The sequence below is a fragment of the Centruroides vittatus genome, unplaced genomic scaffold (assembly GCF_030686945.1).
Source record: "Centruroides vittatus isolate TY-2023 unplaced genomic scaffold, ASM3068694v2 contig_549, whole genome shotgun sequence".
Lineage (NCBI taxonomy): Eukaryota > Metazoa > Arthropoda > Arachnida > Scorpiones > Buthidae > Centruroides > Centruroides vittatus.
Genome location: NW_027122325.1, coordinates 857,597 through 979,492, shown reverse-complemented (window position 1 = coordinate 979,492; position 121,896 = coordinate 857,597). Strand labels below are relative to the sequence as shown.

At 25.3% G+C, this 121,896-nt stretch overlaps 1 protein-coding gene across 1 annotated transcript; it reads right to left on the bottom strand.

Moving 5' to 3' along the window:
• Positions 1 to 15,101: 15,101 nt before the first annotated feature.
• On the bottom strand, positions 15,102 to 65,923 carry LOC136978680 (protein turtle homolog B-like). Its single transcript, XM_067274430.1, has 16 exons — positions 65,758 to 65,923; positions 54,824 to 54,905; positions 50,231 to 50,281; positions 26,270 to 26,605; positions 25,797 to 25,907; positions 24,943 to 25,146; positions 24,021 to 24,317; positions 22,205 to 22,495; positions 19,459 to 19,746; positions 18,577 to 18,876; positions 18,371 to 18,496; positions 17,102 to 17,129; positions 16,722 to 16,813; positions 16,289 to 16,425; positions 15,862 to 16,044; positions 15,102 to 15,615 (listed from the first exon to the last, which is right to left on the bottom strand). Exons 2-16 carry the CDS (start codon positions 54,882 to 54,884, stop codon positions 15,565 to 15,567), a joined length of 2,556 nt encoding a protein of 851 aa, XP_067130531.1. The 5' UTR covers positions 54,885 to 54,905; positions 65,758 to 65,923; the 3' UTR covers positions 15,102 to 15,564.
• Positions 65,924 to 121,896: the final 55,973 nt, after the last annotated feature.

Sequence of the window (121,896 nt, the reverse complement as noted above, 5' to 3'; positions counted from 1 at the left end):
AAGAAATTAACAATTAAAAAAAAATTGTAACGGAGAAGCGAAATTAATTAATACAAGAAAATATTTCTGTGTCAAATCCCTAGATGGCAGCACTTAAAAAGATATAAATTCAACGTTTGGATCAATGAATTGTAGAATAAACAATTCATAAAAAGGTAAAAGAAGAATTTAAAAGAGGGGGGGAAAGACCTGATAAAATTATTGCAATGAAAAGGTTTAGCGGCAGAAAACAGACAATAAAATTCTAGTTTCTCAGCAAGAATCATCATTAAGTCGTAAGAGATTTTTATAGTCTATTTAACGATAAAAGAAAGAAAGAGGTGTTAAATTAATAAAGTTCACAGCGAACTTTCATTCCATGTCTTTTCATCCGTGTTCATCATTAGTATGACCTATTAGAGTCTTAGTAGCTTGGGAGCAATTATCTTTCTTTCACAAATACAACTAGATAGCATTTTTATTGTATTTTCATTACTCTATACCATGCTTTTCGTTGTAAATACATGTTTAATTTCCGTTTTGTAAATAAAATTTTAACATTTTAATTAATAAATAAAACTACGATTTTATACCAGATAAAATCCTAATGCGATAAATAATTTATTAGAAAAATCTTGGTATAGATAAAACTAATAAAAATTCAGTTATGAGAGTGAAGATGCTTTTTTGACTTGATGTTCGATATAACAAGTCAGTTGTGAAGTTGAAATGATTTTTGACTAGGACGTGACATAAAAATTCAATGGTGACCTTAAGTGAGATGCGTTTAGGATAAATTCAATCATGTAATAAGTAGAGGGTAGACTTCAAATTATTTTCTCCTTTTATGGCTTTTATAATGATCCGAACGATGACATATTTCATAATTCTATTAATTTAATTCTTACTCAATTTAAGTCTATTAAAAGGACGTTTGTCTGTCGTGTTTGACAATAATCAATTTTCTGTGGATCTGTAATATCTGTTGAGCTGTTATAATTTCTGCTTTTTTAGATATAAATAATTAATTTTTATACCTTAAAAATAAAAGTTAATTTAATTACTTTTAACTAATTTTATTTTATTAAAGATTTAAAACATCCTTGCGTGCGAATATAATTCTGAATTTGCAATTTTTATATTTTACTTTCGAAAAGTTTGAACTTTAATAACTTTTTAAATTTTTAATTTACTACAAATTAAAAAAAGTTATATGCCGTTAAATAATTTATTTCCTTATACTTTTTAAATGAATTACTATTAAAAATTAAACTCAATTTCAAAGATCTTTTGTTTTTTTTTATTAGAAAATCTAAACGTACGTATTTAAAAAATATATAAACTTTATAACTGTTTCACCTTCGAATTATATAATAACGAGTAAAATATTAAAGTACATTTATATAATTTTTAATAAATATAAAACATTGGACTTGTTTATTTGAAAAGAATCGTAATTTGGATTAGAGGCACTCAACGTTCATTTACGGTTATGGCAAATAAATTCGATTGTAAATATTCACTTTTGAATTGGAAGAAAGGAACTTTGTGAAATTCGTAAGAAACAAGACTTTTCTGTAATTTGGTTATCCAAATAAAACAATTGTTCGTGTTTGATCCTCATTGGACGTTCTTGTTGACTCTTGCCATTTTCTATCAGCTCCATCAGACTGCAGCCATTGAAGGATCTCATATTTGCCGGCAGAACAAACTTATTTGCCGACTTCATGACATCTTGGTATTTTGCCAATTTCAATGGCAATATATCCTTGTAAAACCTTTATGTGACTTATTCAGAGTTGCATTCGATTTGGTTAGATTTGTTTTTGTAACTTGTCTAAAATATAAAATAAATAATTTCCCCTATATCAGGTTTTATACTTTCTTCATGAATATAAAGTATTGATTTTGTTCAATGATATATAATAATAATAATTCAAAGTGTACTATATATTTTCCTCACACTATCGAGCATGAATATTTTGAAAAACCATGCATGCTTCTTGTTAAAATATATAAAAACATTTCGTTTTTCTTCCATCTATTTTTAATGCAAAAGAGTAGCCATACATAAAACGTTTATAAAACACAAAACATTGGAATTTAAATGGTAAATTTATGTTAAAATAGATTCTATTTGACTTTTTTAAATATCTAGTATTTTCATTAAAAGAAAATAATATAATCTTAACCAGTAATAGACTTATATATCGCATTCTCCGGAGTATAAGGCGCACTTTTTCTCGAAAAATACTATCTTATACGCTGGCAAATATATATAATATAGTTTTTACACGCCACTTTTACACACCAATATCTTATTTTTCAATAAAATAGATTAAAAATGTACTATTTTTTTTCCTTTTTTCAAAATATGCCTTTAGAAAATACGGTGCATCTTACGCTGCAAATACGTTATACGTAAATGTTAAACCATATATTGGAAATATGTAAACATAAAAAGGTGACTTTCTTGCCCTACAATAGACTTATATGAAATTGGATGGCGAGTATATATCACTTCACGTAATGATGTGATATATAATCCTGATACTAAATGTAAAGTTGAAACGAATTTTATATCCAAGACGGGGGGCGAAATTGCAGATTTAGTTTAGAAAACTCTTACGAAAATCATCGGAGCATAAAGCTAACCACATCGGAACAAATAATCCGTTTAGGAAAGTTTCAAGTTTCAATTTTACGTTACTAAATTAATGTAATTAGATAAATGAGCAATGAGATATTTATACAAATATTCCTCGTGTGAAATGTCGAGAAACGACGAAATCACGATTTTTCTTTACCTCTTTTAATCTACTGTTTCAAAAAATCGATAATTACATTTTATTTACAATGAATATTTTATTTATGTATTTATCATAATCATAAAAAGAAAAACCTTGCAGGCAAGTAATGACAGTTCCTTTGTGTAGAAAAGTAAAGAAAGAGGAGAAAGAGTCTAAAAAATAGAAAAATAATAATAATAATAATAAAAGTAAAAATAATTAGAATATTTTTAATAAAAAAATTAATTAATCAAAATAAAAATAGATTGAGTTTATACGAAATTATTATTTTATGTGATTATTTAAGAATTTTACTTCCGAAATTGTTAAATAATAATTATACAAAATAACGTGAAAAATCATAAGTGAAGTTTGAAGATAAAAACGATTCAGTTCTTAATTTTTTAATATTTTGTATGAATTTTTTAATATTATTTAATTATTAAGCAAGGTTTTATACACTATAAATTGATTAATAGCTGAAAAATTTTGAATGTTTCGTATATAGTGATACAATAAATTATTACTTTAGGTTTCATAACAATGAAATATTTTCATATTTTCCTTCATTTTTAAAGTATAACTTAATGAAAATTCCAAATTAAAAACACTAGACTAACCAGAACTATTTTATTTTGTTGCATTATTTGAAATTATTGAGGATAAACTTCTAGTAAAATAAACTTTCAAATAACATGATTACAGTTAATTTACGGTATGTATATAATGGCATATCTGTTTTGTATAAACTTATAGTAACAAGTAATACACAATTATTAATTATAAGCATACACTTATCCTACCAAGTCTGCTTTAATTTTATCATTCTTCAGTCTACATCCCATATAACTTGATTAAGTGTGTGCAAACAAGTTAGATAAATCTGATGTTATTAAAAATAGACAATGTAATTAAATAATATCTTAGAGATTAAGTATCAACAAATAAAATATAATAAAATTCAATTTGAAGTTACTCAATTAGAAACTATGATTTATTACAATAAAGTCATTTTCATAAAACTGAATAAAGCAACACATAATTCTAAATACACTTTTTTAATCAAAAATAATGTAAAATTTAAAACGTCGAGGACGATCTTAAAAAATAATTCTCTCGTAATTAATTAATTAATTAATTAATTACTTCATTTTTGAACGTAACTCAACAAATTTTAATTAAATAAATTATTTAAGAACTTAAAATTTTGTCAATTCGTATAATTATGTACTTAAAAATTATTATTTATAATTGAAATTATACTTAAAAAATTTATTAGATAAGAACTATAAAATGATTATATATTGCGTAGGAATAAAAACAAATTATTATATAAAAATTTAATTAAATTATTTTATCATTTTTATTTAATGTTTTTTAATTGAAAATCAATTTTTTGTGTAATTTTCGAGTATTTCTGTTGCAGAATTTCTCATTATGATTACCATTTGAAATAGGAACTTATAAATATTTCATGCATGAAAATAATAATAAAAACACTTATATATGTTTATTATTTTTAACTTCACATAATTTGATATTTTTTCAAATGAATAAATTCATTTTTTTTTCGCAGAATGACTTATAAAAAAACTACCTCATTAAACTCTTCCGGAATATCTGTTAAGTTTATATTAAATCCAAGTTGAAAAATAGCAATTAAACACAGGAAATTTCTTAAAATGATTCTATAGATTTAAATTATACTTCAGTTTTTATGTAAACTTATTTACTAGAAAAGAAAAATATTTTTTCGACTGTATCTATAACATAAGAACGTACAGTACATATATATCTGCATACTTTATATATATAAAGTATGCAGGTTTACAAATTTATCGTAGGAATTTTCAGATAAATTGAAAGATCGATGGTTTACTTATACGTGGCTGGGTCTATCTTTCGTTATCTTCGATTTGTATCGAAAGAAGTCGTTTAAAAAAATAATAATAAATAAGTACAAAATAAAACTTACTTAAAATAATTGGAGTAGACTTAACTTTTATCATTAAATTGTTTTTTACACTTTTATATAATCAGATTTGTAATTTTTGAAGTTTATTTTTTATATAATCTTATCTTCATTAAATTTTTTTTAAAAACAATTTTAAGATAATTTGTTGAATTAGTTCTTTCTTAATTTTTTATTGGATTTCTACTCTCAAGACAGATAGAAATTGACAGAAATACAATACAATAAATCAAATTATGCTTAATAATGCACTTTATTTAAAAAAGGAAGAAGTAGAAATTAACACATTATTTGAAAAAACAAATTAAATTTCGTTCAAATGTAACATGTTTAATGATTTAATTACATTTTAAAAAATCTCATTTCGAAAAATAAGTAATTAATTTATACAGAATATTTTTTTTCTTGTACAGTACAGTACATCTCTTGATTATTTATTTTTGTTTTCGTTTATTTTTAGAAGTAACAAATTCTTACTTCTAGTTAAAATAATTTAATACAATTCTGCTTGCTTTAAATAATACAAATTCATTCCATATGTAATATTTATCATAAAAACTTCAAAATTTCCTTCCTCTACTTCAGAATAATCATATTGTAAAGTTATGCATATTATAAACATAGAAAACAGAATATTTTTATAAATATTTAATACAAAAGAGTAATTTATTTCATCCATATATATATATGAACTACATAATGTATAATATAGAAAAACTAGCTTATGTATCTAAATCTAATAAAAAGAGAGAAAAATAAATATTTAAAATAAACTCTTAATCTGTTTTTTTTCCTGTTTCGTGTGGTTTAATTTAATAATTACAATTAAAAATTCTTGAATTTAATGTTTTAATCTGTATATTTATTTATTTATATATAAGTTTGTGTATTCATGTCAATCAAACATATGTTCTTTCAAAACACGGAGGCCTAAGATATTGAATCAATAAAGAAGTGTTGATTATCCCGAACGTAAATATCATATATCTACTTGGAATTGACAGCGAGAGCCAGGAACAAAAAAATTTGTGGGAACCATGTCTGTTTATCAGATATCCCTAAGCTTGCTGCCGAGGTGAAAATTTTATTATCAATAACCACCTTTCGCTCAACTGTGGTGTAATCTCTTAGGGATTGACTGATAACTAATTAATAGTATATGTGTACTTTCTTCTTCATGTCAGTAGCAGTGACGTGAAGAAGAAAGAACACATAGAAGTGTGCAAGCGGACAGGTCGCTGCAAACAAAAAACTATCCTCAGAAATAGTGTTAGGTTTAGTGACCGACATTGTATATTACCAGACTGGGTAGGATATCAGCAAGAGATATTTGATATCGCTAAAAGAATTCTCAAGAGTAAAAGCAAAAAGAACTCTTGACAGTTCGTGTAATTTGTAAAGCCGGATGCGAGCAATAATTCGTTAAAAATAAACACCATATTTTCTATTATCTATCCGCCGGCCTTAATAAATATTGCATACACCTTTAATCGTTTAAAATAATTACCGAGAGAGGAGAGAAAATGCTATAAAAAAATTCTTTGGATGTTATATAAAAGTTGGTAAAAGTTAAGAGTTCGCTTCTTCCTTTTATTGACAGATTTTTTTATGTTATTATATATATGAAGTGCATCATCGCCCGGAGAAAATTCATAAAAATCAATTAGATATATACTACATGTAATAACATTTAGATCTTTTAAATTCTAACAAGACAACGCGCATTTTCTTATTTATTTATCAAAGCAAGATTATGTAATATTAATAACTAATAAAAAATCTCGATATTTATATCAAATGGAATCACTTTTAATCTATGATGCTTGATATTTTTAACAACAGATGGGGACACCTCCCTCCTAGCATTGATCTTTTGTTCTCTTTTTAACTTAGCTAATTATAAAATTCCGTTCGTCGAATCACGTACAAAATGGCATTTTCAACGGTGCAAAATCATATACATCGAGAACAGAAGGTCGATCGAATCACGTATTGTTTCATGTTTGTTTCCGGCTAACATCTGTTATAAAGCTAAATGAATAGTTTTACAAAAGTAGACTTTTAAAGATGCATTGTTATGAATATATACATTTAAAATTTAAAGATTTGAATACATAAATAAGGTAAAGTTTTTGAGAGAAACATGACTTTTTCTATTTTTATCATCAAAATTTCCATCAAACTGTCAAGTTTCCTTCATTCATTACCTATTGATACATTGCTATCCTCCAAAGTTATTTATAGAGTAGTTATATTGCACAATAAATAAGTTTCCTTTTGTAATTTTACTCCAGAGAAATTCGAGACGTCGTTTAGATAACCAATAAATAAAATAAGTTGACGATCATTTCCGAATAGATTTCATTCAGTAAAGATTATTGACAGGCGACAGACTATAAAGAGATTCTTCACACAAATTTCTCCTTTGCATCTTATATCGGATTAAAGAAATTGAGAGATGGACGGTAAATAAAACTGAATGGTAAAGAATTTTCTCAAAGTAACCATTTTTTGAGTGTTGACTTTTGCTACTTTTAAGTTGACATCTCCAGTTTAAATCTCTTCTTATCTATCATACGATTAAGAAACAATACGAGAAAAATCTTAAAGTTTTCTCGATAATTTTTTTTTCTTTAAAAAGAGCTGTCATCTAATAAAATGATAGTAAATAGAAACTTAATAACTCTATATATACTGTATAATAATAAAATTTCTATGTTTAACGAAGATATATCCTTAATTATTAAATGATATCGATCTCCTCATTATACGTAACTGGTATCGTTAGTAAAAATAATATGATGCTCATTATTTTCCTCACTAACTTTTATATGATTTTTTTATATTCTTTTATCGTTAAATTTTTATCCGAATGTATTTTTACACTTTATTTTTTGAAATTTTTATTTGGCGTATTTGATTAAAGAATTGTTATGTTCCCCCGTTAGTTTCAATGATGTGAATCAATTGCATTAGACTATACCAACTGAGTCAAGTTCCAAAATTCGATTTGGGTAAAGAATCGATTTATCGACGTCAAGTGAACGTTGTTATTCACTTTTCATGAATGTGAAACCGTTTAGAGTTAGTCCGCGATACAATGTAATGGAATACAAAAGCTTTTTTATATATAAGCTATATATTATATGAAAAATATGAAATTTATTTTGCTGGATGTTCCTTAAAATAGTATCTTTATATATATTTTATATGTGATCAGAACATATATATTTTCACACTAAAAATTTTTTTTAAATATTTTATTTTTACTTCTGTAATATACGATTTATCGATCGTTTGAAAGAATTTTTTTGTTTTGTGGCTTTATCCCATTTTAATTTATTAAATTACTTGATGAATGGATAAATATATTCAAAGAATTAAGAATATTATCTTGGAAATTCTCCGAAGTAACAGCAAAAAATATAATAAATGATTGAGCTTAAAATTTATGAAGAAAATTTACGAAAATTAATTATTTTTAGTTTTATATAACCGACATCAGATAGTGTCGAATTAAAACCATCCTAGGCACAGAAGATTGGGAGCCCCTCTATATAATTTTACGTTATCATAAACTAATAATATAGCTGTAGAATTATTTATAACTTATGATATACAATTGCAACATTTAAAAAAAAATTTTTAATTTCGGGACCTCTAGGCATGTGCCTATTAGGTAATTCGTCTCTGGATGTAGATTATAATATTTAGCATATAATTTGGTTTGAATTTTAAAACCTACCAATTATCGATTTATAATTTATATATTTAGTATCCATATAACTGCTTTATTTCTAATGGAATTTATTTCCGTTTATAAAGTTAACTAATTGAATAGATAATTGGATGCGAATCCAAATAATTAAATTTTTTAAATTAAATTAGTTTGAAATAAATTTCCGAATAGTTTTTGTAGAAACTAAGAAGCATATTTTTTTAAACTAAATTTTATCTAATCGCCTAATGAGACATTTAAAATTCGGGCTGACTTTATGGTTAAAGCATTTAAAATTTTATATATAATTACAGTACTTCCCTCAGAAGTAATGTTTAGCTCATTATTTTAAATTTTTATAACTGAAACGTTTATTCAAATTCGAAATAACGATAAATTTGAATTTCGAGCAGTTATTTAGTGTATAGTATATTTTTATGATTTTTAGTTTCATAAGTATTGCATAGACGCCATAGAGTACAAGTATATATCAAGTAACTTATATTCTTCTTTAAATATTCTATTTATCTGATTTATTAGATGACCAAGCACGATATTGGCTATTTAAATGTTTTTTACGTGAAGAGACTACACCTAACACGTTGAGATTTTATTCATTACTATTTATTTTTGCATATATGAATTAAAGCCAATTTTATTTTAATTCCTGTAGGAGTTTTACTCACATAATGTATATATGTATACATTATGGAACCTCCAATGGAACTATGGAACTATATATATGTGGAACCTTCAATAACGGCCACCTCCCAAAAACGACCACCTCTGAACGAAGACCATTTTTTTCAGGAACATTGAACAAGACTGCTTACAAAATAATCTTCAAACAGCGGCCATTTTTTTTCGTGTGTGTGTTTCCGTCAGTGTCCATTGTTGCTTAGAGGTTTGACTGTATTTATTTTGACATCAAAATTTTTAAAATATTTTAATTTATTTTTTTCATATTTATCTAAGAAGGTAAACAATTTACTATTTTATTTTATAAAAAGGCGTGTTATTTTTTTAAGCAAAATAAAAAAAAGTTTAAAAAAGAAAGCCAAAGTAATAAAAGTATTCATTATTAGTGTAAACAATGATGTTTTTAATAAAACATTCTTTACTTATTTACGTTAAGGTATTGTTCATTATAAACATAAATCTTTAATAATTCAGAACTGAAATTTATATTAAAGACGACTAATTGAAATCTGTTCTTCACTTCGAATTAATTTCCATTGTGTAACTATTTGCTAAATATTAATCAATATTTCAGTAGTTCTTTGGTAATAAATAGACTTTACGCAATGAATACATAAACACTAATGTCCATATCGAGAGATATTTTAATAAAAATACATGTTATTTTCTCAAGATGAAAATGAAAATGTTTAATGAATGTTTTATACACCGGAAATAGAGAATATTGTGTGTGTAATTAACCAAATGTTCTTAACACGAATATAGCAACTGGATATTTTTATGAATATTGCATTTTTAGCTTGATTAAAATTAGAAAAATACCTTTAGTCTATAAAATATATAGAATTACTTTACAATATTTAAAATTAGTTGAAAAATTTTTCAACATTTGAATAAAACAAAAAAAGTTCTTTACTTAGTAATTCCACACTAAATTAAATAATTAAACAATTAGAGAATAAAAATTAATTTTAATAATTTAATAAAAATTACTTCGATTTACATTATAGAAATTAGCGATATTTTTAAAATTAATCTTCGCAATTAACATATTCTTCGATAAACAGCTATAAAAGATTAAAGACTGAATCTAAGAAAATTATATTAAGAAGAGGATTTAATTCTCTTTGTTTAGTATGACAAAACGACTTTAAATTCTACAATTAATGAATTACATGGCAAATAATGTAAATATTCTTACTTTTTAATGAGAAGCTAAGATCTTTCTCTTAATTAGTGATATTGACTGTTTTGCTCCAACCTTTCTTACAAGACTTCCTGATTTCTTGTATTATTCTAGCAACAACATATTAAAAACAGGATTAAAGAAATTTGCCTGAAACATTTCGTTACTTTTTAATTAAAGTTTGAATTTAACTATGCTTCTAATGTATTACTTTGAAACAAACAAAAGTGTTTGTTGTTGAATTTGTTTTTGAAGCTTCCATTATTCTAAGTCACTGTTGAAAAAAAGAACTTTGCAAAGTCATTTATTATAATTTAATTAACTAGAATTATTTTGATTAATAACAAAAAAGTGTGGCTTAAGATACGGGAAAACATCAACAACGATGGAAAAAATTCTGTAATATTGTATATTAATCTAGATTTTTTTAATATTATTATAAATTTGATTAGTTTTTTTCACACATATCCGTGATGCAATTTTTAAAATTTTCAACTCAGGCATGACTTATTTTACAACTGTCCAGGCCTGCTTAAAATGATATATTTTCGTCCGAATATGTACTGAACCAATGTATAAGTTTCTACGTGAGAGACATGAAGTAGCAAATCCAATTCAACTACAACGTTTTAATCCCTTTCACAAATATTTCTGCAACAGTGCAGACTATATTAAAGTATTAAGTATATAAATTCACTGTAAACAGAAGCTATCGAATCAAGTTAAACATTTTGTGTATAAACTTCAATGTGATTTTTTCTGATATTTTTATGTAGTTTATATCTTACAGCAAACTGGTCACGAATAGAATGAAATTTGTGAGTACAGTACACATGATTTGAATATATAATTCAAGACGATATTAAATCTTTTTTTTTCTACTCTGATTTTTATCTTTCCTCTGGTTATTGTTGTTAGTTATACTAAAAATATCCGGTTTTTCTCCCTTATGAATAGTCAACAAGAAATGACAGTAGATAGAAATTTTATAGATAGGTCTATTATATACAGAATTATATTACTTTATTTTTTTTTAGTTTTTTAATATTTATCTCAACCAAAATTAAATATTCTAAAATTAATATTACCAAGAAAACAAAACGTATTTAAAAAAATAGCATTTTTTAAATTAAAAATTTTATCTGTACTGAAAATTACTATTTTCTTTTTTGACTTTATTACTTTCAACAATATAAATATTTTAATGTCGTTGCGTTATTTACTTAGAAATATAATTATTTAAATTGCAAATTTTAGTTTTTATTGCAAATTACTTAATGAAATTAATTGTTTTTATTTAATAAATCCACATTAGAATAACAAGTTTGTACTTTTTATTTTATTAGAACATCAACTTATTTGAATAAAGAAGAAGAAGGAAAAAAAATACAATCTCGTTTCTTAATGCTACTCAACAACATAAACTTGGAGTTGATTTTTCTTAGCTTCCAATCTCGACTGTAAGGCTGAGAGTTATTTTAACAATAAGTCTCCCTTGACATTATCTAGCCATTATCGTTTTGCGGTATCTAGCAGTTACTTGATCTTGCCTTTATGAAAGTTCCCCTTCTTTTTTATTTGTAACAGTTTGAAACTAATTTTATAGTATTAACTCTAGAATGTTTAAGAAATGCTATAAATATGTTTCAAGAAATATATACAGGCCTATATAATTCTAATTAGCTTTAATAAAATATTAAATTTTGAAAAAATAGTGAGGAAAACATGTACATTTTTGCATTTTCAATATCACAATTGAATCTTCTACTATGGTACTATGGCCTCGAATGTTATGTATAATCTATAAGATTCTATAGGTTACAGATAGTATATCTTTTAAAAATTTTATCAGACTTTTTGGTGAGTTTATATTGAAGAATAAAAACATAAAACTCTCAATTTCTGTTATGGAGAATTCGATAGAAATCTTGTATACCACGGATATAACGTATAAATCGATTTATCGACAGAAAATAACTTTAAAATTTTAATTATATTACATTTGTTAATTTAAACTTGCTATAATTTTTGACGAATTTAAGATAGAAACGTTTTTATAATTTAAAAGTAAAGCAGCAAGAGAGTCGGGCCTATTGAAAGGCGATACTCTGAATTCCAATTATATTAGAAAATCGACATTTATCTAATTATGAAAGCAAAATTGCATTTGGGAAATGTGAATTTTTATAATAATTTAAAAACAAAGAAAGTAATTACCGAAGTGCTACTAACTCGTTTTAAACCATGAGAATATTTATGAGAATGAATAAAAATCACGACCGTATTGACTATACAGTATATATATATATATTAAATATAAGGATTAATTAAAGAACTTATATCCCTTTTTGAGACAAAAAATTGATTATTAAAATATTTGATGAAATGTAATGATTATAATCAAAATTCTCGTGTACAGTACAGTAAGCTAGTGTTTTCTATCGACAAACTTAAATAAAATCGATTTTGAGGAAAGGTTGTACGTTAAGTTGCACTCTGTGAAAACAAACACCTAATAAATAATTCGACAGTTTGAACCTTCAAATACAAGAATCTAGCAGAAACTTTATACTTTTGGTGAAATGACTTTTCGAAGGAAAACAAATAATAAGCAATAAAGACATTAAAGAGGATAGTTAATATAGAAGGTTATTAAATGTATTTTTATACATAAAATCCATCAATTTTCTTGATAAATGAGTGCGTTTCGTAATGGAAAAGAATCAGTAAATGAAGTATAGGATAACATCTGTGCAAAGAAGCATGGCAGTGAATGACAGTATGGCTATGGTGGGGAAGGAAGGGAGGACTCTAGCTAAATCATTCATGAGAGGATGAAGTAGATTGATAAAGTTCTTTATAAGAATAAACTTTTTGCATTTAGAATAATGAATTTTATTAAACCATAATGCAAATGTTTTTTATATTGATACATACGTATTCTATTGATTATATAATTCATGAGAATAGTTAAATCTGTTAAATGTTTTTAATATTTAATGAATAGATAATTTCTTTATGTGTTTTAGATTGTATAATTAATTTAAAATTACTCACAGAAAAGAAATTAGTAATCGTTCAATTGATTATGTTCTTAAAATTATTACTAAAATGCTTTATAAAATATATTTTTAGTTAAAAATTAATAAAATAATAATAATAATAATTAAATAGAATTAAATATAAGGGACCGTATTGCTATCAACTCGTAAGAGTGTTTTTAAGAGGAATTGCAATTACCAAATCCATTAAGTGATTTTGTATTTCTTCTGTCTTTGAAACAATCTAATTGTTGAAATATCCAAAAACTTTTCTTTCTCTTTTAATCACATCGATTTTCTCTTAGAATTTTAATTTTTTCCATTTAAATTATTTAACTTTTTTTCTCTTTTACGATGTCTTGCTTACTCTTCTTTAATGAGATCCAAAAAACTAAACAAGTAAAAAATGAATTTATCGAAAAGAAATTTAAGATTTTTTTTAATAATCTTCTCGAATTTTAAAATATTATTATTTTATTTTATTTTTTTTAATTTGAAATAGCGAGTCGTACGTTAAACTGTGTTATTCTATTATAAATATTCAAATTTTAAAAAGAGTGTATTTAATTAATGACACTTTTAAATGTTTACAACGTTAATTTAATTATCGCTATTGTCTATATAGATTAAAATATATTTTTATAAAATAATCTTATCACAATTTGGTATTCGGACAATTTTCTGCCAAGTTATTTCTATGTTACTTGACATTTTCATAAATATTTAACAAGCTCATTAAGAGTTGGCATTCAAATTTGTAGTAAGAACAGAAAAGAGGATGTAATATTTAATTTGATTTGTCAGAATCCCGTCCCGCGTAACTAAGGAATAAATAATAGAGGAAATATATTTGACAACGTCAAAATACCCTTCATTACAGTCGTCTTGTGTCCAGATACCATCCATGCTGCCGAAATAATAATTAAATTATCAAAGTACACAAGCTCTGGTCAGTTGAATATTGATGCCCTTAAACAAGATGAATGCAAACTCGAATTGGAGATTTAAATTTATTTAATAAGATTGTATCCACATATATTTATAAATCAAGGGAGAAAAAGTCGGTTTAAATTCGTGGCTCCACCTGAAAATAAAATTAAGAACTAAAATTTTCAAAATTTATTATTTTAATATTTAAATTGAATAACGAAAATTAAAAAAATAAGTGTATGTAATAGCAGTTTTATAATTAAAATGTCGTTAGTAATTAATTAAACTAGTAACTATCATATTAAAAAAAATGAAATTTCCAATTTGAAGTTATATCTAATTAACATGTGCATGTTAATAAGTTTATTAAAAGTATATTGAATGCTGGATGCATAGGGGAGTTAAACGAATATTGAAGCGTCAATTACTCGTATCGAAATTAATTGAAATTTTTTAAAATTTCTTAGTCATATTGAAGAATTTTTAAAATAATCTTTAAAATAAAATTCTTTTAAGCCGACTTTTTTGTTTTAGTAATTACTATACCTGACCATTATTTTAAAAACGATTGATTTTTTTATGCTAGAAAGATTATTGAACTTGTATAATCACAAAGTGAATTAATTTTCTTTATTTAATTCTAAGAATCGTTTAGATTTCTTTTTTTAAATGTATATTCCACTTCAGAATTTTATTGCTGGTTGGTAGCTTAAAAGAATTCATTTAAAAGCTCTAATGGAGCTGATTTTACAGCTGGTGTGGTTAAAGTTGTAAATACAAATGACACTTTATATGATTTTTATTGCTATTTTATTGATCAATAAGAACAATGACATGAAGTGGAGAAAATTCGCATTGTCCATGTAGAATATAATACATAGTCAGATTTTTCTAGTTACAATATTCATTCTCGGTCCTTCTGTCACACATATATATTGTGATGTCTATACTTTATAGTTACTAAATAAAAAAATCATAATCGAGTTCATTCGATGATTATTATGATTAAAAATGAAATTATATCATGGCATGACACGAAGAAAGGCGACAAATTTGCAGTCGTGAATCTTTCTATGGTTCTCGACATACCACGATATCACTGGGTCCGTGATAAAATTGAGCAGTTTGCGTAATCCCCGCATGAAAATTTATCATTGCAGGCACTGTTAGTTCACTGTTAGAAACTTCGCATCGTTAATCCCTAGTTATTCTGTTTCAAATCTGTCCACAAATCTTATTCTTCATTATCTTCATACTGGTGTTGACAGTGTTGAATGTTCATTCTTCATTTTATGTTTTGGCTGAGAAGTAATAGAAGAGGATTAGTAACTAATTAGAAATTTTTATTGCGCGTATATAACAGCCTTAATTCAATTAACAATATAAATAATTCGAGTGCTATTTATGATCATTCGGTTTCTAAATTTAACGACGATTGTAATAAAGTTAAACAATTTTAATTTATTATTACTCGAGAATTTTAACTCTATTGTTTAACGCTAAAATTAGTATCCTAATTAGTACCCGTACGTAGATAAAATTCGTACAATTATTCTAGTTATTCCGCTATTAACTAAAGGTGTGTCGGCCAGCACTTCTTGTTCTTTAATTGACGATCTTCTCCTCTGTAGATCCCATTGACTGAATTCTATCTGGGTGTCAGGTTGTTTGGACGTGGAGATGAGACTCTCTTGTGCTGTGGTGTCATTGCACCTCATGTTCTTGGCGGCCTGTTGAGAAGAACCCTCATTAGAGTCGTCAGTATAGAACGGAAAAAAGAAATCTTAGAATAGCTCCGGGGCAAAACTGATATCTACCTTATATAGAGAGCTATTAAATAGAATAAAGTTCTCTATCCAAGAAACTACATTGTTATCCCTATGTAGTTTATTTTATAGATAAAATATTAAGTCGCTAACTTTTTACAATTCGCATAAAAATAGTTTATTTTTCTCCATTAAATATTTTAAATACCTTTACAGTTTTCTGTAGATTGGTTCCAATTCCTTTCTCATAAAAACCGTAATTATCTCTTATAGGTTTTCTGTATACAGGACCCGAAAGATTATTTGACTGCAGCGATTGCCATTCTTCTTCATCAGATGGGTAATCTGTCCAAAAATGAACTCAAATGCTTTCATTTGCATTATAACAAGTCATAATTAAGAGTGATTCAAATGACAGCAAACACATTTGCACGATCGTCAGTTAACTACAAAGAGGCAGATAATAGATTCAATCAACTGGCATCTGATAAGCGATTGCCGACGTGGACGAATAAACATTGTATAAATTACAATATAACTATGTTATGACGGATTAAATGACACGACAAAGCTTAAATGCTTTTCATAAAATATTACAATACATAATAAATATTTTTATTAAATAAACAATTATAATTTACCTGCTATTTCTGATTTAGGTGGTATAACGTCTGGATCTTTGCTATCTGACTCCATTCCGTCTTTTGGATCTTTCCTTAATAATGTTTGCGATCTAGAATTAATAATGTAGTGTCATATTTTATCTGGTAAATATTCTAAAAAAAGTAAAATGTGAAAGAAAACACTAACATATTTATATAAAAATAAATATTAGATATATAATAAGTAAAAGATTTGGAAGCTTCATCATAAATTTATTGTAGGAAAGAAAAATATAATATGAAACTAAACTTCTGATGTCAACTGTTAAAACATTTATTACAGAAAAAAATTCAGAAATAAAATTCTATAAATTATTTTTAATATTTAAATAATTAAAGTATTAATACATATATCTTACTTTTCAACTGCAGAATCTTCTAAAGGACCTATAAAAATAAGCAATTAATATTTAAAAATAATAAACAAGTTCATTAAAATTGCATATTCGTAAAAATAATTAAGATGTCCGTACTTATTTACAAGAAAGCAAATGACATTATTGGAAGAATGTAATCTGTTTAACAGCCTACTTTTCGAAGTAAAGCAGATTTGACAAATCTATAAATAGATCTAAAGACTATTTTTCTAAGGATATTGCATTAACGCATTATAAATATTCATAAGTCTTCAACAAGTATTCCATATTCAACGAAGCTTCATCAAAAGAAAATGAGGAAGGTAAAGAACAAAAGATCCGATCGATATTTAACGTAATCAGCTGGGCTGTTGTTGAGATAGTTAATCAATTTTCACCAACCTCGCGGCCGGATTAAGTTAAAAAAAAAAATTACGAGTTCCACTAGCTAAAAGTTGCATCATTCCCCTTTTCACATGGGAACCCTTTGACAATGTCAACAAAATTGAATGTTAAAAGTATTCTTTACGTCAACTACTCTTCTCTTTGAAGTTAATGAAGAAGCGATGCAGCTGTAACAATAATGACTCAATAAAAACTGCTCTTGTCAATCTTTATTGTATTAATAGGAGTTTTAGAGCATCTGATGACAAAATTTCAAATTTATGCTCATAGAATTTAAAATTAACGCTACAGCATTCATATTTTCTTGAAGAAGTTTCATTAATTTAAAAACATTTTTTATTAAAATAAATTTTAATCGAAAATTTTATAGGGTAATTAGAAAACAATATATGATATGAGATGTTTTTAAAATTCTAAATTAAACATTTTTTTTTTTTTTACTAGTTGACTTCGAAGATAATTTTCATTGGTAATTAAGATTGTAATCCGAATCAAAAATTAATTGCAATTAAAATTTACTAATAATCTTAATATAATTATAAGTTGCTTCTACATCACTATATAACTCAATCACCAACTCTTGTTTGTTCCATTCCTTTGCTGAAATGGAAGTCTGAATTCCCAAGGGCAATCATAGTGATGAAGACACCCGCTTAATTGGCTAGCTACAGTAGAATTATACAGCATGACGAAACATTCCATGACTCTACTTAAGTCTTTGCGAGACAAGAATATTATTGATTGTGAGCGGTATTTTGGCCAAATAACCCAGGTTAGCGTTTTGACTTTAACAGATCGATATAATAACAGAAATGCAATTAGAAGAACTCGGTAAAAATTATGAAATTTTCTAAAAAGTATACTAACCTTTGTCATCGTCGTCCGCCCTTCTTTTCATAATAACAACAGCTATCCCAGCCACAAACACCAGTGCAGCCACAATACCAATTAAAACACCCAAAATCGGATTAATTGGCAAATTTGTAAAGCTTTCTGTATCGAGAGATTGTTTGTATAAAATAAATAAGTCTTTTTATACCGCATATAATATTTCTTTGAAAGAATTTACAGACCTGATTGTTTCGTATAAGTTACTAATGTTTTAGCTCGCAAAGTAATTGAATTGCTTCTTCCTTTTAGATTGGATGCGTAAGAAATCAAAACAAAACTTGTAGAAGATGGCAGACTAGTAACATGGAAAACCGGATTAATGCTATTAGTGAGATTTGCTTCTAGTCGTTCTTTGGCTGAGTTATAAACTTCTAAATGGAAACGTTGTTGAAGACCTCCATCGTGACCCGATTCACATTCAATCAACAAAGAAGAACTTGTAACATTGGTAATGGTGCAGTTACGAACTTTTTCTGGAGGACCTAAAAATGCATTGTTCTTATTAAAATTTAAAAAATTTATTTTTATGTATTTTAAAAATTACTGTAGATTTTTTTATTTAGAGTAATTTATTAATTTTTATGTGGGATTTTATTTTTTAATCTAAATAATAAATAATTGCATTAAAATTCATACGTCATTAATAAGTATACCGTCAACTAAATTATAATTATATTTTAAGAGGATTACGTGAAGAAAACAAAAAGATATTTTGACATTATGAATATATTTAGAAAATTAACAATAGCATTCTGTAGATTGTAGCCAGACTGTCTGTATCTCTGCCTCAAACAATTACCTAATCTATAAGTATTAAAGTAGATAGTAAACAAGGATAAGAGATTAACACAGCAATCAAGTAATTAAATGGAATCTTTTAGTAATCGACTCACAACTTAGTCGAATCCAGATAATATAAATGATTATCTAAAACAATTATCGAGATTTACACAATAACAAATTTTATTATTATGTATTTTAAAAAAAATACAACTAAATTATGATTCGCTGTCAATTTAATACACATATTATATGCTCGAGTGCTCGAAAAGCTTGAAACATACCTACAGAAATAATAGTAAAGAGGCAGGGCTTTTCTTGTTGTCCGGCAATGTTTCTAGACCAGCAAGACAATGTTCCATAGTCGTCTAGTTTTCGAGGGATGTAAGTCACTACACTTTGCAGCCCATCAACCGTGAACGATGACAAATTTCTTTTTTCCGCCGTGTTGTTAAAATTCCAATAGAATACAACATCAGGAGGCTCTGCTTCTACCTCACATTTGACACGTACTAATTCGTCCCTTCCTGCTCCATAGAGATTGTCCTGCCTATTTCGACATTTAGGTGCATCTAAAAATTGTCAAAAGATTTAAAACCATTTTCAACGAGAATTTTCCAGAATAAAAATGATAAAGGTTTATTTTTAAACATAAATATATATATATAGAAAATTTAATAATTGCATTTATATAATAAAGTTTTATATTAATATTAAAAATAAATTATCTTATATGTCATCAGACGATGATAAATGTGTACTAAAATTGCGAAATAAACAGTGTAATACATAAAAACGTTTCATTTTTATTGCAATTAGGAAGAATTTACGCATCACTGTTTATTCCAGAGAAACTACTGTAGTTATTTTTCTCTACCCACATCACTAAGTGCATGAATCCATTTGTTTTCTTCAAGTAAAAGCCATTAAATCTTTCTAAATAGATTGTTATATCATGGATTATGTATAAGTATATGTATATGTATATCATCTATCTCAAAAGTTGAATCATGCATAACGATTACAGTATATTCAATTTCGAAGCGAGCAATTATGCAACAACATTTAACTTCAACTCATCTAAATTATTATAATGTATACATTTATAATTAAAATCAACACAGGTATAATATCCGCTTTAAATTTTGTTAAGGAATAATAAAATACAACTATGAACAAGTTCAGAAATTAAATTAACTATAGAAATTGTAGAATTTAATTATTTAATGAGACAATTGAAAATATTAATACAGATGATTCAATAATTATGCGATAAAATCTAATAATCTCTTATTAAAATACACCTGTTTCAATTATGATAATGCTCTATTAAAGTCTTTCATAATCATGAATATGATCTGCTAGGATTATGTTGTTGATTATATCGCTATAAACACGCACGTTTGATATAAACAACAACATTGCATATTTAATTAAGCTATTATAACTATTATAACTACAATATTCGAAGCTAATTGTTAAGTTTTTAAATAAATCGATTCAATAATTATCAAAAACTATAATGTATATATACTTTTAACATTACATCTCTGGTAAGAATGCAGATTTAATTTAAATATACTATTACAAAGACGTATAATATATTTAATTTAGGAAAAAAATTATAGCAGATCATTATACGTAAAATTTCAATTACAGAAAATTGCTATTCTTATTATTCTTTACTTTGTTATTTATAAGACAGACTTAAAAACAAACTGGATTTAAATATTAAAAAGTTATTAAAATTTACATTATAAAAACTAAATTTCAATTGCTTTAGAATAAGCAAATATGATTATAAAAATAACTAAATTATAAATTCTTACCGTATTGATTAAATTTGTATTCATAGACTCGATTATAATTAACCATAAATAAAATTGTTAAAAATAAAATGAAACTTTCTGTGAAATGACAAAAAAGGTTGTGCGGTTATTCAGTTATGCGGGCAAAAATTACGTATAACCAATTGAAGATGACATTTATCCGTCGACATACGTTAAAAGAATAAGTGATGCAAAATCGGTTGGTACTACTATCAAACGTGAAATGCCATTGAGTTATAAAAATAAAAATCAATTTAAAAAATGACTATGTCAATTATTGTTACCAGAACGAAAGTTTCCACTGTGACTAAGTTCAAGTTTTTTAAACTTGGACGAATATAACACAAATTTCTTAAATTTGTGCATGCGATTATCATCTTTCCTTATCAACGGAAAAAAGAACAGAACCATTTTAGATGCGAGTTAAATAATATTTTCTCGCTTTTGAAAATTAAGTTTTATAGGAACAGCATTCATTATAAACTACATCTCACTGGGAGAAGGTTTTTTGAATGAGTTGTTGTCATTCAGAATAAAAATGCTTGCGTTCATTTTTTATTAACGTTTTGCTTTTACTTTTTAAAACCGCATCAACTTTTTTGGTCACTCGATAATATAAAATTTATTAGGAGTTTCAAGTAATATGTTTATTTAAATTGCTTGAGTGGATTTCCTTCATTTCTTAATCTAGAAAAAAATTAATCTTGTAGTCATTTTCTAATCTTAGATCTAATTTGAACGAAGATTTCTCATTTCTAATCTCCAACATGGTTTGATTAAGCAATGATTTCAGAAAACTCAATCAAAGAGAAAATTAATTCCGAACATTTCTTTTGGACTTACTGTTTTTACCTCCAGGCACGTTCAAATTAATTCGTTAAGCTTAACTGTTGTTGGATGAGAATTGGCAAGATTTACTATACTGAGTTTAATCTGACTCACTGGTTGGTATATATATAAAGGACGATCATCGAAAACAAAGGCATTAGAAATGAAATAGTTTAATAACCGTAACACAATTATTAAATATCAAGCATAGTGATAGGGAGGTTCTAATTTTAGAAAGTCTGTCACTAAAAATGGAATGTATGATAGATTTCACTTATATGAAAGTAAACTGAATTAAGTTCCATCAAGAAACATATCGAAGGCTATTCATTTTCTGAGCGGAAACACTAACAAAGATGAAATGATTACTCACAATTTATCTCTAGAAAGAGTTCTTCGCTCTTTCCTTGACCTTCTATGTTTGAAGCAAGGCACTGATAGCTCCCTCGATGGAAACGTTGCGCTTTAGATAGTACTAAAGATTGATTGGCAATGATTACTCCTTGAGAAAGATTGTTGACAATCGGTCTTCCCTCGTACAACCACCGGACAGTTACGACTTGAGGATTAGCCCGAACTTCGCAATGCAGGTACACGTCCGATTTCTCCATCACAGCCTGACGATGAGTCTGACCATTGGATGTCAATATCACTCTGGGAGCAACTGGCGTCATAATGAACAGCTAAAATTCAGAAAATCCTTAATAATACAAAAGGAAACTGAAACAGTTAAAAAAGACAAAATGGTTAGAAATTGTGTGCATTTTATCAGCGTGTAATAACATTTTTTTCCGGGAATTTCAACCAGAATGAGCAACCTTTCAGACTTGTTCAAGATTTGTATTTTCTTTTTTTTTAAATATATTTTGTCATATATTTTGATGTTTATTTTATCAATACAGAATAATTAATCACATGCCTTATTTATGTTTAAATACAGGTTTAATAAATTTAAATTTCTTCTCAAAGTTATTTTGTTATAAACAAGATAGACTTGATAACGTAAAGAAAAAAAATATATATATAGATGAAAAAAAATTAAATTTGTATTGCTAAGATAGTCAACTAAAGTGAGATGAATGTAAGGCTTGACTTCAAGTTTTTCGTTTTTTCATAAACATAAAACGAGGACTTGCTTCAAACTCATTAATATTAAAAATTTATATCCTGAAACACAACGTTGACTGATAGATTGCACACCCTTAATATCTTAAAATTATTATTGTTTATATTGCAAATAAAATATTTTTAGATTAAAAATTATTTTTAAAATGCTTCAAGCACAAATTGAAATTTGTTAAATAAATGTTTTTATACTCGTAAATTTAATTTAATTTTTAATTTAATTTAATATTTGCATTATTTAAATAATATTTATATCATAAAATTAATTATAAAACATACAGTACATTATGTTCAGTTTTGTAATTTTGCTTTTCTTGTTTAAAAGATTTTTTTAAAAAAATAAGAAAGAATGAATGAATGTAATACACTTAATTATCAATTACTTATTTAATGAAAATTAGTTCTTAATATTGCATTAAATAAATCTCTATTTTTAATTTTATTTAATTATTATTTTTAATTAACAAATAAAAATATAAATTATACAATAGTCTATTTAAAACATTAAAAATGAATGTAACCATACAACATTTATAATAGTAACATTTTAAACTGCGAATTATCTTAATTATTAAAATGAAAGTAAATAATAAAAATTAGATTATTAAAAATACATATGTTATGAGAAATATTTGTATTTTTTATATTATCGTTGTTCAATAAAAAATAATTTTTGGCAGATTTTGAAAGCACAATTATAACTTAAAATTCTACTTAGATTAAAGATTATTTCGCATTTATACACGAATTCATTATAAATTGATTTTAAATTAGCTTTTAATTATTTGCAATTATAAGTTTAATAAATTAAGTACAAATTAATTTTTAAAGCAAGTTTTTGAATTTTATTTTGTAAAATAACCACAAAAACATAGACGATAATTAATTGATGCAATTAAGATTTTGTTACTTATCGTCTAATAAAGGCAATTATTCTTATAAAGAGAAGCATATTATCCAAACAATAGATCAAATTAATAGAAAATTGTTCCACTCAGATATTCATTACTCAGACGGACATAGAATAGTTTGAAAAGGATTTTACAAGAGAGAAAGTTACCTACAAGATACGTTGAGCATCCAGCCGTCCTCTAAAGTACTGTCTGGCAATCTCGGGTTATCAGCTTTGCAAGACAAGTACTTGCCATTATCATCTCCAGATGGCCAGAATGTTAAGATAGAAGTCGTGTGGTTTCCGCTCGAAGGAATTCTCTCTGTACTATTCATCAACTGGTCATTGTCTTTCCACCAAGTTATGCGAGCTGGAGGTCTAGCTCCAGCAGAAATGCAAACCACTTCGACTTTTGATTCAGCAGAAAATGGTCGTTTAATCGACGTAATTCGTACATCCAATGGTTTCACTAAGTAGAAGAATAATACATGATGTATATTTATATTTATTTTACGTAGTTTCTACTTTTATAGTCACGATTGAGGTCAATAAGCAATGCGCTATACTGTGTTTATGGCTGTTTCTTTACATTTAGTGAATAACATACAAAGCGACTTTTATATTTATATACTTAGAACTGTTACAACACAATAGATAACTTGAAACTTTTTAAAAAGCCTATATACAATGCAATAAACATAACCATAAATATTTATATTTACGTTGCAAATATTATTTGAATATCACAAAATATTTTCCCTTAATTCGATTATTATGTAATTTTTTGTTAAATAATGTGTATAAAAATAAAAAAGCAAAATATCATAAATCTTCTACAGTTGGTTGACTCTTTAGTATAAATTATAATTCTTAAGATTAATTAACAAAATATTGATCAATTTAATTTAATTTTCACTTATTTCATGCTTTTATTAAAGAAAAGACTGGAAAGAAATACTTCTTTCAAAACTAAAACATTAGACAATCGATTTAAAAACTAGTTGTTGAGCTAGGGTTTTGTATTCGTTTTTGTAAAACTATCAATACAAGTATGAATGATTTTCTATTCTCTGAATTTCTATTTCTATACTTACAATTGAGATCAATAGTGACGGATGCTACTATAGGAGCAGTAATGTTGCTATTGTGCGTTTGACACGTCAACATAGTCATCAAATCGGAACGCTGTAATCCACGAATAAGAACGTCATTTCGAACCACCCCATCTCCTACGACTTGATAACTATCGTCTAAAAGTGTATATTCTCTCCACCAAGTGACCACCGGTGTGGGTGTTCCTACGAAAGTAAAAGTAAAAATTATACTATTTAAATTCTTTATGCAATCTATCTGTAATTTAAGTGTAATTTTAGTTGGTTTCGAGCAAAATTCGAATAAATATTTTATTCCGAAAAGTATCGTTAACAGTATCTTCTATGAACCACGTATATTTCCATTAAATAGTAATTAGGAACAGTGTAGATGGAGAATGAAAACTGTTGTTATCGGAAGCAGACTCTCGTCCGGACTTATTTCCATAGAGATTGCTTCGAATGCGCATGTACCCATCGATTTTCCCTTAATAACAGTACAACCAAGAAATTGAAGAGTGCCATCAACGGATGTGGCTGATCGGAAAATAAGATACTAATCCTCTCTTGTCACTCCAAATGAATGTTACCTTAGCAACCACAGGTAATGTACCGAGTCATCTCCAACTGTTTAAAGTCAGACGCGTGTCTTCCCAATCTGTTCTAAAGTCAGCATTTGATTGATAGAACTCGTCTACTCCTCTGGCATCATCGCCTTCTCTATGATAATATCTTACGGTATTAAAATAATATATAAATCATGCCGTTCTAGGAAAATTAACATTTTAGATATAACTGCTTCGAAGTTTTAAGATTAATTAAAATTAGAATTAAGAAAAACGCCTATATTTTCTTACCTCCTGAAACTTCACACCTCAAAATAAGATCCGAATCTTCATCATAAGGACCAATAACGCCTGACACTTCAGTTCCTTCTTCATCTATGATGGTTATATCCTTAGGAGGGACTAATTAAGAAGATTTAAAATGTATTTTATTTTTACGTAATTTTTTTTAACATTTTAATAAAATATTTATTCAACTTTTTAAGTTTTATATACAGTGTACGAGTACATAAATTCTGTTTCAATTATAAACCCACACGTTTTAAACATGTCAGTATTTCGAATTTTATACCTTGGTAAAATGAAAAGTAAATATTTTGTCTATTGAATTTCTGAGCATTTTGGAGACATTACTTATGGAATATTTATCGAGATATCTAAAGTTTTAAAATGTATGAGTTTATCGAGCTGAATCACGTTAAAAATAAAGGGTACATTTAATGTGAGTATTAGAAAACATTTATTGATTGAAAATATTATCTTACCGATAACATTGAGTAGTGCTATTGTTGTATAAGTTCGTGCCCATCGAAAATCTACTCTGCATCTATATTCCCCAGAATCATCCTCTTGCACAGGATCTATTTTCAGTAAAGCTGGCCTTGTAAGCATGTTAAAGGTAGCTCTTGATCCTAGAGCTTCTGAAGGAAAATGTTTTGCCTTATCGAGAGCACTATTTCTCGCATCCACGCTGTACATTGGCACTCTAGATTCTCCCTTGTACCAAAGGATAAGAGATACTTTATCGTTATGTGAAGGCACTGTAATATTACATGGAAGTTCTGCTTTTCTTCCTACAACGGCTTGATACTCCGGCAAAACTGGAAATCAAAAGATACGAAATAATTGTTTTTATGTACATAGTTACCAGCTCTTCGATATAGCAACTTGGAGTGACAAGATACTCGTTAGCGAGTCGGCGACATGTCGTCATTTGTCAAACGAGATGAAAAGAAAAAAGAAAGTCAGGAAGTCAGAAAATTTTTTCCTAGCTTCCATCTTATTTTATTTTATTTTCTTGCATCAGGTTAATAAAAGCTGATGAAATATGGTTATCAAATTTAGATGTCTGGAATGCATCGCTTTCACCCCCATAATATTATATTACAGTTGTAAGTAATAATGGAAATAAATAGTTCTCTGTTTAATATAATTTCTTGTTTTTTTAGTGAAGCAACCTGGATGTTCTTCAATCTTATCTCATCTACAACTAATGGTACTTGCTAATTGATACAGCAAGTAAAACATCTTGCTGTCGATCGTATTCATACAGTGGATAAAACTTTTCTGATTAATTATCCAATTATATAAATTTAATAAATGAAATATCAAATTGATGGTTGTCATTTGTTTTGATTAAATTAATTATTATACATTTATTTAATAATATTTTGTTAGAGTATATAATTAAATTGATTTCTTTTTAACTTAATTATTCCCAATCAAGATTCCTCACTAAGTGAGAACTTAGAAAGTAAATATACTCTACTGATATTTAATTACTTTTTACTATTTTCTAGTTTTAATATTAAATAAATGATGTTATTTTTGACTCGTCATAATTATTAATTCAGATGTTTTAATCTTCCATTAAATACGCGTATTGAATTGGATCATATCGATAAAAACATCTGTATTAAAATTGTTTACACTAGAATAACCACCAAATACGAGTATTTTTTAAATACTTTTTATTAAAATCTAAAAAAACGTTTAGAAATATTTATAAAATACTTATTTTCAAATAAGATATGGAGTATAAAACATATTCTAAATACATTATAATGTCATGTTTTTAGGAATTAAATTTTGAGTAAACATATATTAATTTTGTTTAAATTTAATTCAAAAAATACTCTGTTTTAGATGTAAAAAATATTTCAATTTAAAGTTTCATTTAAAAAGAAACTAAATCTACTCTTGGAATTATTTTATTTGAAACTGTATTAAATCTGTTGAAAAGTCTGATTCAAAATTAATTTTATCCTAGAATGTTAGAAAGAAAAATAAACGAAAGCGTGATTTTATCAAATTTCAATTTTCGTCATCTTCTATATCTGAAAATATCGAGCAAATTTTCTTGATAAAATTTAGCAGTTTTGATGATAAAAATTGCATTTTATTGTCAGATTCGATAAGAATATAAGCATATATTGTCCGTTATACAATCAATCTATTCAATAAATATTGAATCTGGTAATAATATAAACAAGTATATCAACTTTCTTTGATGTAATTGTTACAAATTCACTATTAAATATTTTGTTATTAGGAGGAAAAAAATCTGTTTCTTAAGATAAAGCGATTTACAAACTTTAAAATAATTTGTAATAGAATGTTAATTTGATTCTAACAGAAATTTTGAAAGTTCAAATAAAACAATATTGACATTAATACTTGTTACATTATTAAAATATTATGAATATTTTATTGAAAATGTTAGTTTCTGTTGGAACAGATAATCAAAAGTACACTTTGATTTCGACTAAATAGTTTATAAAGATTATTTAAAGTTTTAAATTACTGATAATTCAGATATTTTAATACTTTTGTGTAGATAATAAAGGAGGTATTGTCTGTGCTTTGAATCGGACTTAAAACTTGAAGAGATTATGCTCAATATGCGAGAGGAAGAACCACAAATTATGAAGTCTCTCAGCCGGCAATGATAGACGAGAAGAGAAATGAAGCATTTTTCACTCTTATTCTGTCGTCTCCGAGTCGTTGGATTAAAGGACACTCATTTGTGTCGTCTGACATGTTCATTAGAAAGGACACTCCCAACAATTGTAAATGGGAACGAGTTCCTAATTAGCTATGCCTTGTATCTAAAGCTAGGCAGCATGCTTGTTGTTGGTATGCAAGGTATGAGCATGACTTGTAAATGTGGTGCTGCTGACTCATTACACCAGAGTTTGTCATCAGCCAAGGGTAATTAATTAAAGATTCCTTTGGATATTGGTTGTAATTTTTCGCACCGATGAATTTGTAAGAAAGATTACACCATTAATAGTCAACATTTATATTATTCCTGCGACAATTCTTTGCTTGAATTCTAAGATTCAAACATGCATTGTCTAACAAATACTTTTCTGAAAGAATTTAAATATTCAAATATAAATGTTTGAAACATTGCTTTTAATTATAAATAGGATAATTAATGAATTTTATTTGCTATGTTGCACGGTCAAATTCAGATTAAATTTTGTTAAGGTTATCGTTAAATTCCCAGAAAAGGGATAAAATTATAGATCCACTATTCCCTTGAGATTTCTCTCAACTTTTAGATAAGTTGTGTACAATATTGATAAATGTAAATTCTATTATCGCTTTTAATTTCAGCAATCGCATACAATTCATATATTATGACCTGAAATTCCTAATTATAATTGAATGTACAGTAGTTTTGATTGTTTGCAGTTAATTTCAAAAATTCATTTACAGTTTCGTTGCATGAAATTCTTGCTGCTATAATATAGAAGAAGAATATTGTGCTTTTAAATACATTTTTTTAAATCGAAACTTTTATAGGTTTAGTTTTAAATCTATGGAAAATAAAATCCTATAGATAAAATGATTTACCGAAAGCCAAGATTCTAACACACACTGATAAGACTTCTGACATAGAACTCATAAGAAAGAAAGAACATCCAAATCATTTTCTTGAAAAATTCGGTATGACGGATAAAAGAATACCAAAAATACACCAGAATGTCTACAGTGCCTTCACGTAATGCTATTTTGCCAGCATCACCGTTAAAATCAAACCTTGAGAGGTGTCAGATAAAGTTACTGTCTATCTTGTCATATGTTGTCAAGAGTATTCTTTTAATAGAAGAGATGAAAATAAGAAAGCATCTATCGGAAGAAGTCAATTATTTGTTTTGTGTATACTACTATTCCTATCAATCTTCACAAAAATTCATTGAATTTCGCGTAATAAAAATGTCAAAACATGATAAATTTGGAAATTTTACTACAGTATCCTCAGATTTAAATCGTATTTCTACAACGACTGTCAATCTTTTGAAATATTTTAAAAACTTTCTACAAAACTTTATTGTCCGGATTGTCAAATAGGAATATTTTAATATTTTCAGATAATTTATTTTTAAGCATTCAGCTTTGTATAAGATTAGATGTTATTTATGAAGACAATCAAAGTTGGTCAAAATTTAAATTAAGTGTAGGGTGAATAAGAAATAAGCTTTGTATCGCAGCATTCAAAAGAATTATTCGTGTAACTTCAGACTTAGAATATAATATCTACTTGTATATCACTCATCTTATTATTCATTTGGATTAATTCATGCAAATACTACAAGAAAATGAATTTTAAAAGCAATTACACTTAAGTTCTATTAAGTTAAAAATTCTATTAAAATTTGTTTAAGAATTTTTACGCTTTATAAATAATCAAAAATAAATTTTAGTACATTAATGATTGTTATACTCAATATACATTTAAAAGAAAGTTAATTTAAATAATCAACATACATTTAAAATTTTTGGATTTTATTCTTAATAACAATCTTTAAATTATATGGACTACACTAGTCACTTACTCTATATGAAGCAAAGGTTTATTGTTTAAACTTAATTTACAATCTAAAAAAAATCAAACAAAAATACCCTTATGCAGAAATAATTCATCAGGAAAAAAGCATAGAGTTTCTTGTAGTAGAAAGCAATTTACCAGATAAAACAGCACGCTTGAAATATTTCATTAAATTACAAGAAATGAAATCACTTTTATTATTTCTCTCCAGGTATTGCATTATAAAAAGGAAAGGTAGTGAATATTACAATTCGTTGGTATGTTGGAGTACTTTGAGTGTACAATATAGGATTTCTGGTCGGCTTCTCGCTCACATCTATCACAGATTAAATATTGCAAAGACAGTAAGAAACATGAGAGTTGACGGACGGAATATTTTCTTCGGTTTACTGCTCGAGATTCTATTCAGTGAAGTCCTTCAAGGGCTATTCTATATGCGTCGCCAACCCAATGATAAGGTGATGTTCTTGTTCGGTTGGCACTAGAGGATTACGAAGTTTCGCATCTGAGAATGGATACGGAAGACATACAGATACTATGTATGGAATTGTGGAAGTATGAATGAAAAGAAAAGGCGTTATTATGGATCCCTACAGACGAGCAGTCAGTCTTTTTTTCGACTGTAACATATTTCTGTATTTATTTGGTTTGCTGCATTTTGGGGATCTATTCAGCAAAACTTTCTATATCCATTTATTATTTCGTTTCAAGAATGATACTATTATATTCGCTTTATTACTCTATATGCTAAGAAAGATTAACTCGTTGATTTATACGATTTTTAAAAATTTATAAGACGAGACGTACATTTTTTACTTTATTTCTTACGAAAATAAAAATAAATGAATTTGGAAATGTTGTTTTTTCTCTCTGCTTTCTTAACTTATACATTATATATATATAAAACATATATATTTATAATTAATATATGAGCCTGTATATAATATATATAAATAATACATGTAATAGCGAGAGAATGTGTATTAATTATAAAATTAAATTTTATTATGATGTTAAATTCAGATTTACCGAAATAAATAGCAAAAAATAATATATATATATATATAGAAACCCAACAGATTTAACAATTATTCTTCTTTAAATATTCATTGTTCATTAATGATTAATTATTTTAAAGGGGGGAAAAGGTTTTAATTATCGCTTTTATTAAGTAATACGGCGAAATTTTTATTTAAAACATGTCAAAGAAAATAATAGAAAAACACATTTATTAATTATTTTAAAATATTGAAATTATTACTACTTAATATAAAATAAATCAGAAATGATTGTGTAATTAACGGTTAGATTGTATAATCAATATGTTGTAGCTAATAATAAATTAAGGGGAAAAAGAAATTTTTTAGCATCTTAATCAAAATAATTAGCAAGATAAGAATTTTAATAAACTAAAAAAAAATATAAATTTAAAATCTTTTTCTTCTAAACTGATTTTAACATTATACCGATAAAAAATAAAATTGTAATATGCTAAACAAACTGTTGAAGAGTGAATACAGAGCGTAAAGTAAAAAAAAATTATAATGCTAATATTTTAAAATAAAATTCGTGTTTATCGATAAGAATATTTTTTAAATTAATTACCGTCTGAAAACAAAATAGTGTACAAACTTATCTGTTATTCCCGGTGGACGAGTACCGGCGGAAACCTTGTACTAAATTATCATAAATTAATAAAAAAGCAATAATTTTAAAGTAAAACAACTACATATTTATTAAAATAAATTATAAGAAGATAATAATTATTTTATGCTTTTGAAATAAATTAAAATTTAAAAACAACATTGTAATATACTTACGTTTATTTACGTAAAGTGTTAAAAAACGTTAGAAAAAAAAATGTGTGTTTTTCCAATAAGAACATATTGCAAACCAAGAGAAAATAAAAGTAAGGCTATCGCAGCTTTATCTGAAATATAAACTGACCAGAAAATGCGTTCTGGAAATTCGAGAAAAGCATTTTATTTTTGGATGACTTCATAATCGGATAGGAAATGTGGTCATGTTTACCAAAACTATGTGATCCTGCGACGTTATTGTGGTCAGGTGAATGAATGAGCCGGAAAAATATTTGACTTAAAAAGAATGTGCCTATTCTTGGAAAAACACAGGGAAAAAAAGTAAAAGAATTGTATCAGACAGCATCACAACACCGAAATAAATGAAAAGCAGTATAGTCGGTCAGCAGTAGTGATGCGGAATACTAAAATTATAACTATAGAATGACAATAATCTAATGAATAAATAAATAAATAAAAATATTAAAAAAATCTTTCGAATATTAAATTCTAATTTGCAAGAAAATAAATATTAATAATGAATTTAAAAAAAGAATTTTAATGACAAATGTTATTTATTTATGTTACTACGGAGATTCAAATAGGCTGGTATGATGGTCAAATTGCTTCTGCTGAATTTTGATCGAAAATTTTTTGTATTATGATGTAAATGTATCATTAGTAACTTATATTTATGTATGTCTTCTACAAAAACTCTGCTGACTAAGGCTATAAAATATAAGAACATTTTTTTTTTTTAATTTAAATATTTCAATTTCAATTTGAAAAAAGTAATTAAAGTAAATTTATATTTGACTCTTCAATAAATGAGAGTAATAGAAATTAAAACTGCTGTGTTTATCTTTAAAAATTATAAATATTAATAAATATATTTAGTTGTAAAAACTGTCTTAATTATCAATTTATTACCGCTTTTTTATTAAGAAATTTTTGGCATAAAAAGAAATTATATGTTAAATTAATCATATTTTATCTCGAGTGAACAAAATTTATGATTAGAATATGAAAACGTTCCAGCTATAAAAGCAAGAGAATTCGCTTAACTTATACGAAAATTAATATAAAATTCTTTCCTGGAATATAAACGGAAAGTAGCTTGGTCAGACTGCCTTTCTGCGATAGTTAGGTTCATTTATTGACCCTCTTTTAGAATGTTCATCCAGATTTTGAAAATTCATCATCCATGTCAAAACACAGAGGCCGAGTTTATAAAGTCTGGATTAAAATTCCTCAATCAAATCGACGTATTCAAAAATATTCTGATTATTTATAAACATTGCATTCCCTATTCTAAATATAACTTAAATTCATTGCGTCTACTTCGCTTGAAAAATAAACATTTATCATTTTCATACTACCGAAAAACTAGACTTTTATTTATAGGCCTATATTTTTCTTAATTATAATTAATCTAGGAACGTAATTAATGCTTATTTATATTCATCTATATGATTAAATCATGTATAATTTATTGTTAAAGCTGTATAAATAGGACGATAGGCCGTATAAAAGACAAATAGTAGCTTTTTGTTTTTCTTATTGTTGTTAAGATAAACAACCGGCTGGAATATATATATATATGTATATATTTAAATGAAATGATTTTATTTTGTTCTTTAACATTATTAAATTGTTTTAATTTGTAAATTGTTATGCAATTTTAGGATATGTGTTACAATGAATTGTTTTTGTAACTATATCGCAAAATGAGATCTAAAAACTAATTCAGTTACGCAGAAAATACATTTCAATCAGTTAACTGCTGGAAAAATGCCAAGAAACTTCTATTTTTCAGGATTTCTTTTTTAGTTTTTGATTTGTTTTGTTCCAGATGGCACTAAAAGGCAAAATCTATCCTCTTCTCGTGATGTACAGTAGGATAAAACACTTTTCTCATACAACTTATATTTCTGACAAACAGACATCTGAATACAGATTCGCAAAGATAAAGATATGACCATAATAGTGATGTTTACGATTGTCATAAACGAACGGTTTTATCGTAAGACAGAAAAACTCCCTCATTAGCAAGCGTTTGACACTTTTAGAACGATTTGTGTCGTAAATAAGGAATCAAATCTGGCAATCTTGTCAAGCAAATCGGTTTTTTTCCTCGGAGAGCAACACATAATGTGCTAAGTAGATTATATAAAAGTACCAGAAAGGAAGGACATTAATAAATAATTCGACAATATAAGGTGAAAAATATAATCTTTCTAAGAAAATCTCACTATTTATTAATTCATTATAACGTTGTTTCAGTTTGTTTTAGCCATCTTTACACATGAGGATCAATTAATTTAAAATACTAAAACACTTTGATCTTCTTTGTGTAATTTTTGATAAAATAATCTTACAAAATACATAAAAATGAATTAAGAAATAACAAGATTTATAAATCTGTGTTAAATCTTTCTAACGAATTATTTATGAACATCTTTCTGGTAATTTAAAAGTATGAAAAGAAGATTATAGCTAAAGTAAGTATTGCTGGCTTCTTTATATTAAACATTTATAGCGTTATTAATTAAATAAAAAGATTATACTAATAAATGATAACGACTCAAATTTATGAGGTTTGTCATTACGAAAAGACCAATTTGTAACGTTGATGATTACACAGGTGCATTAAGAGCTTATAAATTTTTTTATTTAATACTGTATGACTAATGTTTATGAGATTTTTCACTAAATTGAACTTTTAATATTTTTATAAGATGAATAAAACTTCTTACATCTTCTTATTATTACGAACCTCATAAATTTATTTATATTATTATTAAATAACATGAATATATTTGGCAAAGTCTTGCTTTCGATATATTCTTAACGGGGGGGGGAGAAAATTCGCATCAAGTCAAAATAAGAGCAGAATATGTTAGAAAAGGAAGCAAATGTTATTGCATTTTAAAAGCTAAATTACTTTCTCATTTAAAGTTTCCTTAAACCTAGATATAGCGAGTGGCGCGTAATTAAAAAAAGCTAAAATAAAAGTAAGTTTTCAAACTCTAATAAACATGGCGTTTCAAAAGACTAAAGAAAGAATAGAGTTATACAGAAAGAATTTTTGAAGGTGTTTCAATATCGCTATACGATTTCAAAAAGAAAACGGTGAAAAAAGACTGGGCATTAAAAAGTCGATACTTAGTGACTGAACCACTTTCTTTATCCATTAGTGTGTCAACAACGTTACCGTAAGGGCAGATGGGTGTAACGTTTTTGTTTCTTCTCTTTATACAACTGAAACAGTCCCTTCTCTATCATTGAAAATTGTTTATGCTTGGGATAAACGTCTCTATGTTCACAAAATCCTGACGACATTTCTGATATAAAGAAGTCGAACAACACGCGAATCTTTTAAGTTGTAGGATTTCTTATAGCTTTTTCCTTTGCAGAAGTAAATCGCCCAAAATCAATGAATGTTTCCACACGTTCGCGAGAGTCTGTCATTTCCTTCAATGATTTATGGAAAATAACTTTTTGCAAAAGTGTATTATGATTATTTCAAAGTTTATCGAATTGTTTTTTTTTAGTTACTCGAACTCATTATTTAAATACGTTTATTTTTGACTCTTTTAAATGGTAAATTTGAATTTAATCCATGCATTGTATTGTTTTGCGAATTAGTAATATGAATATTAAATTTTAAATTTATGAAAAAAATCATTAAACATTTAGTTGTAAATTAAGGACGTTGGCACTGTAAATTAACGTTTCATACGGCTAGAAGGCATAAAAGTTCCGATGATGGCATTGAAATTATTGATGCGGAATGTAACTTGGTGGTCTCCATTTGTTAATGCATCCATTAGAACGAAGTTTGACCTTTAGTTGGCAGACTGTTTCCTAATTCGCTCATTTTACCAACGAAGCAAATGTCGTTTCAATTATAATAGTTATATGAAAATTCAGTCATATAAACTAACGAAAATACTCAACTGTTAACAATCTAAAATTATTAACAACAAAATAATAATGGGCGTTCGGCAATATCAAAAGAGAGAAAAGTATGAAAGAAGCTTAAAAAATAAGTTCTGAGGGATGAATAGGCGAAGAGATGGTTTAAAGAAGTACAAGTAAAGATAAATAAATAGTTTTCTGGTAAAATGTAAGAATAGAAATAGATAAAATAGAAAGCGCTTGAACCCAAGGAAATAGGAGAGATGTCTTTAGAATGCGATTTTGAACATGTAATAAGTAGAAAGTATCTAGGGATTGAAAGGCGATTTTACCTGGAATAGAAGAACAGTCTAAGCGATCAGCAGATAACAGAGGACATGCGAAGTATCAGGAGGATTTAAATATATACCTAAATATTACAACAGAAAAGATAATATTGTTCTTATCCATACTTTCAAATCGTGCTATTTCTATCGATCCATTTTTCGTTTATTATGCAGGAAACTGAATATTTTATGTTATAAGCAATTACATATTTATTTATGTAATTAATTTTTCGCGCATTAATCAAAAACTTTTAATTTTGGCCATTAGATTGTAAAATAAGAGATTAGAGTAATCTCTCGCATTAATTTTGCATCAAAGGATCATTAAATGATCTATAGTTAATCCTAAGGCTTAGAATATCAAATATTGAGTCGTTTTTCTTGTAAATTTTGTAATAGTTTTAAAATAGAAGAAAAAGTTTCTGATGTGATGACTTCTTTTCTTTTTCTCTAGAATATGGGGAAGCTACAACTGTTAGAAAATGATATTTTCTCTTAACAAGACAGTTACAGGAAGGTGTGAACAGAGAAACGTGCTTATCATTTAAACAGCCTTGAGCTAAGAAAGAAACACAGATAATAGGTAATAGTTAAGATACAATAACGTGATGAGAATACAGTTTGACATTTGTTATCCAAGGAAACAATAATATTTTCATTTTTTAAAACCAAACAACAACATTGTCTAATATTTGTTAGGATTATTCGAAATAATTAATCAAAACATTTTTAATTCTTTACAGAAAAAAAATTGATAAATTTAAAACTAATTGACTAATACAAATGTTAATTAAGTTAAACATTTAAATTAAATATATACATGTTCTTAAATTTAGTCATTTCTTAGTCCTGCGTTGAATCTAATGATTAATAATTGCTGCACACAAATATTATAGCATTTAAAATGTTTATAAATTTAAAAATCAAATCATAACAAAACTTAATCTGGATTTTCCATTTTGTGCCGAAGGTAAAGATAAATTTATGAAAAGATTTGTCAAAATAATTTACTCGCAAAGTCGACCATATAAATAGTTATGGAAATTTTAATGGATACTTCACAAAAAGTGAACATTGTCTACACATTACTGTTATTACCAGGGGATCCGCTGTCTCACTTTGTCTCTTAAGCTGTGAAATTCTGAGTGATAGCGTAAATCTATCGAAATTCCGGAGAGAAAAAGAAAAATTTTGCAGTATCCTTAACGACAAAAGTGTCAGATTTGGTTAAATGATGACATCAGATTTGAAGATTTTCACAATGATAAAGTTAAGATATCCTATTGCATCTCAAAAAAGACGCAACTGTCTCCAAACTCAATGCAAGAAGAGTGATATTCAGACTAATGTTTTTGTTTTCATCTGAACAACATTTGTCACTACCTGAACAAATTGAATTCCGTACCAAACATATTGGTGGTTTCAAAAGATTTCATAACATTCAATTAAATATTATTAAATTTTTACTTTATTTTTTGAATATATTGACAAGAAAATAAAATCTTATAATAAATCTTATATTTGTAAGATTTAAATTTTTTATTTTATTAGAAGACTAAAAATAGTATTTTTATTATTTTGTTAATATTACTCTTCTTGAAGAATAATAATATATTATTAATGAAATATTTTAAACTAGATTAAATTTTCCATTTTCTTAGAGAATTTAAGAAAATCGATGATGATGAATTTTCAGCAAATCTTTATCAACATCCTAATCATAATCATTCACAGCGCTATCTTTCAAAGATAAAAGTGGAACATCAGCTTCTAGGAAGATAATAACCGCTCAAGGAATTCCAAATCACATCAAATAAACTCATTCACTCTTAGGGTAAGGGATGATCAAATGATGATTGATATTGCAATTTAAAAGAGAAAAGATAACATGAAAGAATTTCAAGTGACTAATTAATGAATTAAGAAGGAATCCTTTAAAACACGAGAAAAGTGCCTTCAGAAAAAGAGTACAAAGACTTTGAAAAGGTTCTTTATTTTTCTCTATGAATAAAGACTAAAAAGACAATGCATTATCCATCTAGATGTAATAAATCCAGAGTGCTTTACAAAATTGCAATCTCAAAAAAATGAATGAAAGTGTTTTCTAATAATAAGAAAAGAAAATAAACTACAAAAGAATGTTTATATCAAGAATTTAAAACATTTCTGGGATAATTTAAATTAGAGAATTGCTATAAATATGATTATCCCCTTAAAAATTATTCAGAAAAGCATTTTAAATATTTATTCAATTAAATGTTTCCATATCAAAATCTTCCATTTGTTTTGAATTCCATAATGCACGAAAATTAATAAACAAATCTGTTCATGAGCATGATCATTTTGCAATTAGTCATTATTTGTATTAATCATCGAGTAGCACTTGAACTGAAGCATTATCTAGTAATTACTCACAAGTTATCTTTTAATGCATGGCTTAAATTATCTTGGTAGTAGGAGACATTGATGCGTGCTTCTCTAGAAGAGCATGGAATAAAAAGAAGAACGGATGGGATGGACGTTCGCCAAATTGTTGCGAAGACACTCAGAGCCAGTTTTGATTACAGTTTAGATGAATAGAGAAGTTAGTTCTGATCGCATCTTCAATCACATCGACAGAAAATTAAACTCCTATTTTCAGAGATTTAATTTTTTAGCAACCAATTTATGCTGTCAATATTAATATATTCTTACATGCATCTAATAGGCATGAAACTTTATAATTATAATAACTACCAACAAGTAAATTAGTTCGTGGATAATAAATTAAGAATGATCACCCGAAAGCTAAACTTTGAAACACCATAAAACTGTGGTGGTGTTTCAATACGCATTAACGTAAAGATCGATATTTAAATAATAAAATAGAAAAATCTATGTATAAAAATATGATTAATTATGTTTAAAAATCTTTTTATTTTAGTACATTTTAACTTCTAAAGAAATTCCAAACTAAACATGAAAAATCCTATCACCAGAATGAGAAGTTTCATACTTCATTTTCGTATATTCTAAAACAGAGAAAAATAATTTAAGTAAAATATTTATAATTAATTTTCATAGAAAAAAGTACATTTTTAAACTATTTTATTGCTTCTTGAAATATTCATTGTTTATTTATTAAAGTGGGTTTTTTTAAATAATAGAACGAAATGTTTAGTAAGCAATTTAAAACCGTTTTTATTAAATTTATCATAATTGAATTATATGACAAAACTTAAAATTTTTTAATACTTTGTTCATAAATCATTCTGAATGAAATTATATATTATTATTTTAAGTTATTTTTATTTATATAAATAAAAATGATGTTTATTTCATAATTACTTAATAATAATAGTTCTCTTATATATATATATTGAATATGTTTAATTTTTATAAAAATGTGTTAAACAGTTATTTTATAATAATAATAAATTATATTAATTCATGCAAATTTAATGCTCTTAATAATTAATTTTTATTTTCTTTCATTCTGGCTAAAAAGAGAGATAACATTTTAAAAAATTCAACAAAATAATAAATAATATTTAACTATTAAAGATTTTATTTATTTATTTACTGTTTTTTAATAAGAATAACTCTAGAGAAATTCACTTAGAGACTTTATATTTGAAAATTTTAATATAAACATTTTTGGAAAATTCTTTTATACAGCTTAATCTTTATTCTTATTCTTTTTTCAGGTAATTCTAATATAATTATTAAAAACATTTCTAAAAATAAATTTTTATTTGAAATAAGAGAAAATAAAGAATAATAAGTAATCATTTATTTAAGAATGAATATTAAAATTTAACTTTCCTTAAAATCTGAGTATAAAATTGCAAATAAATTATTCATTCAAAATTAAACTATATTTATTATGAATAATTAGGATTTTATTAGCATTTTATATAAATATTTAAATTTCTTGTTTAATTTAAATCTGGTTGGGATTTGTTATTCTAAAATAAGTTAAAAACTCAGCATTATGCAAAAGTAAATTCTTAATTTAATATATTTGACAATAACTATATCTACAAAACTGTTTTTTAAATATATTTTACATAAGATATCAAATATTAGAAAATAATTGCCAGATTTCTATACTAGTTATAGAAAGATTTTATCAATAATTGAACAGAATTGATAAAATTATTCTTTAAAATATATCTATGAACAAATCTATTCAATTGTAAAAGGCAAAAAAGCTGTTCTTCCTTAGAAAAACTTAAATTTAGTAATTCTAAAATACTTCTACTTACTAAATCCGAAAGAAACAATCAGATAAGCAAGAAAACCGTAACCAAACAATTGGATTTTACAGTCATTTACATATAACATGTGCTGAAAAATTGATCCAAATGAGAAAGTAATTCCCAATAATATAGTTCAACCTTTTCATGTAAAGAAAGCAATTTTAATATAATAATTTGTATGAGAATTTTATAAAATTCCTGTTTATATTGCTATAATTAATTAGTGATATTCTAATGAATAATTTACTAATAAGTTTAATTTATACAGGCGTGCTAATTCCCTGTTTCAGCAATTTAAATTAAGACTATCAATACAAATCTTATGATAAGAAATATGAAGAATGAGTTTACGCATTTATACTGCATTATTTCAATAATTCCTTATGAAATTAATTACATTAGCATTAAATATATATGGAATATATAGCAGTTTACCTGCTTTAGTACATATAAAATAAAACACAACAACAGTTGCGTTTTAAACTGAGCTAAATCCGGTTACTTCAAAGAACTAAATTCAAAATAAATTCATCAATGAATTTTAAATTTTATTTTAAAAATGCTATAATTTTAATTAAATATAATTTTATTGGCAATTTTCTTCGGTAATAATATTTACAGTTTAAAACAAAAATACACCAACATATTTTATTTTCTGCATACAGTTTAGAGGGGGCCTATTTCCTCTCAGAGCACCGAGAGGCCTTTAACATATATATATATATATAATACATAAGCTAAATTTATAATCAAATATAATAATAATAACAAATTTATCTTAAAATGCGGTACTTCTATTTGCTAAATTCAGCTTATTGTCTTAAAATCTTATTTAAATAATTCTGTTATCTTCTATTAAAAAATTACCTACTATTCAATTTAGATCAGCAAGTCAGCAGCTATTAACGGGGAATATATTTTCTTTGCTAGGATATGCATAAATATGATATTTAAAAACAAGAATCGAGTTAACGATGATGATATCCAATGACAGAATTTTTTAACAATTATAAAAAGAAATATGTTTATTAAACTGGAATGCAAATGAGTAAATCTTTCAGACTATAGGCCTACTTATAATGACTTATTATTGACAATTTTTATATATTAAATAATTCATCAAAAATTATAAAATTTCAAGTAAACAGTTCAATTTTAATTGATGTTAGGAAATAAAATAGACGTAAATTACCTTTAGAAGTCAAGAAAATATATAAGTGTCTATAGCAAAATTATCTCTGTTTAAATGAACAGGATAATAAAACCACACGTTATTTAATTTTGTACTCCTGATTTAATTTATTATTTTTAACCTCGACTACAACACGCGAATGAGATTTGCAAATTTTCATAACGCCACCACTAGTTGTCAAATTTATTTTTACATTGCCTACTCTTTCAAATTGTTTACAAGCTGTCAAATGTATTTTAAATCAACTATTGTTCTTCAGACGTTAACATTAATCCTAGCATTACTGCTGCAAGTTTGGGTCTTTGTTCTTGAGGTTTAAAAGAAAATGTTTTTATCCTGATAACATTGCATATGATCCTCGTGTATTATGTTATATATAATGATGGCATATTTTAGATATCGTCATTTTTCACTTTTGTTCGTTTTTAGGAAAACTTTCAAATTATTTAAATTAAATAAAAGGTAATCCCGTTCATTTACATAAGAATTAATTGCACGTATACAGAGGTATTTACGAAAATTCTATTTAAAATTCTTAATTTTTCATAATTTAATAGATGAAATTATTTTATTAGGCTTGGATTTTTGATGTTCATCGTTGATTGATTAATGAAAAACTGTTTGAAATATAGGCAATATTTCCTTAGATAAATCAAATTTTCTTCTAAATTCTACGAAAAAATCATATAAGCTAGGCCACAGAATAACTGCTTCCTTTATAGACTTTTAAAGCTTTTTCTGATAGCTGGAAAGATGCTAAGAATCATCTGTTCTGAGAGACGATAAACAGCTCCAAACCAAATAAATTTCACTCATCCCAAACATAACAAAAGATTGATATTATCGCTTTTAGCCAAGCTCCTTCACAGATTTTCACTTGAATATTTTATATATAACAACTAATCGAAACAAATTTCGATAAATATTTCAATTTTACTTACCTAATAAACAATACTGACAATAATTTATTATTTAAAATGAAGATATATTAAAGAAAATTGCATCGAAAGGAAATTAAAGTAAATCATAATTTTTATTTTATTTTAAATAAATCTTTATAGATATTATTCCAGAAAAAAAAAAGATTTCTTAGAAAACAATAGAATGGTTTCTTTAATTTGCATAATAGCAAAATTTTACATCAACTTTTGTATAAATAGAATCCACTAAAATTGACTATACAAATGCATAAGTTTATTGCAAAATCGAAGATTGTATTCAAGTAATTTACAGTTCAACAGAATTTACTTTCATTTTTATTTCTACAGTTCAATCGAGTTACTTGTAAAAGTTAAGTGAATATGGAAATAGGAATTGTGTGAATTTAAATATTCCTTTGACAGCATAAACTGCGGAAGTAATTCTACATTTATTACTGATAAATTCATTCCTTTGCTATGATACATTATTTAGTGCCTATATTTCTGTGTAATTACAATTTATATACAAATTTAATCAAATATGCTTAATATTTTGCAAATATCGTTCTTAATTTTACTCAATTATTTCCAATATTTATTTATAGATATGTATTCGAATCGAAGAATTCGAACAATTCTCATTAAATCGTATGAATTAAATCCTGACAAGACAAAAGCAGTTATCAACTTACTTTAATTTGTAGTAGAAAAATCAATAAAGTACAAAATTTTCTGTAAAATGATCTTAATTATAAAATAAAACAAAACTGTTAATAAAATCAAACTTTTCAATTTTAGCAATTAAAATATTTCGATCAAAATTAAATCAATTATGTCAAAGTGTTTCAAATAATTCACACAACTTCAATGACTCTTCAAAGGTATTAAGCATGAAACCGATACTCATTTAACATTCTGACATTCTCTTTATCACGTTTAAAATTACCGCATGAAATATTTAATGCTTCTTCTAAAGTAGTTAAAATATATTATCTACTGTTAAATAACCCTTTTTTTTTTTCTTTAAAATTATTCCAGAATTTACGAATTTATCATAGAAAATTTCAATTTTTTACACATTTTATATTGAAGTCTTATCGTTCTATTGCATAGGCCTACGATGTGATTATTTATCACCATCCTGTTGAATTATTTCGCCATTAATTACAATTATTATTAATAATAATAATGTTATAATATGGAGACTATACAGAAATCGCAAGCCTTTCGTTATAAATATATATTTAGATATAAATTTCTATAATTTTCAATAAACAAAACTTATTTATGATTATTTAATCGGTTGATACTGTATATTCTGTACATACATATAAAGCGCGTTGTTAAATTTTTCAGTAGATATACACTGAAGAATGTGCAGTATATAATATATTATATAACGAGAAATTATTTATTGTGACATCGTCACAATGTCAGGCTGCAATTTTTAATCATATTTTTAATTTCTTGAATTTAAAATATATGCTCTCCACCTCAAATTAGTGGTGGCTTGCCCCTATCACCATACATTTTTTAAAAAAAATATAGAGTCATGCCGGTCATCTATTAAATCCTTTCAGAGGAAACGTTTTGAATTGAAATAACGTGTCTTCCGGTATACAACGGAAATTAGTGTATAATTAATCGTGGCCTTCTGTCCCTGCGATTTACATATCTGGTCTTGTCTTTCATCTATCTAACACCTTTCTTGAGATTAAGGAAGAACAGACAGACGGACAGTAAGAATTTATAGGTCCACAATGTTTTCAAATTACAGCTCAATTATTATGATTCTTCAATATATATATATATATATATATATTGGAAGATTTTAAATGTGATATATGATTAATTTTTAATATAAAAATATTATTTTTTTATAAAAGTTTTTTAAAATATTCTACAAAATCCGCATAAATTCTATTTTCTTAATTACAAAATTCATAAAAATTAAGCTACAGTTATCTAATTTAAAACATTTTAAATGCTCTGCAACAATATTTTGACTCGTTTAAATAACATAGGAATTATTTTAAACATAAAATCAGCAATTTCTAACACAAAATGTACACATTGCTTATTGGATTCATCACTGTATAACCAAAAAAAAAAAAAAAAAAAATATGTTTTGACATCATTATTTAATATAACATATTTGAATTTTAGAAGGTAAATTGTTTGATCGATATTAGCCAAACTTAACATTTTGAATTTCAGCTTTTTCTTCATTTAATCAATCAATAAAGCTTCTGCTGATAAAATTGATTGAACGAATGAATTTAGTAGTAATGATTAGCAATTAATATTGGATTATTTTTATGTAAACTTCTGTTAACCGGTTTTTGAAAAATATAAATGAATTTTTGAAATAAGGCTATCAGAATATCGATTGAAATTTGCTGTCACTAATTTTGATAACCTCAAACCGCTACTAGATGTTTTCAAATGCATGAAAGAAACTCGCCGTGAACGTGAAGCTAGATAGGGTGTTGACGTTAAAACATGCTAATAAATTACTAAAATTTTTAGAAAAGAGTTTAATTAGAGGAATCGCTTAATTTGAAAACAAGATATTCTTGTCAATGCTGCTACTCCTTATAAATTGCATTAGGAGAGAGCAAATCGAAAAAGAATCGTTATGACGGAGAAATCTTATTAACATTACTTGTGATAGGTAAGTTATAAAGCAAAAGAACAGATATTTCTGAAATGAAATTGCTACTGTTATCCAGTTATATAGTTTCTACTCTTTTCGAATGATAAAAGAAAAAAGAGTTTATTTCTTTTATATAGATAATCAATTGATGTTCTGAATTGAGAGTATCAACCTCTATGATGGAACAATGTTTCAACACTTTCCGAAATGTTATAAACTAAAACTTCTCTCTTCTCTCCAACAATGAGGAAACGAAATAAGAGGTGAGCTTGTTTAATTTAAATATGGTTAAAACAATTAACGACAGATATTACATGAATTTAAATTACGTTAAAAGGTTTAATATGTTAGGATGTTTAAAATTCGATATTATTTCAAACGAGTTGATGACAAGTAGGTTAAAATATAGGAAAATCAATACGGGATTGTTGCAACAGCTAGTGAAATGATCATTTTCTAACTTCAATTTCATAGCGTTATAGCAAACTTCTGTTTACTTTACAAAGTTTATATTTAAGATTTTGGCATAATTTTTAAATTAACTTAATTAGAATATGAGATAAGAGATATAAATTCTTAAAAACATAGATTTGAAGTTAAGTGCTTTAATTCTGTTAATTGCTTAAAAAGTTAAGAATTAAATTGTAAAATTCTGTTAAGAAGCTAATCTTTTAGGAAACTACATTAATAATCTATTCCAGGTGCGAAGAAGAACGTTTTCATAATTAGTTGTCTTGTATAAAGCTGAAAATCGCTTCTTACATTATAACTATTGTTATCTGTTATCTCGATTCTTCATTTTTTCCTCCATTTTTGATCCCTACTCAATTTAACGACTTTTTTCAAATGCTCATAGATATCTTAAGAGATACAGTTAATTAACTTTTTTCTGAATTTATTTTTTCATTCTCAATTATTTAAAAGAAAAACAACTAAATCAATTATGAATATACTTATAAGGCTAAATGATAGGCCGTTTCTTCTTTCTGTTCGAATTTTCATCTAAAGTTTTTCATTACTAATTTCAACAATAACTTTTTCTTTTTAATTTTTATTTATCGTTTACAGGCAATTTCGTCTCTGCTATTAAAAATTACAATGTGTTAATAACTCCATTACTTCATTTATTTCGGACTTTTTACGTTCTAACTCTTGATGACACCTGCTTTAATTATATTCCAACAGAATTCCATTTTCAATTGTAATTCGTATTACAGAGATTCTTTAATTGAGAAATTTTTTAAATCTTGAGAAAATTAATGTGTTCCCAATCAATTTAATTCTTTCTTCTTTATAGTAAATATTAATCAAGTTTTTCTCCTTTTCTTTAATAAAAGAGAGCTTATTTACACTTTATTGATTATAATTTATAACGCTAAAATTCTACTAAATTGAATGAATCTTATTCTATCCTTTAAGTCCCCTCGCATTTTATTTCACTTTTTTCTTATTGATTCCGGGAACAACAATCTATTTACAAATTTATTATAGCGGCATAGTTGAGAAAATTCGACGTTAATGTAAGTGATCAAATTTAAAAGTTTTACTTAAAATAAATATTTTAAAATGGTCTTCTCATTAATAAATTCTAACCAAATAAAAAGTTTTTTATATTTCGCTTTTATCGTCGAATTTTTACTTAAATTAAAGATTTACTTATTTAAAAACCTTTAGAAATTTGTTTCTGAATCTCCAGAAGTTAAAGCTTTGTTTCCGAATCCTCGAAATATAAAAAAAATACTAAAAGGTTAATGTTTCTTTAAGCTTTCTAATCAATATTTCTATACTATTGATTGTTGGAGTCACCCACTGCTCTCTCTTAACGCTTTATTTGAATTATCATGCTTTAGTAAATTCTACTTAAAAAAAAAAAAAAAAAAAATCTAATACACCAAATCCTCTGAAAATAAATGTAGAAACGAATGAAAATATTCTAAACTATGTACGATGCTAAAGTAATAAAATATATGATAAGTATCTACCATGATATAAAACGGGGGTTTGAAATTATATGTCTCGTTGAGCACAAACTAGAGAAAACTGAAGACACATATAGTAAAATTCATCGGTGCATATTCTAGAAAGATTTAATTAGTATTAGTGAAACAAGACTCATAAGTACGGTCGACATAACACAATAGTCAGCGTTGAAACTTTGTGGATGATGTGATAACATTGAATGATGCATAGTCCGCAATACAACTCGGCCTTCGCACTGTAGCTTCGTATTTTCTTCTAAAGCAAGGCATTTTTATACAAAATCCAAAAATTCTTAAACAAATCTCATATTCGTTAAAGTTTTAAAGTAAATAATAATTAAAAGAATATTGTTTTGTTGTTATATTTGTATAAAATGTTTTATAAAAAAAAGCCATCCACTATTTAATGAATATTTTAAATTATCAAATAAAAATATAGAATATTTATTATATCTTTCGATAAGTACTACTTAAGCAATAAGAGATTTCTTTAAAATAAGAAAAGATAAAAAAAGTTTTCAATAATTCAACTTGTTCACTAAAAGATTTAAATTCAGCCTAAGAAAAGACAAATTGCATTTTGTTATGCCAAAGAAATCCCCCGAATAAAAGAAAAAAAATTACTTTTACTCATTTTCATTTTTAGTTCTGTCTACGTTCTGTTTCATTCTGACTACATTTTTTCCCTTTTCTTCCTTATCTATTACTTCTTCTTTATTTAGTTTTCACCTCCTTTCTTCCGAACGATCGGTCCGTCAGGGGTTTTCGTAAACATACATTTCCGTAGCAGAATTTGCTATCTTTTAATGTACTCAGCTGAGTGAATAATGCAAATAATAACACAACGGCATCTTTTTCTATCGGATAATCTAAGACTTATAAGTGACAAGAAACTAATAACATAAAAAAAACTTTTATTCGTGATGATGGCTGAGTATTTCAATATATCTTATCTTTTCCAATTTTTTCGTTTGTTTTTTTTTTATCTTTCGAATAGAATAATCATCATGAAAATTTCATACATCTGGGAATTAACACTTTAGTTCCTTTACGAATTTCCATAAAATCTAACTTTATCATACTTGAAAACAAACTTTAATGTAAACAGTGTTGTTTTGTTTTTAGCCGTAGTCTATCTAGCCTTTGGAAAAATCGATATTTTTAGTAGAATGTAAAATTTGATAAAAATTCAATTTAAATGTCTGTAATGTTTATCAAAAGTATCTGATCTTTGCTCAATAAATATTTATTATAAATATGAAAAAAAACATAATATATAAATTTGAAAAGCTCATTTTCGAGTATTTTTATAGTAAAATCCCTTACGAATTCGACTAGTTTCTAAATAAAGTTGTTTTCTCTTTCATGTTAGTTTCACATGAGATAGAGAATATTATAAAATTTTCCTGGGATGAGACCATAATAATTTTACTGTAAACGATTTCATCGAGCCACGCTTTTACTTACATTAAGAAAACAATCGTTTTCGGTTCTGAAAATGCAAAATAAATGACAAGTCTTGTGTCATTTTCCTTTTCATCATTAGATCAAGGAGAAATCAGTGAGAAATATTCCTAAATGCGCAAAAATTATACAAATTTAAACTTTGGCAGAACATCTGGGATAAATCGATATGTCATTTTGATACATAACACAATACTTAATAACAGAATAAAAACAGATTTTTATCGGGGAAAAAAGCGAGAGAAAACATCGTTAGCTCTAATTAAATTATATATTTTTGTATTTTTCCAAATATTTGTATCAGCAATTATCAGTAAAGTCATTTTTTCCCTCTTAATGTTAATTAGCTTTCTAAAAACAAAATATTTACATAATGCTATTTTGCAAATGATCGGTTATTGTTTATATCCAATTTTTTCCCATTGTAAATGTATTTTCATAATTAAACTCATAGACCAAATGCAATAATACATTCATAATTTAAAAAAATGTAATTACACTTCAATTAAAGAGTTTTTAATTAATTAGTTTATTTTTTATAACTAAGTGAAGAAGCTCTTCAAAAATGAATTAAGGTGGAAAAATTTAGCAATATTCTGCATCATTTTTTATATGAAAAAATATAAATAATTATTTTAATAAATTCAGCTTTCTTTCCGAAAACTTTTTAAACTCTATTAAAAATTCCTAATAATTCATCAGATACAATAATAACTGGTGAGAGTTGAAAGACTATAATGTATGACTTTTGTATGACTTTTAGAGATTATCAATCTATTTTTGCGTGATATAAAAAGATACCAAGCTCATATTTCAAGTTTTTTACATTCATTTTAATTTTTCGTGACTTTTTAGAGTGCATTGAAACACTCTCCTCATTAATCACCTGTTTGAATTGCTTATTTCGAAGGAAAAAATTATAAATATGTATTTAAAATTTATTCTGTTTTATAAAAAGAAAGTTTTACAGTTTTCTCAGAATTTAGTTTAAAATTTACATTTTTATATGATCATTATTTCTGAAGTTTAATGATAAAATAGCTCAAATGGTATTTTAGTAATTAGCAAATCATCTAGTTACGCAAGTGTATTTAATAGCAGATGTTAATGATAAGTTGTAAAGCTAAATGACGTCCTGATGTAATCAAAATGCACTGAATTATACTCCTTGTAATAAGCAAAGACTTCTAGAATATTAATTCCTTTTATAATAAATTTTCTCAATAAAATTTTTACGCAATATTAATTTGTTATTTTCTTTCTATTTTTTTTCTAAAAAAATGATTTATATTAAATCATACGCCGAATTTATAATTGCATAAAAACTATATTGATATATGTAAGAAATAATTAGATTATATAGAACAACACTAAAATTAACTTGACTTACTTTGGTGCTCTCCTTCAACATCAACTGTTCTCAATTTAATTCCCGGTACTCCTAAAATATTATTTAAAAATGTTCATTATTAGTGTCTAGTTTAATTTATGCTCTGCTAAAGATGAAAATTATCATACATTCATCTAGAAACTTTGCCACACATTACCATTTTAATTTAATCAACTTAACTAGAAAAGAGTAAATTTCCCTGATCACGTGTCTCAACAGATAAATTATTATTACTATTTTTGCTTAATTTACTTTGATAAAAATTGCATTAAACAAAAATACAGCGCTTTAATTTTTAATAAAAACTTAAATTACGTAAAAGAATGGCACTTTGTTTTTGTAGATATTGAAGCACATAATATACAATTATTGATACTATCTTAAAGGGTTTTTGACAATGTATTTTTTATACAAAAGATAATAAAATCCAGGAATGAAAAATGTTCCTATAAAATTTCATAAAATAGAACTTTTAAACTGTACTAGGAAGGTTTATTGAATTTTTTAGTATTTATCATTATTTATTCAACAGATACTTTGATAAAAAAAATAATAATAATAAAACAAATATACGAATGGTGCCCTACATAAATAAACAGACAAAACTTCATTTGTATGCTTAAAACAATATTTAATTACTTTTCTGGTAACCTTCAGATATAAAACAATTCAAAGAATCCATCGACATTGTTTTCTTGCTTATATCAAATTTTAAAACATTTCATCTGAATTTAATTTTCATATTTAACAATATAAAATAAGAATTATGAAAGATTTTTGTATAATTATTTTAAATAACAAATAAATCAAGTTAAATACATTCTGAAAAATCCTAGAATATGAATATAATTGGTTTGAAACTAAAGTGTCATCTGATATTTTCAAATTTACAAAAAGAAAAAGAAGAAAAAAAAAACATAAATAATGTATTAGATTAAATAAGTTTGGAACAAATAAAAAATAATTTTTATACTTCCAATGTTTTATATGATAAAATAGAAAAGTCAGTTAATGTGTTCTCTTCATTGACTTATGGCAACTGACGTTATTCTTAACTCGATAAAAACTACATCTTGTTTCTTCTTCTGTATTTGTCAGAGTGAATAACTCAATTTTGTTGTCAGACTTCTTTTTATTTTCCTTTTCCTTTTTTTCTTCCATTATGCAAAAATACACTACTAATAACAGAGATAACAAGCTATTTAGAAAGAAAATTTCCTTAAAAGATTCTTCTATTGTTAATTCTGCATTGTACGCTATGTACACTCGAGTTTTCTATGTTACGATTGTTGTACACATCTGGAAGTTGACAGTTCCACACACTTTTGATATTTCCAGCGCTTCAATATAGGCTATTGATCCCACGAGTATTGTTGAACAACCGTAAGAACAATCGCCAAACTGTACTCCAACTTTCGATACTTTATCACAAATTTCTATTCCTGTAACTAGTTAATTTTCAAACGAGAATTTGGGGTGCAATTTAGCATCATCTATTCGCTTAAGTCCTCTCCATTTTCTACTTAAAGGCAGATTATTACGCTGGAAAGTTAATTTTAAATACTTAACCTAACTGATATTGCTTTCTGAAGAGAGTATTCGAAAGATTTCATTAATTAAACTTTACTTAAATTTAAATAAAATCGGCTGGAAAATGCAAGTTTAAAAAACTGAAACTATATTTAATAAGCAGTCTCTTATAAAATTCATTTAAGACTCATGTATTCAATAAAATAGCCAATTTATAATATAACTGTCAACTAATAACGTACCAATGTGGCTCATGTGGCAAGATTCGGTGAGATATTATAGATAAAAGTCAAGATGACTAGTAAACGTATCTCATGAGTACCATAAATATGCCTACCATTAATCTTGCCTGATATTCTGAAAGGAAAATGCTAAGAGTAGGAATACTTTTAACATTTTATAAGTTCATCCTTTTAGTAATATTCGGGTGTCTAAACAAGAATTTTAAATATACATTCATTAAAAGTTTTTAATGCGTTTGGAAGTTAGAACAGAGCTGAAAATAAAACATTAAGCGTCACTTTATTGCCTCTTTTTATTCTCCTTTTAATAATTTCGAGTGTGATATTCAAGGCTGTGCAATTTTGCATTATGTAAATAGCATGTAACCATATATTTTTCTTGATAGAATTTTCTGATAGCTTTGATTTATACAACTCGTTTGATGAATGTTTAATAGATTTACATTCTGTTTATTTACATAATGAAAGAAAAAGTGGCTAAAAGGGAACAAAATCGGTTTAAAAAAATCTATAATGGAAACTAATTCTTGAGAGTATGATTCGAATGAATTTTATAAAAGCCGTTCCAACATCTTGTATAAATGATGAATGCATTACATTAAGTAAAATTTGGCAGCGAATTTTAATTATAAATTTCCATTTCAAGCCAATATTTTAAGAGTAAAAAATTATCATACGAAAATATAAAATGATTAATAATGAAATGTCGCAGTATATATAAAATTTGCTAGCATTTTTAAAGATATCATTTGAATTTCTTTTAAAGGAAAATTGATTTTTTCATTTAAAAAATATCGAAATGATATACAATGTAATATTCATTTTTTAATTAATCAAATGGAGCATTATCTGAAACGGGGATAATTATATACTAAATCAAACTGATAAGCATTGTTATTTTTACTTATTTTTTCAAAAATTAAAGTATTTTTGCGCAATTATTTTTATGAAAAGACGTTCATTTAAAGAAAAAAAACAATGTCTTTGCCTAAGGATACTTATTTATGGCTTGCTTTAAACTAACGGACCATTGACAACTATTGGAATATTTTAATGAGCAATCTTACTCTACTGGCAAAAGATGCTCATTTATCTTTTTTTATATATCAAAAATCTTTTCATAAGTAAAAATTTCTTACTTTTATTCTAATAAATAGCGGATAAACACAGATATAATAATTAGATATAAAATATTTAAGTTATAAATATTTATATAAGTAACATTATTTAAACATTCGATTATTTTGGATATAAAATATGAAATTAAATTTATACTATTATTTTAAAATGTATATATTTTTATTACTAAAACATTTACCTAACAGAGTTTTATACATTGATAAAATAATTTAACTATATAATATTTTTAAAAAATCGATTTTATTCTGTTGCTAATTATGTTTAGCTACACAAGAAGAATAAAGGAGGAAAAAAATTGTATTTTCTTGAAAACTTCGTACATTACCCCTCGTTCGTCAGAACAAAAGCTAAATAATTGGCGTCGGTTTGTAATTTTTAGCTATTATCTCAATACTTCACACAGCTCATAAATAAAAGAATGAAGTAATTTATAGTTTCCGAACTAAAACTGGAAAGTTTATGAAGGGTAAATCTACTCGAGCCGTTGAAGCCGTAAATTACGATAGCTTTACTCTTGAAAAAAATGACATATTTTCTAAAGAGTGTAATTTCTGTGAAGTTCACATATCTGAAAACATTTCTTCCTTACAAACTTAAGATTAAAGTAGATGCCTGTAAATGCGTAAAGAATGCAAGAAATGTTACCATTCATATAATAAAATGTTTATTTGCAGAAATTTCATCAAAACTTATAAAATTTATTTATAGCTTGGAGAATTTTAAATGTTGCAACGACTACAACTAAGTGTATCGGCCAATATTACTTCGGATTCAGATTAGTGAATTTATAACTATGTAACATTTAAACTTTAAAAAAATAACGTATTTGTTTTATTGATTCTAAGCGCTTTTTTTCTTTGTAAAATTCAAAATTTTACACGCATTAAACTGTTATTTGCTTAACTGACCGCTAAAATATAGTCTATATTATATACATATATGTGTGTGTGTATGTGTGCGTTATTTAGGAAGAGGCTATTTTGAAAATATCTCCAATATATCATAATGTGGAGTATTTTATCTCCTTTTAGATGATTTGGTAATAACTTCCATTATCGTCTCCTTTTAGATATAGTTGAGATGTTGAAGTATCCTAAATGCATCATGAGAGTAGGAACCGAAATTGCTATTTTCTAACGATAACGATAGTGTGCACAACAATGTGCAATATTAGCAAATATTTTATTGGGTAATTTGCAAAATTGAAGCTCGTGAAAATCAAATTAAATATAGAAGAATTCATGTTATAAATTTACGTTTCTAAATAAATTTTTAACCACGTAAAAATATTTAAGTGATATTTTAACGAAATAAAATAAGTACGCTTTCTCTCTCTCTCTCTCAAAATATTCCATATTTATATCTAATTTATTCAATTTAAAAAAATCGATAAATCAAATCTGTTGATGTTTTTTTAAAATAAAATCAAATATTTTACATTGTGTATAAAAATAGATCAGTTATATATGCATATAGAATCTAGCCCATATGAATAATAAACCTATTTTGATAAGATTTCCACAATATACCTTACACTTTTGATATTATTTATTTTAATAAATATTTTAAGAAATTTATTAACAATTTAAAATATATTTCTTATTATTAATCTATAAATTATTTACTTAATTAATGTTTGTTCTGAGTAATTATAAACATTTAATTCATAAACTAAATTTACCTGCATGGATAAATATCTGTAAATCCATAAGAATTATCATCCACAAGATGGAGTAGGACATTTTCTTAATGTGTTTCGAAATCTATAAATATATAAAATAAGAAAATAAATATTTACTGGATACTGAAATCTATTAAAGATGTTTATTTAGAAATACACAAAAAATCTTTTACAGATATAACTATTCACTTAGTCTATCTATTCACTTAGTCACTCTATGAATAATTTCGCTTTATATAAATTTTTTTTCGAATATTAACTTCAAAATTATATTAAATTTTAAATATTTAATGCATTAAAATTAATTTAAAAATAATTTTATTTAAAAAAGTTGAAGTTTATCATCAAAATAATATTGACAATAAGTTTTAAATTTTACACGCACTTCGAATAATTAGTTTGTAAAATTGAATTAAAATTTTTTACGCGTAAACTGTGTTATATATTATCGGCTAACGCTTCTTTTATTGATTTTTCTAATTTTATTAATATTAAAATTATGTATACTCTAGATTTGTTAGATAAACAAGACGAGATTTTATATTTTAATGTATTCTTTTCAGTTCGTTTTAATATAATATTTAAATATAAATGAACCAATTATATAAAAATGAAAAACAGTATTTATTTTATGTTGCATTAGTATAAAAATTAAGTAAATTTAAACTAATTTATTTATTATATATAATTACATCTGTTTTTATAATTAAATATTTATTGTATGAATTTATTTGAGTAATTAAAAATTAAATATTCACTTTTATTATTGTACAGTACATAGGCCAAAAGAATTAAACTATGTTGTTTTTTCTTTAAATATAAATCAGTTTATAAGCTACGTAAATCATTCATTTCTACAGATATATTTTCTACTTTAATCGTAAAATAAATCCTTTCAGATCTACTGTATATGTATATGGAAACGATATTTCGAGTTTCCGAATTAGCAAAAAATAAATAAAAAATAAATAAACTCATTATAAATAAACAGCGATATGCTTTCAGTACATTTAATAAAAGAAGCTTTATTAGTCAGCATATTAAATTATAAAATTAGTTTAGTCAGACAAGTCTACTGTATATGTATATGGAAACGATATTTCGAGTTTCCGAATTAGCAAAAAATAAATAAAAAATAAATAAACTCATTATAAATAAACAGCGATATGCTTTCAGTACATTTAATAAAAGAAGCTTTATTAGTCAGCATATTAAATTATAAAATTAGTTTAGTCAGACAAGTCTAATGTTTCCAAAGTCATTTGATGTTATAACGAACTCTTTTTAAGCTGTGTTATGGACTGCACATAAATGAATGTAAATGCATTAATTATTTTAGTAACTCGATATTTTGTATAAAAGCCTATTATAAGGAGCTATAAATTTAGAACACTTTTCAAAACTTATTTCTTAAATAATAGCTATTTATTTAAAATCTGCCTTTGTATTAACAGATAGAATTCTAATAGAGGGGGTTGGTTTTTTTTATTGTTGATGTGAATACAACCAGAGACAAGCCAAGAATGATTTTATCTTGTTCGTCTTTATCATATATCTGTAGATAAAAAGCAAGCGTGATAGTTGACCAAAGCTTCCTGAGCAAAACAAACGTCTTTACTTCCTAAATAGCTAGTAAATGAGGATGCTGCATCACCACATACAGTACGTTCTGGATCATTAAATAGACGTCATATCAGTCGAAACATGTCAATCTCTTGCAAGATTTCACGCTCTGCGGAATTTTCTTTCTATTGTTCATTTAGCAATGTTCACAATCAAATACTTATCTTAAATAGGTTAACTGGTTCGTGAAATTATAAATAAACCAGAAATCAATCTTGATTCTTCTTAATTATCTTAACTAGTCCTTCCACTAATAAATATCTGATCGATTATTAACAATATTTCCGTAGTTCAAAAGTTTGTTTTCTTAACAATAAAAAGAATTTATAACTTTAATATAAGGTTTAGAAGAATAAAATTATAATTTTTTTGAAATTTCTATAAGAAAAGAAGTCAATTAATATTCTTTAGTGGAGTTTGAAGAGAGAAAATTCTTTTTTAATGGAGAAGAAAACAAAATAAAAGTTCCTTACATGATCATTCTAACGGAAACACGAATTAAGGAATGAAAAGGTGTAAGGAAACATTTTGGAAACCATATCGCGAACTGGAGAGAAATCGAATGGTGAAGTGAACAGATCGAAATAAAAGTTTTAGAAGCTGAAAAGCCTCAAACACGGATTTTGTATTACAGACATGACCTCAATGGTGATATTGAGAGCAAACTATGTTTAGGCTCAAGTTGAATAGATTGAAAGTTTCTGAAAGACTAGCTATGCCGACTAATATTACCTTTTATCTCAGTCAAGCGAAAACGGCCTGTTTTGACAAAGTAATTTAACGTATCTTTAGTATCGCTTAATAATAACTTAATTACATTTCCTTTTAAACTGATATATTCTAAGGCAGAATCGAAATGATTCATTGCATAAAAATAAAACCCTATGGAAGTTTATCATGATAAGGCTTAAAATCTTCGAAAAGTCAATAAATTATGATTTTATATTGTATAGTTACTTCTATATAATGATTTATAAGACAAGAAGAAGTATTTCAATTCATTTTCACTAGCGAATTTACGAGATTTTCACAATCTACTTAACATAAATAATAGCAATTTTAAATTTAAGTCAATTAATTTAAATGTTATTTATTTAACGAGAGAAGTTTACATCATTTAAATAGTTTATTTTATAGAAATAAATAATTAAACTCGTACTATAATATGTAAAGAATAGCTTTCGTTATTATTAAATTTCATGTTCTTGTAAAAATTATGAAAGTTAGTTAAATATTTCAACTTTAATTATACGTTAATAAATAAAACATTATTTATTAATCTGTAATTAAAATTTTAATAAATGTAAAAATATTTCAGAATTATTCAATGTCAGAATTAATATATTTTCTTTGATAAAATAATGAGAATTCAAAATAGCAGAAATATTTTACTCGTTCGCAGCTACAACGTAAAAAAACTTTACAAAAATATTAATTATAATTAAAATCGATGTCTAATTACTTAATTTATTATAAATTCCTTACGTAATGAATCCTTGTTTGCTTATCTAGACAATATTTTCCCATTGAGTAGATTTATTTGCTTTGTATAAGTATTACGAAGATAATATTTCGCCACTTCCCACACGTTTACATAATGACATACAGTAAATACCAGATATTAAGATTCATGTCCATTCCTACGAACATTGCAGAAGATCTTGTGAGGTCAAAATGTCCAAGGAGAAGGTAGCCTTAAGCATTCCCGATCGGATTTCAACAATCCCAAGAGCTTCCATGTACTCAACTCTAGAAGCATTCCACGGAACTGCTCCAGGAATGAACTGCCTGCTAAAAGTCGACCCACAAGAATAATGATATTGTGCTTTTAACCTTATTATAGGTCAAATGTTGAAAATTAAATAATATAGCTAATTTTCTATCATAAATCAATTTTAATTTATTGTATTAATTCCGTTTTATTATTTTATAGAAGAAAAACAACACGTTAATTCTTTCAAATTTCTATTTTTTTTTCTTTTATAGTGTCAAGTATACAATTCTAAAATCGATATTTTTACAAAGTTTATTTTTAAAAGATTAGAATTAATCACTTTAAGTTGCAAACTGTGTTTTAGTAACTATTAAATATCATCAAGCAATTTATTTAAAAGTTAATTATATTTAGTAAAATTAAAGTTGTATAGTAGCGTGAAATTTTAAAGTGAATGGAAATAATTATTTATTACGATATTAAAAACCGATAGCAAATTTAAATATTTAAAATTATAATATTGCATAAATATTCTTTTAAATAATGTCTAACTAAATTTTTAATTCGAAAATAAATATTTAGTAAAATTTATAATTCTAAATTAAACTTTACATTTTAAAATGAAAAAAAGAACTAAATAATTTCTCAGCCATTTCATTAGCATTTCAATTGAGAATTTAAATTTTAAAAAGAAGTTTTTTTCTTTTAATTTTGTTTTAATGTTTCGTGTAATTTTAAATTTTACATAAAATTTAAAAACTTATAATTATAAATAAAATAAAATAAATTATTTATCTTCTTCTAATTTATAAATGCCTATAGTTATATTTAAGTAAAGTTAATACATTCAACTCAAATTATTTACAAGCAGAGACTAACTTAGGGATTTAAATGCCAAGTATATATGTATATATTTTTCTCTGTTATGTTCATCGATTTGAAAAGAAAAAGGATAATTTTACCAAACAGGAAAATGTTCAAAGACTTAATAGTTTACTTGGTATTGAATTGGAGAAGGTGGTTCAATATGGGCGCAGACAGACAGGAACAAAATGTCTTTTCCATGGTACTCTATTCAAAGAAACCGAAAGAGAAAATTTACTGGCAACTTGAGTAACTTAAATGATGTAGTTTATTGTTAAAAGAAGACGAATTAGTAAAAATACGAAGAGATAAGCTTGGAACAAGCATAATTTGATAAAATTTTCATAAATATTAAGAAGTATATGGCATTCTCATGATAAATGTCTACCAATGATATTGGATTATATTAATGTATTATTCGTTGCGCCGCCGTTATCTATCATTCAATTGCTAGTTTATTGCTCAGTTGCAATATTATAAATATTAAATTTAATCACTTAAAATTTTTGGGTACTTTCTAAAGAATTTATTTATTCTTTCCATTTTCATCGAAATTTAAATTCTATAGTATAAACTTGTATTAAATGTTATCGATTTTTTAAAAATAATTAATGAAAAAATAACATTAGAATAAAATTAATTCAAAAAATATTATTATTTTTTATTATTATTTATTATAAAATAATTTTAATTAAACTTTATACACGTAAATACGTTTATTTGTAATTTCCATTGACACTAGACCTTGTTTAAAATACAAAACAGATTTTGCGAATTTAATTTGTTAATTACTTACAATTTATTTATTTATTTATTTATATCTAGAAATTTCTAAACATAAAATTCAGAGTAAATTCCGCACATAAATGTGTTTTAATTTTTTTTTACACTTAATCTAATTTGGGGGAAAAATTAAATATTAAACATTTAAATAAATTTGCAAAATAATTAAAATACAAATATTTAAATTTAATCATTTTAACGAGTTTATCTACCAGACTTTTATAGTAGCAAAACAGGAGAGCATTTTACAAAAGAACATTGTCAAACAGACATCGTTTTTGTTTTTTATTGAATGTGGCAAATGAAGCCAGACTGAATTATCTTTCTGAATGAAGAGATAGAGCCATTTCGAAACCTAATAGGTCGATTTGGTTGTTTCATAGCGATTATCAAGCACGGACACGAATTGTAGTAGCCTTTTCAGATAAACCTTTTTATATTTTTTTCTACCCTCGACTAATTTGTGCTACCACAAATTCCACAGCCTCTAATTGCATTGTTTTATAAATAAGTCCGAAAATTAAATTGCCGCCTATTCAAATCATACGTAAGCTTAAATACAATCTCGAATGATGCACATAAAATTCTGAAAATTAATTCTTCTAGAATATTAAGGATTATTTAGATGAGCAGAAGGAAATAAAACAATTTTTTCCCCTCCTATTAAAATAATCTGAAAATTTCTACATAGCAATTTACGATTAATTTTTATAGAAAAATTATTATTTAAAGTAATTTTATTTTTTGAAATAAATTTCATTTTTAATCGCGAATTTAAACATTAAAATTATAAATATGTATAATATATATTTTTAATATAGTATCAAATCTGCTTACACGATTTTTTCTTTATATCTTAAATAGCATTTTCAGTGAATTGCTGTATTGTAAAAGATATTATTAGCTAATTTATCGTTATGACAATAATAAAAATGTCAAATGGCTTCATTTGTGAATGTTTTATTTTAAATAATTCGCAATCCATTTACATTTAACTATCCACAGCTAATGTTTAAACGCCTCGTGTTAAGTGTAAAATCGTCCTTAATCACTCCAAATGCTAACTTTTGCATATTAAGAACATATACGATTTAATTTACGCCTTTAGTACATATATAACTTTGATATTTCTTTACCTATGTCAAATTAATTTACAATAAATCTGTTATAATACATTTGAAAATACTTGATACTTTCCACTTAAATAAGCATTACTCTTCTTTCAAACGAAAAAATTGCTTGTAGTCGATATGACAACCAAATTCGCTGCATAAGTGATCGTTAAAATATGCCTTCGGGTAATATTCACATTTTAATGTAACTCGCAAATGATAATATGAGAACGGTTGCCCGACTCATCTAAATTTATTGCCTTCCATCTATCGATAGCCAAGATACATTAAATATGGAAAGAGTATAATTTTGTTACATTTTTCAAAATATTATTTTTGGAAAATTATATTAAAAAGGAAAAATATTATTATTGACTATTTTCTAACATTATTAGAAGAGGCAATATTTCTTTTTTTTTAATTAATGTTTAGGACACAAATCAATAAAAACGCAATAAGGTTATCTTTCGAAACTCTCTTTAAATGCGAATAACCGAGTTTCGTAAATAACCTTTTCAATATTTGATTCTGAACAGGTATATTTTTCATGAATACATTTCAATTTTGAATAATTCCTATCTAGAGAATATAAATCTCGGAATCCAAGCTTCTTCTTATCTCTCCCAAGATATTACCAAAGTTGAGCATTGGAATAACCTATACTACTCGAACAATGCCACTATATTCTTTAGATAATTCTGTCTCCATGTTCAATTTTTCGTCAATGGCAGACAATCTAAGCTCAATTCTAGATTGCCGCACATAATTCTATTTCTCCTCGCAATCTAACTACGATCAATACCAGAGAAAAAAAAGGAAAAGACGATTCAGTATAGGGAATACACCTGTATAACAATGAACAGTTGTTTATATCAAACCTTCCCGAGTTATCAAATAGAACCCAGCCAATATTGTGTTTTCGAGATAAAAAAAACTCGAAAAAATGTGCCTCGTAGTTTTTAGATTACAGAAACAGAAAAAAAAAGATTGCAATTTTCGTATAATGACTAGAAAAATCTTCTTGCAAAAGGTTTAAATATTTATTTTAAAATTATTTATATAGAGTTTGTTTTTAAAATAAAAATATCAAGTTACATTTTATGAAGAATCTCTTTCATGTTTACAGAGTTAAAATATACATCGAGTAAATATAATTATAAATTTTATTCGTTTTAATAAAGAATCTCTTTTAAGATTTATTATATAATTCTCTTCAAGAAAGAGGAAAAAACCTGATAATTTAACTTAACAGCTGAAGTGGGTAGTGATGGTCACTTAAAGATAATATCCATCTTGTTCAAAAACTAAGAGGTTTATAATTAAAGTTTGAAATTAATTGATTTCTGCCTAACGGCTTTAATTTCTAAAGTAATAACCAACTACTGCTTTCTGCCTACTAAGCAATAACATCTCGTAAATAGAATTTAAGAATGTTGTTAAAAATTTATTCTAAAATATATAAATTTTACAGATATAATTAAATATTCGCGATCGAATATTTTCTGAAATAAATATTAAATGTTCAATACTTTATAAATTGTATTTAAAATTTATTTTTTAAAACAGAAACCGTACTAAATTAAATTATATATAAGATAAAGTATTAAATGTACTTATCGATGTTCTAGAAGACAAATAGCTATACATCATTGGTTATATTGTGTATACAATAATTCAAAATCCATTAAGAAATTTTCGGTTAGATCAAAGAATTTTGTTTGTTTTTTTCTAAAAACAATTTTCTTTGATTAAAAATCATCCCAAATGTTTAATCTGTTTCTGAAGATAAAATATTCAAAACATTTTTATAGAACAATCTTTGATGATAAATAGTTTGAACAAAAATTCTGCAAATATATATTTTAAAAATGTATATAATCAATACGCTTTTATGACATTGTTACTGAAAAAATGTATATATATTTGGAAATATAGAAACAGCAGAAAGTTTTAAAATGTTTACAAAATAAATAGATTTATTGTTTAGCAGCACACAAAATATTACGTATGTGACATCTATTATTCATTAGTAAACATTATTATTAGTTTATATATTGACACTCAAAAAATATAACGAGTAAGCTTTAAATATAAGCTTGTGTACATCAAAAGACATTTCCTGAAGATACGTTATATATGTAAATAACATACAAACATGTTCAATAAAAAGTATTTCTATTCAAAACGTATTCGTTCGGACTAAGTAAATAAGTCCATCCATAGTTATCCAAGCTGATTCAATAAATGAACTTCAGAAAAGGAAATATTTTAGTATGTTTTCTGTATTTGACAGTTTCCCAAAAGTGTCGAGCAAAAAAAACAGTGTCAAATCACCTTTCACAAATCAATCATTTTTCTCAGCTAGCATTTGTCATTTAGAAATTCCAAGCGTAGAATTTCCTAGACAAAGTCATCCAACTTTCTTCGATCGTACTGTATAATTTAAGTTCACATCAGTAGTTTTTTTCTTACTTTTATCCTACTCAAATACTCACATCCTACAGAAAAAAGTTTTCCCATATACGAGAAAGTTGGCTGCCAAACTCAATCTTGCTAACGTACTGGCGAAGAAGTGATCATCTATCTATATGGTATCCCTTACTGTTAATATATGCAAAGTGAAAGGAAGCCGATTGCATTCCATGTTTCCAGCAGCTGCTTTGAAGAGTTCTTATTTGTTATCATGCAATTTGAGCAAGAGTCAGTGATATAAATAATCATATCGCTTCCATTTATCATTTATATATTTTAAGGATTCGTGTGTATTGGTTGTTAAGAAACAAACTTTCTCTCCAAATAGTAGTGTGAATAAATATAACTTTTGTAATAAAATATATTGCTATATTAAATTTTAAATGAATAATTAGCAATGCAGTTCATAATTAAATGTGTGTTTTTAATTAACAGACAAAAGTATACACCTGTACAATAAAGCCGGTGAATCCTTTGTGGCATTTTGAAGGCTTTTCAATAGTAAGACTTAGGCAATTATATCAGCCATTAATTGAGGAAAAGGATTTCCTGAAAGGAGATTTTAGACGACAATCTTTTGATATTAGTGTCTACATCCTGTTTTTGTTTGTATAACTAATACTATATTAAAAATACATCCATAAATAATTGATAGAAATAAACTTCTTTTCACTAAATACGAAATAATAATTTTTGTTTGATTCCACGTCCTTTAAAAAATAATTTCTATTCTTAAAAATTTATATTTCATAAAAAATAAATAAAGTTTTTTTTTACTAATGTATTGTCATATGCTTTTCGATAATCTTTCTTCATTTTCGATTTCCATTTCAGTGTCGGTTTTCATCTTTTTCCAATAGCAGATGAAATTTTCAATAGAAGAAAATTAGAACATCGTGTTAAGAATAGTGTGTCACGTGGATTTGATTGTTTTCCAATAAAATGATCTACTCCAGATGGGATGGTCTTTTTCTTTATAAAAAAAAGTCAATATATTCGACTAACAAAAAAAAAAAACTGACAAAATAATTTTAGTGTAAATCAGAAAACGGCAAAGCAAAATAGGTTTTATAAACATTAAAATGCCAATAACAATTTTCTATAAAGACCAATTTAACAATAAATAGAATTATAATTGTAATTTAAGAAATTAAAGAATAAATTTCCTAATGGAGAAACTAATGGAACCTTAATATTAATGCAACGACTTACATATGTATAGCTGATTGAAAGATAGGAAAAGTTCAGCATAGATCTTAAATAAAATTACAAAGGGACACACATTAAGATAACAATTTCCAGTTCAACATTATTATAAATCTAGATAAATGAAATGATTTCGTGAAGTCTACATAGCTTCACACACATTTTGACGACCAAGAGTTACTCCGAATGTAAATAGATTTATGCTACCACAGAGACCAATAAACATTTCTTTCCATACGCATTGCATTTACAGAAAAAAAAACAATAAAAAATAACGAAGTTTTCCAAGATCTATTTTAAATTATCATTAGATTGCATTAATTCTGCAAAAATACTTATTTTATTTACTCGAGCTCAGTAAATATTTATTTATTTATGATAAGCAATGTCATTAAGAATACATTTAGATCATTCATTAACATTAAAAGTATTGCTGTAGGAAATAATATAATCTAATATTATAGGGATCACTAATTAAATGATTAAAATAATCCTTCACTAGATTTCCATAGAGTGCTTATTATGTCAAATTATACACATTATAAAATTTATACATTTTTAATGTTAACCTAACCTTTATTCGCTATTTCGTTCTTGTATAAATTTCTATCTTATATAATCTAACGAAAAATAGACGAAAGCTATTTTCTTATAAGTATTTCTGCTTTGATAACCTAAGTATTTAACAAGTGGTATGGTATCTGGGCGATCAATAGAGAACATTCCTCTCGTTACGTCAATTTTTCAAACTTCACAATGTCTTATTGTCACGGATTTTTTCACGAGTCAAATATATATAATTGATATTCTTCTAAAATATTTACGGGAAACAAACTTATCCGATTCATTAAATGAAAACATTTCAAACATGTAATCATTTTTATTCCTAAGTAAATGGATTTTTTATTAAAAAAAATAATATATAGCCTACTGTATCTGTTTTAAATTATAATTAATATTATTTCTATAAGAAAATCCTTCGATATAAAAGTATTTTAAGGACTATCCGAAGAGGCTGAAGAGAATCCAACAAGACAAAGTTGTTATTATTTTTTAGCTGTTTATTTAAATTTCAGCGTTTTTTCTCCGAATATAATTTTTATCTCACCACAGTAAAATTTTTTGATTTATAACTTTATATTACTTAGATAAGAACTTACCAGATGCCGATGAAGAAAACAGATTATGGAATAGCTGAAACGACTCTGACCAAAAAATCACTCGTTTAAACGTTATCTGAGGCAATGTTACCTCCACAGTACTTAAACATCGACCCGACTTTCTGGAGACAGCTTGAACGGCACCAGTTCCGTGTCGGTCTGTGTGTAGCACATCTCTGTCTGTTGTACGCCTTCTAACAAACGGGGCATTAGTATTGGCAAGAATCGCCACTGTAGGGCGCTCTACCCGCAAGCAACGCCATCGCTTCTCAAACCGACTAGCGACACTGCCATTTCCATAATTGATTCCAAAAGAAAAAAAAGGAGAAAAAATACTAAATTTATTGCGTAAGATATGGTTATTTCTAGCTTAAGTGATTAGAAGATAATAACATCTGTCAAGTTGATTCTATTTGTAAAATGCCTTTTTTTTAATACTTAAAAATAATCTTAAAATCGTAAAACAGATAGAAGTTATGACAGCCCGTTTCATCGCAATGAGAGGCATTATATTATTACTAATTACAATGTTGTGATTGTGCCTCTGTGCTACTTTACGTGAACCTCAATTATTATTGTTAATAGTGTACACGCAAACTGCTTACGTATTCTTCGCAGCATGTTCTTAATTTGATATATAGAAGAATATATGTATATTGAAAACACGAATTATTCTACTTATTAATAATTTATAACAATGAATTTATTTTTAATTTCTAAACAGAATAACAAAAAATATAAATCTTTTTAGCATTAAAATAAGAGAGGGGGAAAAACTTATTGATAATTTAACACTTCTCTTTAAATTCTGTGCACGCAAGGACATTTGCGAGACAACCAAAATTATGTAAAGTACAAGATACCACTTTCAATTACTTTATCTCGTGCCCAGACAGTGTTTTTTTCTGCATCGATAGACATAAACCTTAAAAATTTCAATTGGATGATGGCATATAGCTATTATATCTTTCAGATTCTCAGAGGTACAATTATTCCCTGCCTGACGCTTGCTGATAAATAATATATGATTAAAGTTGGGAATAACCGTCCTTAAAACAATATATGTCACAGAGTATAAGTCATCAAGAAGGAAATTGTTATTCTCACACAAAAAACATCATTCTCTAATAGGAAGTGGGAATTTTACTTAAATTTTACGCCAAAAAGTAAATTAATATCAGTTCAAATTAACTTTTAAAATGCATAGTTTACCTTGTGGTATGTACATTATAGGATTTATAGTTTACTGTAAACTGAGATTGTTCTTTTTTTATGTAAATAGTACATTTAGTTTTTAACTATCAAACAAATTTTAAAACGAAAAAATCTACAACAGATATAGAACGAATACTTAAATATACAATACATCCAATTACATTATAGCCTGACTGCTAGATTAATTTATTGCCATAATAAAAATATTAATTAGATCTATTTATCATGTTTAAAATGTCCAAAAGTCATTCGCGTGTTTTATATTCTTCACATTTAAAATCATATTAACTTTTTCTTCAAGTCTTTCTATACTACAAGTACAAGAGAGATATTTTTAGATATGTTTTTCATTTATTTGTATATCAATTCTGGTATGCGTGACGTCACGCAAGATCAAGTGGTTTCGGTCGTTCTGTTTAACATATCTGTTTAGGAAATGAATACATAATAATTCAATTTGATATGTTATTTAAATAAAACATTAAACATTATTTTAAAATAAAATTATAAACCAATCATTATTATTATTTTAAAAATTAAAAGTAGGGGTTTTTAGATATATTTCTGTAAATTGCGTTTTATAAATTTAATGGTCCTAAGCGCTAAAATTATTTCCACAAATAACGTCACATTGACATCTAGTAATTAATGACCAGCATTGAACGTCATTAGTTAATCATAATTAAAATCAAACGTTAGATTAGGTGACAAGAAAAATTTGTAATTAAATGATATAATAATGATCTATGTAATGTGTGATTTACTGATATTAATTTATTTTAAAAAAGTATTAAAGAAAATATTACTTGAAAGGTTACTAGGAGCTTGGATTTAATATGAAGTAGAATGCCAATCAATGCTGGCAAGCCAATCATGATTCAAGTGGGTGTGTTATTTTAAACGAAAATATTCTGTTTTTCTTGTTCTATATTTAGGACGGAAAAAAATAAAAAACAGAAATGTTTTTAAAATTCTGTTTAAAAATTTTTTGAGTTCAAAAAAATTAAGATAAGCCATTTAAATATAGCAAATGGGATTATAATATTTTACATTTTCATTCCTATAAAATGAGCTTAAAAACAAATTTTTAGAAAACTATAAAACTAAAAAAATATATAATTTTTTTTAAAATATGTTTGTTTAATATTTAAATCATTATTATTTAATTTGTTATCAATCGTAATTAATCCAAGTGAAGAATATATTATTACAGATTTGAAAAACTCAAAAATCTTATTTTAATATCAATAATAATAATAGTAATAAAAATTTCTAAATTGAAAGTTTCATAATCGTATGAAATAGGTATAAGTTTTATAATGAATAAATGGCAATTTAAATTCTTAAAAGCCACAACATTAATAAGAATATTAAAAGAGGAATGAAAGTTAATCTCCGGTCCGGTTCACATTATGTGGCCATAACTTTCATCGTTCAATTGAACCTGGTTATTGCCAATTAACCAATTACTCGACTCGTCAAGTGATTGTGTTGCTAAAACTACAGAAAATCTTATAATGCCAGTTTTATAGTAACTAAATATCACTCTTAAAAATTAAAAAAGTTACGATTCCGTTCTATTCTGCCGCGGATAAAATTATAATATTAAATCCATTTGAACAACTTTATTACCGCGATCGTAAAAGTTTTTTTTCGCATCTCGAACAGAATACAGAAGATAGTTTATAGAACTTCCAACCTTAAGTTTCGTTTGCAATTCTCGGTAGTAAACCATGAAGACATAGACAATTTGCTTCGTTTATGTTGGCTGTTGGAAGTTAACGTGCCCAATGCTTCGACTATGTCAACATTATACAATCTGTATCTGTACTAATTTGCATAAATGAAGAAACCTATTATATTTTAAGTACGAAAAGCCAACAAATAAGTATATTTAAGATTTATTAAATATTATTAATTTAACGCAAACCTTCCGATCGTAAAATTATTATTAGGTAGCTAATTAAGTATATTAATTACATTGATTTAAATTTAAATACATAATTTAACATCAAAATTCCTGTCGCATTAATATCGAGAAAATCCAAATCTTTTGTTAGTTTCGACGAATGACTTCTTTATTTACCGTCTGAAAATTCATTTATCTATTTACATTAATGTTAATAGCAACTGAATTTGACTCAGAGAAGCGGACTTTAATTAAGATAGTCACCTGCAGCAAGTATAGTCTACCGTAAACATTAGTCTAGTTGCAATGTTTACACTAATCGTAGTGAGATCTTTACTGAAGTGTCTAACCATGAAATTCATTTCAGATATCTGGTAGTTTGTCACAACAAACTTACTATATCTTCATTTAAGCAATGCCAAAATAAATAAAGAAATATTTTATGAAGTCATTTATGATTATCCCTAAAGGCACACTTATAAAAATAAGTAGTTGTGAAGTATACAGAAATGTTCTGGATTTTCTCACATGTCAATCCTAATGCAATATGTTAGGAGAAATGTGTTGTGACTTGTCAAATCACGTTTATCCTAATCCAACTCTGGATGCCATGCTTGTTAACAGATATTGTTCTGTTTATAAAAGAAATATTAAGCATGTATAAATACATCAAAAGGGCCAGATTTTGTCGACAATGTCTTCATTGTGATCTTCACTTTTAATTGTCTCGTTTATAAAATATTTATTAGAAACAATACAGTATTAAATCATGCTTAGAGTGTGTTTCATCATCAATAATGCATTATTTCATCTGAAAATAATTTATTTGAAATATTAGCTTCTAGTAAACTACATAAAATATTAACATTTAATCTGTTAGTATTTACTTTCCTTATATCGTTATTTTTATTATAACATATCGTTTTTGTAAGATGTTTTCGACTTATTCACTAATTTAATCGAATTTCATAATTAATTTTAAATAATTTGATACGTTTTATATTGGCCAACTTTCTTTTCTATGAAATTATCTCAGTACAGAACTATTTAATTTATTATTTTTATATCATATTTGAGATGCATCTAATCCTTTTTCTTCTTAAGCATCTTAATTTACTTAGTTTACTATAATATTGACGTAGATAATACTTTGTACCATAGACAAAAACACTTATTTTTAATAACGTTTATTCTAAGGTATCGAAATTTTATGAATTTTAATTAATATACATTACAGCATTGTTAATTTCGTCATTTGTAGTACAAAATGCAAAACAATACGAGGAAAAATTATTGTGACATTGTCACAATGCCGGGCTGCAATTTTAATTACATTTTTCATTTATTTAATTTAAAATATATGTTCGCCATCTCAAATTAGTAAATTAGTATATCTTGCCCCTGTACATCATACTTTTTCTGGGAATAGCAGAGTTTTGCCGGTCATCTATGTAACTTGTTCTGGAAAAATTTGAATTGAAATCATGTGACTTCTGGTCTACAATTTTTTTTTAAATTGCAGCCCAATAACTTGTTTTTTCCTCGATTATATAAGTCAATATATATATATTTGGTACCTTTTACAATTTGTCGATTTACCAGTCAAAAAATTTTATTCACAGATAGAACACTCTAAAAGATGTATCAATGAGTTAATGAGTATAAATTACCCAATACACTGTATACATTATAATATTTTATTCATTCTTATGTTCGTTATTAATAAATGCTTTTAAAACATGCTCGATTTAACGTACAATTTTGCAGTAGCGGAAAGCCCCTTCCCTTAATTATTCCGTTAAGTCGAGAGTCTACTATATTTATTTCAAGTAAAGATCTTTCTACTTAAAATGTTATGAGAAATGAAGAAAGTTTATACATTTTAATCCACAATATTAACAATACATTTAATAATATAAAGTGCTAAGTGACTAGAAATAAAGAAAATGATAAATTTTATTTACTTACAAGTGTTAATTGCTTCTTAATTGTTGACTATCACCAGATTAATATATAAAATGAAATCTAAATAAAAACAAGTTTATTCAATTATTAAACTTTCGATTAAATTTTAAATAATTTAATTCAATTTAAAGTAAAATATCTGAAAATGAAAGTATGAAAATTAATTTTGTCCTCATTATATTGAATATCATAATATTTTTTATTTGCATTCTTATTAAAATAAATTCAATTATAAATTTATAAAGCAGCTTTATTTATTATCATCATAAATAAAAAATTTATAATTTTAATCTTAATAATAAATAATCAGCAAACCAAATTATGTTATTATTCATTAGAAATGTAAATTATATAAAATAAAACATATTATTTGTATAATCAAGAATTAATAAGAAAAATTCGTTTCTTGGCTTCTTAAAAACTAGATTATATAAATTTAATAATTCAAATTAATGCAAAATCATTATTAATTAATTTAATTTTTATTTATATTTATATTAATTTATGTAAGTAGTTTATTCATTAATATTTTATATTGTAATATTTTAAATTGAAATTATTAAATTAATATTAATATAAATATTGGTTAGTTTTTAAAATAAAAATTCTAAAACGTATTGAATGATATATTTTAGATGAAATATTATTTTAACTCTATTTATAAGGGGGAGGGGAATCGAAAAGAAACTTTAGCTATAAACAGTATAGAGTATATCCAAATTACACAGTGATGTTTGGATGAAGGAAAGATCTATCATTATAAGAGCATGCCAACAATGGTTGAAATTTATATCCTAGCCATTTCAATAAAAGAAATTTATAGTAATATTTAAACAGTTGTGCCATATCATTCATGTTTACGGTTTTTTACCGGTTAAATGAATTTACATGCCGAGAGATAAATCTTGTTAAATGACTTGTAGTATCTATACAGTGTTTTCGTATCCTCTTGACTTACATCATTGGATTTATTGCTATCTTTGCACGTCTTGAGACAACCATAAATTTACAGACCACCAACACAAGTCGAAGTGTTGATTAACAATCTTCTGGCAGCAATGTGTCAAAAGGAATTATCTCTGTATAAAAGGTATTGACATGTATTACTGAGTTGGTAGATATCTTGATTAAGTCGTTATAGAAAAGGGAAGAAAACAAAATTATCTTTTAAACGATTCCCCTACAAATATTTGTTTTAATTAATAAATTTTAGGATTAAGAATTATGCAAAAATTTGGTGAATTTGTTCTATTATTCTTTGATTAATTTTTATGATTTAACATTTTTCCTGATTTTATAAGTCATTAACATTCTTTCGTAATTATTACTAAAGCACATAGAACTGATTATTAAAATGCTATGTTATATATTAATTAAATTATTAATTAAGTTATTTATTTTTTATCTTCTGTATTATACTCAATAAAGATATAATTAAATGAAGTAAGCACGTACTGTTTTCGTATGATTTCAGTTTTTGAAAAAGTTTCAGACTTTAAATTTAAACAAATATAAAAGTATAATACATTCAGTTAAATTAGAGACAACAATAATGAATTCAAATAATACAGGTAAATTTGTGGTTAATAAATGGAGATCAAAGATCAGGTCGAAAGCATTCTTGTGTTAATTATTCTACTATTAAATTAAAAATTACTAATTAGAAGTTGCAGGATATAGAAAAATTCATAGAAATAATTAACTCCTTGTAATTTATTTAATGATGATAGGAAATAAAAACTTGACTTAAAAAGTCTTTATTTAAATAATAATATAAAAAGATTGCAATGAAAAAGATTTTGTTAGCACAAAACATTTGCTATCAACGATAATGAATGTAATGAAGAAACAACGAAACTATAAAAAATTCATACAATACTATAAAAATCTGATTAAGAAAATAACGATAAAATTTCTTTAAATAATTTAAAATTTGTTCTTGATTTTAATCCTTTTTTCAACTTTTTTATACTCTTGTAAACTATTAAACAAAACATTAAAGTTAACAGTTATATAAACTTCTTTTATTTTTTTCCCATACAAAATGATAAAAGAGAAGAGGAATTTAAATTGATATTTTGTACCTATTTTACTACGGATTAAAGTTACCATATTCATGTCCTTGATGATAGTTATCTATTGATATTATCAGCATAAGTATATTTTTATACATTTATGATCTTTGATCTTTCTCAATGTCTTTAACTAAAATTACTTTCATTCTACTTATACCACTTAAAATTTTATATTGGAAAGATATATTTCTTTGAAATGATCTTATATTTACCTAGTTATATCTGGCTTGTATCTATACAGTACATAAATAATCTAAATACAACAAATGCAGCAAACGTTCTTCAATTTATTTTAAAGTTGATGTGATTATTGTTAATCAACTATTAATATATTTTTAATTATATGTAGCTTAATGCGCAAATGATCAAATATGCGAAATAAATATAGTTTCGATTATCTTGATTACAAAATTTATTTAATGCATAAAATGTTATTAGATTATTAATTTAAATAATATTTATGAAAAAAGTAAAGAAAATACAATAAAGACAACCGGACAAGTCATTTGGAAGATTTGCTTATTCTTTTTTCTTTTCAAAAGATAAATGATAAAAGATGCAATTTTTCATTTCTTTTTGTAAATTATTTGAATAAATTAAATGCAATTTTTGTAACTTTCTTTATTGTTTTACCACAATTTCCGATAGTTCCGATAAGAAAGCGAGTAGACCAATTCCCGTTAAGAATTAATGAAGTCATGCTTCTTTTTCATTGACAACTGAGATTTATATCCTTCTATTAGATGATGATGATGACTAGTCGCTGATGGTTTTCCTTTCTTTCGTCTAAAAGCATTAATAAAAATTAATCGAAACATATTCTTTATATATAGGTTAAATGAATCTTTCTGTTGAGATACATTATTTCATACATTAAATAAATTCTAACGTTATTTATTTATAATTGTTTTATAAAATTTTTCAACGTTTATAAATATATTTTTAATTTTAAATTACTGGATTTTCTATTTCTTTTATATAATATATTACGTAAAATTATACGTAACTTTTTATAAAAGTAAATGATTTTACTTACACTTTAATATTTAGTTATGACACGTGCTATACACTAAATATCGAGTATAAACTTGAATATCAGTGAAACCTTTTATTCTTGCTTACGTGTTTACAATTAAAAGTTTTAATATTTTAAGAAATTCTTAATTGCTGAGTAGAATTTGATGCATTGTTATTCGAAATTAAAAGAAAGTGATTTACTTGACTTTTCCATTTCATTCCTATGTTTGATCAATGAGACTTCCATATAGTACCGTGAAAAGATACTTTTTATTCATCTTCTCTGTAACCTAAAGGATATTTGGAAGCAGGAAAGAGCTAATGATACATATCATACTTGTTGGTAGTTTGTAGTCGTCGGTAATCCTTAGTTATTACAAGAGTCTAGCTGAGAGGAACTCCTGAAAATAGGAGACGGAAAGCTCTGTTAATCCCAGTCCAACCAACAGCTGACACGGACATTTTATTACCTTGCTTTTATAGATGCTCTACCAGTCTTAGCTAGCTTTGTCAGCAGGCAATATCTTAACAATATATAGATACAACATGGTTTGACATACTGAAAAGCTGATTTCTGTACGACTTTGCAATATTTTTTGTATTTCGTGTTACCTGCGTGCAGTTTGTCAATTTGACGCTAGATTACGTCTCCAAGCTTATTCGCTCTTTTGCTTCATTAAAAATTTGTCAGATTAAACTGTTCTGGTTTCTAGGCTTTTAATTCTATAAAATGAAAGTATTTTTATAAACTTATGATTGCTAAGGAAATAAAAATAAAATATATTTTTGTAAGGAAATTTATAAATGGTTTAAAATGACGAAGTTTAAGCGAAAATAAAAAATAAAATAAAAAAATTGTATAATTTACAACCATGTTGTATTCAGGAAAGGTGTATTCGCAGGTGCAAGAAACAACTGCGAGGAAATAGCTATAACTGCCTAGAAATCAATATAAAAGAACTGAATATTACTACGGTCAAGCATTATTTGTGAAGTTCGGGTCAGAAGTTCTTTTGAAGTTAAAAGTTTTAAAATAACATAGAAAAAGTGAGTCGTTACATCTCGGTGTAAGCGTTAGAGCCTGGTTATATTATCATATTCAAGTTATGAATAGAAAATTTACCTAAAACGTAATAGATCGAATATATTAATATTATTATTCATCTGTCACCAATTTAAACTGTGTTAATAATGAATAAAAACTGAATTTTTAAATTAGTCAAATAATTCATTAAGTATTATTAAATTATTTGACTAATCACTAATCTTTTATAATCTAAAAATGTTATATATAAACCTAATTATAATAAATTATAGCATAAGTGGGGGATACAAATATGTCTCGCTTATACAAGCGAGATAATATAATTTTTGTACGCTCAGTAAGAATATTATTAATAAAATAATTATCTAAATTTTATAACATGATTAATTTTTAATTTAGTTTATGAAATATCGTAAATGCTTGCCGAATTATTCTGAAATACTATTTTCTTTAATATCTGATTTTGATAATCTCTTTCAAATTTACTGATGAAATCCGATAGTCCTTAAAATTAGTATTAGAAATGGAAGTTCTAATCTCAAGTTCTATATCATGTTCAGGATAAATTAAAAGGATTCTCAAAGGAATAAATATTTCTAAATTATACACTTAGGAATCTCACTAATTTGTGAATTGCTTGTTGTTTAATAGCGTGCAAATAAATCTCTAAGGCTATTAGAAATATAATATAATGCATATTTAAATAATTGTGAATCTACGAAATAATTATTATTGAATAGAAAATCTACTTATTCAAATTAATCTTCAAGATTATTGTTGTTTAAAACAGAAGATCCAGAATAAAAAGGGTAAAAATGGATTATCAACTATTATAAAATTCTGATGAAGGATATTGGAATAAATCAGATCATCATTGGAAAATGTTTAGAATGATCATTTACTCCAATAAATTACTTTGAATCTATAAATAACTTGCATTTTTCATTGTATCTAAAAGTTGATTAGAATCTAAAAGAAATCCTCTTTCATATCTCTGAATTATTCTAAATGGAAGCATTTGTTTAAATATCAGAATATATTAAGTTTCTTTGAATTATATCGCTTCAAAAAAATTAAAATGTATATATTTTATTTAAGAAGAAAAATAAATTCTGCAAAAGAACAACTTGTGCAGACGAAACAATTGATGAAATAAGAAATTTTTTTTTTTACATTTCTTGATGGTAATTGTTCATAAAGAAAAAGGTAATTTAAGATTCTGTTGTAACTTCGGAATATAAATAAGAACTGGTTTATTTTAAATTATTTTTCATTTTATATTTACAAAAAAAACTGATTATAATAAATGGTATATCATTAAATTTGCAATTTTTTTCTTTTACTATGATAATCTTATGTAAAAATATTATATTTTAACAATATTTATATGCATTATAGGCCTAAATGGAGTTTAGCCTCTTTTGAATGGAAATTACCTCATTGCTTAAAAATATTTCCTTTTTTATTAAAATTGAAATAATGAGTAGAATATAATGGTTTTATAAGTTGTTACCTAGAAAATATTTTAACAAAAAATAAGCTATTAACGTCATAGAAAATTTTTTAAATGTTGATTCTAAAATTTATAGAAAATAAAGTTTGTGGACGGATTTTTTTAAAGTAAGGGGAAAAAAACAAATACAAAGGAATCCGTTAAGAGGATAAGGTGATCAACAACCTAATCAGGTGTTTAGTGGCTTTTAAAGTATTCTTTGAAATAGAAGTTAGAAATGTTATCGACGACTTCATCAAATATTAGTTTCAGCAATAAAATGCTGATTTATTAATTGATTAATTTTCTACATATAAATAAATAAATAATAAATAAGCAAAAATTTCACAGAATTTTAAATGTTTTTAATTTTTTACATTTATAATAAGCTTTTACTTTTAAAATTATAATTGAACTTCATATATAATGAATGTAAGAAATAGATAACGGATAAATGAAAGCATTTTGAGATTTTTCTTTTTCTTTTTTTCTAAATTATTGCATGTTGTTGCAGCAATTAATTTATATAAAATATTAAAAGTAATCACAAAAACATTAAACGTTAAAAGACTTTTAAATAAGAATCTCGATAATTTTGTTTTTAACATTTTAAAAGTTTTCTGATATTAAATATAAATATTTTAAGAAAAAAGTAAGCTAATCTAACAACTTGTAAAACCATTTTATACGACACATTATTTCGATTTCAATAAACAAGGAACTATTTTAAAGAAATGAAGTAATTTCCATTCAAAAGAGGATGAAATCCCATTAGGCCTATAATGCATATAACTAATTTAAAACAAGAATTTTAATAATTAAAATATATTTAACAATGAAACGCTATCGAAAATAATTCTAACGTATTAAATTTTATTACAAATAAAATTAATAAATTCGTTAGTAAAATAACGTCGTATAACATTTACAGTTTTCGTATCATTTAAAATATAAGGAAAAATTAAAATTTTTTAAAGTATTTTAAATTAGAATTAGGTAATAAAACAATCATAAGCCTACATTTTATTTTTCAAAATATATATATATATACAATTTTTAATTAAATTGAAATAAATAAATAACTCAATGTTTTTATACAGGACATTAAATTAAGTATTGTAATAAACCCAAATTTAATTGTATAAAATTCATTTAATTATAAAATTAATTTAATTTAAGAATTTAGAGTAAGAAAACATTGTTAGGTGTATAAATCTATGGCTTTATTAGATTTTTAATTGATTTTGAATACGATGCAAGATATTTCTGATATTCGAAAAAAGCAATACAATTATGTTTTTGAAAATAACCTCAGATTATATTTTTAAGCAAATTTAATAATAATAGTAATTAAAATAAGAATAAATATATTTAAGTATAATATTTCTATCTTAAGTATTGATACACGGTATAAATATTATATTAAATATTTAAAATTCTAAGAGAAATATAATGTATATATATAAACGTATATATAATTATGTTAAAGATGTAATTATGAAGAACTAATAAAATTATTGCTCTCTTGTTTATTTATCAACTTTTTATCTTAGATCAATATTAAAAAAATTAATTAACTTTAGTTACATCATCTAAAAATGTATTTTATAATTGCTTTTCGAATATTTCTTCAACTTCAATAACATCTTAGATATTAATATATCATTCCAAATTAACCTAAAAACATTGTAAAAAATTTAAATTTAGCTAAAATAATAAGAAACATCATTAAAAATTGTTTTCTAGGCATACAATGAAGTTATGTAATTTACAAGTAACTTGATTTTCTTTCCTGCATAGAATTTCACATAACTAATTGGATTATGTTTGGCTAGCTTATTATTTAAACATTTGATTCTGTTTGTTAAAATTTGGTATGCAGTATAAATGTAAATCGAATTTTTTTTAATTAATACAAAAAAACTAAAAATTAATATTATATTCATGACAATGGATTTAGCTTTCTAAATTAAAAAGAATGAATGCAAACTAAATTTCTATAAAAACAGTTTAATTATCGAATGAATTTTTCAATCGTACTTAAATTGCATTCTGTTTTTAATACATACTTGATATATTTTTCGATTTACCAAATGATAAATATTTATACTGTCAGCATGACATAAAAAGAAATATTCTTTCTTTGACGAATAAAATGTTGATAAAATGAAATAAATAATTTTTTTATCTAAAAATTCTTTCTACAGAAAAACTAACTTTATTCTTAACAATTCTCCATAATTTATTATTTAAATAAAACATTTTTTCCCCTTTTTTTTGCCAAAACTTGTATAAAGTATTTTGGGAATATTCTAAGCATTGGCATAATCATTTATTCTAATAACAATTTGTATAGAATATCGAATAAGGATCAGTCTTCAATCACTTTCTTTCTTAAATAATAAATTCGATCAACCGTTAACCACGAACTTTTTCTGATCGGATGTTACAATCCTGCTATGTCATTGTTTAACAAACTATGATTAATAAATGTCAGACCAAATAAAGGACAGTTGAAACATATTGTGCTGTAATAACTCAAATAACATATAAAAATATATCAAATGATAAAAAAAACCACTCGAAAATATTTATTTAATGAAGAAAAACAAATGTTACGCGCAATTATTTATTTGTTTTAAATATTTAATTTTCGACGTAATAAAAATTTATTATATGAAAAAAAATATTTAATTTATTTAAAATAAATATCTTGTTAATTTAAAACGTTCAACAAAATAATAATATTTTAAAATAATTACTTTTTTATATCTTAAATTAATTAATATAATTATAATCAACACATTAATGTATGTTAATTGTAATAAATTTTAAGAATAATCTCTAAAAATTATATTGAAAGTTGTTTATGATTATTATAATTTATTAATAGTTATTTTTCATTAAGTACAATTAACTAAACTTCATAAAAGGCTTAAACAAAATTAAAAATTTTGATTTATTTTGCTACTAAAACTCTAACATATTTTCGAATTAGTATTCATTAGCATTTTATGTCTTGCAGAATATATATTATTTTTCATTTAAGTTGAAAACATGATTAATGTAAGCCTGAGAAGTGTGAAGTCTTAAATTCATACGAAAGTGCTTCTTTCTGTACATTTTATCGAAGGAAAGTTATTTGATGTTGCACGCATCATTTTAGATGCTTGGGGGACTGTGAAAAGAGAAGACATAGAAACACTGTCATAGGAAAGAGGATAGTGATCTTCTGTTGGTTAGAAATACCCCGAAGCAACTCCTCCCAGTTCAGCTGAGAAATATTGACTGCAAATGTACACATTACTTCTTTTATTTTGCTTTGGGACAATTGATTTTGATCTGAGCAAGATACTAAATTTTCTCATTGTTTATATATTTTACACCGCCTTGACATATCGATCTAAAAAAATTTTCATCTTCTTTTATCCTCGTGTGTAATTTCATAAAAATTACACATGAGGATAAAAGAAGATGAAGTAATATACATAAATATACATTATTTATTTATATTACATAAATAATATACTGTACTGTACATTACCGATTATATTATAAATATAAGAATCATACTTTTCCTTTAATAATAGATTCGTGCCGATCATCTATCTAATAGCTTTCAGGAGAAAATTTTTGAATTGAAATAACGTGACTTCTGGCTTAAAGTCGGGTCCTTCTGCCCCTGAGGTTTCTATATTTAGTCTGTATAATTTCATTTATGTAACACTTTTCTCGAGATTAAGAAAAGAAAGACAGACGGACAGACGGACGACAGTGGGAATTTATAGGTCTACAATTTTTTTAACTTGTAGCCCAATATACATTATTTATAACTGATTATATTGTTTATATAGGTTAATTACTCGTCAATCACTTATCATAAACTCGATCGATACTATTGCTTCAATCTTTAATATAAAATTTGATGATTCCAAAAAGCATTTAAAAGATAAATTAAAATAAGTATAAAATTCAATTTTATAAAATTTCATTTTAGTATTATATAAAAATTTCAAAATTCCTAAAGAAAAATGGGCGTGTTAGACAAAGCTATTCATAAACCTAGACACGTACTCACAACACAAAATTTCTTGACAACAGGACGGATATCCACGTGATCTGTTTCTGCTCTAAAATTGTTTTTCCTTTTTTTTTCTTCAGAATATAGGGACAACGACTTGAACTTTTTTCGTTTGATAGATTTCGATTCGACCACTACATACAAATTCAAACCAATGGTCCTCCGTGAAATTGTCTTTCTCGAGATAATTGTAAAAGATGAATCACAAGAAACGTGCTGACAGAAATAAAAGTATTGAAATCTTTAACAAAGTTACGGTTAACGATTTAAAAGAAAAAAAAGCTAATAAATGCATTTATAGTCTACTATTTTTGAAAAAATGTTTAATTTAAATATTTTAATGTTAGAATGAATTTAATAGGAGAAAAAAGCGAGATTTAATGGTTTCTAACGTTCGATTAAGCTAATGAAAAAATAACTGAATATTAAAATCAATAAATACTTTTTAATATTCAGATGTTTATCCCGATTGATCTGAAGGATAGTAACTTAATTATCTCTGGATATAAAATCGAAATCTGTTAGAGTGAAAAAATATGTTAATAATTTATTACCTTACTTTAATAAATTCTGAAGTATTAATTAGAGTTTAGCATGTTTTATGTTATAATTTTATATTTAAATTTCTTTCGAAAATTAATTATTTTATTCAAAAAATCAATCAAAAACTAAATACATTAAGATTGATTTTAAAATATTCAAATATCGTTCAGAAGAAAGTAATTATATAATTTTAAAAGTTTTGTATATCATTAAAACAATTTTATGATAATTTATATATATATATATTTTTTTTAAACAGTGCATATTTAAAATAACAATGAACAAAAACAAAACTTCAGCGAGGAGGTTTTCAGTCTTCCATATGTTTTCTAGTAAGGTCGCATTTGTAAGAATTTGAAAGTTGGATTATTTTTAGTATCACCCTTTGTAGTATTGTTACATAGGACTATATACACATATACTGTACACACGTATATTCTGTGAGGAGAAAACTGGAGTTCATGGATGCGCATTTCTTAAGCAATTCAATCGATAAGCCAGCTCAGAAGGAATACTCTTACTTACAAGTGTAAAATTTCCTATATCAAAGAATTATAATATAGTTTCAGATAATATTACTAATTAAAACTTGCTCAAGGGCGTAATTATTATTTACTTTAATTAATTACGAAACTTACTTATCTTTTAAGCAAGATTGAATATAATTAAATTTTACAAATTTGACTATCATTAAAAATGTAAATAGTCTTTACGTTATTTTAAAAAGTATTTAAAATCTTTCGTAAGTTGAGGAAACTTTAACTAACTTTATATTTTAAAAATTAATTTCCCTAGAAAATAAAATAAAATAAACATTTTAAATAAATTACTATATTCAAATAATTTATTTAATGCTATAAAATATTCCTATTCTTCTAGTTACCTTTTAAAATAAGCGAATACCATCATAATTATTAAAAAAATTTATTTTTTGAACTATACTTTAATGTTTTAAATAACGTACATTAATAATTTGCCATTATTTTATTAATGAATAGTTTATTGCATTATATATTTTCTAACATTAATATCTCAAATGTTATAATAAAATTAAATTAATTCGAGAAGCAATTTACATAAAAATTTGTGATTTTTCTCAAAGAAAGATAAAAATTTTCTGAAGGAAGAAAACTTTTAGAATAACAGCTAAGTTAGTTTTCCAGAAAATAAACTATAGGCTACGTATAATTAATCTTAATTTTTTTCGTGGTGTTTATGTCATATAATTCTGGAAGATTTACTATCTTAAAACTGAACTATTTATTGCTGAAATAAAACGTTATAGCTTGCATTATAAATGATTGCGTTTTTCATATTTTCGACTCAATACACAAACTGCGAGGCTTGTAAAAGCTTTCTGCGTGTATTTTTCGGATATAAACTACTGCTTTCCAACTTTTATATTGACAACACGAAAGTCGAGATGCCATTTCTGAAGCTTATTTAAGTGCCTACGCTAAGAATCAAAAAAAGGTGAAGTGGAAAAATACAGAGAAAATATCTGTCTGCGTAATCTTAACGTTCTGTTGAAAAACTTCTGTTATATCTTCAGAACATGTCATTGCCAATATTCTAGTTAATCTTCGAGAAAATTCATTCATGTGAATCGTCAAAGAGAAAAGTTTGGTAGTGGAAGTCAATATATGTTTGCATATCGAAGATAAACGTTCTCTATAGATACTTTCTCGAAGAGCATTTAAGTCTCTTAAACATGACCGGAATTTCCAACATGATCCTCATTAAATGGTCAAATATAAAAGCAATAATCAGTTTTTTAGTAAATAAACATGTCGATTGAATAAATTATTAATACATAGGCCTATATAGATGCTAACAATGAAGAATGTTTGTGTCAATAATAGACTATAAATTTACATGATGCTAAGAAAACAATCTTTAAGTTAGAATATAAAGTGTTATAATCATTAAATAGTGTCGATTATAAAATAAAACAATTCAATATTCTATAATTGTAATACTTGACATTATATTTATTATAATTAATTGTATAATAATCACTTTTTAAAATCGTTAAAACTAAGTTTGGATATACACATTATTAATGTGTATGTGTATATCCATTATACGTAATACACATTATTATTTCATAATGTAAAATGCTGTTGTTACATACAATATAAACTCAAAGAATTTGAAGGTAATTGAAGAAAGTAAATATGTGAGAAATGCATACTAAATTCAATATTATGTAGTTCAGAAGATATTTGAGAATCATATTGATTAAAATATAAAATATTGCATTTAGTTATATAGAAACAATGATAAAATCGATTAAATTCATTGGCGCAATATTAAAACAGATATAAAATGCTCATAAACTGTTGACATGCACAACATTAGGAAGCAATTAATTCTATTCGCCAAAGGGTTAAATCGTTGTTTCTCAGAGTGCAGTTGATTTCCGTTGTTGCTGAATTGTTAAGAGAAGTTTCAGAAACCTTGTTTGATAATATATCATAAACAGCTTAATATCATAAGATAAACGATAGTTTATCGGAGAAAAGATAACAAATGGACATACTATTTCAAGATTTTAAAAACTATATTATTCAGGAGTAATGAATGTATAATGCGATAAACATGTCATTTTTAAATATTGTACTAATATATCAAAGATAAACTTTTTTCTATCCGCTTTTTTATTATCTAATATATTTAGAAACGCATTGTTAACTATAACCACAACTGCAAACATTAGAATAAAATTTTCCTGTGTATAAAATAAATGGGCAAAGAATATTTTATAAAATAAATAAATCTTTCTTCGAATTCAAAGCAAATCGACTCATTTCTAAATGAACTAAAGTGACAAAAATGTTATTTTTCTCCTCAAAAATCGGTCGATTTTCTACTGAATGAGTACTTGATCCTAGTAGAATTTCAGATAAAGATACTTTGAATTTTTTTTCTTTTTAGAAATCTTTTTTTAGCTAATATCTCTGTGGCTTAGTGTTTGAATCGATTTGTACAGTTTACTTTAACATGTCAAAATTTAATTAAAATCGGGTCATTTTAAGTTATGTATTCTCTCCAATGGGGTAACACATTCAGTTTAATTGCAGGAACGTTTTCGATTGACTATGTTGAGCTAAAAAAAGTAAATGCGTAACCCATTACAAGAGAACTATCGTGGTTTCCCTATAATTGAAATTTGTTTAATTAAGCAAACGAGGTACGAGTATAAAACACTTTAATTCTCATTAATCGATAATTGATAGATACCGAAAAATATATTAATATAATGAAAATTGAAACGTTATTTTTATAACAATAATAATTTTCACAAATTTACTTTGCATTTAAATAAATCATTGCTAGCGTAATAATTTACGTGACTTTATCATCATTAACTTTATTCACTTAATCTTAGATTTTAAAATTAAGTTAAATTCTATTGTAAATCAAAAGAACGAAACCCGGTTCATTTACATAATCTTCCCTTATTCTGATGAGTTTAAAACCCAATTTAAAGAGCCATTTGCAGAATAACAAAATGGAACTCGAATTTAGTTCTTGTGTTTTCGTTTATAAGCAAAAAATTCCGATAGGGAACCATCAATAAGGTAAAAAACTAGTTCTATTTCAAATCGTGTATAACGTAGACAAAGCATAATCTTGGTATTTCTTTTTTATTGCAGTGCATTGAAGCTGAAGAGACCATCAAAGAATTGAAACAAACAGATACCAACTTATTTGCATTGATTCTTTCAACTTAAGAAGGGGAACACAGAGCAACTCCTTGTCTGTGAAACGATATTAAGTTCGATTGGACGAACAAAACTGGGTAGGAAATGGTCTTGCTCTATTGGTTAGTTACTTCGGGATTCCCAGTGTGCAACCCTAGCAATAATGGTCCGATATTGGTATGCGAAGCATAGGCTGTTAGTATCTAAAATTACTGTGCAACTACAATCCAGCATAAAAGCAAATCGACTTTTTCTAGATTAATGAAGAGTTAAGATAAATGAACCAAAATTTTTTTTATTTATTTTAGAAAATAAATATACCGAAGGAATAACGACGCATTTTTCTCCTTCAGACATAAAAACTGCTTTCGGTATTAACGTGAAGGTGAGTTTAATTTTGTAAAAGAGGAAATTGTAATTTCAAAATAGATCTTTTGCTTCGTGATGTAATTAAAAGGTAGGTTACAGATAACCAGGCAGATGTTTCTTTTCGTAATGTTCTCATAGCAGTTTGTATCATTTTACAATCTTACCTTCTAGACATTCCTACACTCGGGGTTAAGTACACACACTATTTCCCCCGACTAAATTAGTTGAAACTGCTTGACCCGAACCAGTTAGTGCAAAATTAGCATATAGAGCAGTCGCAGCAATCATTTGTTGGGATAAAAAAACCCTGGATAGTTTAACTATCTCATTCAATTTGATGTGAATTTGTTATATACAAGAGGACTTCGAGAAGAGCCAATGTAATTTGTTGAGTGTCACTGTATAAATTACCACTTAAATTATTTCCTTTTTTCAACGTCGAATAGAATTATTTTCTTAATTTTTGATTCAGTTAATTATTCTTTATGTAGTCGGAATATTAGAAAGTACCTCGAATTACTTCTACATCATATCTGATTTGTAATTAGGGAGATAAATAATGTCTTATTTTTTAACATGAAAATAACTGTCGAAGAAAAATTTATCGACTACATTAATACAGCATAATTAATAAAAAGAATTCAAGTTACAGTAAGAAATTAAATTATATTTAAGAAAAAATTTTAGGTCATCATTCTCTCTACTAAACGTTTAAATTATGTAAATATTCGAATGTATGAATTATATTATATTAACGATTTTTAAATTCAAAGTGTAAATAATTCATATGCATTTATTGTTAACTACAACTAAAAAAGTTAATGAGAATATAAAAATTATATATATAACCTACGTAAATTGTCTTAAAATAATTTCTCAAAATTCTTAAAACATTGTAATTCCTGACTGTTCGAAGTATGTTAAGAACAATATATGCAACTTCAACAAACTCCTACACCGGTATTATCTTGTTATGTGTCCCAATTGGGAAGTTCATTAACTTGTGAATCCCATACAGTATTCGACTTTCCCGTAAACCCAAGTATTTCTAATAGAATTAGTTGTTATAGCCTTTGGGTATGACTTGTGATTGATCTCAGGCTCGACTACTGCATCGTAGTATTTGCCCACAGCATAGATTTTTTTCCAAGTAATTGATTTTTAACTATATTACCAAAAATAAATCTTTCATTTATTTTCAACTCTCGCGATGCTTTAGACAAAAATATTGATTTTAATCTCATATTTTCTCGTTAAATAAAAACATTATGAAAAATTTAAGTATCGGGCTATTTTTGAAATTTAAAAATCGTGTAATATTTTTCTATATAGCTTTATGAAATTTCTTTTTAAGTTATAGAATATTTCAGTCGTTTTATTTATAGTGCTATAAGTAAAACATACATATAAAGTAGCAAGTCTATAAGAAGACTTCGAACTTAAAAAATCTAGTTACTGCTATTTTCAATTCAATCGATATAAAAAAAATACTTTTTTTTTATAAAATTGCCGTACTTGGAAGAAAGTTTTGTGACATTTTCATACATATCTAACTCTTATCCATTTCTGTATAGGTGGGGCACAAGATGGATAGATGGAAATCATGGACTTAGATACTAATGTCCTCATATCAGTTTCCTTATCACGACTTCAAAAATAAATTTAAAATAACCATGCATTTAACATGCGATATTTCTGTTTGAACAGGAAGAATTTTTTAGTTCAACTAAATTTGATATATAACTACATACTTACGGCTGGATTATAATTAATATTTTATTACAATTAAGTTAGAAATATTTAAAAATGTATCGATATTTTATTTTCTGAATATATTTAACAATATTTATTTTCCCTTGTCAAATTGTAAATACATCAATAGTTTACTACATACAAAAAACATTCCCGAGAGCTTACGCTGACTCTATTGTAAATTGTTCACCTTATGTTTTTTGACATCTTTAAATGGAACATGAAGAGTGACATATTGGTGGAAATGGGGTGTGACGAACCTTGACGGCCACTTTGAGCACTAAACTTCTTTGAAATCACATGATCCTATTGTCAACTGTGTTTCATTTCTATTTTTTTTTTCTTTTTAGTTTTGTTTGGATATTTGCTTGCCAGAAACAAAAATATTTATTGAATATGGGTACGAATTTTCAAAATAAACGCATCTCCTTCTTCATTATTTATTAAATTCATTTTTTATGAAAATTAAATTTTCAGTTATTCAACATAAAAAATGAGATTTTATTCTCCATAAATTATTATACGTATTCTTTTACGTCTCCAAGTTCCATTCGAATATGCTTATAAATTATCGATAGACCAACATTAGATGAATTGGCAAATTCATAAATTATTTATGTTCCACTTTTTGAATTTTATAAATAAAATATTTTTAAACAAGAATAAATTATGATTAAGAATTAATCAAATTAATTATTTATTTAATTATTTGTTAGTTATTACGAATTATTGAATTCGTAATTAAATATTTACATAAACAATGCAAAAGTTTAAGTATAATCTGCATTAATATTATTTACTGTAAATATATAATTCAGTTGTTCTCAAGTCACCTCAGGGTAAAAATTAAATAAAAAATTATATGTATATATACAAAGCTTATTATAATGTAGACAGCGATATTAATGTTTGTTTGATTTATATTTTTATTGCATAAATGTGTCATTCGTGTGCTTTGAATGCGTGTTGTATTTTATTCTTTAACCTTCTGAAATAATAAGTTTTCATAAAATAAAATTACGTTTTTCTCACTAAAGACCCATTATTTAGAGAATTATTACCGCAAAGTAGATAAAATAACATTATTTTTAAGTAGGAAATAAATATTTTTCAGAATTAAACTCGTTTAATTAATGTTTAAAAATTATCTTTGTTTTCATTTTTAAATAAATTTATAAATTCATGCAAATTAAAATCACATTAAAATCAAATAAATTAAATAGAAATTACTAATTAGGTCTAAATTATTGCAAAATATTTTAATTTAAAAAAAATGATAATAATTGTTTCCTGTTCGAGCAATAGTGTAAATTGTTATAGTATATAAAATAAGAAATAAATAAATAAATTTTTGTATAGATTGCGACGTAGAAAATCGAAATTAATTAAAAACGTTTGATGTGTTAGCTTATATCTAGAGGAATGAGGAAACAATTAATCTCTTGACAGTAACTCAACATGTCATATCAAATCTCAATAACTCCCGAAGCATTAATAAAACGCCTTTCTTCTCCAGGGAAATGTGTATTATTAATTTGACATATAGTTTTTTATGTCTGTTTTTTTATATTAACGACGTTTCCAAATATCCAAAACATTGACGCGAATAAACCAAGCGTTAAAACTTTGTATCAATAGAATCGAAATAATGCATTTTGGCGGTAGAAGAGCGCATACAGCGAAATATGTTATTGTAAGAGAACTTGTTAAATGACATGCACTTCCATATCATTGTTTTGTCTGCTCCATTTCCAGTAGAAGTTTTCTGGCTATAATTTTCTTGAATTTCTTTTCTGACTTTAATACAAAAGTGCAGATTGTAGCAAAAAGAAAGAAAAGATTTGTGAAGAAACGAAAGGGTATGTATCCAGCCAAGCGTGATTCACACTTATGAAGAATGACAGTCAAAACAAAGAGAAATTGCAGGGAGTAATTTCAACTTCACCAAAACATATGTTAAGTATTATATGCAAACAAAAGGAAACTTATACAATAAACTATAATTCCCTATCTAACGAAAAATAATTCACAAAGAACAACTAAAGCCATTTTAAATTGTATTTCAAAATTCAAACTTCCTTAATTAACAATTATAAATGTGAAGATAGAATTGTTTTATTTTTATATTTAATCTTTTCCGAGTTATAAATAGCGTTTCTTTTCATTGTTCTAAGCTAAAATTCCAAATATCAAAGATTAAATCGAAACTTTATAACGTGTATGGATTGCTAGAGAAAGATAGATACAAGTGAAATACGAATCACAGACCATCTAGAAACACGAAATTTAACTTCGGTCTCTTCCATTAATCAGACTTTCCTTTCAGAATGCAATCCTCGATGTTAAGACAGAAAACTAATATAAAATTCCGATAAAACAGATTAGAAACTAAAACATTTTAATCAGATAACTCAAATTTTAAAGTTTAGAAAAGAGATTATATCATCAATTAATTGTCAAATTTCCTTAAAATCGAAGTGAAAGTGTGGCATTTAAATAAATGACTAAGACAAATAAAGAAATTTCCTGTGTTAAATTTTTTTACTTTTCTTCAGCTCTTTAAAAAGATTTCTTGCATTTTAATTACTAACAATGAAGCAAATGACGTTCTAAGCATTACGTTTTTGGCTCTCAGTTGGACTTATCGAGTCAAAAATAACTTTTATCGATTTCATCTTCAATTTAGCTATTATTAAACTATCTTGGTGTTAAAAGGTCGCCTTGTTATCCAAACTCCATTTAAAATAATCGTTTTTTGTTATTTTTAGTAAATTATATCAATTAATTAATTAATGGTTAATCTCGTAACAAATAAAAATATTTCATAATTACGTAAAACAAATTTCGATTTAATATAATTTATTATTACGAAAAACTTAATTATTTTTACGTGCAACGAAAATGTTTAAAAAATTTACAATGTAAATAAATGTAAAATTCCTTAAGTTAAAATTTACAAACATTACAAAATAAAAATGTAAGAAGTAACTTATATATTACATTTTTTTAAATATTAAATTTTTAATTTGTGTAAATTTAAGTAATCGCATATAATTTATTTTAAGTGTCTTTTTTTCGCATAATGATAAACAAAGCAATTTCATATTATAAGACTGAATAAAACAATTTAGAATTAATGATCAAAATTTATCATTATTTTACCACTTCCACTATTTTGATTTATAGATAAATTCCAGTTTGTAACTTTATTTATTTAAGTATTTTCTTTATAGTAGAGAAAACACTTATTTCAATAGATAATTGCTTTTATTTTGACCGTAATCTGTTGTTTTTATTTCCCAATTTTCTTGAATCAGAACTTGATAAATAACGATGAACGTTTTGTAGACATTTGTCTTTCTATGACATAATTTTATAATGATATTTGATTTCTATTATTTGTATTGGCAAAAATAATATAAATTTCAATAAAATTTTGGTTTTATATAAAATTGTTTCTAATATTTCGAATGTTTTCTAATGTCGACCGGTATATATATATATACTGTTATTTTAAATTTTGAGTGAAATACAAGATTCTACTTTTAGGAAATATATTTTACTATTACAGATTAACATGATTCTACGAGTTTTCAATAGATTTGAGCGAAATTTAAAGTTGATATACCATATGCATTTATCAAGTCATCTGTCATTCGATACAAATTATTTACTTTTACTGTAAATAAGGAAATGACAGCAATTCAAAATTTTCCGACTGAACTAAAACAAATTTAAATTGAGTTACGTTACTACGTACATTTTCAACTTGTTCTAAATTTATTTCTTATTAACATAAAAGGTTGATTATAAACGATTTATTAAATTTAAATGCTGTATTTTCATTTAAATGTTTAATAAATAAAAAAAATCTAAAGCTATTTTTACAATTGATCAAATGACATCTCCCCCTTTTGTTTCTTTCGTTCCTAAACTAAATTAGCAAAGTATAAACCGTCTTTCTATTTGTAGTTTGTGGAATTTTGACAGTTATTGCCAATCATACTTCTCAATCAATAAAGCATTACCACAAATCTAATTTAAACAAGACAGAATGACATCAACACAAAAATCAACTTGAAAGATATAAAATGATGGAAATGCTACAGAATTCTTGAAAAAAGTTATTTAAATTCCATAAATAGTAAATGTATATATATATATATGGGCTTATATATATTATCTTGTATCGTAGAATAGGAATATTTGAAATAAATAGAATATAAATTGAATTGAAAATGCAATTATGATAAAAATATAATTTTATTATTTATTAAGTTTTTTATTGAGTGTAAAGTAACTAGAAATTTATACTTTATTAGAATTTAGATTGTTATTGAGATTATTACTTATTTTCACACCTTTAATTAAAATATTGTAAACATATTGTCGTATTTATTATTTTACAAATATAAATGTAATTTCATTTATATTATTAGAAGCTTTAAACATTAATTCTTCCTTCTAATTATAATTTTATTATGTAAAATAATCTAAAAATTAATTATTTAATTTCTTTTCATCCCAAAATATTGTTTTTATATCAAAAATTTAAGTTTATATTTTGCTTTTAATCGAATAATGTTCAAAATATATTTTGGATTCTTATGAATATTACTCAATTAATTGGAAAATAAAGTATTTTTATGCATATAAATATATTTATGTGTAACACTTGACTTATATTTGAAAACAGCTTAAAATTAATAAGATTGAAATATATCAATATTGTCGCGTTATAATATCTATATTTTATCAAGATTTCATTATATAAACATAATATATCACTGTTAAAGTTAAAAAAAAAATTGCGACTTTATTTTGAATAATGGATTAGTAATTATAGTTTGAATAACTGACAATAATAAATTAAATAAATAGTAAAATTAAGTAAGAAAATACTTAAAATAAAAGTTTAATAGAACCTGATTTGAACAGTTCACTTACAATGATATAAGCTATAAAGTGTTACACTAACTAAAATTGTTTGATTCTTTTAATTTTTTTTTTTTTTTTTTCTTTTTCCTTATTTGATCCTTAAACGGCAATAAACAATATATATATTTTTTATTTTCTATTTTATTCAGATATTTAATAATTATTTTTCGAATTTGCAATTATCACGTTCACATTTTCATTATACATTCTAATAGGTCTAATTTAATAACATTAAAAAATAATTAATTGGGCTGCAATTTGAAAAAAAATTGCAGACCTATAAATTCCTACTGTCGTCTGTCTGTCTTTCCTTAATCTGGAGAACGGAGTCAGGTAGATGAAAGATGAGACCAGATATTACAGCTTATAGGTAGCCTCCTACCCAATTAACTATATATGAACTTCCGATTCTAACCGCAATCACGTTATTTCGATTCAAAAATTTTTCCCTGAAAGGAGTTAGATAGATGACAGGCACGACTCAGTTGCTAACAGGAAAAGTATAATATACAGGGGCAAGACACTACTAATTTGAGTTTGAGGGCATATATTTTAAATTAAGTAAATTAAAAATATGATTAAAAATTGTCACAATAAATCATTGCTCGTTTATACATTAAATTCCTTTATATAAAACATTGTGACCAAGATTTAATACTCACATATTATATTAAAAAGCACAATTTTTTTAAATACAGTAGTAAACTGATGTTACCTAAATAAGAGTATATTTGACCCAAACTTTATATATATTAAATATTAAATTTATAAAAATTGTACCTCATTATACTTTTAAGTTATAAATTTAGATAATAAACACATTTAGGTAATAGGATTTTTTAAAGACATTTTTAAAAAGAGAATAAATACAAAATAAAGTACTTGGACTTTATCAAATTTTATTTAGTATTTCTGATACTGTAAATATGAATCAATAATAATATTAATTCTATCATAAATATTTATTATTTCAACCTTTTTAATAGCAATTACATTCCTTAACAATTTATATAAATAAAATTAAATTGATACAAATTTCTAATTATTATTCTTAATAGAAAAACAAATTATTACATTCAATTATCAAACAGCATAGTTTTTTCTATTAGTTTAGACATAAATATAATAAAGATTTTAATTTATTCATTGTGTGTACTGATTACGGTATAAACTAAAAAGTAACGCCTCTTAATATATTGTGGTAGTCGAAAGCCATGCTTGCTACGTGTGGTGTTTATACGCAATTGCTACTAAAATACGTGAAGAAATCGAATGTTTCTGTTTCTGACTTGCAGAATGTTTTAACCCAAGCATGTGTTTACTGTAGCCTAAAAATCTTAAGATTAGCGGACGACTTTTGTTTCTTGTATATAATACTATAGAAGCTTGAATAATGAGTCTGACTTGTAATCGGTCAAAAATAACAGAATATACTTTGGTAGAGGGCTTATCAATATACTGTTCACCGACTAACTCACATCTCTAAGGGTAAGATGGTGAATTAACAGAAAATTATATTTTGTTTTTTGGAAAACACTATTATTTTGTTTATTATCATGTTGTGTGTTATGATAAGAAGACACTAGCTCGGTCAGTTTTTTAAATATAATTTATTTTTACAGAATTTTTTTCATTATCTCACCCACAATTACTCTACATGCTGAATAATTCTTAATTGAAATATAAGCATTATTCATTTGTGTAATATACAAAAATGTAATAATATTATTTATATATTGTTAATTTTAATATATGTGTGCTTTTTTTTTACTCTTTTCGCCCTATGAGCACTGAGAAGGTCATTCATTATTCAAGTATTTCGTGAGTTCGGCCAAGCCCACAGTGGGGCTATCGGGTAGTGAGGAGCGGAGTCCGACATATTCAGGACAGACCACTCCCGAAAAATTCCTGGAATTTTTCGACCAATTTTCTGTGTAGTCCCAGATTCGAATCCGGAAATTAACAACTAATTAATCTCTTCAGCCAGCATACTTCTAATTGCTATATATTGGCCTATATATAAAAATTAGAACTCTGCCTTTATAAACAGCGAATATATATACCAGAAAATTACATTTTTTACAGAAATAAAATATATTCTATGTAAGAGAAATGTAATTTTCTGGATTATTTTCTTCTTATACGAAATTATCCGAAAAGTTAATATAATTTCATTTTAAACATAAAATAAATAAATATATACACTAAAAACAAAACAAGGAGAAGTGAATTTGTTTGTAAAAATTTACTTGTTTTCTTAATAAATACCTTTTTCTAGAATTAATCTATTCAAATAAAAAAGAATTTCTCAACTATACAACTACTTGTACAGTACATGCTTTTACGAAAATAATTCATCAGAATAAATTAAATTGTTGAAAAAATAAATAAATAGAAAGTAAAATTTTAATGTATTATTATATATATTTGGATTACAAAGATAATTTATTTATTAAGACAAACGAAATAAAAATATACTTTAATAAAGTAAATTAGATTTATATACAGTATTTGTTTAATATATATATTTTTAATTTATCGAATTTATTATTCTTAATAAAATTATTACAAAAATTTTGAAAAAAATAAAGATTTGTATATGAATAAGTATAGTTATTTTTATCGCTTTTAAATGTAATTTTATATTTAAATAATTGTATTTTTTTTATAAACTGCAAATCAATCGATGGATTAATTTTTATTTCATTTTGTCAAAGCTTTTTCTGATCTCGAGTAAAAAATCGATAGCAAAAAAACATTCACGACTAGAATAATAATAAAGAAATTAGGTTTGGACTTGGAAATTATGATAGATTTTTTCCGAAATTATTAAATTCTTTATTCAATTATGAAAACAAGGAAAATTAGAATCGAAAGTAATTTATCAAACAATTCCAAATGAACTTATATAAAAACAGATAATAGTTTAGAAACCTTAAAATATTAAAATATATATTTTCTTTTTAAATTCTTTTAGAGACACAAATAAATTTTTTATTAAACTGATTAAAAATATTAATTTTAATTAAACTATGCAGAAATTTAATTTTTTTGAGATATATTTAATGAAATGCTAACTTTTATAAAATTTACATATATATATTTCTATGAACATATTATTAAAATCAATCTTTATAAAAATAAACGTATTGTTACTCGAACATATTTTCGTGGAGATTAATAATTTCCATTTTTACTTTACTAATCAAATATGTTTTTATTGTTAAGATAAAAATTCAATGTAGTGAGAGTGAGAGTGCTGTGTAAACAATAATACTTTTCTGCGGGATTTTCTTCTTGTAAATTTAATAATTTTAATTTATTAAATGTCTCCTAAGCTTACTTATATTATTACAATTATTGTTCAATAACTTTATTAAATTTAAAAATTGATTAAAACTATTAAAATATATATAATATACAGGCGTTTATATAAATAAATTTTCGTGTAGATGAATAAATATTTACGCATTTTTAATATAAAGTGTGTATACGAAACTAAGTAAAATGCTTACATCCTTGATAAAATTCTCCATTTCCCTAACGTATAACGTGAATTTAATAATGAAAAAGTTGCTGTTAATTAAATTGTTACTTACATTAAGTAAAATTAAATTTAAAATGAAAAATTTTTGCTAACAAAATAATTTTTTATGTTTCTTTTAATTATTTCGCAATTTAAAAAGTCTAAAATTTGTATCCAACTAAAATAAAAATGATATTAAAATATAAATGAAAGTTTGAACTCTGTAACTAAATTTAGTAATTTAATGTGTTATAAACATGTTTTTTTTTAATATAAAATCATTAAGAAGCATAATCTATGCTTTATTGATATTCATTAATTTAATTTATTCTGCGAAGATCCAATTACTAAATCCGTTAGATAATTAATAAAATAATTCATTAAAGTTTCAATAAAAAAAGACACATCAAACTATCAGCAAGTTTTTTTTTACAGTCAAGCAATATGAGTCTTTAGCAATAATTAAAGAAATATCTTATATAAAAATAAGAGTTTATGAAGATATTTGATGTTAAACACGTTATAAATTTTTAGTAATTCGAAAAGTGAGTTGCAGCCATCTGATAAAATAACTTCAGTAAATTATTGTGTTGTGTTTGGAATTTGACAGTGTTTTTCTCCTGTCTTATCGTAGGTGACCCTCCTCTCTTCCCCCTTATCTTTCTCTTGCTCATTATTTTCTTATCGATCTAAAGAAACCTCTAACTTCTTTATTTTTTAGTTTCTTGCTATTGTAGCATTTTTATTTTCATTATCTCGGTTGCTTATTTTTGTTTATTAAAGAAGATTGATATGAGATATGATATGCTGAATATTTCATGATTTTATTGAATGCATTGATATTTTTAATAAGTGGAAATATTGATTACTCAAATAAAAACCTCGTATTTTCTTCAAAGAAATCATCTCTATTCTCGACTTACACACGGTATTTTAAAAGCTTTTTTTTAAAAAAAAATATTTATAAATTCAGTCTGATAAGGAAATCCAAAGCCGTAATTAGTATAATTTATTTTATTAAATTTATGAATTTCAGAAAGGCGATTTTTATTTCTATTGTATTTGTATCCCTGTTTCTTTTTACACTATAATAGTTAAAGGATGATTAGTATATTTTAAATATCTAATTTTTAGATATCAGGATCTGTCAATTGCTTGGATTGATATCAGACTTAGATTGCTATTACAAAAGAAATCTTCTTAAATCCTAAGCTTACTGCTAAAGATTGTTTACAGCTTCTGACATTCCATAAGAAGCGAAACCTTTGTCCTGACGTTTTAGTTTTATTGTTTAGTTCAATTTGTCGCTTAGGTAAGTAAGAAAAGCCCCGAAGCTTGTTTCGTTCAAACCGACTTTTCATTTCCTTAGGTTCTATATCTTATCTGAAGTGATTGTGATCCAACTCTTTCTTAATGCTTTCTCTTAAATTGACTTTTTGAAATCGAAGTTAAACTTTGATTATCGAAATTCCATTCCGTGTTGAAAATATTAATTATGCATTAAGTAATAATAGAATGTTTGCCGGGATCAAATTTAGATTTATTATCACGGCAAATAACTATATTGGTAGAAAGAATTATTTACTATATATTGGACTGAGTTAACAGTGATGCTGATAGTAATAACTAGTTAGATAAATCTTGCATCGTTCCGTGTGTCACGGTCTGGACAAAAACATGTTCCTTCAATGTTTACCAAAATTCAATCAATGCAGCAATAGTGCGGAAATGACACACGAAACAGCAGCCAATTTTGTCCATAGCCTTTGCCTATTTCTGTACTCCTCTCGTTTATTGGTCTTTTTTTGTTGTTGTTTGTCAAACAGTAGCCTAAATCAGTATGAGCGTATGCAACTTTAATATACCGTAAATTAGATAAAGTAAAATAATCAAGCATATCCCACCAACTAGCTTTTCTATTATTATTTGTTATGTCAGGGAAACTGGATTGTTATTTATACTTTATTCTTCTGCTTTATTTCATTTAAACTTATAATTATAAATTAATTCACATCGTAATTATGTTTAATTGCCATAAAAATTATTACAAAAATTTAAGTTAATTAATATAAATACGAATTTTCTTAATTATTATAGATAATTGAATTTATCGCTGTCATAAAAATCAATAATAATAATTTTCAATATTATTTAATTATTATTACATGAATGGCATTTAAAAATATTTTGTGATTATTTTCTTAAAAATATTTAAATCGTCAAAAACGCCAAATTTAATTTATTTTTCCTTTTCAAAATCAGAATATATACAAACAGATAAAGATGTTTATATAAATAAAAAAGGAGAAAGGTGTTACTGCATAACAAATGCAATTGGGACAACTAACAAAAGAATTTGTTATATGCTCTCACAAGCATAAACTACTGAAATTCATAAAAAGATGTATAAATTGTGTACGACAATTCTTGTCAACGTCTAAAAATACTTCTTGCTTGGGGAAAAAATTCTTTTATTAATCTAGTTCCTTGCTAGTGTTTTTGAAGTTTTAATTTAAAGTAATCTTTCTTTTTCAAATTATCTAAAAGTGAGTCACGAACGTTTTCATTCACTTATGCTTCATTTGCCTTGTAGGCAGTATGCCATTTCCACTATTGATCCTCATGTTCTATCACGAAATGCGACAACTGGAAAAACATATTTCTTTACGACAGATTAATGACATGAGTAGAATTTATCAAGATGAATGCAGCAATATATTTTGATATGTTATTAAGTAATAATTGTGAAAGTAATGCTATGTAATTTTATAATTAAAAAGTTGTTTCAGCAAGGAAAAATTGCCGGAAAATGAATTTAATTACAGGCTAAATTTCTTACTTTTAGTACACTTTCTTTCTAACCTATTACTATTCCTAATAAGTAATCTAAACATGTAGACTTTTAGAAGGATTATTAGATAAAAATCATATTATAGGAAATTGTAATTAATTACTCAGGCTATATAAAATTCTTTTATTTTCACTTCAAGAAAATAAAGACTGAATTGAATTTACTGAAAATAAATAGCTGAATCAGAAAATTAAAAAATAATGATTGCTGTTTAAATAGTTGAATTTACATAATCTCTAGGTATTTTTAAGAACAGGAGCTAAAATTTGTTTCTTTAATCCAACTATTTAAGTAAAAAGAATACCAATTGACAATACAAACGAAAGTTAATTGAAATGTTAAACATTTAGTTTGTTTTAGATTCTCCAGAACTGGGAAAACACAAAGTTTATTTCTAGTTTATATAAGACTTAATGACTCTAATTAACGCTGATTAACAAAATCGAAATTTCTGTTTCCAGAGAGATATATTCACGGGTCATGTGTTGTTTCCTAACATTTGACACGAATAATGCAACATTTCAATTCAACCAGGAGAAGAATACACAATCTCAACAACAAATTATTCTCCTTCTCATAATACAGGTTTACATTTAATGACCACAAAGTTATACTGGAGTTTGATTAAGATTTACGATATGTTTTGCTTATCTTTGTTGCGAAATTTTATATAAATCTTCTCATTTAAAAGAATAATTCGTTTTAATTATTATTAAATAGCTATAAACGACTGATTGCGAACCATTGGATGGAAGTAAGTTATGTATACAAGAAGACAGTTCTCAACGTCGATCTCAAAATATAAAAGAAATAAGCCAAGCAAAAGTTGAAAATCGTTTGAACAGAAATCGCGACACATCAATAGAAACAGAGCCAAAGAAGCAGATAAAAAAACATTCGGTGTCAAAAAGTCACATCAGACGAAAAGTGTTCTGGTCCGTTGGATTTTCTTGGTACTCATGATTGATAGCAACGGTGTTAAGTTTCTTGGGGAGTAATGTTGGCAAATCACGACATGATGAGAAAATAGCTTTCTTTTTCTCTTCCGCACAAACTTTTTTCTTTTAACATCTTTAGTTTGTATTTCTTTGACGAAAGACGCTAGTAGCTTCTTTGACGATACTCTCCCATTTGGTTGGATTTAATGGCGGACAACAAGTTGAATCACCCATAATAATCATTAAACTAAAGAAATACTTCTCTTCGGATCTTCATGTTTTCAACCAAACAGACTCAGCTTAGCGATTTCCACTAGATATCTACTTTTCTAATGATATATACTTATAAAATATTTCTTGTTAAATAATGGTTTTGCCTACTTAATTTATAGCATTTTCCTTAATGTTTCTTTATCGTAATACAATACTAATTTAATTATTCAAATTGAAATTTAATGTTATCAAATTAGTGCTTAATACATATTAGAAATTTAATTAATGATTTTATTTATTTTAAGTAATTAAAATGAATAATTGAATAAAAGAGTTAACGTTATTTTTATTTTTGTTAATAAATTATTTTTAGACGCAAGAAAAAGATTTTTAAGCGAAGATAGTGTAATTAACTTTAAAAATAGTATAGAAAATGAAGAGTCATCTAATTATTATTCATATGTTATTAAATATTCAAATTAGAGACATCTTTCAGAAATTGTTAAGAATATATTTATTTCATTTATTCATTCAATTTATATCTACCTTAATGCTTGATTTGTTTTTGAGTGTCGTTTTATAAATTGTATTCGGAGACCGACCATTAAGGTTGACTAATTGATGCGGTTTCTAAACTTAAGTATAATTTTCTTCTACCTTCATTTTCATGCATTTTAATCTCAAAACGACTAAATGGTTCATACTTAATTTGATTTAATGGCCATATATCTTCACCAATGATTATTTACTCTGGAATAAAAACGTGCTTTTCGTCCATGTATTATTCGGTACTAGAAGTCTATAAGTTTCTCAGAATAGCATTTATTCTTGGCTAGAATTTATCCAATATATTTTATCTAACAAGTACTTTCTTGTCTATTTATCAAGAAGCGTATGACAAGTGTAAATATTATAGACTAACGCATGGTTATATCGTGACAAAATGTTGTAATTCATTTTCTGCTATCAAAGAAACCTTCAATTCTGTTTTATGTTGTTCTAAAGAAACTTCGATACATCATCTCTGAGCAGACAACTTATATGCGATACTTGTCGTATAATTTATTTTATCTTCAACAAATCTCTTCTCACGTATCAAAAAATCAGCAATAGAAAATTTTATATTGCAAGTATTAAGATTTATTTTATTTTAAAAAATTAGAATTCGGCCGTATCATTATCTAAATAATAGATTATATTTAGTTTCTTATTGATGAAAAGTGATATTTCAAACTCAATTCATTTATCAGATCATATGAAATGCAGCTTCATACAGATTAATTGATGAAATTTTTACTTCGAAAATCATCTTAGTAACGTGGAAATATTTGAAAATTCTATATTGAAATTTTTAACATTAACTTATATAACTCTTTTTCGAAAAGACGATTCGTATAAATATTTTGTTCAGTTAAAAATCGTCGACAAAAAAAAGCAAAGAGTAATAATAGGAATACATTTTTCTCTCGAAATTTAATAATACTTAGGAATCCATTTGCAATATTGGATAAAACACCATTTATAATATAGCGAATTTCTGTAAAGAATAAATAAATTGGTTTTAGACTAAAAGAAAACTTGATCCAAAATTTTCCTCATTCCAAATAAATGGTATTTTCAGATCTGTAAAATAGAATATGATTTGTTTTAACATTGGCATTAGTACATCCTAACTTTTTTCATTTTCATAAATATACATATACATATTTTTTCCCACTTACCTATCCTTTATCTCGCCATTAAATAATTTCAGATTTTGCAATAACATTTTTCAACATTTCTGGAAATTCTTTTCAGTTTGACAAACTAATATGCAGAAGTTCTTAAAAATAGAAAAATAAAAATTCTAACAACCCATTTATTCTCAGTAATGCATTGAATGTTTTACGTTCTCTACAGCAAATTATGAAGAAAACTTTACTCTATCACTTACAGATGCACTTTCTTGAATTCATATCTCATAGAAATCGATACTTTTATAAAAATAACATTCGGATTCTTGTTTTGGCGATGAATTAAAAATTTCTAAGACAAAAACCAATGTTAAAAAGCAAAAACTTATTAAATCCAACGTCGAATTCTGCTTCTAAGACTAGAATAGTCGTTTCGATCGTATTTATTTTTTAACAATACAGATTTTATCACAATTATTCTGTTTCAATTGAAAAGCCTTATCTCTAGTTTTATCTAAGATCAATAAAGCTACTTAAAAATTAATATTGAATTGAGAAAAATCCATATCACAAATTTCCGTTCTATTGATGAATGTAAATTTTCTTACTCCTTAGTTAATAAAATTCCAATATTTCTTATCACGCTAAAAATTCGATAATTCTTTGTAGTTTCAATATATTTCCGAAGAAATTTATGAAATAAGCATTTATACATTTTTCTAAAGCATTTTATATTAATGTGACCTAACATTTACGAGATTAAAACTTATCTAGAGTAGTTTGAATTTCCTGATTGACTTTATCAAGTAATAAAATTATAATTTAAGCTATCTCTCTAGCACTTTGAGAATAAAGATTTTAAGAAAATAAGCTTAAGTAGCAATTTCCAAGACTGGTCAGACAATTTACTGCGGATGCTTCACTGGTACAGGGCTGCATCTTCCCATTGTGTACAAAATTTATACCAATAGCTTTAATTATTGACGAACAATGGCCTATGTCCTCTTCTCATAAAGTGCTCAGCTACTAACTCTAAGTAAAGAAAGACGTATCATTTGATTTATTGCCCGTAGCGAGCTGCCAAGGCAAAGAGAGAAACATCGCCTACTAGTGATAAGGCAGAGAAGAATCTAGCTTCAAAGGTGTATCGATATGATTTCCAATGTTACAGTGCCAACCCAGATGTGTACCACTCGTCACCCAATCGACAGTTGGCTCGTCACAAGAGCTGTAAACACACAGCGCTGCATTGATCCGGACATTCTTTCCTTCCATCTGTCTCAGCTTGGTTCGACAATAACTGGCAACACTGGTTCTTTGACAGATCTGAGAGACGGCCTCTTAACGGTAATTGAGGAGAATAGAGTTCGTTCTTCTCTTCTCTGAGATGCATTCGACGTTCAAAGACAGCAGCACATTTATTGAAAATGATAGCTGTGCTTTTATGAACAAAACAAGAACATTAAGAAATAAACTCCGGTACATTAAAAATATTACTTCAGAATTACAATTTTAATTTATATATTTTATTTATTAATTAAGATACCAATGAAAAGTGTTCCCCAAATCTTTTAAGATTAATTTATGAATTAAACTTGTAATTAATTAATTATTATTTAATTGAAAGTGTTTTTTTTAATAAGAACTTTTAAGATAAAAGTTTCTATGCGAACATATAATGAGAAATTGTTCAAAAGACATTTTATCTTCCTTGAAGTAAAGCAAAAAACAATAATAAAGTTTCTAACAAAAATCGTTAAAATTAAGATTATATATTTTATTTTTTAATAGATTAACTTATTGAATTTCTTCTTTTATAGTAAATTTCAGAGTATGAATGGAACAGATCTTATTTTTTAAAACAAACTCTGAGCATTTCATTGACAACAAAACCATTTTTATTTAACGAAAAATCTTGTTGATTCTAAAAATGTTTAACTGTATCAATTTAATTTTATATTGAAAGTCGTGAAATTTAATTCATATTTTTATATTTTTCCAAATAATATTTAAATTTTTATGTACACAAAAACAAAAGTAAATATTAAGAAATGTATTTGAATGTTCTCTGTAAATATTTTTACACGAAATGCATTATTCATATCCGTTTCGGTCTTAACATTTTTTTGCATATTAATAAACATAGATTATTTTATTTATATATTCATATTAATAGTATTTTGTTTATAAAGTTTATATGTATCAAATTTTTATCTGCGATATTATATACAACAGATGAAATTCCTACAATACATCCAAATCTTTTGACTTTTCCAGGATTCATGTGTAATTGCCGAAGCGTTTTATATCTATGTAATATCACTATAATAGTTTTCTATTTATCTCTGAAAATTGAGATTTATTTTAGACACAATCAATTTACGATATTATTTTTATAGCTTTCTATTAACAGAAAAATCATTACACAAAATATTGTAGACATATTTTCTATTTTTAATCTTTCTTAAAATATCGTATTATCAGCTAACATTATCAAAAATAATTTAAGGCTATTTGAAATAATTAATTGTGTGTCTATATAAAAATTTAAACACAGATTTTCATAAATATTATATAGAGTTTAATGGCTTTGAAATATTTATTGAACATTTATCAATATTTTATTAACGTTTCCCAGTAATTATACTTTTGTTCCTAAAGCAATATTTAAGTTTTCAACACGTATCACGAATTTTAATAAATATAACTCTTATTTTGTTGTAAATTATATATGTTTAACATAGAATAAACAATATATATTAAAGTTATAATATATAAAGACATGATGTACAGTAATTTATCAATTTTGTTAAATATCAAAAACTTTATAATAACCAATTATGAAAGATTTATTCATGTTAAAAATAACAGATACATCACTTTATCAATATCATTCAATTAATATTGAAGGATATTAATAAAGGTGAAAATGTCATTTAATTTTGTCATATTTCACACATTTATTATATAGTATATACAATCATATGCTTAACGTTATATATTAATTATAAATGTAGTAGTGATTAATCCACAATAAAAAATAAAATCAAACATTATGTTTATTTACATAAAATTATTCTTCCTCTACTAAAAAATAATTGTCATTAAGGAATTCTTCGAGTTTTTAAAATAGATTAAAGTAATTATTAATTTATTTACCACGTAATTTAAGTCTATTGTAAAAAATAGGTTTCTTGAAGTCAATTAAGTTTCATATATTTTGTTAAGTCTTACTAGAATTAAATTTCTATTATTAATTCTCTTTAACTAATCATTTTAATATGAACTTTATTTGGTTTAAATATTAAACGTAATGCTATTATGTTTACTGTTAATAATTAAATTTTATAAAAGAAAAATATCATAAATACTTTAGAAACTAGTTCAGAAAAGATTTTAAAAATATTAGAAAGATAAAAGTAAATATTATATCTTACATGAAAAGATGTCATTGTGTTTAAAGATTAAGAATGACGTAAATAGAAAGTCGTATATTGTTCTTAGTGATTTTAAAAACTTTTGTTATCTGAATTGATAAGAATTATAAAACTTTTTAAATAATAAAAGAATGTTTTAATCATTTCTACTAAAACAAACAATTCCTTTCTTCAATTTCATTTAATTTTAATTAAGATGTAGACATTGTATATTCGGTTTGATACACAAATACTACTAGAATTCTCATTGTCAAATTAATTAAACTTCTGACAAAAATTGATTTTCATTAATTATTTTAAAAAAGTGAAAAAAATCATTAAGCATTATAAAATAAATGTGCGTGAATTGTGTCGAGTTATACTTTGAGTTCATTTTTAACTGTAAATCAATGATTGTTAACTTAAATTGCACATCCCAAAGAAGCCATATGCTCTGTCTGAAAGTGACATAGAAGCTGGTTCATCGAATTTATATTTTCGATGAACCAGCTTCTCTATATCTAATTTATATTTCCGATGGTTAATCATCGAAAATATAAATTAGGCACAGGAATTCAAGTACATGTATTTCATTTTATATCAAACTTATTTGTTTATCAATACTACAAAATTTTATACTTTCATAAAAATAAATAAAAAAATTATTTTCAAGTTATTTATTCAATTAATTGAAATGATTACAACCAAAATAAATACCATTACGGTTCTTGTAAAGAGTACGAGAATATATTCCGAGTACCAGAGGGATTTTGGTTATGCAAATGACGAATAATTGCTTCAAATGAACTGATTTACTTCCTAGAGCAATTAATTTGTGTATATTTTCTTGTTGTATCTTTATACTTTTTATTTTATTGACAAATTTCAGATTTAAAATAATTACAAATCATTTTTAATTATTAAAATCATAATCTAAAATCGGGTGTAAAACTAATTTCATTACCTTTATAATTATAAATAATAATTTAGTTATATATTTATTAACCTGACTCGATAGACCTGTTATTTACTATTTAAATTATTGAAACCAATACAAAATTTAAAAAATATTTATTTTTTATTTGCTTAAAGCTTTGGGAATTATAAATTAAAAATGATTATTATTGGCTTATATTAATTTTTAATGATAAATCATTCCCAGTTTGCATTTTGAAGCAATATAGATAAAAAATTGAACTATTTATTGAAAACGATAACAAAGTAAATAAGAACATATTGCAATCTTATTTACTCATTTGAACAAATAGTATTGTTAAATATATAAATGTATTTAAATTTCATGCATGCCAAAAGTTTAAATATTTATTTATAAATTTTTATCTTTAAAAACATTTAGAAAATAATTTTCTCTTTTTAGTTTATAAAACGTTTATAAAATTGGTTACATTGATAATATACATGATATAATAAAAAATATTATCAATAATTTATGTTTTTTTGGGTATAGCAATTAACATTGTAAGTTGTAGGCTTATAAGAATGGTAAAATTATAATTTAGTATAGAATAAGCACAGTTAATAAAACGCAAACTATTGATATTAACCTATATTTAGAGTAAATAATCTAATAAATGCTTCAAATATCTTAGGATTACTGAAATATCTCTTCACTTTTCCCAATTCTATATCAAAAATTAATTATATGATATCGTTTTTTAATTATTATCATAGAATTTGCATTTTTTTTTTTAAACTCTATTAGAAACTTCTCTAAAACAGTACATTAACTTGAATAAATATAAACGTTATTTACTGTAGAAAATTTTAAAATTAATTAAATTAAAAGTAAATAAATAAATTACTATCTTTAAATATAAAAATGCTTTTGCAGTTAAACACTGTCACGACACGTATAAAATATAAATCAATTTTAAAGTTTTCATTACTTTATAATTTATTTATGTAATATATTCCTAATATTATTTAATCAAGAATAACTGTGTAGTTGAAAAATTTAAGCGCGTTAAATTATTAATTTATTTTAATTATTAAACAACACGTAATGTTTTATTTACGATTTTTTATTTAATATTTTATTTTATTTTATCTATATATATAATCGAGACGAGTTGATAATAATAATAATAATAATAATAATCAGCGCAGAGCCCAAACGGTTAGGAAGGAGTTGGAAGTTGAAATTTGGTACACAGGGTACGTCACAAGAACGCACACTAAGAAGGGATTTTTCGAAATTTCTCCCCACGGGGGAGAGGGACAGGATTAAGGCTTAACACTTCTATCAACAATGGAAGTGTTACGTAACAATGGAATTGTTAAGAGAAAGCGACGTGCAAGACGCAGGTGCAGTTTTTTTTTCGTTTTTGCGGGAAATCGAACATATTTTTAGACCCATTTAAAAATTCTTTAATTAGTCCGGAAACAGGGGGACCCAATTCTTGCATTCTGTGAAAACGGGTAAGGTTTACGTAACGTAATAATCTTAATCTTCGCTATCGTTACTTTTGCCCAAGCGACGCCGGGCCTACCTGCTAGTTTATAAATACAATAGAAAACATTCTGAAACAGTTCTAAGTTTAAAAATTTTAATTAAAAATCTAAAAATCTAGATATTTTTTATTCTAAATATTCCTATACATAATTATATAATAATATTATTATTAGCAATTACTTTTGTTTTTTTATGAAATATTTTTTCTTTTTCTTTTAATATTTTATGAATTGAACATTATTTATTTTTAGAAAAATGAAAGTTTGTAGTAACTCATATAATTTCGATTATAGCGTTATATTAAACGCTTGTCTACAAAATATTTAATCCTCATAAAGTTAAATTTGGGGAAAAATATTCAAAATTTACGAAAATTTATTGAATTTTTATAAAAGCTCTTATAATAAATACCTACAGATTTTATTAGCTTAACAATATCTGATTTCTCTATTTTTAAAAATATGTGTATACCGTTAAAAGAAAGTTTCTAAATATTCATCCACATCAAAATCTCATTGATTTTTCCAAATCATGAATTAGATCGTGTTATCGTCAAACGACAACATAAGTAAACAAGAATAGCCAGAAGCTATTGCTTTGATGTCATTCCACAGATACATTATTGGAAATTCAGAGAAAATTTGATTATATTTACACGACTAGGTCTAATGCAAAATTCTGTAAAGTGCTGAATGAAATCAAAAGTAATAAAATATAATAAAATTCTCAATATTTTTGTTTTCAATTTTAATAAATTAGAATTCTGAACTTATAAATTTAATACATATAATTTTATAGAAACTTTTCGTTACTTTAAAAAAAATTGCTAAATTTGCAATATTTTATTAATTTTTTTATTAAATGATACTAAATACATTTAACTTTTCACATATATATATATATATATATTTTAGGTTACTCTACCTGTATTGCATTGTTTATCAACAAACAGTATATTTTCCATTATGTTACATGGAAATCAGATATAATATCTATAAATAATATATAATTTTTTTCTTCCAAAACAAAAACATCTTGACAATACATAAAAATTTTCTCTTGTCTTTCTTTTATTTTTATTTCTTTTATCTTAGTAAAATTGCAAAGAGAACTAAAACTATTCTTTTCAAATAAAACCAAAATAATTTGTTTTTTATTTAAAATTATATACTTTTAAATATAATTATTAATGTGTTTATTTTTTTCGTATTTTAATTTAAACAAAAATAAATATTCAAATTAAAACAATTACTTTTAAAATTAAATGGAACATTTCATGAAATTTTTTCTTAGAATAATTACTTAATAAACCTAATAATAATTATAATTTTTTAATAATTATATTTTCTAATACTTATTATTAATATATATCTATTCAAGAAAAAGTTATTTTTAAAAATAGGATCCAAAAAATTATAAACTTATATTTTATTCAATTGTTTCCAGAATATTTTTCATGATAAAATGCTTGATATCAGACCATGTCCTAAAATCGATTGGGAGTTTTGAAAATTCTCTATTGGAAATCCTTATACTGTGAATGGAATTGTTAAAAAGACCTTATAAATATTGCATAAGTTATATTGTATTATAACTTTCCAAACATCTCTGAAAATAGAACTTGGAGTACGCGACAAACGTCGAATTTTAATTATTAAACACATCTAGATAAGAATTTGGAAAAGATTGCATTCTTTAAAACAATAAAAATTTCATAAACTCTGAATATGAAATCAGTGTTATTAGTAACAAAAACTTTAATTATTAAGTTATTATATTATTGTTTACTAATTATTATACATGCAAATTTCGTTAACCTTTTCCAAATCGGTAGCACAAAGAATAAATTACTCATACCCTAATTAAAGTTTATATATCTTTCTCAAACATCTCCAAATTTTCCATATTCATATTTCATATCATCATTTTCTCTCTTTCCATCTTGATAACCTCTTCTTAATTATTCTTTGAGAATAACTTTACATATTCTTTATAGTTAAATTTAATGGCTTATCTTTTAATATTATATAAGTTCGTATCAATTGATATTACTTTATTACTATCATTATTATGTAGGTTTATAATTAATATTATAAGTTTATACACATATTTAAATTATTGCGTATATAGAATAATCACTTTTATTAGAAACCGTATGATTTATTTAAAATAATACTCTTTATATTCGAGCTCGTATCAACATGAAATTGCAAATTATCTATGAAATATTGTAAACGGTTATAAACAGTGGACGAACCGATAAATCATGAACATCTGCTAATTTATGTTAGCTGAAATCATAATGATTTATATTAATAGTGAAGATATAATAGCAGTGAGAACAATAATGATTAGATGCATTTATGTAAAAATTAGGTGATAAATTTTATACAAATACTTATCAAAATGCATAAAAATTACAATAACTACAAAACTAGTAATGCGTTATTATAATTTTTATATAGAAATAACTGTATAAATAAAAACGAAATTATTAATATATAAACTATATTACTTATATATTAATTCCTTCTTATTGATTATTATTATTTATGTCTCATAAGAAGGAAAATAGAAATACGGGACAGAAATTTTTTTATATGTATTCAATCCATTAATTAAAAAAAATACACGAATATTTATTACGAAAACAATTAATGAATAAAATTTATAATAAATATAAATATTTTCTCAACTAAAAATTTAACTTCATATTAAAAAATAATTAAGTTTTAGTAATATTTGCAATCATAATAAAAGTACGGTTATGTTCTTGAATATATTACTTCATTCTAATGGACATGAAAGAGGTTTTTCTCATTAAATATAAAATTCAAAAGACTATTTATTAAGAGTAAAAGGAAATTTCTTAAGATTATATAAACCGTCCTTAATTAACAGAAAAATAATTAGGCTTTCATCAATTAAAAAAATTAATATTCTTTAAATGCCATGACCTCGACCTATAAAAATGATCGTAAAATATTATTGATGTAAAAGACTTCTGTGAAACAATAAAGAGAAATCAACATTATCAATGATGACATTTATTTACATAAATTTAGACAGTTATAAATAAGTTGGAATACGAAGATAAGTAATAAATTACTCTTTAAGTGCTAAAAGTTAACTAACTAAAGATTAAGAAGAAAGAAATGTAAATAATTCATTATTGTTAAAAAGAAAAATATGTCTAAACTGCTAGACATGCATTTATATACCGTATAATACTACGTTAAAATTTAGTATATATACGCGTAAAAAATTATCAATCATACAGTATCGTAATGGTTGAATCAATAAAATTTTACGCTTCAACTGGGAAAAAGAAAAAAACTCAGCATTGAAAAATATATTGGAATTGATTACAAATTGAACTGAATTTACAGCCGTTTTATCGATTTAAACAGATATATAAGGTAATGATTAGTATTTATATATCAATTGTAGAATTATAGCAAATCTGGTTTACGTGATATTCGTATGAGGAGGAGCTTATAAATGTCAAAAGCAATGTTTAAATGATATCCAATAAATATATTTGTGCTTTCTCTCAAAATGTATCACTTATGCATGAAGTAAATAAATAACAAGCGAAACGTTATGCATTTTCAATATTTATATACTATTTTAATAATTAATAATCGTTTATATGTTATTTATTTATATATTTATAATGTGTATTATTTACATTGTGAATAATATAAATATAGTTTAAATATACTTATTATGCTTTAATCCATCGCATTAAATTAAAACAGAAAATATTTTACTTAAATATTCTTCAGAATAAGAATTTGTTTATATTTATAATTATAAAATGATCGTTAAGAAAAATATGTAAAGTAATCTTAATTTATTTGTAGAAGAGTTTGTTGATAAATTTAATATTTTGAAAGCATTTTGAATTATTTAACGGGTATGCACGTCACTATTCATTAAATTAATTATATTTTATAAATATTTAATAGCGGTTTTACTATAAAAGTAATAATAATAATCATCCGTTATTATTACAACATAATTTAAATTTAAATATGTTCTATTTATTGCATAAAATTTGAATTTAAAGTATACAGTCGTATATATTATATATTTATTTTTATATTTCATATATAAGTAAGTAGGCTTATATATATTTTTTATTTATAAAAAAGTAAAAAAACCGATTGAATTAATTATAAAACCGACTATAATTTGTGAATTTATATAAGCACATTACGAAATGGTGAAGTTTAATATCTGGATTTTTTAACATTATTCGATTTTGTAAACAGAAAACAATGAAATGCATTAAAAAATAAATTGGTAATATATAAATAAAAATTTTATTAGTAACGATATTGTTTAATAAAAAAAAGATAAAGCGAAAATTAAAAATCGGGGTTTAAAAAAAGTGAAGCAGTATCGAAACATCTATACGACGCATTTTCTTAACAGCCGTGTAATCCCATTTTTAAGGGAGATATATTATAAATTTAAAATTCTTTCCACACTTTTTATTTTTAGGTTTATTTTAAGAGAAAATTCAATTGCTCGAAAGAAATCGTAAAACGTATTTGAAACATATGGAATACAGCATCGGAAGAAACTAGAGCTTTGTGGTATAAAATATACTGCAGTTATATGGAAATATATATCGCATTAAAGGTCTTTCATTCTATACGTCATTCTAAATCACCGCATAGATAAATGTCATCTGACTTGTAAAATTGCTGTTGAAGAAATAACTTTTTTGCATATCATATTTTTCGCATCATCCCAAAAAACCTGAATCTGAATCGGTGATTTAGAAGGATAATATCACTGTTACATAAAAATACGATCGTAATTTAAAGTTTCATAAGCTCCCTTTATTAATTTATTTTGAAAAATAGTTCAACTAATGACTTTTATCATAAATTAAATGATTTTTCAAGGCTTGCGCTCATTTATTATATCTCAAGTAAAATCGCAATAATACCAGAGATTTTCATTGATGAGAATTCTCTAATATCTGGTTCTTTGCATTTTAGTGGGAAAGATGCGGATTTAAGAAGGTCAATCTCTATTTTATCTCGCAATCGCGGCTAAATCATCCTTTCCTGAAACGAAGTGCCTTGCTTGTGAAGAAGGATAAAATATCTAAATCCTTCCGTAGTGATTCGACTGGCTTTATATAGCTTTCTACTGTGACTTCTTCTTGTTTGTCTTTAGAACTCAAGCATTTCTCATTTTCCTTGCAGTAGATCGCTTTTTTCACTCTGAGACCACATGCTGAGACGTGTGAAATAGGTGATCCATCAGAGATACTTTTCCAAAATCTTCCTGTACCAATAACATTATAGCTTTTCCAGTAAATGGAAAAAGAAAAACATAAATTCTAACTATATTTATGTAAAGGCTATGCAAATTTTAATGAAGAAAATCAAACGAATTTATTTTCTTTAATGAGAAAAGACCTACTCGTGTTACTGAAATTTTCTTCTGGAATTAACCATGTTTATCTATTTTGCAATCTCAAATTCATTAATATGCGAAGCTTATCTGCCATTTATTTATTACTAAGAAACTAATATAAGTTATTCGTCAACAAAGATATAATGATCAAATATTTATCACTAGAGTTCGAGATGTAATCAAATGCCAAGATCTATGCTTAAAAATAAAATGTTTTGTGCTTAAGTTTTAGAATCTAGTGCCAAAAAATCTAAATGATTGTCTCAGAGTTTTAAAATTAATTTTTTAAATGAGCTGTTATTTCAGAATACAATAAAACTTTTTCAATTTTTTAGTATAAGCATTATTGCATAGTTTATATTGTCTTGAAATTAATTAGTTATAAAATATAAGAATAATTTAGAATTGTTCCTGTGATTTATTTTAGCATTTAGATGACACAGCAAAAAATCTGCCAGAATAATCCTCAACGATGTGACCATCAGCACGTCTGGAGGCTTTTGGATAGAATTTGTAAAAGGGAAAAATCTATTATTAAATTCAGAAAACAAATCTTAAGCGTACGTTTATCATCATTATAAATATCTATTCCGACATGGCACAAAGTTTGATTTATCTCTAAACAATTTTTATATTCGAAAAGCAGTAATATATAAATGGATCCGCTTGTTCTTCAACAATTAACAAATTATTATACAAGAGTGTAAAACAATAGATCAGCAGGGAACGAGTGCAGCATTCAATAAATTGAACACAACTTTTCTAGTTTCGTTTGTCATGTAATCAAAATGATGTTTAACAGAATTTAAGTGATGACAACCTGAAAGTGATTGCAGAAACAGGCGTTATGCTGATGAGTAGACCATTGAGAAAGGCAGCACTTATTGTCAATGATTAAATATAGCTCCATTTATCTACCAATAACACAATGAAGCTGTCATTTCCACGCGCTAATTTAATCGCCTTCCTTCTTTCTATTTTCAAAAGTGAGTCATTTTTCTTTGCTAAAATGAATTGTAACCAAGTAGAAAAGACATGGACTCGTTTGCTTCGTAGTCACAGAAAATATCATTTTGAAAGTTGAATGTCACTATTGCCCGAAGTCATGTTACTTAGACTTTTAGGAGTGTGTGTCTCAAATGTACCTGACTGCAATGCAGCGGATATTTATTGCTCATTGCAATACTTTCGATTATAAGAATTTTCTCTCAGTAAAACGTGAATTTCGGTTTTCGGCACGATTAAACTTTTATATAAATAAATGCATTGAAGAGTCTTGAATAACTTTTAAACTTTTTAAAACTTTAAATGGATAACGTATCTATTTTTTTCCTTTTTTGAAAAATATATTCTTTAATCATTTAATGGAAAATACTTTTTAACTCGAATAAAATCTGCAAGAAATTGTATTTTGAATTCTTCAATACGTCATCATCTGAAGAAAAATGAGAAAAAATAACGATACAATAGCATTTTTGGCTACTAACCTTATATTTAATCTGACACATGTAAGCAAATGTACATATGTGTCAGATTGAGGTTGTCCAATCATACTGAGTGGCACTTAATTAGTTTGACATGATAACGGATAGACATTATCTGATTAATATTGTAGAAATCGCTTAGAGTTAAATTATTTACATGTAACTATGAGAGCTCATTTATTTAATAATCAAATTTTCTAGATATTCAACATTATTAAATATATGTTAAATTTAGTTGAAGCGATAACTCGTAAATACGGCATAAATCGCCATCGAATATTTTAGTTTTAGTAATTTACGTAAAATTCGTTTTTTTTGTAAATTAAGTTTTAATAATTGTAAAGAAGTTTAATTAAACAATTATTTAAATCTTCGGGGCTCGTTTCTAAAAATAAAACACGTGGAGAGCAGCTAACGAGTGAATGTGGAGTTAAATCGTACCGAATTGATAATCCCAGTGGAATCAGTCCAGAAAGAAAGTAGTTAGTTAAATACGTACTGTAGACAAAGCCAATTATATAAGAAGTAGCGAATGCCTTTTGGGAATTTAACGTAGCCAGATTGTTGCGTCACATTCTCCTCCTAGCAGCTTTGGTATTGATCTATGATGTGTGGCAACGAACGACACCAATAAAGTGGCCTGGCAGTTGGTGAAGTTCCGTCCTCTGTTCGCCAATACAATTACACAGCCATCGCTATGTCAATGCCAGAGTTTTACTGAACACAGAAAAGTGGTTGTTTCCAGTCCAACTAAATGCCTGGAATCGTTGTTAAAATGACAATTTAAGAGAAAATTTCTCTTATACTGAAAGTTATAACTTTTCAACTACGTTTCGGAAATTTTTCCTTTGATCTTTTCTACTTTATCTTATCTTTCTCTGACATTCTGTCCTGATAACAAAAGTTAAACTTTATTAAAAGAATTTATATTTGTTTTTAAAACTAAAATATAATGAAAAAATCTTGGAAATGTATTTATGAAAATACATGTCATTTGATTAAAATTTTAAAGAAGAACAATTTTTTATCATTGTTGACAATGATTAGATGTTGACAAATGCATTAAATTCGTATTTTTTAAATCATCAATCGAAAATGGAGCATTTGATGAAAGTAAATCTTTCATTGTAGAAATTCTTCAATTTTATAATTAATGTTTTTATATTAAGTGTAAATAGATTATTTACTTCATGGAAAAATAATTTCAAATATTTAAGATTGCGTGAGTTTATATAAGTGTAAAAATTACATGAAATAATTTAATAAATTTTTAATTTATTGTAATAAAATTAAACATATTTACATCTTAATGAAATTAATAAATTTATAAATCAGTATGTAGATTATATTATGTATAACTATATTATTATACTAAGTTATGATAAAAGCTCTACTTGTAACAGCTTGCATCCCAAAGTGTGATGTATCGAAATTTATTATTGATTTTGATGTTGTATTGTCATCTTGTCAAATCAATGCCTCAACACTTCGCAGTAAAAATTGTTCTCGGTTACAAGCAGTGAATTTATTTCTAAAAAAAAAACAATAAAATTAATTCATTATTTTAAAAATTATTTCCGCATTCATAATTTTAAATAAAATTATTTTCAATTGACTTAAAATAAAATTATTAATTACTTTATCCGTTTAAACACTAATTTGATTGCTGTTGATAACTTTAAGTGGCAGTTTTCCGTTATAAAATGATTAAATTTATTTGTGAAAACATATTTTGTGCCCTTTTATAGCTCTTAAAATCTTTTAAACATCAAATATCCAATATATAAAATTTTTAAAGTATTAAAATTCAATAATATTTTAAATGTGATGATTTAATTCAATTGCATTTATATCTTTTAAGTCAAGCGCAAGTATTTTTCGTTGAATTCATTTATTATTCGAACATTCTTTGTAGATTCAGAAAATTCACAGATCACAGATCAAAATTCACTCATTAAAAGAAACTTGTCCGATGCCTGGATGGAATATTCCTTTTATGTATCAACTTCTGAAAGTAATTCTTTCGGAGTTACTCCAGAATAAAGGAAAATATCGAAAGGTCAAAAGGCAGCTTCAAATCAACGTGCGAGAAAAGAATACTCTGAAAAAATTTTAAAGAAAAAAAAAAGTATTAAATTTAATAAATTCGCTCTTTCTAAAAAAAAACAAAAATATTATTACTTTATATGATTTTTAAATTTTAAAATAAAACAAAAATCTCTTTTAAAACAATATAAATGGAATTAAGATAGAAAGCACTTGGGTAAAAAGTTTACTCGACACTCGATATTTTGAATAGTCATCAACTAAATGAGGCGTAAGGATTAACCCCTGCTACGTTTTATTATCTTTAGCCCCATTGTTTAGGAAAAGATGAGTCATCGTTGAAGTCCGACATACAATTGTCATAGTTGTCTATATGTAAGTACTGTAATTTTACATCTAAATATTAGTCTACGTTCATTTATAAACATTCATAACAATAATTATTATCGCAAATACTAGAATAATAAATTTTAGAAATTGTTTTTTCACGCCATGTTTCTTTTAATATTTTTTAAGCCTGGAGCAACAATAAAAAATGTGGTCCTCCTGAGAACAGATGTGTACTCAACAAATTGCACCAGAGATCTCTCAGATTAGAAGAGCGAGCACAATTGGCCTCTTATAAGTTCTGATGAAAGAAATGTGACTATTTTTTATAGTTTTATTGCATTTTTACTTTTAGAAATTTCAAACAATTATGAATTCACCAACTGGTTCATTTGTAAACATTTACTTCACTCAGAATGTATAAAAATGAATTCAACGTTTTTCTTCTTAATTTTCTTTTAAATTCAACATTGTTATTTAAAATTCATTATTATTTTAAATTAAAATAAAAATACAAACAAATTTATTCTATTCTTATATATTGTTACCACATTAATTAAAAAGAAATTTTGAAAATATTGCTTTCTCAGATGTTGCAATTAAGAAGATAATAAAAATTCTAGTAAACGAGAATGAATACTGATTGCAATAATTATTAATCCGATTTGTAAGTGATTTAAATTGCATGAAATGCAATTTTCTTAGAGAATATATTTTAAAATCTTATAATTTCGACGACTGATGACAATATTAAATGCTTCAGACAATATAGTAAGAAATAAAATTAGTATTGCAATGCTATAAAAATTGACTTTAATGGAAAGATCGTAATTTCAATTACCAGAATATATTTATTTTTAAGTTTGTTAAGGATTTTGGAACTAATTAATGACTCTTAATGGTCAAAGAAGCTTAAATTAATTTATCAATGGTAATTTCACTAAAAATATTTGCGTGATTGAAAAGTAACGAAAATACATCTGATTAAATTATTTACTTTAAATTTAATTTATTTACTTATTACAAATTCAGAAATAAAATTTGAAGAGAAGGCGATTAATTTTTTATAGCGACATTTTCACTAGACCTAATAAAAAATTGTATTTTCTCCAATTATTAAAATATTTTTTTGTTGAAATCAATTGTCTCGAAGAGCATTAAAATAATACATTAAAATAATCCTCACCAGAACAAAGTCGAATTTTTTCCATATCGTTGATACTAAGTCATACGTTTTGCAGATTATCTGTGTTTCCATCATCTTATAACACGCACATGTTATTTTCCCGGATCTTTTACTACAACGCACATAAGACTCGTATTGCCTTTGGGATCAACATAAACGATAAAAGGAACCTTAGAATATTATTCCACGATGCATTACTTTAAAGAATTTGTAAATACATAAGGGAATTCGCTTTGGCATCATATCAGCTTAAGAAGTCGAACGTTAAAAAAGGAAATAAGAATTTTAAGTGGATCAATCTTTCAAATTTAAATCTTCTAATTAGTTTCATATCGGTAAGTTAAATGATTGACAATCTATCAGTTAATCAGTTGTCTCGAAGAATCTCAGTCATGGTGTTGCTTCAATTAATCATAATTAAGAGAAACGAGAACATTAAGAACATTCGCTACCTCGACTCATACCTTAAATCACTTCCAATTAACCACATCTGTACACATGTTAGCTTACATTTTGTACTGAAATAGTTTTTCATATTGCTTTACAAATCTTTTACAAAAATATGTTTAATTTACTATTATTAAATTAATTTTTATTGTATAAAAATTATATAAATCTAATAAGTAATATTATACTTATCTCATTAATTTCATAATTATCCTACTCAAAAATGCACTTTAGTTATTTTAAGATCATTCACAACATTTAAAGAAAATTAACTGCGTTTGTTCTTCTTTAATATTCATTAAAAATTATTATTATTATTATTATTATTGAAATAACGAGCGATTCAGTATTTATAAATAATTACTTTCGAAACAAATAAGAGAATCTTGTGATTTGGAATAAGCACAAAAAAATGTCTGAAAAGATATTTTAAAAACATTTATCAAAAACAAAAGTTTGAAAGCATATCTTGATTGCAGCCAGCCAAACTCTAACTCACCAAATTTCTTTTCTAGTGAGAAGAACTGAAGAACTTATTTTCAGTATATAGAAATGACAAATCATTTCCTATCTGTACAATATTTCATTCGGGAGAGTTTTGTTGTCTAAACTGCTGAAAACGAATGGCTATTTCAACACTGATTTTCTCACAAATACCTCATATTTTTCATGAGCGATAACTTATAGACTTTTATGACAAAATACATTGATTGCTTTTTCATTTGTTTAATGTCCACAGATAAATTTATGTTATATATTACTTTCTTTCTTTAATCACAAGTCTTGAAATATTTAGACCATTTTTTAAACAATTCTTTTTAATCTATCAATAATTTTCATTTTACCCTCTTTCATTTTTATTGTAAATGACTTTTTCGCTTATTTATATTTGTCGCCAACATTTAATTATTATTTTAAATAAACGTTTTAAATCGTTATTCAAACTTTATTGTGATAAGAATTATTTAAACTTATTTAAATGTCACAATTCGATTATTTCTTCATAATCAATTATTGAGAAAATTATTGTCTGACAATAAAGAGTTTATTGATCCGGTTGTGTGTGTGTGAAGTAAACGTCTCTTAGGGAGACATACAGTACATTCGACTTGTTCTGTTCGATGAATTGCATCTTCATCCAAGGCCCGCTCCCATGACCCCACAGGTAATCAGAAGACAGACCCATTTCGTACACCAATCTTCTTATTGAAACACGAAGCCAGATTTTTCCTTGCTTTCTCTAAGCTACCTATGTTCAAACAACGTGATAATGGCTAAGCATTTCTTTTACCCTCTAAAACCCTCCAGTGGTAAATGTATGATCAGAAAACTAACACCAAATCTCCCAAGAGAGCAACATAATGTCTTACGTTGTGTGCTTAAAACTTTTTCTTTGTAGAAAACCTTCTTAAGAAGAAACTTATTTTCTTCAAATACAACAATGGATATCTGCGACAACATATTTTTAAATGAAAATTTTATTTTTATTTTTGTTTTCTAATAAATCTATATTACATTATTTGAAACACGTCAAGTAAAAATTTATTATAGCATTTATTATAATTAATCATAAAACTACAATAAAATTTTTTCAAATAATATTCTTTCAACAAGAAAATATTGGATGCTGAAAGCGTATCGATCACAGTTTTCAATATTTTTGTAACTTTTTTTTAAAATTCCTTCCCCTATGGGTACGAAGGGGGCCTTTTTCCTTTCCTATTATGGATCATATCACGTATTCAGCTAGGCCTACAATTGGGCTACCAGTAGTGATAGACAGACCAGACATATCAGAACGTTCCCCGAAAAATTTCCTGAGAGTGCTCGTCCGAATTCGATTCCTGGTCTCTCAGAGTAGTAGTCTGACGCCTTAACCGCCTCAACCATTCGGCCGTCAAACATTAACCTCTTAAAGAGATTTCCTATTCCAGACAATTAAGATTAATCGACAATAGTCACCCGATCACGATCTTCTTATTTAGAAGTTTAGACATGAATGGGATGGGCTTCGGAATTTAGAGTTATAAGTAAAGAAGCCATTATGCAGTCTAACTTATTTCTATTTTTTACTGTCATGAAATTACTAATGGCAACACCTGAGAATTTAGAGGTAATTTACGAAATCAGGTGATTGAAACTGAGGATAAATACTTCATGACGAAAGTGATTTTCGTCTTAGCAAATAGTGGTGATGAGATATAAAATGCCAATGTAGACAACTATTTATTATTCTGCAATTCGTTTTATCTTTATTATAGTTTTATTCTACTTATATTCGAGGTTCGTTTTACTCCAAATAATACGACTTTAAATTTCTGTTACGACCCAAGAGTTTGTGATTAACGAGTTCTCCTAAAAATAAAGAATCTCTTCTATAAGCAAGAAGGATAAAAATTCAAGTGAGCAGTTCCTTTTTTGAAAACTTGAGATGTTTTTATGGCCATCGTATCCTCTACGATATATCACAAGAGCTAGTCGATGTAATAAATTTATTTTGGGGGATATTTAATCATCGTATCTAAAATCGTTTTATATTAATCGTTTTATAAAATGAAATACTTAAATTTAATTAAAGTTCAGTATAATTACCTTACAAATAAAATTTTATTCTGTTAATTATAAGTTGTTTTAATCCAGTTGTGAACATACTCTATATATGTTATTAAAATTCATACTAATAGTTTCGATAAGTAATTAAGGATTCAATTCTCCAAGTTAGAAAGCAAATCATTATTCTCTGTGATCGAGTAAGAATTAAGTCAATAATTAAGAGTGAAGTGACAATAGAGAAACAATTTGTTTGTCTTGGACAAATTTATCTTCAAACGAACGTTCAATGTGCAAAGTCCTGTTAAGCACACAATACTAATACTACCATGTGAAGTGGCTGGAACTATGATAACATGAAAACACTTTTTGTAAATTCATTACAACGTCAAAATGAAAATTTCCAATATTTTTAATTAAAACTATAATGTAAATTTTAATAAGATTAATAATTTATTAAAATTATAATCATATTTTGATAATAATCGTTTCTATTTTAATACATTTTATGGCGATTCCGAATGAAACATATTCCTATCGATAGAATTTTAGAGGAGGCCACAGAATGGGAAAAGAAAAAGGTGTCAATGTACTTTATTACTACTCATTGTTAAGAGAGAATCGTTTCAATCAGTGTGAGTGCAGAGAAAAGACAATTCGAAAGGATGGGCTTTTCACCTACCTTCAAGCATTGATTTTTACTTGTTAAAACAGAAAAGGAAAAAATGAAAGCAATATCCAAATCGATGATACCGAAATCAAATAATCATTTATTGTATTTTGTAACCTTGGGCATATTTCTACGTCAAACATTTAATAATTGTTGTGAAATGAATAAAATACCCACAGCGAAGATTATAAAATACTAGAGTACATTAATATCTTTATTATTTCAAAATAATATTTTACATAATAAATATTTAATTTTTCCATATAAAAATTAATTAAATTCCACAGTAATAATTTCTGTATTATTTTCTTGATATTTTATGCAGCTTCTCTACTACATAATGGATTGTATCAGTTGACTAGGCCAATTGCTAAAAGACTGAACAAATAAATAGAAGAAAAGAGATCAACGACAATCGATACCGGATCCACCTACCATTCCGGAACGATAATGTTTATCAATATTAATCTGTAGCTAATAGTTATTGCTATATAATTGTTGGCAATAGATACAAACTTAAAATTTTGTATCAAATTAAAAAATCGTGTGTTATTTTAATGTATTTTTTTTAGTAAAATAAATATTAATCTGTGACTATGAAGTACTGTGGTTATAAAATTTACATTTTATAAAACAGGAAATTTAATGTAATAAGTTTAATATAAACTTTTGTTCGAATCGATATTAAAATATAAATGAAAATTAATTTAAATATAAAAATACGCTTAACGGAATTTTAAGACTTAAAATGTTTTAAATAGCTGTCATAAATTCCATTTTATTAGACAAACT

Coding starts and splice junctions, on each gene's coding strand:
- LOC136978680 (XM_067274430.1), bottom strand. CDS start 54,884: ATGTCCTACTCCATCTTGTGGATGATAATTCTTATGGATTTACAGATA. Junction 25,908..26,269: donor AGCACTACTCAATGTTATCG/GTAAGATAATAT, acceptor CTTCTTAATTAG/TCCCTCCTAAGGATATAACC. Junction 19,747..22,204: donor ACTCTTTCTAGAGATAAATT/GTGAGTAATCAT, acceptor GACAATTTTTAG/ATGCACCTAAATGTCGAAAT.